Genomic DNA, 138685 nt, shown 5'->3' on the forward strand with positions numbered 1-138685 from the left:
GAAAATTCTTCATGTTTTGTCGTGTGAAAATTACAAAGACATTAAACTCCGAAAATGCACACTTCTCACCTAATTGAGCGAGCTTGATTAAGGGAATAATCAATCTGAATTGTGGGCCCACCAGGAAGTGCACCAGGAGCTTTGCCACCTGAATTGCTGTAATGTAACACAGCGGTTGTTGTGAGAATAGTGCTAGTGAAGCGGGTTGAGACGACAATGCTATAATCAAAGCCTGGTTGGTCGGCTGTGACCAGAACAGAATACGATTGCCCCAAATGCACGTCAAGGGATGAGTACATGCTTTGCACGGTGTGGGACCCTTCGACCTCCACTAGCTTCATCATGTGACCTTGAAACCTTATGTTCAGTGAGGTCGTCAAACCAATATTTGATATACGGAACCGGTACGTTCTCCCTGTATACGTAGATACAATTGGTGAAATGTTGATGTCAGTATCAAAATATAATAATATATGTATGGCAAAATTTGATGCCAGTATACTATTCTTTTGTTAAACGTACCAGGGTCAACAGTGAAGGTATTGCCATTCCATCCACGCCCGTTAATTAACAGTCCATCTGGGAAATTTAGAGTGTGGCCACTGTCTAGTATGTACCTAAGATCCTATAAACAGAAAAAAAAAAAATATATATATATATATATATATAGTTGAACTACGTTTTGAAAAAAATTATCAAAGTAGAGAAGTACGTAGTAAAATTAATATTGTAGCGTACCGTGTGGTTAGCCTTAAACCAATCACCAATCAAAAGAGTGTAATCAGCAGCAGGTGGCGGGAACGGAACGGGTATCTGGGGACGACTCAGGACCCGGATTCCACCGAACCCACCGGCCGCCTTGTGGAATCCAAGAGAAGGGAAGTAATAGTAGGTGCCGATCTGATCTTTCATTTGAAGTATGTATGTGAAGTTTCCACCAGGGGGTATCGGGCATGTCGTGCCGTATACACCATCCTCAAATGAGTTCCTCCTTTGCTGTATACCGTTCCTGTAATGTAAGATTAAGCAGTTGAGATATAAAACCTGATCTTATAATCACCCTAAAAGATGAGTGGTTTTAAATAAATTTTGTATACTGTGGTCTTTTGACTCAGTAAGCATTTCTTTAACTAAGAATTCAATATATGCAGCATATTGTTCTAAAATATTTGGCAATTTTTTTTAAGGAAACAATTATTGAAAAAGAAAAAAGAAGAAACATGACGTGCTATAATATACAGCAGCTTATTAGAATAGTTGGAGCACTACCTTTAATTTTTATTTCTTTTAGTATGATGTTGGAGTACTAATTTTTACCAAATTAAAGGTTAGATGAATTCCATTATAGTCTTAAATTTAGGAGTAAACAAAAAGGAAAATAAATCAATAAGAAAAAAAAAAGTTTTTATTTAACTCAAGTGTGGGGGTAAATGGGCCACCTATGGACTGACTATTTAAACAAATACAGCCTGTAAAATACAGTATATGGTTGACCAGATAAGGTACACTGTATATCACGCGAACCCATCATGATTCAATATTACGAGCGCACATGTTGAAACAACAATACTAACAATATAAATTTCTAAAGATTTGTTCCCAGATATTTAAATTGTATGCATGGACAATATATATATTTTGAGAGATTCAGCTTTTAAAAGGCCATTTAAGTAAATACTAATTCTTTAATGCTCTGAATCTAAACCTATATGGTGTTAATGATATTTGTTTATGGTCACAAAAAGAAAAAAAAATAATGAAGCCAAAAGTCAGGTCAAATAGTGTCATAATAAAACTTGTAACACGTCACAGTCACTTGTTTTGATTCGTTCCAAATCAGGAATTCAGATCCAGTGAAGTAACCCAATCTTTGAGTTTTAAATTGGGACTGTCCGATTCGAATCCGAGATGATCTATCTAAAGTGGAGCACACATATCCCGAGATATGAATTCGAATCTCAAAGCAATCTCAATCGACGGATTCAAATCGAATGATCTCGATTCAAAAGATTGAGTTACTCTAGGGGTCCGACCAACAAACCAGGCAGGCCTGGGTCTGGATTTCTTTTTACTGGATGGTGACAAGTGAAAAAACAAAAAATTTGTTGGTAAATTGCACTAAAGGATCATATGAACTGATTTCTCCACCGACACACTTTATGAATATTTTAATATCGAATAATCATATGAACTGTTTTCGGATCTAAAAACTAAAAGCGAATTTAATTCATCGGAGCAGCATTTCTGTGTTCTGTCCCGCCACTTTTTCAATATTTTTATAAAACGCACTAAAGGACAAGAATTTTTCTCGAATCTATCAGTCAATCCCTGGAATCCAAAAGGCAAGCAAACAGTGCCAGCTTTCACAAAATCAGAACCGCGTCATTGATCGATTGTATTCCTCTCTCCCCAAATCCCCATTCACCACGTGGGTAATGCTATTTAACTCCAACTTGAGCAAATTTAAGAGCCAAATTAATTAATCGGTATCGTGGTGGATTTCCCATGGTTCATACTCACAGTTTGTAATAATTTTTTTGTTAAGTTAAATTTTCATTTTAAACGTACTTCAAATTAATTATGGTGACGCAATATTATTGAATGTGTACTGTTGTTTGTATCTATATTTCTTTGTAAAATTTTAGCGGGACCGTGCTTTATTTGGTTATTCCTGTTGTCTTACTTTTTACAGCTGCAATCCAATAAAAAATTAAATACCTTAAATAAAATATACTAGAGCTATGTAAATTAAATACTTGAGCGTAGATCACGGGAAGTACATAAGGACCATCATTCTACTGGATTTTGATCACTATCATAACTAGAATGTTAGCGTAGAAGTAATTAAATAAGTTCATCAAAAACATAGATCCAGAAATTAAATAATCTATAATTGCATCACGAGTCAAAAATTAAAGAAGAGGTAGCTTTCAAGTGGATCCGTAACTCAAAAAGTTATACTTCGTTCAAGGTACTTCTGAGGAGACTTATATGAGAAGATTTCGAAATAACTTCTAAAAAAATGCAGGGGTCTGGAAAAAGAATAAAGAAAAATGTTGGGGGGGATAGAATGAAATACCAGGAGATAAGGAAGGGTTCATTGAGGCTGTTGTAGACATTGATAATCAGATTGTCGTTAGTTACCGCCTCGATTTGCGGTCCAGGGAACTGTCCGTTTATCAAAATGCCCTGCATTTTTTCAGAAATATCAAATATCAGTTTAGATTTCCATATGGCCGAGCAACTCCTGCATTCACACTTTTAAACAACTGCATTGGAGTTGATTTGAGTTGTACCTGTTGTTTTACGCCGAGGGGCCAGATGTCACCATAGGTGACATTCCAGGTAAAGAAGCGGTACGGATCGTCAGCATTCACCGAAATAGCTAGAAATGTAGTCGCAAAAATGGCGAAGAAAATAGAAGAGAAGAGAACGGAGAGCTTGTTGTTTCTCATTCTCCCTCTTGCTTTATTATGTACGACTGTATCGTATCTATTGTTTGTTTTGCTTGATTCCGTATTGTGTTTGTCTCTGTATTTGGTAAAAGAAGAGAAAAGGTGGGTAGTTGTAGAGAAAGGGAAAGAAGTAGAAAGAGATCTGATCTATGGATACTTTCGGGGTATTGAAAGAGAGAGAGAATAGAGAGGTGGTGTGGGGATGTGCTAATGCTCAGGCAACTTGTAATACATCGGTTGCTTATAAGAGATAGATGGGTGAGACGAATTCATTTCGCCTAAAGTAATACAAATTTTGATTTTAGATGTCGTCAGATCTATTTTGGTACGAATATTAAAGGAACCTGTGTATTCCAGCTCGGTCCGGATTGGCTCGAATTCTGATCGGACGGTTATGATATAAATCAAAATTGGAGTTACTTCAGAGGATGCGGACTCGGTGAGACTGTGAGAGTGAAGAGTGAGCTGTCACGGGATGACGGAGGGAAAGTAATTAAAAGGGGATTTTTCTCAGGTCATGTGCTGGGATGAATTCAGATCCTCTGTGTCAGGGATCGATAAAGACTAAAGAGACATGTTTCTGGTGTAAGAGTGAGGAGAACCACGAGGTTGTAGTGTTAGGTTATGAGGAACTATGCACAGAGGATCCAGAGGATTCGATTCATTTGGATATTTTTTTTATAATTGGAAACCCGTAGGCGTCCATTTGGATTCAGCTCTGTTTGACGCGGAGCGAGCCCGGTTTACGGTGTTACTTGTTACAAGCGTGTATTCAGTGAATTTTCATTTTGCGCGTATCAAATAAAAATTCGCTGTAAAATAATATTTTTTATTATTTTTGATAATTTTGGAAGGAAGTGGTATCATGATTTTATTTTATATCATATGGAAGGAAAGTCTATAGCATTCTACAGAGGGAAAAAAAAAGAACGGAAATATAATAATTTTATGTTTCTTTCCATATAATATAAAAGATGAAATCGTCATTTTGCTTTCCTGGATTTAGTTTTGAGAATTACTAAAAAATAAAAACAGAAACATAATCCTAGTATATTTGCTGATGGAAATCATTTCTTTACATAAAAAAAAATGTAAATTCGATTTTTGTAAGAAGTATTTTTACAAAAAAAAAAGAGAGAGTAGATATTAAAATTAACAAAGTACTTGATCCAATAAAATAAAATAAAAATTGGTTTCCTACTTGTGTGAAAATAATAATAACAGTAACAATTAATAATTATTAAATATTAAAAAAAATTGTGCTACAATTGTTAAAGTGCTCCACGGTTAGAGAAATAAAAAAAATAATTAATATTTCATGTTTTCTGTAATCAAGTTCAAAACAGAAAAAACTTAGGAATTTTTTATAAAATTTAACCTTATTTATGTCTCAAATTGTTGATAACTTGATAAAATTGAACAGCTGGAAGGGAAAAACAATAAGAATGGAAATATGTAATGAGATTGATTTTAGAATTGGCCACAATGGAAGGATAGGAGTAGAACACATCTCCAACCTTTCTGTGCTTAGTGGCTTACGGACTAAAACTGTAGTGTAAAGTGATCATGTAAAATTTTCTGGTATGAACAAACCCACATGCCAAGTTGGGCCCGCAACTTCCTGCCTGTTTAAGATTTTGGTTGTTTTCTAGATATAATTGGAGACTGGATTCTCAGCCATTTATACTATAATTTTTACATCATTTTTTTTTTATAAGAATAAAGCTCTATAGCAAAGGAGAGTAGCCATGATACTTGGTAGGCTGGGAGGTTGGCTATGTATTTTAGATTTGAAGCAATCTGAATATTCGATGATCAATTAAAATTGATAAAATAATTCTAGTTTAATTTTATTAGCACCAGATCAATGATCAAATAACTCTCAAATTATACCAACTTTGATCAAAATTATCTAAAATATAATAAACATTCAATATCTTTTCTTTGTTTCTAAAATTTGATTGCTACTTTGGTACTTACCTCTTACTACAGTTTTTTTTTTTTATTTTAGTGAAGTTGAGATTAAGCCATCCAATTGAATTAATTTTATAAAAAAAATATTACTCAAATTTCGTACTTTTGACTTCTCACAAATTTTTTTTTTTGGATCTTTGTCACTAAATTAAAAACTAATTCTTTCTATATAATTAGAGTTGCAAAATACACTTGGTTTTCAATACGTCTCTTTCCTATACACAACTAATACGATAGTTCTCAAACTGATCCAAATTAATTTCTATTGAAGATACCTGTTTTTAAAGTTTAAAGTAATAAAACAAACACAATTCATCTACAGACATATTGAATAAGACTATAAGAGTGTATGGAGTCAATTGATTTTTATTTATTTTCAAATTTTTATGTATATATACATAACTTTCTATGTAGTTAAGAGTAAAATATTGTCAGTACACTAAAATTGATTTTTATTCACAACACAAAAAATATATATAATTAACCTCCATTTAAATTTGATCCTCATATCATTTTCAAACTCCACCCCTGAATCCATCCGATCTATAATTAACAATCCAACTCTTCCAACACATCAATAAATTTGCGCAGAAGATGAGCTCAAACCTGTAAAAACCGACCTGGTACCAAAAGAAAAAAGTTAATACGTTTGGATGACACAGGAATAACGCTAATTCAGGAATAGCTGCTATTCTTGGCAAGCTATTCTCAACACAGCACGTTTGGATGAAAAAAAACACTATTCTCAACAAAGGAATAGCTTGAGTTAGCTGCTATTCCGCTATTCCTATGAAATGTTGGGTTAGCAGCTATTCCGAATTCAAAAATAGCTGTTATTCTGAGCTATTCCTTGATTCATCCAAATGCACCGCATTATCTCCAGGAATACAGATGTGTTGATTGATGCTGCGTCGTATTACCTGGCATATTACGGCGATCGGATTAGTGCTGTGATTTTAATTAGGGCCCATTGAATTGAGCGGATCGGAGAGACCAGAACCGCGAACCCAACATGTAGGGGTGTTCAAACGGTCGGTTCGGTTTAAACCGAACTAAAATAATCAAACCGAACTTAAAACCGAAGTTTGAAAATCCAACCGAACCGACCGAACTAAAATAGCAAACCGAATTAAAACCGAACCATTTAAACCGATTTAAACTTCGGTTTGTTCGGTTGAACCGAACTTTCTCAAAAATCAAAACTCAATACATCTATAATACTCAATTTAAACTTTGGTTTTGATTAATGAACCAATTTAAACTTCGGTTTTGATTAATGAACCAAAATAATACTAGAAGTCTTGACCCTATCAATAAAATCGGTCGGTTCGGTTTAATCGGTTTTGAGAAATCAAAACCGAACCGAACCATTTAAACCGAACTAAGTCACAAAATCAACCGAACCGAACCAATTCAACCGAACAACCGAACCATTTAAACCGAATCTTACCGGTTCGGTTCAAAACCAAATAAACCGAACTATTTGAACACCCCTACCAACATGAAATCTGATCTAAATGCGCATGTGGGCCCCCACTACAAAAATGGCGCGAATGGGTGGGGGTCTGATCCATTTATTTATAGCATTATCTGCTTGACCCACTTTTACCTACAATCATTTCATGGTACTTCTTTGATCCTGATGTGTATTTTATGGTCCGCGGGGGGACATGTTGGTTCAGTAACATGCTAAATATTCCAAAAAAAGTATATTAATCGAATAATTTAATCAGGGGTACGGATGTAAAACATGTTGGTTTCTTCATGGCATGATTCTACAAGTGTGTCGGTCAGGTATTGCACATAGACTGGTCTACTCACATCATTGGATCACACGAGTCATGCGTGATCTTGATCAAATTGTAAATTTTTAATTAAAATTACGAAAAAAAATGTTAAAATATAACCACTTGTGTTTGAACAAACGCAAGTGATTTTGTTATGACTAACATATCATGACTGTTCTTTCAAATTTGATCACAACACGACACAATACTTACAAATCTAATTTTACTATGGGACAACGTAAACTTAACAAAGTCACACTATAACACAACATGGCACACATAGCAGGGGTAACGGTACATCAGATTTGATAAATGACATGAACTTATTTTTGACTAGTCTGAGTTTAAAATATTTGACATGAAAATGATGCTAGATATTACGCCTTAATAAAAGGAATAAATTAAGCTCAATATATTTGGTAATCCTGCTCGTATGTGTTAATTCTCTCCTTTTTCTATAGTTTCTCTTCTACCAGGAACTATTTTTTTTTTGTTTTTTGAAAAAAGGCTAAAAGCCCGTTCCATTAAAATGAAACAAGTACAACCAAGAGTCACAATTAATCCAAAACCAAATTAACAGAGCTATCGACATCAACATGCTGCTATAGTCCAAAGGTACTAAAAAACAAGGCTGACAGAGCCAAAATATAGATCTATTAATAAAACCCCTTTATTTAATCTCTAGCTAATTCATGTAAATCAAGGATTACTATCCATCTTCTACCCGTGGATCCACGGCTGAGCCTTGCCCAGCGAATATATCCAGTTGTGTGTCCTGTTCAGGTGCCAGAGCCTGTAAGGGAATTGCATCCAACTCACTCGGCAGCCATAGACCTGTAAAGAATTTGAACTTCTTCAAAGTGTTACCTAGCCAATAAGAAACCAGTGAGATAATGAGTAAAATAGTAGTCTTAAAAGATTTTGGTGTTAATTGTTGAAAACAGATTTCATTTCTAATTTTCCATAAAGTCCAGCATAGAGCACTGAATACAATAAGAAAGGATTGTTGTTGGCCATTCGGTAATGTAAATGAAAATGCAAGAATATCCTTGATGGAATGCCAATTCTGGTAAAATTGGTAACTAATACCCATCCAATACCAAATTTGTTGAGTAAATCTACATTTAAGAAAAAGATGGTTATGAGTTTCCTCTTGAGTACAGAAGTGGCATTTGGTACAGCCGGACCAACCTCGTTTTGCCATATTTTTTTTGGTAAGTAGTTTATTATGAGTAAGAAGCCACATAAAAGTTCTTATTTTGTAAGGAATGGGTAGTGTCCATAGTACCATACTTTTATTCCTAATCACCCCTCCAAAAGTAAGAAATTTATAAAGGGACCTAACAGTAAATGCACCAGATGTTTCCCACCGCCACGAAATTTTGTCTGCAGCATGTGTAAATGAGATACCACTAAGTTTATGTAATATAAAGTGTCATTCTTGTAACAAAATGCCATCTAAGGACCGTCTAAACCTGACAATGTGTCCTTGGGAAGTGATTGTTTCGCTAAGAGAACAATTGGGTTAGTACAAATTTCAAATAACTAAGGGAATTGTGTTACTAGAGGGCACTGATTGTCCCAAGTATCAGTCCAAAGTCGAAGCTCAGAATCGAAACCAGGTGTACAGGTAATACTACAATATCCCAGCTATTCCAATTTGACTATCCCCCCCCCCCCCCCCCCCCCCCCCCCCCCCCCCCCAGAATGGAGAATATGCAATTTGAGGAGTGTTGCTATAATATTGGTACTGAATAATAGACTTCCACATGAATGAGTACGTTGGGTCTTTATATCTCCACCACCATTTCATAAGTAAAGCTATGTTCATTTGATATAGATTAAGAATTCTCATACCCCAAATTCCTTAGCTAAACATGCTGTATTCCAATTCACTAATGCATTTTTTTTTTCCTTTTTCTAACTGTTCCTTGCCAAAGAAAGCGACATCTAATCTGATCTATCCTTTTCTAATTAGGTGTTTGGATTGGATGTATCCAAGTTAATCCTTGACTTGCTAGTTTAATGTTCCTTTTGCTTAATACAAATTAACCTCTGTTTTTTTTTATGCAATTTGGTACATGGTTTTGTTGTCACACATGATCCGATGTTATTTCGGGCTTGGCTGTTAAATCGTGTTTATACAATCGAGACCATCTGATTCAAATTAACGTGCCTGATTAATTTTGCTTGCATTATTTTCACCCGATATGGACATCCGTGGATTTATCTTGCTCGTTCGGTTTAGATCAGATGGTCTACATCGATAAATCAACATCAAGCTATTCGAATCTGAAATAACAAAAGATGCAGACTCGTCTTACATGACTGTAATATGGTTTGTTAATCAAATCGAATAATTTTTAATATATGGCAAGTTCTATGGCGTGTGCTCATGGCAAACGAATCGAACCAAATCAAACTTATTTGAGTTTGAGTTTGAGTTTGAGTTTGAATTGAATTAATTTCGAATCGAATTTTTTACGAACTCAATTTCGAATCTTTTACAAACTTTTTATGACAAGAAAGAGTGATTGTAGTCGCCGAAAGTGAGAGGTAAAAGTCGTCTAGGATTTTAGAATTGAGAACGAGAGTTACGACTTACGAGTTATGACTTATGACTGGACGGTCTTATGTTTTAACTTTTAAGTAATCAACGAACATAAGTCATCAGTGAAAATCAACGGTTCACGTTACTTTGAGATTTGAACTATGATAGTTCGCGAACTTATTTTGAACGAATCAGATCCATTTTAAATTTAGTTTAAATTAATTTCGAACTATTTCAAATCAAATTCGAATCGAATAACGAACTGGAAATTTTTTGTGCAGCCCTACTCATGGTACAAGGAGAATCAAGTATCGCCTTGACAGCTTCTGTCAAGTTCTCAAAAAATCCTTGATACAAGTATCATGCAATGCCACGTCAGCACAGTGTCGGCCGGGCCTTGCCCTTTTACATCCATTGTTGGGTTTCTTTTTATAAACAGATCCGAGTTAAATCTTAGTCCTTTTGGGCCTAATAAGGCCCATTTATGATCTGTCTATTGGGCATCTATCTACAATGGTTCATTACTTATTAAAGAGTCATGCTAACAATTATAGAAAATAAAACAAAAAAATATATTCATCTCTAACTGACTATAGTGTGCCCTACACAAAATTAAGTATCAATTCTTTATAATTTAACCAGATAATTGTGAGCTCTATACAAATTTAAATTTGCATATAGTTTACACTTTTGGAAATGTTACGCACTGAAATAGTGGACTCTCATTAATTGGATAATAATTTTACAGGCCTGTGCATTTAGAGAGTAATGTATTTGATTAGTGGCGTAGCCTCAATTATGGTCCAGAATTTTGAATTGGCCCACTTATTCTTAGCAAATACTGGGAATTACCTAAATTAATCAAGCAATGAACTGCTCCTGCGTTCGCTGCACTTGATGACACCTTGAATAAATCCTTTTAGATATACAAATGTTGACGAAACGCTATCCTCTGCGGAGGTTTTACCTGCGGTGCTGTGCGGTGATTTTGATCTGGTCTGTTCGTTTCGGATCGGACGGACTGGATTAAGAGTTCATCAAATTTTGAGTTTTTTTTATAATTCGGACAAGATCTGATCTGGTCCGTCCGATCCGAAACGAATGGACCAGATCAAAACCACCGCAGGTAAAACCTCCGCAGAGGATACGCTTCCAATGTTGACAGGTAGAGGGAAATATCATGATGTCCTTCCATTCATTAACTGACATGTGTGCTTTCGTACCGGTTAGGTTCAAAGAATCACAAATTCACAATCCATCCCCTTAATTGGCGCCTATATATACTGCCTGTTTTGAATACACTTTTAAGTTCATTACCTTCTCTGCCAAAAGAGAAATGGTAATTATCACAGCATATATTAATCGGACCGACCAAGTCTCCTCTCCTCTCCTCTCCTCTCATCTCCTCTCCTAGAACTCTCATAATTTTCTCCTTCATCATCTCCTGTAGCACGAGAGAGATATGAGAACTCGACTGGTCTGTTCGATTGATATGTGCTGTGATATTACTTTCTCTTTTCTGAAAAAGAAGTACAAGGCGAACCAGTCCATCGACTTGTCAACTGCCAAGTTTATTTCCAACAAGGTATACAATCTCTCGCAATTGATCTCTATTATGTTGACAGTAATCGTACTAAATAGCTAGCAGGATCGATGTTCTTCTGTGGATGAGTATATAAGCTATTCTTTACAGTTAGAGTTTAATTATTCTTTTTTACTTTTCTCCTGTTCATTTTGAGTTCGTAAATAAGGATATGCAAGTAAGATTGAGCATCCTTACCTTTTTATTTGTTTATTTGTACTTTTTTGGCTTATAGTTCTCTGCTAAAGCAGCCTTCACAATGATATATTAATATATTTTAAATTTTTAATTGTTCTTTGGTTTTAGTTTTACAGATGTTGCACCGAACCATGTGTTTAATGAAAATTGGGATTCCTCTTCCTCTACTGAATTTTTCTTCTATAAAGTCTTCTATTCCCTCGGCTTGCATCAACTAGAAGTCCGAAGTTAAGGAAAGCGAAAGAGAAGCGGAAAGATTGGGAAATGATTTCTCTACAACTATCCACAGCTCTAGTGCTCGTCAAGCCATCTCCATTGGACTGATATACAACAGGTCATATTAGTATTTTTATTCTTATAAATTTCGGTTTTTGATTTTGTAAGGTGATCTTATTTCTACACTGATTTGATATACTTATGTATTCAATGCTGTTTTATCTTTTGTAAAAGGGTGACAGCTGTTGATGGTCAATACCAGATTGGAATTTATGCGACTTGACCTATCAGTTATGGGGGAAGAAATCACATTTGATTATAACTCAGTTTGGCCAGCGAAGAAGCTTTTCAGAATGTATGAACTACTTTTTTTTTATTTTTTTATTTCTTTTCCAAAAGTTGACAGGTCAAGTTTTGTTTGTCGAATTGGAACTTGAAAAGAACTTATGGCTTGATACTCTGTACTAGGATATCAAGTTATGTTCATATTGAACTAGGAAAACAGGTACTGCTGCAATTTTTTTGGTAGTAAGGGCAAACTGGTAAATGTAAGGTACCAGTAGACACACACTGGGGATCCTCTCCAGGCTGAAGCAACAGCATTGTTAGAGGCGTTACAACAAATTCACACATGGCTAGAAATAGACAGCGGGAAGCAGGATAAAAAATTTGCAGTATATTTGGATTGCAAGATTCTGGTAAATGTGGCAAAGGAAGGAAGTGTGCTGGAATTACCATGTTGGCCAGCAGCAGAAACAGTGGCCAGTTGTGTAGTGTTATACCAATCCCTAATTGAAAGCATAACAATTACTCATGTCAAGCGAGATAAATTGCAACAGCCTCACACACAAGCGAATTGGGCAAGAACATCACAACAATCATTTACAGGAAATCAGTGGGGCCTTAGTAGACCAATGCTTAACATGATTTTGATTAGCGAGCAGGTTCTGTCACAAGTAATACCTGCTTACTGGAAATTTTACATTTTTAGTTCATTTGGTTGAAAATCAAGAGCTGAAAAAATAAATGTACTTAATTGATTAAGCATGGCATAGAAGATAGAACAATATCAATTGATTAAGCAGAGAGTGATTAATATGTTTTCGGTAGCACTTCGGCCGAAGTGCTACCGATTCAAATTCCAAAAAATTGTATTTGAAACTTCGAACTAAATAGCTCATTAAATTGGTTATATATTGAACTCATAGAATACCAATTTTTACTATTTTTGAAAAAAAGTTTACTATTTTTTATGATTTATGAAAGATGACAAAAAATAGTCTAAAAATAAAAGAAAATTGCCATTATTTTAGGTCATTTTTTGCCATTTTTCATAAATCATAAAAAATAGTAAAAAAAATTTCAAAAATAGTAAAAATTGGTATTCTACGAGTTTAATATATAACCAATTTACTGAGCTATTTAATTCGAAGTTTCAAATACAATTTTTTGGAATTTGGACCGGTAGTACTTTGACCGAAGTGCTATCGAAAACATATTAGTCAATCTCTGCTTAATCAATTGATATTGTTCTATGCAATGCTTAATCAATTAAGTACATTTATTTTTTCAGCTCTTGATTTCCAACCATTTTCAAATTGTAATGGCACAAAAATTAAGATAGGATTTAAAATGGGAATAGGTGGGTCAAAACTGACCATCCAAACACCCATTAGGAATAATTCCCCCATTTGTATAAAATAAAAAAGAAATGAAAGTAATTAACTAATGTGCAAGTGTGGATTCAATTAAATACTAGTGTTTAAACTTTAAACCATGCTTAATCAATTATGAAATTCTAAATGACAAAGCTGAACAGTTGATATTCTTTTATGCCATGCTTAATCGAGATTGACTAATATGCTTTCGGTAGCACTTTGATCAAATTTCAAAAAATTGCATTCGAAACTTGAAGCATCAAAGTATTTATGTTGAATTTGTAAAGTATTAATCCATCTGCAATGATATCTATTTATGAAATAATAAATCAATCCATTAGTTATTCCCACACAATTTTTTTTTTGAATCGTCCCCACACAACTGGGGACCATTAAATAAACAATCTTCTTATAAATACTTGTCAGTTATTCCCGCACAAAAATTCCTTTTTTTTGGATCGTTCCCGCATAACTGGGGACCATTTAATATACAATCCCCTCACCCAATGATAAATACTTCTCAGATATAATAATAAATACTTTATGTTATATGGATAAATATTTTATACTACATGGATAAATATTTCTCAGACATAATTGTAACTTTCAGTAAAACATCAATGATAAATACTTCTCAGACATAATAATAAATATTTTATGTTATATGGATAAATACTTCTCAGACATAATTGCAATTTTCAGTAAAACATCTGTGACTTAAATAGATTAGATGAATATTTTATGTTACATGTATAAATACTTGACGATACAAAAATGAATACTTTGTTCTTGAACTTATCAATAATTTATGTTTAATCAAATCAATGTATCATCATGTCAGTGACAATGATAAATACTTCTCAGGCATAATGATAAATACTTGTCAGAAATAATAATAAATTTTTTTTTTTAACTTTGTTCTTGAACTTGTCAATAAATAATGTTTAATAAAATAAATGTATCATCATGTCGGAGACAATGATAAACACTTCTTAGAATCAATGATAAATACTTGTCAGAAACAATGATAAATATTTTCTTGAACTTTGTTTTTGAACTTGTCAATAAGTAATGTTTAATCAAATTAAAGTATCACAATGTCAGAGACAATAATAAATATTTGTCAGAAACAAAGATAAATACTTTGTTGAACATCAATAAACATATAAACATTTATTAATGGAGATTATTATTAGAGGAAAGTATAATTAATGCGGAGATTGTTATTAAAGGATAGCATAATTAATGCGGGGATAGTTATTAAAGGATAATATAATTTAATGAGGGGATAAATGACAGTTAAGGAAGTTAATATCAAGAGAGTGTGTGGATAAATGAGGAGACAGGGGTGAGAAGATTTCTATAATTATTCCATAATATAACCCTTGAAAGTTGAAAATGATAATTAATTCTAAAACTTAATATATAAGTAATCCGTTTTATGCCTTGAAATTGTAAACACCAGAATCTATATTTACCATTGTTCAGTTGACATACTTTTCAATTTTTCACTTTTCGCTAATGCCTTGAGATTCACTTTTTTAAAACAATGTCCCTGAAGTATATATAGCAGGAGATAGGAGTGGGTATAATGGGCATTGGACCTACTTTAGGTTCAATTAGCTCTAACATCGTATGATTAGTATTAAGATAGGTATGCACAAAAATTGATACAGACTCGCATGGATTTTAATACGGAGCGCACGAATCTTAATGCAATCTAATGGTCACTACACCCATTGAACCAAAGTAGGTCCGATGGGTATCGGACCTACTCTGAACTCATATAGCAGACCAAATTTTCATTAACAGGGGTGATATAATTTTTTTCCATTTCTTGAAAACATTGTCTTCCATTTTCTTTCATTTTATCTTTTGTAGCACTGACATTTCTAGTGTCAATTATCAATTAAATTTGAAGACTTGATCTTTATCTTTCTTTAAAAAATAAAAAAAGTTGTTCATGAAGGAGAGTCAGATAATTAATTCAATGAGAGCAATTTATACACTAAAGAGAAACCTACTTCTGCGCCTAGTGTTGTGACATGTCTGTGCCATTGTTTGCTTTATATCTTGTCTACAAGTCTCCAGTAATTGTAAAATGAGATCAGTAATAAAGTGCATGCACTTGGCTCACTCCTTATTTTTGTTATTTCTTTTTTCTGTTTAATTCTTCCGGGAAACTTTTGTAAAATAATTCTTTGTTTATTTATCTGGTTACTCAGCTCTAAACAATTAATTATTAATTTGAGAAACTCGTTGGTGAGCACCTCACAACCTAGTTATATATTGACACTAAACTGTACCATAAGTATCTACAAACTTCAAACTCTCAAATCGATCACAACCCAATTAAGCCTAAGTTAACAATTAGTTACACAACGTAGTTCCCCAGTTAAGGCTGTATTAACCATCATTTGTGCATTTACACCCTAGTCTTTCTTAACCCTCAAGTAGTGTTGTAAAAAGCATCTGTTTAGGTCGATTAATCGGCTGATAAGTCATTGACAATAATCTAACCGTCACGGATTTTTTCGATCAATCGGCCAATTATTTCTGATTATTTCTGATTAATTGTTTGATGGTATCTTATCTGTTACATTACCGCATACCGTTATTTACAACACTGCGCTCAAGCGATTCTGTCAGAGATTAATAGTGAATAGTAGTTTCCAGGCACACGAAATCGGCATGACATTCTAATGATTAAAATCATTCACAAGGAGTTTTGCTAGTTAAATTGGAAAACCGGACGGTTGAAATATTCACCAAATCCAAAAATTAATTAGAGGGTCCCCGGATCCAAGTAATTTATGGGCCTCTACCCTGTCCAATTAATGGGCCGGATCGTACATTAATCATCCATTCTCTTCCAAAAATCCAAAAGCTATTAGCCCCCAGCCCCCCATACCGCTGAATCCTACGTCGCTGACAGGTGGGCACCCACTTCTCAAACCCCAAACCCCTACCTGAGCTACCTCACTCTATCCCTTGCTATCTCGCTCAGTTTACTGTGCACATCGACTAGGAAGAAACTAACCATGACGGGGTTAACGCTCGCTTCACCTCACCATTCCACCTCCTTTCTTCGATCTTTCTCACAACACAATACAAAATTGTTGTTTAATTCTCACACCAGTTCTTTGTCCTTTCTCCCTGGTAAGAAATAGACCTTCTCTTTTGCAATTTTGAGTGTGTATAATTTATAAATTGATCTTATAACTTTGTTGCTATTCTCTTGTATAGGGAATAAGATTGCGCGGAAACGATGGTTTGTTTGTTCAAGTAAGGAGCAAATAGTTGAGGAGATGGAGCGAGTTAGAAAGTATGCTAATTTAGTATATAAGGAGTAATAGAACATTTCATTACTGTACTGGTTTTATGAATCATTTTTGCTTTATTTATTTAAGGTTGAGGGAGGCGCAGAGTAGGGTGAAAATAAAAAAGCGGGTTCCATTAAGGCCTGGGAGGATTTCTGCACCACTTCCAGTGCCAGATCAAATTTCCAGGCCATCTTATGTGGGATCTACTCAGCTTCCGGAACTTTCTGCCGAGTCCCAGGTTCATGATTCCGAGGGCATTTCTGGAATGAGAGCTGCTTGCCAGCTGGCGGCCCGTGCACTTGAGTTAGCCGGGACATTTGTTAGGGTTAGTGCATTCTATCCTCTGTCAGCTATCTATTATGCAAGTTATCCCCCTTTATGTTTTAATTTTCTTAATTACCCAAGTTAGCTGCGAGTGTAATATTTTGCCCAATAAGCCACAATTGAGTTCTGCAGTCCTGAATTTAGCCCAAACTAGCCAAAATTATACGAATTCATATCACCTAAAGTGACTCAAATTTTGAGTTTAGATCCGGACCGTCCAATCTGCTTTGGCACGAATACTAAAGGGGCCCGTTCATGCCACCTCGGGCCAGATTCTGATTGGACGTTCCGGATCTAAACTCAAAATTTGTGTTACGTCAAGAGGATCTGTACCTCAAATTATAACCCCCCCCTCCTTTGATTGTTCAATTTTAGAAGTCCTAAAAAAATAGTACAGACCAAAAAAGAGGAAACTTCTTGTAGAACTGTGCAAATTCAACACTGCATGGATTTTACACCTCTGATCTGATGAAACATGTGTACTTATATACTGTAAAAGATTGCATTTTCTTATAAAATCTGATTGTGTATCAGCCATCAGTTACAACAAACGAAATAGATAAGGCGGTGCATAGTATGATTATCGAGGCGGGTGGATACCCATCTCAGCTCGGCTTCTGTGGGTTTCCCAAGAGTGTATGCACATCAGTAAATGAGTGTGTTTGCAATGGCATTCCTGATTCCCGTCAATTACAGGTCTTGTAAAATGATACTTAACCTGTTTTTTTTCAGGTGTTTTGACACGATAAATTTTGTGATTAATTATAAACATCCATTGAGTGTTTTCCAATGACATGATTGTACCATTTTTGTGTAGATCACTATTTACCAGTACAGCTATTTTTTTTTGCAGGTAGCATACCCATTTGCAAATATCCAATGGTTTAAATGAAAAAAAAGGGTAGTAAGATATGAATAGATTGCCCAGTCATTTTCATCTTGACCCATGAATTTTAAGGGCACCCCTCCCCCCTCTGCATTCCAAGGAACCAAACCCACAGGCACAAATCATGTAGAAAAAGAAAGAAATTCCGTAAAAGTAATTCAAGTACGAGGTGCTAATTAGTTATACACTTGTACTGATTCCAATTTGTTTTTTTTTTACAGAGGGGAGACATCATAACCATTGATGTGGCAGTTTTCTTAAATGTATTGTAATATTACTTTATAAATTCCTGTAAAAAGTTCCTCCAAAAAATCACATCAATTTTTTATTTTATTTTATTTTTTTACCTTAAATCTTAAAGCCTTTTGCATTTCGCTCACAAGAAAAATAAAAGTTATCTCGTGTAACTAACAGGGTTATCATGGAGCCACATCAAAAACTTTTCTTTGTGGACAGGTGCCTGAGCTTGTACAACGTGTTGTAGAGGTTTGATCTCTCTCTCTCTCTCTCTTTCTCTAAGTTGTAAACATCTTTGTTTTTATGTCATATCGATCTGGAATCAGGTAACTGAGATTTGCTTAGAGAGGGGCATAGCTGTGTGCAAAGATGGAGCATTGTATAAAAAGATTGGCAAGAGAATAAGGTTTCTTTTATGTCAATTATTAATAGAGGTCTCTCACATAATTTACTTAATCTCTTACTTACTAGTTTATTATCTTCTATTTAGCGAGCATGTGGAAAATTACGACTTCAGTCTGGTCGAGCGTTTTGTGGGCCATGGGATTGGGCCTATATTGCACTCTGAGCCACTTATTTTGCATCACCGTGAGTTAATTTTTCTTTCCTACCAAACTACCATTATATGCATTATTTTGGATGATATTTAATCTACTGTAATTAATTTCTTTGTTTGTAGGTAACGACAAGCCTGGACGTATGGTTGAAGGCCAGACTTTCACTATTGGTATACCCTTAATTTTCTGGCAAAACAATAAAAATTTTATTTTATTTTATGTAATTAAGACTTAAGAGTGAGGCTATGGTACTATGCATAGTGCCGATTGGTCAGTACTATGGATCAAAATCTTTATTTTAGCCCAAACAGTCAATTTGAACTGTTCAACATGACCTCCATATGAAAATGTACTTGTTGATCAAATTTTTCATCTTGTACACATTTTTTACTATTTTTTTTAGATAGGTGGAAAATTACTTGATCTAGAAATTCTAGACCATTCAAAAGTAGTAATTTTCTACCTATCTAAACAAATTCTAAAAAATATAAAATATAGTCTACAAGTATATTTTCATATGGAGATCATGTTTACGGTTCAGATCGACTATTTGAACTTTAAAAGAGAAGATATTGATTCATAGGACGGATCAATCTGCGCTATGCATAGTTCCGTAGCCTCGCTCTGTATTCATATGTACTTTTGGACTGATGTATGATGAAAACATTTTTAATTAGAAGCCAAATAATAATGCCATTAATAAGATGTTTCTTTTTAGGTCCCACTCTGGCAATGGCGAGTAGCGAGTGTGTTACGTGGGATGATGGCTGGACAATTGTCACATCTGACGGCAGTCGTGCTGCCAAATTTGAACATACTGTATTGATCACAAAAACTGGCGTTGAGGTTTTGACAAAGCTCTAATTTTTTCTTATTTGTCTCTGTAAGTTATTCAAAGATGTTCATGGTTTCAATTTTGAGAATTAGGCATAATAACAATGAAAATGTGATCCCGGATATCTCCATTGTTCTGTGCAACTGGAGGCAAACGCATTAAATTAAACGACGTTAGATTAACAACATGATATGCAAATCTAGACAAACTTAGTTTGTTCATGTTCCACTTTGAAATTTGGTATTTTATAAAGTGTGTACCTCCCACTTGTCGAAATCAGCAAGAAAAGTTAACATCTCAAATTTTTCAATCCATATTTTCTTAACTAACATAAAATATTTTTTTTGTCGTATTAAGCCTCACTAATCCACATTATTTCCATTGGGTAATGTTCCCATAATTTTCTCCCTCTCCAGTTCTCGTAAAATAGAAGAGACCTTTATTTCTCCAGAATAAAAACCCTTCAATAAGATTTTATATTCTGGAATGGTGAGTAGCCACGAAGGTAAACAAAAATTAAATATTATTCATTTCTTCTTGATTAAACATATTCGAAGAATATAAACTGCTATTTTGGGTGTTTAATATAAAGTATGGCGTAATCAGAAAATTGAAATAGAGGAGCTTGATAAATAAGTGTTACATAATTTTATTTTATGAAGGTGGCTAATCATATTATTATTATTTTTTAAAATAAAGGACAAACTTAAAAAAAAATTAATTTACTACTGTCCCATAGTATATTTACATAGTGCCTTTCAGAAAACCCGAGGTGTAAAAAATATTAAAAAGATTATATTATTAGATACAGGATGTACATTCATCAAATAATAGTTTAAATTCTTGCACTTTCAAGTTTCATGCATAATGTATCGGATCCTCCATTTTATTACAACTGGAGACGAGCACAAACAAACAAACTGTCCTTTCCAAAAGCAAATAACACAATTCTACCACCATCTTCAATTCTGCACGCGCTAGCAAAAGAGACCCTTCTCCCTCCCACTCCCAACTGGAATCACACTCTGTCTCTCACCAAAAAAAGAGACCTCTTGGGTCTTGGCCATGGGCACAGTCACGGGTATCACCATCAGCACTTATTCCCCACTATTCCTTCACTTATTCCACCTATTCTTCTTATCCCTTTATCCCGTCCTCTCCCTTTCCGGTAAGCTTGTATTCTCTCTTTCCTTCAACTCTTCTCATCCCTTTATACCTCCAATTTAACTCAATTGCTCTCTTTCACAGCTCAAATTGAAGCCCCATTTATTGGTGTAACAATCGGCACCTCGGTCTCCAACCTCCTCTCGCCAACCGACCTGGTCTCCTTCCTCAAGTCCCAACAAATCACACATGTGCGCCTCTATGATGCCGACACATCCCTCCTCTCGGCTCTGGCAAACACCGGCATAAAGGTGCTTGTCGGTGTGCCGAACAATGAGTTAATTGCTCTCGGTTCGTCTCCTGCCACTGCCTCAGCCTGGGTCACACGCCGGCTCGCACCATTTATTCCTTCAACCCAGATTTCTGGAATTGCAGTGGGTGATGAGGTGCCAAACTCTCTCCCCTCGGCCTTGCCTGTACTTCTACCGGCCTTGCAATCTTTGCGCAATGCGGTTTTGTCGAATAATTTGTCGATTCCTGTGTCGACACCTCTCCCGTTCTCTCTTATCCAAGACCCTTTTCCACCTTCCCAATCATTTTTCAATAATTCATTAACCCAATCTTTTATTGTTCCTCTATTGGGTTTTTTATCGAACACCTCTTCACCTCTGATGGTGAATTTGTATCCTTACTACGCCTTTATGCAGAGCAAAGGTGTCGTTCCCTTAGACAATGCTCTGTTCAAACCTCTACCACCGTCTCTAGAAATGGTTGATACAAACACATTGTTACACTATACAAATGTGTATGATGCAATGGTTGATGCTGTGCACTTTTCAATGAAGAATTTGAATTTTACTGGGATATCTGTACTTGTGACCGAAACAGGATGGCCTTCATATGGTGATCATAGCGTAGAGCCGTATGCGACAAAAGACAATGCGGATACGTACAATTCAAACCTGATCAAGCACGTACTGGAACATACCGGTACACCTTCACACCCGGAATTCACTTCTAGTTTGTATGTGTACGAGTTGTTTGATGAGGATTTGAATCCAGGACCTATTTCAGAGGCCAATTGGGGGCTTTTCTATGGCAATGGTACACCAGTTTATCTGTTGCATGTTTCGGGTACTGGAGGATTCTTGGCAAATGATACAACTAATCGGACATTTTGTGTGGCGTCTGATGATGCCGATATCAAGGCAGTACAGGTAATATATAATGAATTAATAAAAGTTAACTTTTTCAACAGGTAATGCCATTAAACCCGACCCGCTAAGGTCAGGGTAGACCCTGGAATTTAATCAGGTGTAGGGAAAAAATTAGGGGTTACCGGTAACTTACCGAGATTCTGTACCTAAAGAAAGTTACAAAATGAATTCTGATTGTTTCTTTGAAGGAAGTTTTGCAATAAATGATACAAATTTAACATACTGTTAAAAGAAGTCTCCTGTTCCATATCATCATGTGGACAGATTAAATAGTAATATTAGTGAAATTGTCAGTGCGGTGGAATTTGAACTAAAGCCCGTTTCTTCAATAAAATTGATTCAACTGATCTAATACAATAGAGATACTAACTCATGGTTACCCCTTTGAAAAGGCGGCACTTGATTGGGCGTGTGGGCCCGGCCGAGCAAACTGCTCAGAAATACAGCCTGGCGAGAGCTGTTACGAACCGAATGATGTGAGGAGCCATGCTTCTTACTCATTCAATAACTATTACCAGATGCAAGGTAGAGGGTCAGGTTCGTGCTATTTTCAAGGCGCTGGCATGGTTACCACTAGTGATCCAAGTTAGTTTTTCTTAATCTTCTTATTAATTTTCAGTGATTTTTTTGGATGCTTTTTTTTATATATTAGGTTATTTAGTTTGGGTGTATGAATTGTCAATAACTAAATATAAATGAGAAAAACATATTTAGGATGCTTTCAGTAGAAACATGGTTATATGTTACCTAATAATTAATAACTGATATCTATAGTTCAACATCCAAAGACTTTTGTACTTTCTTTTATTTTTGAATAACCATTAAATTAGGTGTTTGGTGGGCTACATGTGGCAAATTATGATGTAAATTTTGTTTTACACCACATGTGGCAAATTGGCCATTTGTTATTTGGAAAAATATAGTGCTACGATTTAATGTTGTACCATTTGATGGATCACATACAAACAAGTGCAATATAATAATACTTCATCTGCACTTGCACTCACAAGGGTATTTGGTATGGACATGAAATTCCAAATTCGGATTTGGTTTTGGTATAGAGCCAGTTGTGGCATGTGAAATGGGTGTAAGATTTTATGATATATTAATACATGATTATATAAATTAATGAGATAGAGATTCCCACTCTATGTTTCTCTCCTGAAATTGGGTGAGTTACATCTTCATAGCTTTTTTCTAGTGTGATGTAGCGGGTTGTTGACATTTATTCGGTTAGAGGAAATGACCCGTTACACAAATAGTTTCATAAAAGTAGAAATAAGGTATCTGACCAGGGATGGATGGGACCGGGGCACACCTGGGGTATTCTTACTGGAGAGAACGCTTAGCTGTAGTTTGCTGGGAATTTTTGTCCTTTTCTCTCGTGTATTCTGGTAAAGGTTACATTGATAGGTTTGATCAACTCCAGTCCTAAGAACAGGAGACGTCCATTAAATTAAAAAATATTCACACTGAAGGGTTTATAAATTTATAAATGGCGAGAGTGGAGAGCCAGGGGCTTTTTATGTTTGATGAAACACGCAAAGTTGGCCTACCAATTACAGATTTATATAGAATATTTTGCTTGGGAAAATCACGAGAACGTTGTTTTCTTCCCGGTTCAATTATCTGGAATACCCGACTATTTCGTGTGCTACAATAGTTTAGTTCCCAGTTTAATTCAGTTCACACTTGTCAAAATTCAAAGGAAAATAATGTACGCGAAGAAAAGGGTTCTAAATTTTGAATTGTCTGCATCTGTTTTTTGTCGGCGGGATTTATCATTTCACTTTTGGTGGGGAAAAGTACCTTTCTTGCTTCCGGTTCCTCTGTGGAACTCAATAGTCTTATGTTGCACTGTAACGAATGATGCAAATTAAGATTAAAAAATTATTGAAAATTGTAAAGAATATAGTTTGAAACTGCTACTGTTGTTTAAATCTGTCAACAATGTTTCAAACTCCAACCATAATTTACTTATCTTTCATGGTAATAGTTTTTGTAAAAGATATGTGAATTTTGCATCTTAATTGTAAAAGGTGGCATGAATACATCCACTCATTTTGTTTGGGTAATTTCTGATTGTCTGGGCGAATAATTAGTTGAAAGATCAGTTTCAGGGGATTTGATCGGTAGGTACATAATTACATAAAGAAGAGAATGAAACATATTCTGGTGCGCCTCATGCGTCATAGCTTTCCTGTTTTTTTTTTCATGTACAGTACTGGGCCTTGAGCGCTTGTTGTAGAGTAGAAAATATCATTTGCTTTTAAGAGAGGATTGTTGGTATACTTTTTGAAACATTTTAATTTTTAAATTGTCTATGTCTTTGTCAAAATACTTAATTTTTTTTATTTTCCTCATTTTTAATTTTAAATAATTTATTATTTACCAAAATATTCATTAAATCTGAACATTTTAAATTTATCTAATCATATAGTTATATTTATTAGTTGAAGTACCTATGTTGCAATATTTTTAAATAGACACATTCATTTGACTTGAAGCACGTTTTTTCCTTCCCTGTGATTATGCCTAGCGCCAACGGTGAAACCTGTCCTTTTTTTTTTCACCCTGATAGCACCTATCAGGTTTTCAAAAAAAAAAGAAACCTGTCCCTTTTTCTTTTTATTATTATTTTTAGTAATTAACCTTGCATCGAAGAAAGTTTTAGGGTATACCAACATTTTTTCAAGTGTTTTGATGAGAATTAGGCAATTTAGAATGTTTCAATATGTATACCAACAATTCTTCCGAGTTAAGATGGAAAAATATGCAATTTAGAATGTTTTAATGGGTATATCAACAAATCTCCCCTTAATTTTATTTTTTACACTTTTGCCTTGTTGTACTTGTTGATTTTTTTTTTTTTTTAAATGTCTTTCTTTTAAATCCTTTGACATATTAGTAACTTGTTTGAAATGTCCCCCTTTTTGTAGGTCATGGAAGCTGCGTCTTTTCTGGAAGGTAAACAAATAATCCCTTTTCCCATGTTGCAAAAAAATAAAAAAATTGTGTTCCTACTTTGAAAATTATTGATTCAACTGTGGCTTCTGATTTTACTATTTTTTAAAGTCATCGTTGAATCAACAATTTTCAAAGTGGCTTAATAAATAATAAAAAAATTTAGAAAAATGTAAAAGTTGGTCTCCAAGCACATTTTAATATAAAGATCACATCTAACGGTTTAGATCGACTTTGTTAGACTTTGAAAATTGAAAAACAACTTAGTTGCACGGAACCTCAGTAACAATCGATTTGATATTAGCCAACCTCTATATATCTGTGTGTACACAAATGAATAGTTATAATATTAGCATTGCCTTAACATGGTGTTAATTAAAGTCGTTGGTGACATTGCCATTTATCCTAGAGGATCCAGTGTGACATCAAGTTTCATATATAGAATTAAAAAGAGAGAGAGAGAGAGAGAGGGCTTGAGCAGTTGAGCTCTTTCTTTACTCAAAAGTTGGGGAAAAAATAATTAGCATGGCCTAATCCTCGTTTTATGGGCCTATACTGATATGTCCGCTGATAAGATTATTTAACTAAGAGGTGGTTAAATAATTTTATAAGGAGACATATCAGTATAAGCCCAAATAGACCCCAAAAAAATTATTTAACTAAGAGGTGGTTCTCAAAAAAAACTAATAAGTGGTGGTTCAATGGCGCAATCTCCTTATTCCTTAATAAATGCTTGAATTATTTTATTTTTCTTACAGCTTTTTTTATATTCTTGAAAATTTCAGCAAGCGACAAAGCAATCTCTCAAGCAACGGTAGCAGTGCTAATCAGACGACCAGCAATGATGGATCTAACATATTTAGATTTAGAAGAGGAGAGGAGAATTATGCTAAACAATTTCTCTACTTGATTTTGAGCTTACTGATGACATTTTCAATAACAAATTCAAACTTTTGGACATAATTACAATTTTAAGCGTAGGAAGTAGGGATGGAGAGTTAATTGTAGAGAATTTTTCTCAAGGGGGTCTAGTGTTGCTATTATTGTAATTTATAAATTTATTGATTTTGTAATATCTTGCATTTCTAGTAATTAACATGGGCTTATTAATTTTGTATTTATTGATTATTCAATGAAATCATCCTTGTTTTTTTGTTCAAACTATTACAGTATTATTGCTTGGCAGATTCAGCTGATTTTTATTTTAACATGGTTATAACAAACAAGTTTATAGCACATTTTTTTTTATTTTTCCGAAATGCACAAATCACACAGAATATTTTATATCCGTCTAATGATCCCAAGCATTTCACATAATTACTACCTTTACCCAATACTTTCGTAAAATTAGCACATGATACTCGAAACAATAATTACGTGATGGCCTGATCTATCCTGTTAATTGATAATTTGTTTCAAGCATCATTTTGAAAAATTAATTTGAACTGATAAATTAAGGACAGCATCGAAAATTCTAAATATAATTAGTTACATATTTTTTTATTACAAATTTTGCAATTTTAATTGTAAATTACCGAGAAATGGTTGAAATCTCTGTCCAAATACTTAAAAATGGGACAAAATAAAATGCCTTTTTTTTATTCTTAATTCTATATCATGGTAGATGTATAATACTGTAACATTGTTGTCAAGAAAAAAATCATCAACAAACAACCATCTGATAATTTTTTTTTTCTTTTGATGTACTTGAAAACTCACTCTAAATAGTTGAAAAATTATTTAGTGAAAGAGTAGCATTTACAACCTAACTAGTCATCTTTTTCAGAAATCTCCTTGCACCCAAATTTTTAAAAATACCATTTTCGGAAAATTAATAAACCAAAACACCATTTTCAGAATTTTTTATTAAAAACAGAATGGCCGCTTCTGTAGAAAGCGGCCACATACAATTGGGCCGCTTTGGAGGGCAGCGGCCACTGGAAAACAGAAATTTTCCTTTTTTTTCCTTTTTTTTTTTTTTTTTTTTTGAAAACAGAAATTTTTTTATTATTTTTATTTTTTGTATTAAAATATTAGAAATGTTGAATATATTTCTTTGAATATAGATGGAATGCAATATAATTTGATTTATTAGAAAGACTGCAACAAATAACCCGGATGAATATTTTTCAGGCCGGATTTTTCGCGGCTGTAAGAAAAATTAATATATTTCTTTATGTATTATTGGAAAAAAATAAAAATGTTTAGATTCTGAGTTATTGATCCCGGTTCAAAAGTCACTTCTAGATAATTCAGAAAATATTGTGATCTTTCTAATATATTTCATTTATAAAAAATTATATCTATTTTGAGAATTATTTTTTAAAAACAATCATTAAATAAATTAAAGTTTTTTTTTTCAAAAATAGATACAATTTTTTATAAATTAAATGTACTAGAAGGATCATAATATTTTCTGGAATACCTAGAAGTGACTTTTGAACCGGGATCAATAACTCAAAATCTAATTATTTTTATTTTTTTCCAATAACACATAAAGAAATATATTAATTTTTCTTACAGCCGCGAAAAATCCGGCCTGAAAAATATTCATCCAGGTTATTTGTTGCAGTCTTTCTAATAAATCAAATTATATTGCATTCCATCTATATTCAAAGAAATATATTCAACATTTCTAATATTTTAATACAAAAAAAAAATAATAAAAAAATTTCTGTTTTCAAAAAAAAAAAAAAAAAAAAAAAAAGGAAAAAAAAGGAAAATTTCTGTTTTCCAGTGGCCGCTGCCCTCCAAAGCGGCCCAATTGTATGTGGCCGCTTTTTACAGAAGCGGCCATTCTGTTTTTAATAAAAAATTCTGAAAATGGTGTTTTGGTTTATTAATTTTCCGAAAATGGTATTTTTAAAAATATCGGCTCCTTGCACGTTGCTTATATTGCACTGTAGCCAACCCAAGCAAATTTTTAGATATATAGCTTTAATATCCAAAAATTAGGAGCAAATACAAGCACCTTCTACATTTTCACTAGGAATTCAAATACTACCTCCAATTTTCAAAAGAAAGCTGATGATAATAGTACCCGCGCTATAGCATCCGTACCATACTGTATTTGCACCATAACTATTATAAATACTAGGAGGGATCGCAAAATCTCCTGCACTGATTTTTCTTCTTCTAAAAGTATTGATATCTATGCGCGGAAATATTTATACTTATGAACATAATTATTTATATCTATGAAGTGAACAATTTTTAGTTAAATAATTATCTCACCAACCAAATCTCTCAAATGTACCCACATAATAAATATTTGTGGGGGCGGGGGGGGGGGGGGGGGGGGCATATACGTTTTTAGATGTGAGTTTTTTTTTCTCCATTTAATCTTGTTCATATTTATGACGATCTGTGAGAAATTTAACAAATCTGAAACCACGAACGTCTTCTATATCATTTTCTTTTTCAAAACAGATCCATGATGATTCGGGCTCGTCGTCACATAAATATTTATACCTCGTTGTGTAAATATTTATATCTATAATTGCAAGTAACTTTTACATCTGACACTGGATGGCATATGAAAGTATTAATATCAATGATTGCAAGTATTTATACATATGCACAAAAGTACTTATACCTATGTGGTCAACTATTTTTGTTAGAGTAAGGTTGATGCGGGAATGCGATGTCTCCACTACTTCATTAGAGGAAGGTTGAAGCGGAGACTATTGGATGACTGAAAAAATAGATGATCATATCAAGTTATTCATGCAAGTATTAATATTTTATCTTCCATGTATTTATATCTATAAAGGTTGACGCGAGACGAGTGTGAGGACTAAAAAAAAAGGACAATATAATTAGTGAGATCATAGTACATCATTTCTCTATTGTAGCGTGGGTACAATACATGTACTTTAGTGCCGGGATGAAAATAATTATTCTTTTCAAAATGGAAAACTCGTTACACTTCATAAAAATTTTGTATAACCCTCTCTTATTCAATTTTCGTTTTATTTATCCATGATTTGGTTACTTGTATGAAGTACAAGGTGCGTGATGTAAATGAAAGAAACGCCCTCCGAATAACATAAAATATATACTGTATCCATTTTGTGAAAATATCGCCAATCAACAAGGAATGGTCACATGAATCGATTACCTTCATGCTCATAATATAATGGAAAATGAGTTTACTCGCTCTGAACCTATCGTTTAAGTCTCGTTGATCTATATAATTGAATGACGAATTTTACATGATAATTTTTGCTTAAATAAATAATTTATTCATGAATAATAGTGAGCAATTTTTTTATCAAATATGGCGAACATTTCTGTCCAGGAAAATAAAAAGGGCTTGCTTGTGGATAGATGCGTGTGGTCGACACTATAGCTCAGGTGCTGCCACACGTTTAGTTTCAAATATGGCATGGAGCTGTCTCGAATTAATTAATTTGTATGGTTCTCAGTGCTTACAATCCTTGAAAAAAATTAGCCCGGGGCTGATAGTTGTTACTTAGATAAATTATTTGTTTACAAAATCAACAAATTAAAAAACTATATATTTTTCTTATACGTACTACACATTTTTTATTTTTTAAATATATATAAAAGGAGAATTTTTCATACTGATATCAGTCATTACTCATTAGGTATCAGGTCTTGTAAACTCACTTTAATAGAAACTGAAATCGTCTTTATCTCACTTTAATAATAAAAAAAGTGATAATGAAAACTTCATAAATATAAATAAGTTATAATAAAAACAAATTGAGGCTAAATTGGGCTCGACCTATGTCGAATCTTCATATTGAGATCCTATTTAGAATTTTGGATCTGCCTCTTCTGGCACCCATGCAGCATTATTTGTGATATGAAATAATATTACAGGGGATTATTGTAGAAAACAAACTATTATTTCTACTGTATGTATTAAATTTTAGGAAAACAACTAAAAGAAATAGATCACCAATTAAATGTTCCTATGCTGGTAAGCAGTGATGAACTTCTCATCTATCTCAAATTGCATATCTCTCTCACTCAAGCAACTTGACAACCAGTTCTTTTTTTTTTTGAGTAAAGGTTGAAGGTCAAGTCACAAAACTAATTAATACTCTTGTTTATTACAACAAATGATTTCCCTCATATGAATTTCAAACCCATGACCTCTCGAATATAGAGACCATGTGTCTTTGTTGCAAGATCAAAACTCAACAACCAATTCTTGCTTTGAGTAGTATCTTCTGAATGTGGCAAGAACCAAACCAACATTGCATTTACAGATGCATGAGGAGCAATCCAACGCAGTCCTTTCTGTGGGACCTCTCCTTGAGAAAGCTAGTCCGAGAAGGAAGCATATGCGGATTTTCATGCGGATATATGCACTTGTACAAGCCACCGCATATACAGTATACGGCTTTTTCATGCGGATTAAATAAAATATTAACATAATAATTATTTTTATTAATACAATAGATCCATTTAATGAATTGATTTGATAATGGCCCAATAGCTTCGGCCCAAAAGCAGTCAAAATTACCGCCTGGCTATGCATTGAGCAGATGTGACACTAATAATAAAATAAAGAAAACTTCGCTGAATACTGAATTCGCGTAAAGCGTCCGGTATATTCAATGAATTTTAGTTCTACATCACCGAACCAAAGCCAAGACATCGGCCAGGAGCCCAGGACTCAGGAAAGCCAATCTGCTCATTTTCTTGTGAAAAGGAGGATCCTCCTATTCTTCAATCCGAACCGTTCAACATCGATCAAACGGCTTCAATTTCTTTTTAACATGGCACGAATCTCAAAGCACAAATAAATCAGATGTAATTGAAGTCGTTTGATCAATTTTAAACAGTTCGGATTGGAGAATAGGAGGGTCCTCCTTTTCTCAATAAAAGGAGCAGATTTCATTCCAGGACTCAGGAGTCTAAAAGCAGCGCTGGGTCATCAGAACAAATACGAAACCACTTAACTGGATGAAACTCCGGATAAGAATTTGAATTGGATGTCCAGTTTATATTGGAAATCTGAACTGTATTAAAACTTTCCGGATCCGAATTTGGAAATATTTATTTTAATAAATAAAAAATTTAAATGGTGGTCATATGCGGACATGTATGCAGTTATATGCGGCTGCATATTCAAATCCGCATATACTGACCGCATAAGGATTTTCTATGCGGAGTCCCGCCGCATACGCATATGCGGTTGCATGGACTGGATTTTACTACACTGGAATTAATTATGTTATTAATATGTGGAATTGATCCACGTATTAATGAATATCTGAATATTTTGCAGCTACATTGACAAGTGAAATTATTCCATCCCCAATAAGTGCGCAATAATTTGACTGAAAATATTTCTCAATTTATTAATTTTAGCTTCCCATCACTGTCACGAAAAAGCTAGCCAGCACGCACCACTAATTAGCTAGCCAGCCGAATCTTCTTCGTTTATAACTTGCTCGGGGCATCTTGTGTGCGAATTATATCCTCTTCATTACCTGAAAAGAGAATATTTTATGATTAGTTGATTTGGACTGTTCTTTTTAACTTAGCACAAATCTCAAAGCCCAATGGTACTGCCCTGTATGTTAGCTCGAATCTCAAACCGTAAAGTGAGTTGGATCCTCTACGATATCTGAGAGAAGCTGGATCATGTTGTGTGAAGTGCACATCGTTTTCAAAATGTATAATGCGTATAGTTAACTCGATTCCCACAATAGAAGTAAAATTGATTACTTGAAGTTAACACATTACATGAAAAAGATTGTAAAAATATTAAGACCTCTATGATGACATCAATACTCTCCTCTTTCTTGTTCTCTTTCGTTCATTCCTTAGTCACAAATGCACGCCACTAATAATACAAGTTGTGAAAAAAAAAAGATTGATCAAATAATATTGATAAAAGAATTAAGGAAATGGGGATCCGAATTTTGAAAATTCGGACCCCCTTTTTAATTTTCCATGTCGCCATTTGTATTAAGTTGCAACAAAGGATGGGATGAACCATTACACGAAATAAATGGTTCAGTATTTGTTAACTTTTAAAGGAAAATCTGTTTTCCTACCGACTAAATTTTTATTTCTAAAAAAATAAAAATTGAATTTGAAAATTGAAAGATCTTTGTGGGCCCTATTTTTGAAAAGGCCACGTTGGATATTGAAATCTTCCTAAATGAAATGATACGAGAGTGTGGTCAAAGACGGCCGAAATTGCTTTTGGTTTCTCTTTCTCTTCTCTGCTCATAATTTCTATATTTATTGCAATGCATAGTGCCAATCACAATCAATGTCCCAAATCACAGGTTTATTTATTTGGATTTTCTGTGTCAATATATTGTAGGCGCTTTTAGTTCCATCGTTTTTAAAAAAAAAAAATGTCAAATAACTCATTCATTGCTTTCGAGATATGACAAAAATGCTATTTGAATTTTGAACTCCCAATATTTGGTTTGATGTGCATAAAATTCCCAAAGTCATTACGAAAAATCAGTAATTTTTTTTTAATACAAAAACAAGAAATTTGAATAAAGAGGAGGGTTCAAATGCCTCATTCTTTTCAATTTTTATGATTACATCAGTGTTGTAAATAACGGTATGCGGTCGTCGGACGGATAGGGTACCGCCAAGTGATTAATTGAAAATAATCGGTCATAATCAGCCGATTAATCAGAAAAATCCATAACGGTTTGATCACCGCCAACGTTTAATTGATCTAAACGGACGTTTTTTACAGCACTGGATTACATACATTTAGAAAGTAGTTATATTGTTGTCAAAATATCAAAAATAAAAATATTATTGTTAAATATTTTTTCTAAATGATAATAGACGAAAAAAAAATCGATCAGCTACTCAACACTGAAGCGGGTTATTTAACCAGATTATAATCCGTTACATATTATTTTACATGGGTGAGAGAATATAACACCAAACCACAACAGATGCACGGTTCTTCCACTTGCGAGTTGTGACGCACGCCCTTCGCGCTATCGAGGAGCCGGGAAACCCCCACTACCAATGAAAAGATGACACGTGCACTTTTCGTACCTAGTCGATATCCCGTCTCAATTCAAATCCCTCCCCTTTCCTCGGCACTATATAATCGCCCGCTCAAAATTTCAAGCAAAATACCAAGTTTTACTAAAACTAGACGCAACACCAGTTTTACTAGGTCGTATCTATAATTCTTATTCTTTCGAGGTCTCAAATAGAAATTACCTATTTCAATTTTCATGGCGTTCGCTACTGCTTCCATCGCTTCCCACACAATCGTCTCTCGCGATCGCAGAGGTAATTTTGTCCTTTACCATAATCCATATTTTTTGTTTTATCTTTAGAACTTAAGGTTTATTTCGTCCTTTTTAATGAAAATATTCGAAGATGAGTGTCTAATTTAGCTCAAAATTGGATATCTTCATCCATTTATTTTAGCTTTTTTTCACTGAGAAAAGGTAAATTTCCTTTTTGTCGCACAAATCTACCTCAACACATTGTCTAAATAGTTTTAATTTCCACGCCAGCAACTCAAATTGGAGCAGTGAGGCATCTAAATCTGGTATCGACCATCTCCCAATCAAGTTCTACAAGGAGGCTGACAGTGGGCCAGCTCCAAGCGGTGGAGCCAGGGAAGAGAGCGGAGGCGGTGGTGGCCCCCACAGCCGTGTCAAGTGGAGCTGTTGCTGAAGTGGAGGAGAAGGTAGAGGAGGCATCGGCATCCCCACCGGTCAATTATGAGAAATTGGCTGCTCAATTGGAGCATGCATCTCCATTGGAGATTATGGATAAGGCGCTTGAGAAGTTTGGCGACGACATTGCCATTGCCTTCAGGTTATTTCTAATTTTCTTTATTTATCCTTAATTAATTTGGTAGTTAGTGTTGGTCTTATTATTATTTTTTTTGTTTGTTATATTAATATTTACTTGGGGGAAATTATAGAATTGAATTTGAAACTTATGTGAGGCTTAATTTTTTTTGTTTTTTTGGGGATAAATCATGGGTTCCACAAGTTGGGAGTTTCCTATGTTTTAAACCAAGTCGGATCCTCTGTGTCTGGTACTGATCTTCACTAGCTGTAGTGAGTTAAGCTCTTCTAATATTATATGCTGACCATTTTATGGAATTTAATCAGCTTTGATATCATTTGTCAATTGAATAGTTAAACCTATCTAGCTATTTAATAATGATTTCTAGTTGATAGTGATGCTTTGTTTGGCTAAATTCAACATCCATTATGAAAGGACATAGGCTAGTCATAATCGTTGGAGTTGGGTTCAACTTTTCCAACCCGTTTAAAATTTAGTTTTATTTTTTAGTGGTTTGGATTAGTTTTTAGAGTATTGGCCCCAAGCTGTTTCAAATTTGAATTCGTTGTGCATCATATATGTGGTAAAGAAAGCTGTCTTGACGTGTGGTGACAGCTTGTTTGCATGTAAGCAAACAAAACTGTGGCCACAAAATCCTTTGCTCAAATGTGTGGTCGTCTCTGTAGATTCCAGAATATTCTTGTCTTGTGCTAGATATATATTTGCCACACTATGGATTCATTGCACCTAGACGTGTTTATATTAGTTAATTAAAGTAGAAAATTCATAGCCCTCTAAGTTGACCCAGTTCAAAAATGCCTCCGCTATACTGATAAAGTGGATCTCACATGAGTCATGACTGTATAATCACATGAATCAAGAACCTAGAATAAATGATAAAAACAGAACCTAGAATAAAATAATTGATAGGCATAATTACATATTTCAGAAATTTTTATTTATAGAAATTATTAGCAAATAATATATGATGATAAATGGATTGTCTTGAGATGTTGGTCTCATAGAAAGGAACCCAAATTTTTGTCGGTTTCTGTAGTCAATTTTATGTGGTGTAATACGCTGGACCTTAGAGGAATTAAATTTTTTCGTGATCCCTTTTATGGGATCAAAATTTTCATGTAATTCATCTATTATTTTATTTTATTTTTTTAGATAAAATATTCTGTACAAATTCAAAATAAAATTTTCATAACTAACCTTCTATTTCCTTCAATTGAAACAGTGGTGCTGAGGATGTTGCTCTGATAGAGTACGCTAAATTAACCGGCCGACCCTTCAGAGTCTTCAGTCTAGATACCGGCAGGCTCGACCCAGAAACATATGAATTCTTCGATAAAGTAGAGAAGCACTATGGCATCCGCATCGAGTACATGTTTCCTGATGCTGGCGAAGTTCAGGCTCTTGTCAGGACCAAGGGTTTGTTCTCATTTTACGAGGATGGGCACCAAGAGTGCTGCCGGGTGAGAAAGGTCAGGCCGTTGAGACGGGCTCTTAGTGGGCTTCGGGCTTGGATTACTGGCCAGAGGAAGGATCAGTCACCCGGGACCCGTGCAAGCATCCCTGTTGTTCAGGTATGTGTAAAGCCCTTTTACCTGTCATAATTTTTTGTATCCAAAATTGGTGATGTCCAAGATTAATTTGGACTTCTGAAATTACTGAGTGGTGAAATTACATGTAAAACACATTTCATTGACATGAAAGTAATTTTATAGGTGGATCCATCGTTCGAAGGAATAGGTGGAGGTGCAGGAAGCTTGATCAAGTGGAACCCGGTAGCGAATGTCGATGGGAAGGATATTTGGAACTTCCTTCACACCATGGATGTTCCGGTTAACTCACTTCACTCTAAGGTGAAAATTTTGCACATGTACAATTTCTACAATTAAGGAAAGACAATTTTAATTCGACATTGATTTAACAATTTGCATCCATTAAATTTTTAGGGTTATGTTTCTATTGGTTGTCAACCGTGCACAAGACCGGTCCTTCCGGGACAGCACGAGAGAGAAGGGAGGTGGTGGTGGGAGGATGCTAAGGCGAAGGAGTGTGGTCTCCACAAAGGAAACATCTCACAAGACGAGACAGTGAAAGCTGGAACTAACGGCTCGGTGTTAACACTTAATGGCACTGCAGATATATTTGACACAAAGAACATCGTTAACCTTAGCCGATCTGGGATTGAGAATTTGTTGAAGCTAGAGAATCGAGCTGAGCCTTGGATTGTTGTATTATATGCTCCCTGGTGCCAATTTTGCCAGGTAAGAATATATTCAATTCTTTTTTTCCCTTTATTACCAGTATGCCTCCTCTATTACTGTTAACTCAGGGTACTTAAAATCTGTTACAATTGTAGGGAATGGAAGCATCATATGTGGAGTTGGCCGATGTATTATCAGGCTCTGGTGTGAAGGTCGGAAAATTCCGTGCAGACGGTGACCAGAAGCCGTTTGCACAGAATGAGCTCCAACTCGGGAGCTTCCCAACAATTCTTTTCTTCCCAAAGCATGCATCGAGACCGATCAAGTACCCGTCAGAGCAGCGGGACGTGAATTCACTGCTTGCTTTTATCAATGCCCTCCGATAAATTTTTAGGTTTCTAGTTTTGATAGTTCAAAACTTAAACAACTGGGGAATGGTATAGTAATTTACACCCAAGAGAGAGAGCCACCTAGTTCTCTCGGTACATAGGTGATTGTAGTGAAATGAGAAGCGAGCATTTCGCATTGTTGTGTATGTTTATGTAGCGATCTATGTGTTGGTAATTTAGCAATAAATGTGGGTTGAGTTTAAATTTTGGTTTCTAATATTATTTTTGGAACTTATATTGGTGGGTTTCTTTGATTTTTTTTTTTTAACTCTTGGAGATATTAAACTTATTTCTACGTTTCTATTGTATACAATTAGTTCCCTTGTAATTGGCAAAGCATAGAATTTCGAAATGTTAGCTGACCAAAACAGTGAACAATTTCTTTTTTTAAAGAGCGCATTAAAAATGCCGCGACAGAGAAGCACCGTTTCTCACAAATAGAATTAAGTAAAAGTAAAAAAAAGTATATAAAATATAAACGACAGGGAAGCAATGGTGGTTGCTAGAGTAAGCTTTCTTATAGGCTTGGAGCTTCTTAACATTCTAAAGAGCCTTAAATTTGTCGAATAAGTGTTCATTTATAAAGTTTAAAGGTGGTATTTGGTTGTGAACTAAAACTAATGAGTACTAATTTGGTTATTTTAATTTAGATCGATCTAAACTATTCATATTTAGTTGATGTCTAAAGTTATACCTTGTTTGATAAGGCATGATTTAATATTACAAATTATTATTATTAATTTTAAGGCATGATTTAATATTACAAATTATTTTGTCTTACAAAATTTATAATATCAATAATAAAACTATTCTTCGTATTTTCTTTTATTAATTTTGATTGAAATATATTGTAGAAGAAAAGGAGTTATGTACAAATTAATTCTATGTCTTAGAGATACACATTGTATTTAGTAAATATTGTTTAATTAAACTTACATGTATTATGTATATCAATTTATTTTATCATAAATATGTTGAGTTGTTGAAAAAATATATTTATTTATGAGATGGGCTACGGTGAATTGCAAAGTAAAACGCATTTCTACTTCACGCCGTATTTTTATTTTGAAAGTCCAAACAACCGATCCGAACCATTAGATGTTTAATCCATATTGAAATGTGCTTAGAGACCAAATTTTACATTTTTTAGAACTTTTTTACTATTTATTAAGCATTTTTTAAAATTGATGTTTTGCTGTGAACAGTAAAATTTTATGGACCATCAGATCAGCAACTTTCAAAATTACTTAATAAATAGTAAAAAAAAAATGTAAAATTTGGTCTCCAAGCACATTTCAATATGGAGAGCAAGATGAACGGTTCGGATCGGCGTTTTGAACTTTAAAATCGCAAAATATGAGCGGGAAGTAAAATAGTCGCTTTACTTCGCAATTCACCGTAGCCCATCTCTTTATTTATAGTACTATTTTAAAAAATATTTTATTTAATAATTTTCTTAATTGCTTATTTTGTTAATTTAGAGAATTATACCATTTTTAAAAATATTGTTGATTCTATAATTCATAAAGTTATAAGTTTCACCGGACCTGACATTATTTAAACCACCGCCATTAGGTTGGATTAATAACGACATAATAATTAGCTTGGATCAAAGAGATATATTTTTTTATTCAATCAAATTATATTAAAACAAATAACTTGTACTACTTGCAAAAGAAAATTGTTTTCACTATTTAATGATGCCTAACAGTAGTTTGCTTAAGAGGAAAAACACCTTTTTTTCCAAAATAATAATAATAATAATAATAATTTGGTTTACGTTCAAAAACCATAAATTAAGATGTTCTTCTTCTGATATATACTTGGTGTATATTTTATTGTTCAATGAAATGAAATTAATTGGTGGGCTACGGTGAGTTGCGAAGTAAAGCGACTATTTTACTTCACACTCATATTTTGCGATTTTAAAGTTCAAAATATCGATCCGAACCGTTCATCTTGTTCTCCATATTGAAATGTGCTTGGAGACCAAATTTTACATTTTTTGGAATTTTTTTACTATTTATTAAGCAATTTTAAAAGTCGCTGATCTGATGGTCCAGAAAATTTTACTGTTTTTTACTGTTCACAGCAAAACAGCAATTTTCAAAAATGCTTAATAAATAGTAAAAAAATTTCAAAAAATGTAAAATTTGTTCTCCAAGTACATTTCAATATGGATTAAACATCTAACGGTTCGGATCGGTCATTTGGACTTTAAAAATAAAAATACGGCGTGAAGTAGAAACGCGTTTTACTTCGCAACTCACCGTAGCCCACCTCTTAGGACTATTATATTTTTATTGTTTAAGATTTTAGGTCTTGATTCTAAATGGTTTAAAATTTTCTCCAACTTAACATCTTCTTAAAAAGTGATTTTCTTACTCTATTACTGTAGGACTCTCCTCAATGGCTCAATGCAGCTTAAAATTTGATCTTACAGCCATGTTTGGTTGTGGAGTAAACCCCTTACTCCACGCTTAAGGAGCCAAACGAGAAGTAACTTAGGCGGAGTAAGATTTGAGCTAAACCGGAGTAAGTTACACCACCTAGAGAGGTGGTTTAGCTTACTCCACCAAACATGATTAACTTACTCCGATTTAGCTTGGAGTAAGAAATTTAATTCGGTTTAACTTTACTCCACAACCAAACATGACCTATATCCTTACCAAACGGGCCTACAAGAACAAATAACTGCCTAAAGAGCCTCTGTTTCTAAACAACCGTTGTACGGGAAGCAATGTTTGGGCCTGAAGTAAAACGGGTGAAGATATTGACGGGGTAGTTTTTGCTTCATGCAGTGCACTGACAATAAAATAAAACGTTGCTGGATATCACTTTGTGCGTTGCATGAAGTAAAAGCTACTCTGTCAGTATCTTAGCTCTAGTAAAACAACAGCAGCAGCAATAATAACATAACTTGTCAATTAATATCTAGGGAAGAGTTCCAATGCCTCATGTTTTTCATACTTCATTATATCTCATATTTTATAACTTCATTTTCAAAGTCCAAATTGTTAATCCGAACCGCTCAACAAGATATGTATGCTAAATTATGTCTAGGGATGAAATTTTATAATTTTTGAAATTTTTTTAAGATAGTCACTGTCTTTGGACCGTTAAAAAAATAGTGATTTACAACCCATCTTAAAAATAATAAAAAAAATTAAAAAAATATAAAATTTCATTTTCAACTATATTTTAATATGGATATCACGTTGAACGGTTCAGATCAACATTTAGATTTTAAAAACGATATAAAATATGAGCTCCTCTAATATCTATCAATTAAAATGGTACAAATCAATCAAGGAATAATTAACTTGAGCCCAGAGCACCCTTTACGGCTTTACCTATTATAGGCCATGTTTAATTTAATTTTGCACTTCCGCAAGCACAATAGAAATTGCACGCCTTGTAAATAAATATCAATCACATGGCTGCACCGCATCCCCAACGAACAGGGAAATAAATCTGCTGTAATTCTCCGTGGGTGAATAGTAATCTTACAAATTTTTTTCTTTTTCGAATCCAACTGTTAATTTTATTTTGGAGAATAAATTTCAAAATAACTTTTTTCAGAAGTTTTATGTGCACATATTTCGAAACAATTCGAATTGGATTCAAAAAAGAAAAAAATTGTAGAAATTCATGAGGATTGCAACATATTTGAGTCGAACAAACAGAGCCTCTTAAATATACTGAATGGATAAGCTGCCACGTGGCGACCTCCGGCCCATCAACCGGATCCTGACAAATATAGTGGGTCCCACATTTAAAAATCATGTGCCCCGGACTTCCGGAGATGTATTGGCTCACGGTTCTTTTACTTCTGCATTGTGGGGCCAATTTACTCGCTGTAGTCCTTAGTGTGTTTATTCGCCGGCATGCTCCAGGCACATGAAATTGTTTATCCTGTTTACTATAAATGTCCTTTTGCTCCAGTTTGTCCCCTTAATTCCACACAAATATTTGTGTTAAAAAATTGAGATACTATAATGCTCTTCTTGATTTTAACGCCAGCATTTTAAGCTTGTAAAATGTTGCGATGGATCAAACAATCTTAAAACTATATCTTCATGGTAGCATTAAAGTCTCTATAATAAAAAAATAGAAACTTTAGTTAGAATTTAAAGGTAACGAAAAAATTTCAATTGTATCATACTTGTCTCTGTATAATTGCCAATCTTAAGATGACTTATTTCTTGGCAGCAAATTTTAATTCATAGAATATTAAATAAATTATAATTTGCATTGTCTTGTGTTGTAATGATCGAGTTATGTTTTATTTTTTGATGAAATATCTAGTATTTATAAACATTTCCAAATTAAACTTTGAAAATATATAATATGTATATTTTGGATCGAACAACATTAGAGAGACCATAATATTTAATACATATTTAATAAAATTTATACTTTGGTACCCACACAAGCAGGGCTAAGTTATGTTGATACTTGATAGTGATCAATTGATCCCCTATTTTTTAGTGAAATTTGCATAATGTCTCGTATATTCTAAATTTTTAATATACATTCTTAAACAATTTTTAGTTGACTCCCAACTTTTCTAATATATTGCTTAGGATCACCTAATTATCAATTCAATATATGGATTTAGCTTATCCAATTTTTTAAATATCGAGGTCATAATCAATATAGTAATTCGGAATGAAAAAAAAAAGACAAAATCGTTCGATTATAAGTTTTAATTTATTCATTTTGAATCCTTAATTTCTATCTTCTACTTTTTTTTTTTTTGAATTCTTAATTTCATTTCGATTTTTCTTCTTCTATCTCATAGAGAGAATCAATGGAGAACCTATGAATCCATAATTAATAATAATTATGGGATAGAATTAATAGAGAACCTTTAAATATATGATTAATAAGAACTCATCCGGTATCAACGTCTTATGGACATTTAATTGACAATGTGATATGTATATATGTCCACACAAACATTCTAGAGTATATAATAGAAATAAAATATTTAGGTTCATAAACCACCTTATTATTAGATATTAGGTTCATTTTATTTCGATTAGTTATGCGACAAACATTTGTTATATTGTAATTCATTGTTAGAAATATTTCAAAATGTTCCATTTTAATATAAAACTATTCCATAATTTTTTTTCTTTTGCCATCTTATGTCTTATCCAAATGAGTCAAAAGGAGAGCAATCTTTATCATTGCAATTGTAAAAGATATTTCTTTTTTGTCAGAGTGGCAATTTTGACAAATCTCTCTTAAATTAAGATTAATATATCTTTATTCCTACAATTCATTCTAATTTCAATTCGTTAAATTTATTGAATATTTTAATACTCATAACATCTTTGTAATTTTTATTGTTACATTTCCAACTATAAATCATCGGAACTTCAAACTTCAGTTGTGATAGTTTTAAGTAGATTTCTAACTGGTAATTATCCTATATTTCTGCAATTGCAATTGAAATTATCATATTAGCATTTGATATTGACAGGGGTAGACTTAGAGTGTTCCAGGGGCTGTCCTTCTAGATTTTGAGTTTAGTAGAGATCGGGATGTTCTGATCGATTTTGCTCTTTTTTGAAATTGTTTTTTGCCTCCCTCTGAATGTTTGAATTGTAATTCAAGTTAAATTTAGAGTTTAAATTAAAAAAAAATTGAATTATGATTGATAATTAGAATTATAGGTTAAAAAATCAGAAATTACAAGCCAAAGTATCGAAATGTATAAGTTAAAGCAATATTTTTTATCGAGTACCTAATTAATTAATGAATTTAAACCTGATTAGCTATTTAAATCCGGTTCGATATTTTTTTGCCCTCCTGACGAAAATTCTAAATCTACCCCTGAGTATTGATTTGAATTGAAATAAAGAGAACACTTGCTTGGTACAATTTGGAGTGTCTTATAACAGCCTCCCTGTCCTTCCATACCCCCAGAGGGGAATTCGCATCCTCTTAGATATTCATATTTTGCGTCTCTTTGGAAAATCTCTACCTTCAAATACGTTTTGCAGGAATCTGAGATATCTCAGAGGATACGCATTCGAGTCCCCTCACAGTACGAGTCGGCTCGTCTGCCATCAGAGGCGGATTGATGAAGAAAAAATGAGATCAATTGATTTTTATTTTTTATTTATTTATATATAATTTTTTATATAATTGACTATATGTTTGATTCTATATTTCGAAAGTTTGGTTTCATCTCTATAATAACTTAAATTTGGTTTCATCTGGCATGATGGAATGCACGAGCTTAGAAATCTAAAAAAATCATAACGTGACCGGATACGTCATGGCACGGCACGACACATGTACCGGTCACGTGTTATGATTTGCGTGTTCCGTGTCATGACTATTTGCGTGATGTGACTAGAGTAGAAAAAATGGTATAACAAAATTGGCTCCATCGACACGGTTATGTGCTGTGACTCATGTGCCGTGACCATCTTTAGAAAATTTGGCACATCACAAAACGTCATGTGAAAGATCTAGTCATGGTACGGCATGTGGTCACACGAGTCACATGTAATTAGGATTGCTAGATCCAAATGGTAAATTTTGAAAAAACTAATCTAAATTATAATCAAATAATCACGCGAGTCACGTTTGGTCACAGCATGTTTAGGAATGGCGTGACTCACGTGGTGTGACCATTCGTGTGCCTCACGGTATGGCATGACTCACGTGGTGTGACCAACTCTTGACATTATAGTCACGGCACGTGAAAAAATAACTTGATCACGGTATGGCATGACATGATACCAAAGTCATGATGTGTTAGTCACAGCACGTCAAGTTTTTTTTTCACTCTAGATGTGATCATCTTTTAAAAATTTGATACAACACGGCACGTTACACGAAAGATCCGATCATAGCATAACATGGAACGTGGTCGTATGAGTCACGTGTGACTATGACTGTTAGATATTGATTGAATAGTGAATTTTAAACAAATTAATCTAAATTATGAAGAAAAAAAGCTAAATATGATCAAACATGACAAATTGATTACATTTGAACATATCATGTATGATTACAACGTAACTAACATAACGTGACAATCTTTTCAAATTTAATTACGACATGATACGACACATATAAATCTGACTTGATCACAATCATATTGACAAATGAATTACTCGGGTTCGGTTCGGCAAGGTCAAAAATTCGTGATTTGATAATAATTCGGATATAATTCGCGAATGATTTGAAATTATCCGGACAAGAAATCTCAGTTCTGTAAGAAAGCAAAAAATAAAAAAAATGTTCTGAAAAGTGTTTGGAAAAAATTCGTGAATAATTCGTAAAATTAGGGAAAAGTTTGTAAAATTCGTGAATTATTTGGGTTTAATTCGATCAAAATTCAATCAACTAAATAATTCGGCGTTCGGTTCAACATCACCTAAAAAGCAAATTATTCAGATATAATTCAGCTATAATTCATGTATACGCAACTTCACGTGTTTAGATCCCTACACGAGCCCATTTAATATCGTGCTATAAAAGATCTGACAATTCACATCTAAAATCAAAATTTGAGTTATATTGGGTGATAAAATTCCTCACAGTGCCACTCGTTCTGATCCACTATTTTTCATATTTTGATTTTATATTTTCTCTTGCTTCAATCCGTGCGCACATTGGGAGGATACGGATTCTGCGCACCTTCCCTCTCTGTGTCTCTCTCTCTTCCATTCCCACCCCCCAAATTAGTCTAATAACTCTCCATGGCTCTACTCTCGCAGTCACTCCCCTCGCTGCCCCGTTTCTTCCCAGTTTCTCAGGCAAAACGTCGAACACTTCTCGTGCAACCTCTCTACCACACCAACGGCATCAAAAGACATGAGCTTTCCATCTGCCTCGCTTCCTCTAATCCATCCAATAATTCCATCTCCTCCAATCTTGTCGAACTCCCCATATTTCCATTGCCTCTCGTTCTCTTCCCCGGCATGAAGCTACCTTTAAAGATATTCGAGTATAGGTACCGGATTATGTTGCAAACCTTAATCCAAACGGATCTTAGGTTTGGAATTTTATTCTCTAACCCTACCGATCCTTCTTCAGCTTCAGTTGAGGTTGGATGTGTTGCTGAGGTGGTGCAGCACCAGAAACATCCCAATGATCATTTCTTTATCATATGCAAAGGACAGGTGTGTGATTAATTTCCTTTGTTAGAAGTTCAAATTATAATTGCAATTCATTGGGCTTGAGAAGGGAAACTTTTAATTGGTGTAGGAAAAGAATAAAAGTTTCATTTCAGAAAAAAGATAGTTAAAAGGTCCCAATTATGGAGAAAGGTTAACTTGTATCTGATTATTGACAGGATAAATATTTGCTGGTAATTTTTTATTTTTTTTACCATTACATTCTGACATGTTAAAATTTTTTCACCAGAGATTGAAACAAGAACAGTTACCATTAGCAAAAAATGCTACAAATATATTATACTTAAAAAAAAAAAAGATGACAAATTAGAAATGTATAGTTAATGAAAATGCATATAAAATAGTAAAATGATACTTTTGTTCTGATATCATTGTAGTGTTTTTGCAAGACTTCCTCACCAGAAAAAAAAAAAAGATCACCGTAATTAGTTTATATTTTCTAACTTCAGGAGAGGTTTCGCATCAACTATATTCTACGAACGAAGCCGTACATGGTGGCGGCAGTGAACTGGCTGGAAGACCGGCCACCTCCAGACCCGGCACAAGGCGATGACATGGAAAAGTTAACGTCAGAAGTGGAGAATTACTTGAAGGATGTTATAAGATTATCATACCGTCTTGATAGGGAGAAGAAAGATCCCCAAAAAGCAGATGTTGATTTATGGAAGGGGCTGTTCCCCACTCCTTTCTCCTTCATTGTCGGGAGTTATTTTGGTCTTATACCAAATGAGCAACAGGTTTGTATTTGTACTTTTTAGTGATATCACGGCATACAGAAATGGTACTATACATAGCGTGGATTGGTCCGTGCTATGGATCAATATCTTCTTTTTTAAAGTCCAAACAATCGATTTGAACCGTTCAATGTGATCTCTATATGAAAATATACTTGCAGGCTAAATTTCATATTTTTTTAGAATTTTTTTTACTATGTTTTTAGATATGTAGACAATTACTACTTTTGAATGGTTTAGTCTTTTAGATAAAGTGATTTTCATAGTATAAAAATTCTAAAAAAAATATAAAATTTAACCTGCAAGTATATTTCATATAGAGATCATGTTGAACAGTTCAAATCGATTGTTTGGACTTCAAAAACGAAGATATTGATCCATAGCACGGACCAATCCGTGCTATGCATAGTACCATAGCCTCACTCTTGTTTAAAACTTCATTAACTGTAGTGATGTTGAGAAAAAATTGGGGATATAGTAATGTCGAGAAAAAATGGCTTGCTTATGGGGAGTTTTTGGCTGTGGTATGGTACTTGAAAATATTGGTAAAGTTGCTAGTTTGACTCGAAGGAAGTAGGATACAAGCTTAATCTTTTTAAGAAGATTCTTGTAAAATTATGCATGTATTGTTAAAAATGTCAGGCTGGGTACTTGCTAGATCCCGACAAATACCAGTTCAATTTTGGTGAGACACCCTCTTATATTTGGATTTTTTTAGTCTGATTAGTGTGACATTGGTGGCATTTGCCACTAGCTCCAAAATTCAAACCAATTTACTTTATAAGTGATGTGTTTAAAATTTATAATTTTTAGGAGTATTTTAGTACCAAATCAAGCGGTAAAAAATGATAAAAAATGAATGCATTAAAATTAACTTATTTTAACTCCCACATTTGACCGCTTGACTTGATACTAAATAAATTCGAAAAATTGTAAATTTTGCATGGGAACTCACCACGCATGAAGTAGATCGGTTTGGATTTGTTGTTCGAAGCAGGTTCAATAGGTCTTGGAGTTGGTGGTATTTAGGCTGAAATAACAGTAGCCAGACTCTGGAATTTTTTTTGTGTTTATTTGGTATATTACCAGCTAATCAGGTTTCTAATTTTACACCATGCCATCGATTAGTACTGTCACTGGTATTATGACAGATAGCCAGACTCTGGATGATTTCTTAAAGCCTTAATTAGTTTTCATTATTTTTAACAGGTGTTACTCGAGATGGAGGATACAGCGGCCAGGCTCAAGAGAGAGAGGGATATCCTAAAGAGCACCCTTAATTGCCTCACTGCCCTCACCGCTGTGGAAGATGCTTTTCCTCCCAATAGTCACTTATAAAGAACTTTTTAATGAAGAACTTTTTAATGAAGAACTTGAGAATTTTGGTTGGATTATAGCGCACGATAGAAGTTAAAAGCTGTTTTTTTCATGGGGTCCTTCCTTTTTTATTTTTTCTTGGGATTATAATTTGATTACTATTTTGGTTTATAGTTTCTGATAGGTTAATAATGAAAAAATGCTGTAATTTAAGATGTATAGGAGTCAGAGCAGCATGTAATAGTTTGATATTCTTATTATCTTATTGGTAATTGGCAATCTCAAAATTTTAATCAACTACAGTTTATTTTACAATTAATTATTAGGCAATAAAAAATTGATGGAATTCACATTACTTTCCATGTTATGAGGATTTTTTACAGTGAGATGCGTACAAGTATTATTTTTTAATTGATTTATGAGGTTACTGATATCCGCATTGTTACTGATACAACATCATTTAAAATTTTAATTTGATAGACAAATTTACACTTTAATTGCATCTCAAAATTAAAATTTGTCTATGAAAATTAAAATTTTAAATTATGCTGTTTTCGTAACAAATTATGTTGTGTGGATATCAATACCCGATAATTAGCAGTTAGCACCTATTTGCTTACACATCCGTCCGCCTCTCGCCGATAATTGCTCTCGGTCAATGTGATACATTTCTACATAATTGCTCTATCGTCTGATCTAAACAAGCTTTCATTGTGAAACAACATATTCAAGGGAAAACCCAATGAAAACTATATACAAGCACATTACAGTGATGTTAAAAAAGAGTTTTCTGATACCAATACGCAGAAGGCGACTCGAGTAATTTATTAATCAAATTTCAAATCAATATTAATAAAGTTAAAACTTAGAAAAATAAATTATTAAGTATGTTATTGGAGATATAGAAAATCTAATAATTAAATTTTTTGATGCATTAAGCATTGCTAAGTTTAGGTTGTTTAAATTTTGAGTCACTTTAGATTTATAGTGAAGTATACATTAAATTTTATAAATTTTTTCTATACGATATATGCATCATATAAATGATCCCTATAGTATTTGATTTAGATTTACTTTTAAAAATTGTCATTATTGTCGAAAACGAAAAATTCAAAAATTGTTAAATGATCCTTGGTATTTTTGTTGTTTCCAATTATGTCTTTAAAAATCAGCTATTTCAGTGACAGGTTGGGGCTAAATTCAAATCCAATGTTGCACTACTACTTCAGGTTGATAAAAGACCAGATATTAACAATTTAACAACAAATAATAATGACAGTTTTGCATTACTTATTGACTTAATTACATTCATTTTGACAATGACCAATAATTGGGAGCAACATTATTATCTGCCTTCCTCAGTCATGCTCACGTAATTCATGGAGCGTGACGAGCCTTCGAAATCTGTCGATACGTCGGCAATGGACCTAGAATTTACTCTTACGTTGAAATAAGCCGGTTGATTTGGGTCTGGTATCACTATAGTTGGAGAGCTGAGAAAGGCAATGACATCCGACATGATGGGTCGATCGACAGGGTTCTCTTGTACGCACAGTAATGCCACATGGATGCATCTCTCTACCTGTCTTTGTGGTGCTTCAGTTAGTACCGGAGAAATTAGCTCAAAAGCTTTACCTTCTTTCCATCGATCCCATGCCTGAAAAATTGTTTTGTAGCAATAAAAATCTAAGTAAAAATATCAGTCTCGGCATATAATCAAATGCAATTATGAATTATTCTAAATCAATTCTTCTTGAAAATTGATCTGTTATAATAATACTAGTGTTAAAATAGCTGAAATGACAAAAAAAATTGCCACAAAAGATGAATAAAATTTTGCATTGCACCGAGACAAGCAAGACCAAAAGTAAACTGTTTCAAAGATTTAATTAGTTAGTGACATAATGTTTCTATTGAAAGCAAATAATATATATGCAAACAACTAATTTTCTTACATATCCAAGGAGGTTGTGAGAAACTCCATGTTGGTGGAAACCCAAACTCCTTTTGCCACTTATAATCTCCAGAAGCAACACACCATAGCTAAATACATCAGATTTTACTGAGAAAAGGCCCTCAGATGCATATTCTGGAGCCATGTAACCACTGAAATGAAAATTAATTAAAGGTAATAAATATCGTGTTATGAACCTTAATAATATAATTTTGCAATTGATTTTTAATACAATTCCTGTTTTCCAAATTGTAAGATGTATAATTTGGTATGTTGCATGGTACTTACTATGTTCCGATTACTCTGCTGGTTATTGCTTGGAGCTCTTTTGGATCAAAGATCCTAGCCAAACCAAAATCTGATATCTTTGGATTCATGTCAGAGTCTAAGAGAACATTGCTTGCTTTCAAATCTCTGTGAACAATTCTTAGCCTCGAGTGTTTATGAAGATACAGAAGTCCTTGTGCAATGCCTTCAATTATATGAAATCGTTTTTCCCAATTTAGCAATGCTCCTCTTATTTTATCTAATTATACGACATTCACATATACGTTAGTTCAGTAGAATGAAAAATGTAGAAATAAAAATATATTTAAAATAGAGAGGTAAAAGGGGAAAAAAGAAGGATACACAAATAGAACACAGAAGAAAAAGAGCTAATGGCTCTGTACGGACTTATTTGAAGAAATAAATAAATTATTAACTTCATTATACAAGTTTGCATTTATATTTTTTACTGTAAATCAAAAAATTCTTTTTATTGCATCCGCTTTTAGAAAGTAATCAAGTAATCTATTTCAAAGGAAATTGTTTCTAGAGAAGTACCAAAAATGAAGAAGTCCAAGCTCTTGTTTGGCATGAACTCATAAACAAGCAAGTTCTCTTCGCCTTGGATGCACCATCCGAGCAGCCGAACTAAATTTCGGTGCTGGAGCTTCGCAATAAGGTGGATTTCATTTCTAAATTCAACTATTCCTTGACATGACTGTGCTGAAAGCCTTTTTACTGCTACTTCAAGCCCATCTAGTACCACACCCTGAATTAAAAAACCATGGAATGAGTTTCACAAAAACTAACTTTTTTAGTTTCATGTCATAATAAAATCTATATTTTGTTGTTACCACTTTATACCCTTTTTGTTATAATGATATATCTATCCACTTTCTTGGTATATCCGTGTTCCGAAAAAAAAAATGATAATCGTAGATATGAATGCTCCATCATTTGAATGTTTTGTTAATAAAATTTACTCTAGAATATAATTATTTCTCATTCAATTTTCAGAAATACAGGGGGAGGAACCTTGTACACTGGTCCAAATCCACCTTGGCCGAGTTTATTTTCAGATGAGAAGTTCTCTGTTGCTTCAGCTATTTGATTGAAATCGAAGAATGGGAAATCTGAACTACTCTCTCTGCTCCAGATACTCGATTGTTCATTGCTAGATAGCATTCTTTCTTCAGATATCTTCATATCTAAATCTTTTGGAATAGAAAAATTATCAGATAAGTTTTCTGTCAAACAAGTTTTGATAAGTAACAGTCAATTGCTTAAAAAACAAAACTTGCGGCATATCTTTGCCTTGCTATCTTCATATCTAAATCTTTTGGAATAGAAAAATTACCAGATAAGTTTTCTGTCAAACAAGTTTTGATAAGTAACAGTCAATTGCTTAAAAAACAAAACCTGCGGCATATCTTTGCCTTGCTATCCACAAATAGACAATGAGACAGCCAGAAAGTAGCAGTGCCAGAGTTGCACTGACGATAATAGTGACGCGTTTGCTCGCTCCTCCTGGATAATCATTTGAGTTGCAACTATTAATAATACAAGTTGATATTTTTTAGTACAAAAGATACTTGTTATCAGACTAAAAATAATATAAACTTATAAAGTGATCAACAAAAATAAATAAAAATATTAACCAATTTTGATTAATTAAGAAAAAAATAGGGAAACAGTGACCAATAATTTTTATCTAATTATCTATATAGAAAGAAATTTAGCTTACAATATGCAAATATTGCACACTTCTGGGTCTGATGTTATTTTCAACTGTATTTGTCTGCCCAACCCTTAAAAAGGTTCAAATTTGACTTCCTTTACAGAAACTTTTGAATGCAATTAAAACTAACAACTTTTTTAATCAGCTAAAATATTTTGAACCAACAATTGCAACTCCTTTAGGCTCATCTCCTACCCTGCTCAAGTTATTTCGGATGTATTTGTCTTTATTACTTTCTAACCTTTCGGAAAATGTCCCAACTGCCATACTTTTGTTTTCATAAAATTCATATTGTAATCAAATAATAAATAATAATTCATCCTCAATCCACGTACACTGGATCATTATCAAGTTAAAAAAATATAAGGGACAAATAAACGACCCCTAACGATTTCGGATTCAGCTCCTCTACAATACTGTAGAGGATGGGCTTCACTTTACGGTTTGAGATCAAATCTCATCGCTTTGGGATTCGGAATAGTGCAGGGGTAGTATTATTGTGCTTTGAGATTCGTGCCAAGTTAAAAAGAACGGTCCAGATCCATTAATTGTAAAAGATTCCCTTGTGTAGTATTGGAGAGGATGTGAATTCAATGATTTCGGAGATCTAAATAAACAGGTAACATCTGCATTAATTATAAGAAGCTTTTTCTTTTTTTAAACAAAAAAGAACGAAAAAAAATCAAGAATCATGACAAGGTACCTCTGAGGACTAAAAAGGTATATAATTTGCTTCCTTAATTACCATGAGTGTGAGCTAGCTTGTATTTTACCCATGTTTTTAATTAGCAATTACCTTTATTAGTACCAGCCAAAGTACTTGTTGAATTGGGTCCCAGAGTTGGTTTGTTGGCAGATACAACAGGAGCTGTAGTTGATATTCCCGGTTCCAAATTCGATCCGAGCAATACATCTGGATCTCCAGAAAAGAATGCGTACGTGTCATACCTCAGAGTGCATCTAACTCCTAAAATTCTCCCCCCTGTCCTCCCGTCAAAGTAATTGAGCATACGATCGATCAATTCTTGTAAGCACGCACGGCATGTGTCATTTGACATGTCAGGTGTGCACTGTGACAGGCTGTATATCACCGGTAGAGAAGGCGTTATGTTTATATCGCCTGTTCTGAATCGCTTTGTTGAATTATATGCCGCCTGGTCTGATACACTGCTCAGTAAAGTGGCCATCACTGTGGTCAAGTAGGACTTATGAGCATTGCTTGATGAATCCCATCCGCTAAATCTACCCCCCGTTGTGTATATAATGATCTGTTGTGAATTGTCAGTTGAGTCAAGGAAGTATCGATTTGAGTACCGAAGAAGACACATATCGTACCAGATAATCGCTTCTTTGGAGTAGGGGCACATATTATTTACATCTTTGAAGGATTGATTAAGGCACCTGGTGCAAACAGAAGCATTGACATCACCTCGGCAAAGGACAAGACCGAAGATTTGATCCGCTCCTGTTCCAGTTGCATTCTTAAAAAACCCTTCGGTTGTGACAGCTCCGGTGGAAAGAAAGGAGAAGAGGTGCTCGAGATTGGTACAATAGGTGCTGTTTGCTGTGTAGGTACCGGTGGAGCCACACATTACGTACAAAGGATCAAAAGCATTTGGCGAATGTATGTCGAAAAAAATAACGAGGAAGAGAGCATAGAAAAATACAGTAATGCTCTGCATTGTAAAAAAAAATTGAATCATGCAAAAATTCCAAGATGCATTTGAATCTTGATTTGAGGTACGAAATATGAAACGTACATAGTATTTTCTGGTAAAGGTGTGGTTGGTGTATATTGTTTAAGCCTGTAACTTTCATGATTGATTTATTGTTGTCACCTTTTTCACTTTCATGCCCCCAGCAGTTTTCATTATTATTTTCGAGTACGATGCTTCGGTGTTGACTTGTGCATTATCTCAGTCGTAATCAGTGGATTCGGAGATGTTCCTCACTTTACGGTTTGACATTAACTCTCAGACGCTTTGAGATTCGGGCTAGTGAAGGGGCCATTATTATTGGGCTTTGAGATTCGTGCAAAGTTAAAAAGAACGGTCCGGATCCACTCGTCAGGTACCTGCGAGGATGTGAATTCGTATAGGTGTAGTAATCGTGAGATGGATTGAATCAGATTTGTGGGCCATATGTAATGTAGTATTATTATGGGCCAATGTGGGACTATTGTTTTGTACACTTAGCCTTAAATTGTCAGCATTTCTTCTTCTTCTTTTTTTTTTTTTTTCTTTTTTCTTTTTAAATCGGGCAAGAGGCTGCCAGATGGTATTCATGAAATTTACCAATTGGTACATCATCCTTAGCTAATTAGAAATAGATCCCTATCATTTTACAATTGTCAGCATTTCTTCATTGATCATAATTTTTATATGCGAGATTATTCTGGAAAATAGTAACAGTTGAACTTCTCTTGTAAGGCAAAGAATTCGCCAAATTGTTACTTATTTGATAATTAATTTTCATAATTAAATTTATAGGAATTAACTTTACCTGTGGAATAACAAAATTAAGAGCTACCCAATTTTTTTTTTCTCTGACAGCATCGTAGGGGAGACAAAGAAGTAGTGGCTGAGCCAAGTAGAATCAGGATGAGCGCTGGCTCAAAAAAATTTCAAAAATGTGCTTACAATTCTTAATGTTTTCTAAATGGTAAACAGCAAGGTAACCCATTTTGTTTACCATTTTTTTCTAATTACAACTACGGTTTAATTTCTGAGTAAAGGAACTTTCCTCACAAAAAAAAAAAAAAAAAAAAAATCCGGAGTAAAGGAACAGCATCTTTCTTATTGTTACATTTATTGTTGCGTCTGTTGGAATTAAGTGAGAATTAATTAAAATGATGTGCATTATAAGTTTTGGTCCTACAAATTAATTGAAAGATATCATGAAGAAGAACTAATCATTAATTAATATTAACAGACTACAGAGTACTAAGAATTTTAATGGTGACTTTGAAAAGAAATAATTTAATAGGATAGGCCTCAATGACTGCAATTTTTTGTGCAACTGTCGCAACCGGCAACCTACATAACGTTATTAAAATAGAAAAAAAAAATTAAATATATTTTCTATGATGTAGACAAATTTGCTATAAATTTGAGGTGATTTAAAAATTAATTTACTATTCATTAATTTTATTTCTAAAATAATAATTCAAATTTATTGAATTATTAATTTAGAAGCCAAAAAGCGTGAATCCTCTGTGTAGCTTATTTTTTTTTTTAAAGTTAATGCCAACTAATAATTTTATTGATAAAAAACTTATTTATAATGAATCAAATGACTCAAATTTCTAAATCTAAATTATTTTATTCTCATTAATTTATCTAAACTACTCTAATCATCTAATCCTACTTATTTATATTCTTAAATACCCTAATACATCATTCTCTAACCTTCTCCACGATTTGATTTGTTTTCGTTCGATGCTGCCGCACTCCAATGGTCCGAACTATACTCACCGCCGCACTTCGATGGTTCGATCTACTCACCGCGGCGCTTCAACGGCCGGATCTACTCACCGTCGCTCTCCGATGGCCGAATCTACTCACTGGCGCACTCCAACAGCTGGATCTACTCACCCCGGTGCTCCGATGGTCAGATCTACTCACCGCAGTGCTTCGACGATCGGATCAACTTACCGCCTCACTCCGATCGAAATGAGTAAAGACTATACGCTCCAAGCTCCGACGATACCGCACTCTCAGCTCCAGTCGGCTCCGCTTGGCTCGGCTCCCTCCCCCCTCTCTCATTCTCTTCTACACTCAAGGAGATAGAGACGTGAGATGGGAGTATACTAGTGTGTTGGATTGAGATCTATAAGAAATTAAGAGGAATGAAATGGAGTAGAAAAATGAGGCGACTAGGTTAAATCTCCTTTTTTCTCTCTCTTTTTTGCTCTCTGGACGAAAGAGCGAAAACCAAGCACTCGGATTGAAATAGTCTTATTCTCTGTGCAGCTTATTAGAGCAAAGCTAACATACGATGTGTTAATCAAGAGAGTTTGATGACAACTTCTAAAATTTATCGAATTAACTTCCAACGATAAATTCAAACTGTTAAAACCGATATACTTCACGAGTGATGTGTGTACATGTAAAAAATTAAAATTTTAAATTCATTTAGCACAAAGTCAAGTGATAAAAAAAAATGAAGTTGTATAAGTTATTTTAATGCATTTATTTTTCATTTTTTAGCTGCTTTACTTTGTATTAAATGAATTTGAAAGTTTCAAAATTTTGTATGTACAAATATCGCAACTCGTGAAGTATATCGATTTCAACAGTTTAGATTTATCGTTGTATTTTTTAAAGTTGTACTCACCAAATTCTCTTAGTAAGCACATGATATGTTAGTTTTGTTCAACTTATTATTTAGTTAGACTGCATAAGGCAAGACTCCAATTTATATACCCAAATAGTTATGTAGTCTTAATTTTACTGATTTGTTAGTACATAAGCACTATTTTAAACCGTTGAGTAAACTTGTATTTTAAGTTATTAGAAAATGAATCAATTTCATTTTTTTAAAATTTTTTTTTTTCTATTTCAACATCTTTATGGAATAGATAATTAGCTCATAAAAAAATAATTACTTAACACAATAACAAAATACTATTTGGGAAAAAAAATACTCATTTAAAAGTAAAAATTTGATTGCAAAGTAGAAATTCAATTTCAGTTTTCTCAATTCTACAATTTCATTCAATCTTTTTTTTGTTCGGCGAGATTATATAGAACCTCTCTTTCAGTTTATTCATTACTGTTCACGGCGATTTTTATTTAAAACTTATCCAAAAATACATTAAAAGATAGAATAATTCAATTTAGTGCAAAAAAAAAAAGAGAGAAACTTGTGGATAACTGAAATAAAGCAAAATCTGCACTGTCTCGGATTGAATTCACATTATCTTTGTTATCGTTATAACAATTGTTTTTATGATCCGTTATGCATGACTATTAGTTTGAAGAGCCACTTATAGAAGTCCAGAAATAGTTTGAACTATCCAATGATTAATTCTAACAATTCAACGTTTAGTTCTATTAAATTATTAATTCACGACGATTGCTGTAACGAACGTACAACAATTGAGAAATAGTTATGGAAGGACGATGAAGGATCGAAACGATACTTATCTTTATAAATTTTTGGATCCATATGTAAAATCATATTTACTAATATTGATCTTTTATGTCAATATCGATCGAGATGTTTAGAATAACAAATTAAACACGTGGATAAATAATATATAAAACTTTTATATTAATCATGACAATGGTATTTTATTATTTATATTTTATATGACCATGATCTTAATGTTAATTGCTAAAGTGATAATTTTTGTAACAATAACCCTCAAAAGAAAACTTCTCATCACAATGGTCATGCTTGGTTGTGGAGTAAAGTTAAACCGGATTAAATTTCTTACTCCAAGCTAAATCGGAATAAGTTAATTATGTTTGGTGGAATAAGTTAAACCACCTCTCTAGGTGGTGTAAGTTACTCCGCTTTAGCTCAAATCTTACTCCATCTTAAACCATCTATGTTACTCCTCGTTTGACTCCTTAAAGCGTAGAGTAAGGAATTTACTCCACCTCTTACTCCACAACCAAACATGACCAATGTAACTAATAATTAATGTAAACAAATCAAATATGTGTAGTAATTGTTAGTTTCTTGTTGTCCGTTTGCATCTCACATTCTCACCTATTTCTTTTACCCCGTCTCACGCCTGCTCTTGTCCGTTTCTGTTTGTATCCATTTATTGGCAAGGGGGGCTGTTCGTGTTATGATGACATGTATCTTAATTACTGTCGATATATACTTTGAATTAATTATTGGGTATAATTTGGATTACAAATCGACCAATTAAAGTCTCCAGAAATTATTGGTCCATTTGGTAACCAAGTTAGTACCACTTTTATTAATCTCCTTTCTAAATAAAAAATTTGAACCATTTACTGGGAGGTTAACATCTTGTTTTTTATCCAATGCCGAAATGAGGACCTACTGTAATAAAAAAAAATATTTTTTTTGGATTTGAAAAAAAGGAGAAATTTGAATTTTCAATTTTTTTTTATTTAATGAAATATTTTTGAATTCAAAAAAATAAAGAACAAGCAATTTTGAATAAAGAAAGAAACAATTTTGTTGACAATTATTATACTTAATTTATCGCATATTTTCATTTTTTATCTTTATAATTTCAATCACTATAAATCGCTATTAGTTAATTATTATATGTAAAATGAGTTGAGAGCAATTACCTATATATTATGTTTGATCACTTTTCTAATATAATGTATGTAGATTTTGATTTGTTTGCTAGTTGAGATTTTATTAAAAATGTTTTAATTGAATACATGTTCAAGATTTGCTTAAAGAACGTTAAAGCATAATAATTATATAATTGGTGAAAACTATCGAAATGATTAATTGTTTAATGTTCTCAAATGAATTATTCTCGTTTTGTTATGAATTTCGTACAAATTTTGTGCAAAATATATTTGATTTTTCTATATATAGAAATACGCACACAGCTACAAACAAATTTCATAATTAGTGTAAACACATTTGTAAGTGAGTGTATATATATATCTTGTGCTATGCTTATCTAAGACAAGATATAAACATATTTTATAAACATTTTGTTGGATTGTGTGTACTTTAATTATTTATATGCACTCTAATTAAACTCTTATAGAGCTCTTTAGATAAAAATATTAAAAATGTTATTTTGACTTCGCACAGTATATATGTTATTTTGACTTCGCACTCTAATCCACCTGATGGTTGTTAGATATTTTCTTCACCGGTATACATTGAGTCTTGAATTAAATTGGTTTTGGAAAGTGCTGCATCTGTTGAACACATTAATTAGTGATCTAATTTGGATTAGAAATAGACTAATTAACCTCTAGTTGTGTCTGCAAGGAATCAGATAATTACTAGATATTTTCTCAGCCGGTCTAAATTAATTATTTGTTGTTTCTCAAAGGAACCAATTCTTAGATATATATTTTCTGAACCGGTACTACTTGTCAGTTTCAAGGTCTTTATTATATAAGAAACTAAAATCGCACATCTTACATATGTAATGTACATATTACTGTAACTAGTATCATGCCCGTGCGTTGCAACGGAACACACTATAAGAGAAATTTTGTTTTGAAAAAAAATCATTCAATAAAATTAATAATTATTTAAAAATTGAGGGACATGATCTCTGAATAGAATTATATGATTTTGTATTTTTTGTGATCTCTTATAATAATTTGATGATGTGATGATTTTGTATTTTAAGTACCAATGATTTGAAATAATAGCTTTCCAATTTTAAATTAATTTGTACAAAATAGAATACCTAATAGGCTGATATAGTTGATTAGATATAATACCCATGCCATAAGCAAACTGAACGAAAAAACCTGAAATTAAAAATACATTGGTATTTTAAGTACCAATGATTTCATATTTTTGGCGACTTTTCCAATTTTGTTTTCTTTCCCTTCTTCCTGTTCCGCTGATTTGTGCTTCTAAGATTTTCAATTGATTTTCATTGTGATATGTGTAGATCTGTATAAAAACAAAATTGATAATATTTCTATAATTCTTATGGCAATAGCTATAACAACATAGAAGAGAAATAATGAATGAAAGAAATAAGGAAACATTATTATAACACTAAATTGGAGAGGGAGAGATAAGGAATGAATGAGATAAGGAATAAATGAAATAAGGAAACAAATTATATAGCTCAATTTCAGAATTTATTTAATTTTAATTGTAATGCATTGTGTGGCAGTATGTGTGGTGAGTATGTTTTTAGTTGAATTTAGACTTCTACACATAATTCAGATGCATTTAATCAAAAGAAGACAAATTATATAATTAGAGGGTTGAGATTAAATCTTAAATTTCATCTTTCAATCGCAGCCATTGGCGGATCGGACACCCTACGTGCATAATAATGTAATGGAGATAAGTGCATAATAATGAAATGGAGATATGTAATTAATGTACGTAATTTTTTTTATGGAAAGACATAATTTGATTTCAGTAAAAATCATTTAAAAAAGAAACTAATGTAAAAGTTAATGGAAGTCCTTATTCCAAAAAAAATATTTTACATACAAGGATACAACTAGGTGTTGCACTAATATAAATTTCTATTTTTCATACGAGTTGTGTAGTTGAATTTTTTTTTTTTTAAATCGGAAGTTTTTATTTTTCCAAAATTTTCTAGATTATTCTCAATTATTCACATTTTAGTGGGGTTTTTTAACCCAAAAACCCAGACTCATGTTTTATTATTTCTTTCTCAATCTCTCTCCTCACGCAGGTGGAGGTAATTAAATAAACAAAAGTTGAGTGATAAAAAAGAATAAAATGATAAAAGGTAAAGTTAAGAACTGTAAAATCATAGAACAGAGTGACCCAGAGAGAGAGAGATTGGAGTTAGAGAGAGGCAATGGAGAAATCCAAAATCACCATATTAAGAGAGAGAGGAGAAAGAGGAGGTAGCACTATTGGCTAGAAAAAAAGTTTTAGAATTGTTGGTTACTCAAAAAGTCGAGAGTTTGATTTATTCTCACGACTTCGCAGCTTTTGTGAAGGTTTTCAAAAAAAAAAAAAAAGAGCGAAATATTTGGGTTGTTAAATTATTTTTTAACAGTGCATTTGATTGGCGCTTGACAGATTTTGAACTTTTCAGAGTGGAAGTAAATAATATTTTAGAGGAACAAAGTTAGTATAGACTTAAAATTTTTATAAAATTTCAAAATTCATAGGGGATAGTTGCCTCTCTCGACCTTATTGACTATGCCCTTAATTGTAGGACTATGTACAAGTCCGGATTCAAACACAATTGGCTTTTTTTTAAGCACAAACTCTCTAATTATTTTTTTGTAATTATTTTCTTATTTTAAACAGCTGTGAAATTTAAATAGAAATATATATTTTTAATTAAATCAAAAATTTGCACAATTAGTTTCATAATACAACCAAACACTCATTTCAAGATATTTTTATAAACAATCATGTACGCATCTGTATTCATAGATTCTACTTTTTTTTTTTCAAAAATGAATTTCCATCTATGTAAAATATAATTTTGTATAATCTCGTAACAAACGGATATGTCCAAATTCTATAAAGGTCTTCATGGTAGCTATAACTTGTCTTTATAGGCTGATAAATTGATTTGAGAGGACAAGTGAAATTTCAAATGTGTCATACACATTAATTAGATAGAGATTTAAACATGTGAATGCATGCTTTTTGTACACTTTAATTTCTTCTTCTTTTTATTTTTGTAATTGTCGTACATTATGTTTTGTATATAAACATTAAACATTTTCTTTGTAATAAAATTTTAAGTTGGCTGCGGCTTTAATCTAGAAATTTTTTTTTTCAAAGGATAACAAAGAGCGAGATTCAGCAAGCAAAAGACGACCCTTTTTTTATATTATTACCTGAAAATTTTATAATTTAGCTGGACAAAAGTTCGTAAGAATTATTTATTTATTTTTACTGCTTTATGTAATCTAACTTACATACAATATGTTGTAGAACTGTGTTTACACGTATTATGATATAAATATTGTGAAAGTAAGAGAATTTTTTTAAGAAATCTATAAAAAGTTAAACAACTTTCCAATGAAGATAACGGAGTGCATGAATTATTTCACTTATTTTAAAGAAGTGTTGAACCACAATCATTCCAGAAAGCAATCGAACACAACCCCAGAAAATCAAAATTAAGGGCATGATCAGTAATTAATTAAACCAATTATAAAAGAAAGAGACTTCCCTTTAAAATTTGAATGAAAAGAAAAGAAGGAAATGAAACAATCACAATTAATGTACAAGTATCTGTAAAATGAAACTCTACCAATCTCCTAATAGTTGAATAGTACTCAGGTTCTTTCCTTTTCTTTTTCCTTTATTATTATTATTTTTTGAAATAAGGCAACTAGATCGTAAACATAGTTAAATACGTTTTTTTTTTCTTTTTGTTATTTTGTGGACACGTAATCATTTCATTTTTTTTATGGGGATGGTTGGTACACACTGGCGGATCCATGTTCAAATTGGGGTAAGCATGTCTACCTCTGAATTTGAATTTTTTTTATTTCGATCCAGTACTAATTGTTCAATGTGCCTACTCCTGGTTCGAGTTAGTCCGGTTCTTGAACCAATTCCTTGTGAGTTTTGGTCGATTATGTGTATTTCATTTTTTTTTGGATATGCGATACTCCATTTCGTAAATATAATGAAAAATAATAACAGAACAAGAAAGATCTAATGGTGAGATATATTATTACAATTCTAAGGAAATGGGTTGGTCGAACTTTTTGTGTATTTTATTATTCAACACTTATATTTCTGTTAAATTTTTATCTAAATTTTGACTTCAATTTGCAAATTGCCTACGAACAGTCTCATTTTGAATTGTGCCAAACAAATTTTTAATTAACTTACTAAAAATATTTCAATGTTGTGTCAATCGATTTTATGATTATAACATATTTTATAAATAACATAATTATAGGGATTGAGTTGTAATTGTGTACTCGATAAGTTAATGGGTTTAAACCTGATTAGTTATTTGAATCTGATTAGTGCCCTACTCTGACAGAAATCCTGGATCCACCCCTGTTGATACACAAACAATAGTACATACATATGCAATTTAATTTCTGTCTTTTAAAACGAATCAGAGAGAAATGAAGATAACTAAAGTATCTAATACTAAATTCTAGTTGTTATTAAAATATTATTTATAATTTTATAAGACTAGAGAATATCAACACAAGTCGAACTCTCAGCAACTTGACATTAATATAAGACTAGAGAATATTATTTACAAACAAAAATATACAGCAATTAATAGTGCATTACATCTCCACTCATGTCCAATGCAAAAATTTGGTACTATAAGTTTATAACCTAAATTATCTGTAGTAATTAACATCATCTGCCTTCTGGGCTAGTTATGGTTATATAATTTATAGATCGAGATGACCCAAATACATTCTCTGAAATTCTGATATTGAAATAAGCAGGTTGCTTTGGCTGTGGTAGAATTATATTTTCTGTGGTAAGAAAGGTTATTACATCTGATATAATGGGTCGATCATGTGGATTCTCCTGTACACACAGTAAAGCTACATGGATGCATCTCTCTATCTTCTCTTTTGATTCTTCAGTTAATGCAGGAGAAATTAACTCTGTAATTTGTCCTTCTTTCCATCGATGCCATGCCTAAAGAGAAATTCCATGACATAAAAATCGTTTAACTTAGTTGAAAATAGAAATTAAACTGTGTTTTCTACCAGTATTCTGCTCTTTATATATATCGACTAACTGTGCAATTAATATAACGTAATTATATCTGAGAGATTAATGGTTATCTGAATAATTTGCTTACATATCCAACGAGGTTGAGAAAATCTCCGTATTGGCGGAAACTCATATTCCTTTTTCCGCTTACAATCTCCAGAAGCAACACACCAAAGCTATATACATCTGATTTGACAGAGAAGAGGCCTTCGGATGCATACTCAGGTGCCATGTAACCGCTTCAAGAAAAACAGAGGAAAAAAAGTATGTAGTTATGAACCTAATTATCTATTATTTCTATTAAGCAATAATATCTAACAGATTTTTGGTTGTTTTCTCAAGTCATACTCACTATGTTCCAACTACTCTATTGGTGCTTGCTTGGAGCTCTTTCGGGCTGAAAATCCTGGCCAGACCAAAATCTGATATTTTCGGAATCATTTCGGAGTCGAGGAGAATGTTGCTTGCTTTTAAATCTCGGTGAACAATTCTTAGCCTTGAGTGCCTGTGAAGATACATAAGTCCTTGTGCAATGCCTTCAATTATCTCAAATCGCTTTTCCCAATTCAGTAGAGCTTCTCTTCTTTCATCTGTGAAACAACTTAGTATAATTCAGCGGAATCAAAATAAAACAAAAGACAAAACAAAAAGGAGAGAGAAAGGAAGAGCGTCATAGATTCCACTTTGAATTACACAAGTTGTTCATTTCAAAATCTAAAAGTTGTTTACCTTTATCCAAATTATTCTCTCTTTCGTACTTATTATCAACAATACATTATAATACATTATTTCATATCGGAGGCAGTATCCTAACTTGTTTGCATATAACCATGAATAATTATAATACCATATTGTATGATGGAGGCCAACTCCAATACAGACATGAGTCAATAGCACAAAATAATACAAAATTATACACATTGCCATAGGCAGTGCAAATTGAATTTTATCTTCTGAACAAATAAACTTTTGAAGTTTACCAAAAATGAAGGTGTCCAAGCTCTTGTTGGGCATGAATTCATAAACAAGTAATTTCTCTTCACCATGGATGCACCATCCAAGCAGCCCAACTAAATTTGTGTGTTGCAGCTTTGCAATAAGTTGAATTTCATTTTTGAATTCAACTATGCCTTGACATGATTGAGTGGAAAGCCTCTTCACCGCTACCTCAAGTCCATCGTCTAGCACACCCTGAAAGAGACAAACAACAGATAAGCTAAATATATAAAATCCAATTCTATTATTTTATAATATTAAACTCCAACATATTTGTGTAGTAAAAGTTTTGCATTTTTCTTTCTAATTTTTATTATTTTAATTTTGTTTTCTGATTCCACAAACAATGCAGCACCTTCACTCACTCTAAACAAAAAAAAAAGAAAAGAACTAGAAAATGAGATAAAAGAAAACAGAGGAAGCACCTTGTACACTGTTCCAAATCCACCTTGGCCAAGTTTTTTTCGCGATGAAAAGTTACATGTGGCTTTAGCTATTTGATCGAAATCAAACAATGTGAAATCTGAACTTCTCTCTCTGCACCAGATATTTGGTGCTTCACCATTGGATCCGAGTCTTACTTCTTTTTGAGAAATCTCGATTCCTAAAGGATTAAAGAAGATGAATTACTCGCTAAGTTTTTCATGAAGACAACATAATAAAGAGTAATGCTCTGTTTTATAAAGAACCAAACCTGTATATCTCTTTTTTTTTAACCAATAAAAGCCGATGATGAAACTTAAAAGAAGCACAGCCGCAATTACATTGATGAAGATAATGAGGAGTTTTCTTGATCCTCCTGGAAAAATAATTGAATCTGCAAATTTTAATATGAATTATATGCATCACAAGGTTCTAGATACTTTATACAAAAAAAAAAAGAAAAAAAAGGAAACAAAATTAAGTTTTTGATAGGACATAACCACAAGCACTTTAGTATTATTATTATTTTTTAAAAAGACAAAACAAAATGAGTAAATGACCAATTAAAGTATATCTGTAGGTTTCTATATTATTGTGTGCTTTATTTGATCACATTATCCTTCGAGAGTAATATTAAACAAAGATGTTTTACTTGACCGCCGCCACCCCCCCCCCCCCCCCCCCCCCCCGGGATTTACTCAATTATGTTTGGACCTCTAACGGCATGTGACTGCAACAAATAAAAAAGTTAAGACATATAATCCCAGCTCAGGCCACAAATTATTGCAAATCTAAATTCCTGTGAATTTTTTTTGTATAGGTCTCTAAAAATAGGTTGGGACTTTAGACAGGTACAAATTATAAATATGGGGTTACTCAAATTTGACAAGTTGTTTCTATGAAAAGCTAAAAAAAAGCAGAAAATAGCATACATATCATTTCATCGAAATCAATTAACTGAGAAAAAAAAGTGCATTTATGACGGAACTCTGTCGCAAAAAGTATCATCACGAATAAAAAAAACACGTTTATAACATTATTCCGTCACAAAAAATCACTTTTTATTCTCGGAAAAAGTCCCTGCCTTTTGTAGTGGTTAGGACTTAGGAATGAATCCAAGATAACACTACATCACCTCAAAAATGTACAGAATTACAGATGACGGTGTAATTAATTGATTTAAAGTCTAAACCGAACGACTGCGTGACTTCTTGTTGCGTTGTTGTTATATATAGTTGTGATTTAGATTGAACGTGCATAGCGTTGATGTAAATTTTAAGAAAATCATAATTAATAACGAAGATCACATGGCATAATTCTATAACAGAATAACTCTATATGACAGCGAATGTGAATTCCTGATCGAGTATCTATTCCAAAATATGGCATAATTATTAATTGCATCGGTTCTCATCCAATCTATAGTAGACTTGATTATTAATTATTAATTGCTTCGTTACACTCTAGCATCAGTGAAATTAGAAAATTGAGATTAGGGGGACTGAATAAATTCAAATAGTGTAATAATAGGGGCTAAATGGTATTTAAATATTTATAAAAATAAAAAATACGAAGGACAAAACAGTAACTCGTGTTGTAGACTTGTAGTTGGTTTTTGCAAGGAGCATGCATGTATAATAGTACAAGGCTGGCTACAAGAATTTGTTTTATTTACGAGGACAAAAGTGCTTAACATCATTATTTTTGCTAAAATTTGATCTCCAAGTACATTTTAATATAGAGATCATGTTTAACAGTTTGGATTGATTTTGAAAATCGTAAAACCGAATTGTTATAAGATGTTGTAATTTACAAATATTGTAAGTGGATCCCTCGTCATATATATATATATATGAGTGAGTCTATGGTACTATGCATATCACGGATTGTTACCGTGCTACGGCTCTATATTCGAGTTTTCAAATCCTAACGGTCGATCCGAACCGTTCATCTTGTTCTTCATATTAATATGTGTTTGGAGACCAAATTTTACATTTTTTGAAAAAAATTTACTATTTTTTTAGATATTTAGAAAATCACTTGATCTGAAAATTCTGGACCATCCAAAAACAGTGATTTTCAATAAATCTAAAAAAATAGTAAAAAAATTTCAAAAAATGTAAAATTTGGTCTCCAAACACATATTAATATGGAGAACAAGATGAACGGTTCGGATCGACCGTTAGAATTTGAAAACTCGAATATAGAGCCGTAGCACGGTAACAACCCGTGATATGAATAGTACCATAGACTCACTCATATATATATATAAAGAGAGAGAGAGAGAGAGAGAGTTGGGATACGGTACTTCAGGAAGTAAAGTAAGTGTTTTACTTCGTGTATATATCTTTAATTTTAAAGTTCAAAATCTTGATCAGACTGTTCAAGTTGATATTCATATTAAATTGTGTTTGGAAACCAAATTTTAAAAATCACTGATTTTTTATGGTCTACGATTTTATGAAAAACAGTGATTTTAAAAAATTCCAAAAAATTATAAAATTTAGTCTCCAAACACAATTTAAGATGGAGATCAACTTGAATGGTTCAGATCGACATTTTGAACTTTAAAATTAAAAATATAGACGTGAAGTAAAACACTTGCTTTACTTCGCGAAATTCCGTATCCCAACTCTCTCTCTATATATAAGAAGTTATAATTTTAACGATCTTAATAATTGGCATATAAACAAATTTTAAAAATAATACCGAGCAATCTAAATGTGATCTACATTTATAGTCAAACTTAGTGCCTAATAAATCATGTTATGTAGTGCATGTTTTTTCAGTTTATTGGCCGACTTGAAATTTGCATTATTTAGCATTCAATAATTTCTGATGAAAAAAATACGTTAAAAAACACAACCTGTTTTTGTTTTTAAAAAATATATATTTGACAATCAAGAGCAGGCTCTGTTGTCAAAAATATCATCAAAATTATTAAGATCAGGCTTTGTCGCATTTACTTGTTGTTGTCTCTGTTGAAGGATATCTGCATATGATGTCTTATAAAAGAAATGAGTACTTTTTTTTTTTTTTGGTCTTAAAGGGCTCAAATCAAGCCTCTCTTTTTAATTTGTGTTTGACATGCATGATATAATCTATTTCGAACCTAGGTCTTCCACATGAACAGTATATATTTTAACCGGGTTAAAGGTTGTTCTCCCAAACGCTTGGTCAAATCCAATTGTATATACCTTTTATATTTTTCTATTTAACATTAAATGAATGAATAGACTATAATAAATGTTATATACTTTCAAACATAAATAGACAGAAAGAATAATTTAAGGCGATGTCGCTATATATACCATACATTGTTTTCAATAAATCCGTATAAACAGTGATTGAACCACCAATAATGATTATGCATTTATCCGCTTCATTTAAAATTAAATTAATCAGATTGATATATAAATACATATGCAAATACAAACTCTTAGAATATAATTTGAAAGTCTTAGGAAACCAATATATATAGGACTTTTCATTTCTAGAATAATAATAAATTTTTAAAAATAGATGGCCTACCTAGTTTTATTTTTGTTAAATTTATTAAAAAGGAGTATAAACAAAATAGTTGTTTTACCTCATCACATGTAAGATTACTAGTGAGAGTAAATTATTATATATGGACCTCTTGGAATTGGAATTCAGGACATCTTGTTTAAACTATTTTTAATTTTAATCCATCTAAAGGTTACGGTCATTTTTTTTTTTTTTTTCGAATTAAGAAAATGGCTTGAGCACATGCATGATCTCTTAAAAAGTCATACCCACACATGACACACCCAACCTGATAGATTTTAAATTAGAAGCATATAGATTGAATACTGTACTGAAAACATATTAGATGAATTCACTATATATATATATACACTACAAATATATGTATTTACCTTTATTTGTGCTCTGTGGAACAGTTGCTAATGATGGTGGTGGAGTTGCCAAGTTATGAGGCTGAGGAGACACTAAAGGTGCCGGAGTTGGTTGCTTGCCAGACACCGCATCACCAGGTGCAATCGGTTTCACCGGTCCCGAGATCGAACTAATTGGTAATACTTGTTGAAAGTCAGAATAAAATTTGTATACCTCATACCTTAAGCTGCATCTAACCCCTAAAATCCGGCCGCCTTGCCTCCCGTCAAAGTTGTTGAGCATCTGATTAATCAAATCTTGCAAGCATGAATGGCATGCATCGCTTGGCAAGTCAGGTGTGCACTGCGACATGCTATAGATTGTTGGTCCAGATGATGTTGTGTTTATGTCTCCTACGGCAAACCGTTTTGCTGAGCTATAAGCTGCCTGGTACGCAACACTAGAAAGTAAGCCTTCCATCATCGTCTTGAAGTAGGTTTTGGCAATGGCATTAGGTGGATTCCATCCACTAAATCTCTTGCTTGTCACATTCTTAAAATTCCACATGATGACCTGTTCAGAGTTGTCGGTCGAACTGAGCAAATCATTGTTTGAGTAGCGAAGGAGGCAGAGATCGTACCATATCGTCGCTTCTTTGGAGTTCGGACACATAGTTTGTATGTCTATGATGGATTGGATAAGGCAGCTGCTGCAGATTGAAGAATTGACATCGCCACGGCAAAGGACGAGACCAGAGATTTGGTCTGGTACGGAAATTGTATTTGTAGTGAAACCTTCCGATGCAACAGCTACTGTGGAAAGAGAAGTAAAAAGTTTTTCAAGGTCGGTTTGGTACACACTATTCTCGGTGTCATTACCAGTGGAACCACATGTGTAGTGGAGGTAATCATTTGCAAAGGATAGATTAATCTTTTGAAAATATGTGAGGAAAAGAATAAGAGAAAAGGGAGAAGCGTAATGCATCCTTCTGCTTTTTTGTTTTGGAAGGTTTGTGATTTGTATATCACACAAGAAATGAAAGATGCAATTGAAAGGTTTGGCCCAGTGCTAAGAAGCTACAATACATGGGTAAAACTGTAAATTGCTAAGAAATATAGCAACGCGCTGTTTACAGCAGGTCAGCAGCCTCTGGTGGATATTTCTAAGCCTGTCCCTTTCGTTATAATTTTTCGCGTTTTCGTTGTTAACCTCTTCATTTTCATTATTATTTTCGAAAATGATGTTTCATTATGATATTTCGCGTTATCACCGTCTTTCAAGTCGTGGTCAGATTAATTCTATAATATGTTTAGGTGGACTTCTATTTGGAAATCTTAGTATTTATTATACAACCCTTGTACGGCAATAGATTTGCACAAGTCATGAGATAGAACATGTGGTAACCGTTAGTTTTACAGAATATCAGCAAATTTTCAATTCATAATTGGCCATGATAATTCCATTTTGTTTTCTCTGATTAAGCTGATAAATATGAAATAATTGGAACTTTCTCCTATGGCTAATAAAACTACCCGCAAGAAAGAAGCTCACATTTTTTTTCTTTTCTAATACATATTCTCTATCCAAATCAAACTGATAAGTTCCATCAGAATTTTCAATAAAACTATTACATAATATGTAAATCATAATTGCATATGATGTTATCATTCTAATGTGTATATAAGAGCTCAAATGATATAATTACCTCTACCTTTCATACACCAAACTTCATCTGTACTTAATTGTTGAAAAAAAAAAAATTAAAACAGAGAGAGCAACAGACCATACAAGATAACTGAGAAGCAAGAAGAAGGAAATTACTAGACAATGATGGAAAATGCTGCTGGGGATATTGCATTATTCATTCACTGTGCTTCTTTAATGTATAATAATAACTTAATTGAGAAAAAAAATACATTTTAATGATATGAAAGGAGCAAATAAAGTTAGGATGAACCAATTTTTAGGTAACTGTAGCTTATCATATATTTGGACCTGCTATTACCTGTAAAATCTGATGATATGATCAAAACAATTGTTATAGTAACCATGATTCTTGAAAACTACCTTACCTTATATCATAAATACCAGATAAGCAGTACGAAAAGTTATCTACATCTATGTATATCAAATAGGGTAATGGTAGGAACAGCACACAACGAAATACCATTAATTATCAGCTCAATTCTTGTTAATTCTTGTTAATTGGCAAGGTCAGGCATGGAAATTTGTACAACCATTTTTTATGCTGATACTTCTTGCAGTGAAAAAGAGACAAATCATACAAATCAGAAATCAATATCTCATGCCTTACTGATTTGATCTGATGGCTTAAATTAGATACGTTGTTGTTGGGACTTCGTATAATCAGAGTCAAGAGTAATCAGATGGATTGATTTCCTCCAGAGCAATGAAAGAAAACACAACTGCCTGCTTCTGATCAGTATGTGTGCGTGTTTTTTTTTAAGGAAGCTAATAACAATACCCGCACTCAAGTATCTGCAAATTCCCTGCACCATAACTATCTTCGGAGACCGCAAAAACTCTAGCACTAATTTTTTTTCTCAAATATTAATACTTATACACGAAAATATTTATACTTATGAGATCAATAACTTTTACGTAAATAATCGTCTTTCCAATCAAATCTCCAAACGTACTCGCACCATAAATATTTGTGGGGACTACTCAAACTACATGAGAGGATACAAGTGTATTGTACCAGTCTATGCTCCCGGGGGAGTTCAGGTTTTGATGCAATTTCAGGTATGGTACCAATGTACCATATTATAGGACCACTTAATTTTGATCTCGTTGCTGATATAAGGAAAAAATAATCACATTAAACTAAAATATATTTTAAAATCAAAACTTGACTGTTACTGAAATTTCAATTTTAAAAAAAAAATGGTTTTCCGGTTCAGAAGTCAGAACCAGTAATATTTTACGGCCTTGAATATTTTAATTTGGGCTTAAATTTCTAGGAAGGCGGTTTTATGGGTCTAGCTTTTTCTTATTTGGGCCTTTACTTATTGTATTTTAGGCCCAACTAGGCTCCATGTCATAAATCTCTCATCTCGTCTTTCTTCCCTTCTTAGTATTCGTGCGAAAGAAGAAAAGGCGAAGCACAGCACGCAGCTCCAACTTCCAGTCTAGATTCCTTCTTTACGATCCAGCAGCCATGGTGAGTTCTCTGTCTCTCGATCTATCTTCGTACTTCGCACTTTGGGTTTCCTTCAGAAACTACGATCCAGCCATGGTAGCTCCCACTTGCGGTCTAGGTCTACTTCGCACTTCGGGTCCTTTTCGTTAGGGATTGAGGATTTTCTTTTTTCTTTTCCAGTAATTTCTCATAAAAGTTAAGTCACGTGAACTTGTTAATTTCAAACTCTGGTGTTGCAATAGATACTACTAAATGTGCTCCAATTCTTTTACGAAATCTGAAGAGCTTGAAATTACCCAATAAAAAAAAAAGGGAACCTGAAACCGGAGTAATTACAGACCCAAATTGATCAAACCCAAAGTTAATCAACGCTTAATTCACCTAGACCCGATATCACCATATATGATTGCAAGAGCTTGAAATTACCCAATTCGGCTCTTTCTTGAGTAATGATAAATGCTAGTACAGTAAGAAAATCTGTCTGGAATGATTAAATAATTTCAAAGGAACAATGTCATATGATCTTTCCGGATTTGCCTTATCGAACTGTATTCTAAGTTATTTGTGTGTTTTTTTTGGGCAAAACAGGAAGATAATATGTCCCTAGAAGGAAAGATAGAGGCTTTGTTAAATGTAGAAAAGCAAATGCGGTTGGCCGGTGATGTGGCCGGCACGAGAAAAGCAGCGATGGACATTGTGGAGCTCTGTTATCAAGCTAAGGCTTGGAAAACACTAAATGACCAAATCGTCCTTTTGTCGAAAAGGAGAGGCCAACTTAAACAGGTTTGTGTTATCACTTGTTAGATTTTATTTTAATTATTTCACTAAAAATGTTAGGTATAACAATGTTCACTCGGAGTTAAAAACCTATTCCAGTTATAAGAAATTGCTCTTTTACATTGAACAGTTTTATATTCTAGGAAGAGTTTTATGTTCCAGTGTATGAAAAATTAAGAAATCTCTTACCATTTTAATAACAGTTATTGGTTCACTAATTATGGGGTTTCCTTGCAAGAATTCACTATGGGATTTATGTATACTACAGTGTGCCAGTTCATGAAGTAGTCTGTAAGAACTTGCTATTTTCTGCCGTTTCATGAAATAGTCCTATAAGAACGAGTTATTTTGTGATATTTTCTTTCTCAAAGATGTATTCATCTAGTTATATCCTTTTGTATGTTTAATTATGAGTTTTGTTGCTTCTTTCTATAGGCTGTGCAAGCTATGGTGCAAAAGGCAATGCAATACATAGATGAGACGCCTGATCTGGATACTCGTATCGAGCTCATCAAGACACTCAATAGTGTCTCTGCTGGCAAGGTACACCTCTACACATTTTGCATTTCTGCATATTTTGTAATTTCATACTGTATCTTGGTTCTGTATCAGGTACAAGAAAGTAACATTTTTCTTTCCTTATGTGGGGTTTATAAAGGAAAACCAATAAAATATAACGAACCAGTGTTTTCTCTTTTTTTATCAGATATACGTAGAAATAGAGCGGGCACGGCTTATCAGAAAACTAGCAAAGATAAAGGAGGAACAGGGACTTATATCTGATGCTGCTGATTTGATGCAAGAAGTTGCAGTAAGTATTGGTTTTGGCACTTGTATATATATGAAAAATGTTCATTTATAAATGGTTATTATCTCTCTTTATCAAATTATAATGTACTTTTGTGCAATTCGAAGTTTCACCCCAATTTTTTTGTTTCCAGGTGGAAACTTTTGGAGCAATGGCAAAGACTGAGAAAATTGCATTTATTCTTGAACAGGTAAAGTATATATTGTGCTTATTCTGTCTAACATTGTATATATAAGGTTGTGTTGTTCGATATGTAGGTTCCGTAAAGTCTAATATTATTCAACACGAGTATCATTGTCTAATTTGTCAAATGCCGTTATATTGAGACAAAATTCTGGATTTGAAACTTTAGCTTCAATTATGATAATCGTCGAGATTTTCAACTAAATTTCATTTTAATTGATCCTGTGCTGTTAAGCAATGTAAGAGGGGGGGGGGGGGGGGTAAATGAATGCTGTTACCTAAATTTGAATTTAAGTCAACTATAATAAATGAATTAACATCTTTGTATAAAACATATAGGTAAGGTTGTGCTTAGACAAGCAGGATTACGTCAGGGCTCAGATTTTGGCGAGAAAAATCAGCCCTAGGGTTTTCAACATTGATCCCGCAAAAGAAAAGAAAAAACCAAAGGAAGGAGATGGTATCGTCGAAGAGGCGCCAGCAGATATTCCTTCTCTTTTAGAGCTGAAGCGCATTTATTACGAGCACATGATCCGGTACTTAATAAATATATTTATTTTTCTTCTTTGAATTCAATTTTAAATACTAAGCATCTTTATACGTGTTTTAGGTACTATACCCATCAGAATGATTACCTGGAGATATGCCGTAGTTACAAGTCAATCTATGATATCCCTGCCGTTAAGGAGGACCCTTCACAGTGGATACCAGTAAATATTTATTTATTTTTATATTTATTTTACTCTTCTTAGATTTGATTGTTGAAGTGGTTTTAGGTGAGATTTGATTTCTATTGTAATTATGTAGGTGCTGAGAAAAATCTGTTGGTACCTGGTACTCGCTCCACATGACCCCATGCAATCGAGCCTTCTTAATGCCACCTTGGAGGATAAAAATATCAATGAAATACCAAACTTCAAGTAAGCTTCTTGTTTGGTTTTCTTGGATAGCATATTGCATGGGAAAATTTTATGTATACTCTTGAAAACCTCAGAAAATAAATATCCCTGCAAAAAGCTCAAGTTTTGTGCATAAACAGCAAAACTTGATAAAGAAGTGATCATTTCAGTTTCATGTCAATCAATACAAATCCATTATTGGGCTATTTTGAATTTTCAGATACAGGAGTTTAATTTTTCCTTCAAAATTTAAGTTTAAGAATAAAAAATATAAAAATGCTTATTAAGTTATGATCTGATGATATTTTATGTTAAATGTTGGAATGAATTAGGCTGCTTCTGAAGCAGTTAGTAACGATGGAGGTAATACAGTGGACGAGCCTGTGGGAGATGTACAAGACCGAGTTTGAAAATGAGAAGAATTTGCTCGGTGGGCCCCTCGGTGAGAAAGCTGCCGAAGATCTCAAATTGCGCATCATTGAGCATGTATGTTTCTGTGTGTGTTGGGGGGTGGGGGGGTGTTATATTCTAAGTGTGTCTTTGAATCCCTTTTTATGACTTAAAACCATAGTTTGCAGTGGCCGCTCCAGACAAGGGGAGAGAAAGCGAGAGTAGGGAAGTGGGTCAGTATAAAGAGTTAACCTCCTCTACACCTCGATTTGAGAGTTACAAAATTTGAATAGTTTGTATATAGAGTTCACCTCCTCTCCCCCTCAAAATTTAGTGTTTCTGGAGCAAGTAAATATAGGTCGGTCAGGTCCGGTCAAAATTTAGTGTTCTGGAACAAGAAAATAGGGGTCGGTCAGGTCCGGTCAAAAGAATCTATTCAAAAATGAAAGAACCGAAAGGGTAGGTACCCAGTTACGACTAGACTAGTGTGTTTTGCACGTGTCTGCATTTGTGGGCGTGTATACCATCTGTTTTTGGGTTCTGGAGCCCCTAAAGTAATCCAAATTTTGAGTTTAGATACGGACCGTCCGATCAGAATTCTGGCCAATCCGGCCCGAGGTGGAATGCATGGGGCGTCTTTTAATTTTTGCCAAAGCAGATCAAACGGTCTGGAATCCTGTCTTTGAGCATTCCAACTGTTTGGTTTTTAGTTGTGGCCATTATTTACTAAGAAATCTATGTGCTTTATTTCAGAATATTTTGGTGGTCTCCAAGTACTATTCAAGGATTACATTGAAGAGGCTTTCTGAGTTGCTTTGCCTTAGCTTTGAGGTACATGTATTATTTTCCCTCGGATGATTCTTTGTGCTTTACAAAATGTGAAATTATCTTACACACCCCTGGAAAATATTAGAAATATATTATCCATTCTTTTTAGTTGTTTCAAAATTGTGCATGTTATGTTTTTTTATGTCTTGTCCATGTAGAATTTAAATGTTTTGATGTCTAATTGAGTAATGTGCTGTGCAGGAGGCAGAGAAGTACCTATCAGAGATGGTGGTGTCAAAATCTCTGATAGCGAAAATTGACCGACCGATGGGAGTAGTGTGCTTCCAGACAGAGAAGGACAGCAATGACGTGCTCAATTCCTGGGCAGGTAACCTGGAGAAGCTTCTAGAACTCGTAGAGAAGAGTTGCCACCAAATCCACAAGGAGACCATGGTGCACAAAGTCGTGCTCAAAGCATGATAACATCCTTAGCATTGCCTTTTGATTTAATTTATGTTTTTTTTTATTTGGTACTCTTCGTTCCTAGCTTGTTTGTATACATTGGTTGTCTTTCAGTTCTTCTCCTGTGATGGTTTATTACATCTAGGCATTAATGACATATTACTAGTATACTTCTCATTTTCTGGTGGTTTGTTGATTTCTTGGTGATTTATGAGTGAGGTTATGGTACTATGCATAGTGCAGATTTGTCTGTACTACAGATCAATACTTCCGTTTTCAAAGTCAAAATAGTCAATTTGAACCGTTAAAAGTGATTTCTTGAAAATGTGTTTGCAGACGAAGTTTTACATTTTTTAGAATTTTTTTTACTATTTGTTAAGATAGAAAAATTTTAAATAGAAAAATAAAGTTTGATCTAGAAGTACATTTTCTTATGGAGTGACAATTTGAACTTTGAAAATAGATATATTAATTTATAGTGCAGATTAATACGTGCTATGCATAATACGGTAGCCTCACTTTGTAATTTATTGTGGTTACATGAGCTGAAATTTTAGGACAGAAAGTTTTCAGCATATCTACACCACGGCTGCAGATTTTCAAAAAAAAAAAATATATACATATATATATTAGGATCGCAGGGTTATTCTAATCTCAACCGTTCATATATTTTGAGATCCGTGTACAAAAACTCTCTTTTTAAGATTCGTACAATATAATAAATGAAGGGTTGAAATTGAAATCGCAGCAGATTTGCTTCTTATATATATGAGTAGAACTAGGGTGTTCTTAAGCTCACTAAAGTGTTTGGTGCACTTAACTCCAAAATCCATCAAATTGGTTTCAAATGACGAATTCAAACCGTTGAAATCTGCCTACCTTATGAGTGATGCGTCTACATGTGAAAATTTTAAACATTTGAATTAATTTAATACAAAGTCAAGCGGTCAAAAAACGTTCAAAAAATGAATGCACTAAAATTAATTTATTAACCTTCTAATTTTGACCGATTGACTTTATACTAAATTAATTCGAATGTTTAAAATTTTCACATGTAGATGCATCACTCGTAAGGTAGGCGGGTTCCAACGGTTTGGATTTGTCATTTAAAACCGATTTGATGAGTTTTGGAATTAAGCTCACCAAAGTGTTTGGTGAGCTTAAAAACACCCTAGTTCTACTCTATATATAAATATATATATGAGGAGGGATCCAATTACACCCTTTTTTGGTAACACCGGATTACACTTTATATTTTCGAAGTCCAAACAGTCAATCCAAACCATTCAACATGATGGATATGTTAAAATGTGCTTGTTGATCAAATTTTACATTTTTTTTGGAATTTTTTTACTATTTATTAAGATGGGTGCAAAAATTCAATGGTCTGAATATAGCGATTTTGTTAAATACTTAATAAATAGTAAAAAAATTTCAAAAAAATGTAAAATTTGATCTGCAAGCACATTTTAATATATCCATTATGTTAAACGGTTTGGATCGACTATTTGAACTTTGAAAAACTTTGAAAATCAAGAGTGTAATTCGGTGTCACCAAAAAATGGTGTAATTGGATCCCTCATCTCTCTCTCTCTCTATATATATACATACTGTTGGTGTAATAATCTAGAAGTCAATAATACAATAAATTATCATAAAGCTTTGTTCATGAATTGAATGTTCAAAATATCATTTTGTTGCCTTGAGTATTATTGCATTTATGAATCATTCCGAGTTCATGACTGGAATTGTGAAACTTCATAATACAGATGATATATACTCTTAAAAAGTCTCTGACCGAGGTAATTAGGAGGAACACTAATTATCGCTACAAGGTTAGTGTGTGGATTAAAAGATGGTCAAGTTTTACAGACCATTGACAAGATATGTCATTTTAATCACACAGATATATGTTCTAGGAACATGATATTAGACAGACCCCGAATGAAACATTAAATAGAATTGTGTTCGTGTCATTAATGTTTTCATTCAGTGTCAAGTTCTACAGTATGAGGTATTCATCATCCCTACTAAGAGATGTGTATGTGTAAGTGTTATCCAATGCTGTCTGTAAAAAGCAGTCATAACGGTAGCACTTCCGTATGTATAGCTTAACTGAGGAAGTGATGGTTTACCAAAAGTACTATTGTCCCTCGTATTTTGTACGAGCTATAGCATCACTGGGCCCCTTGGTAGAGTTAGATTATCTGCATGCGGTATAATTACAAGAGTAATTATATTTGATAATCTACTCAAGATCAAGAAAATATTAAGTTAACAAGGATGACACACACACCTACCTTGAAACTAATCTGATAGCTATGTGACAAAAGAACTGACACAAGTAAATTGTTTACTGGATCGTGATATTGTATAGTACAGCATCATCTGTGTAATTGGATGATCATAGTGTATACTGCCAGATGCCTCCTATGATTATAGAAGTTAAAACAGTTTTAATTCTATTTACCAACATAACACAGATCCTATTGGGTCACACCATATAGGAGCTATTCGGAGAATCTTACTATTTAATTATAAATTGATTATAATTAATATTAAGATGGTTATAATTAATTATACGTGATATAATTAAATTATAAATGTCATATAAAAATGACAAGCAGAAACAACGGTTAATTTATAAACGTACACGTTACGTTGTATAAAAGTTACCGAAACAACAACCGCAAGAAATATAATTGTTCAGAATAATTATACGGATATTAATTGTATTCGGGCCAAGGGCATTCGGGTCTTTTCAGATTCGTCCTTATCCGCATGACATGTCATCGATCCTATCCAGATGACACGTCATCAATCTTATCCACATAACACCTCACCCCCTAGGTGGCATGCCTTGTCATAGGGGTATTTTGGTCTTTTCACACCATTTTAGAGGCTATAAATAGAGGGGTGCATGAAGAGATTAAAATACTAATTCACTCGTATCGTTTCGTGTCAAAACGAATCGGTATTTTATCTCTTTCTCGGTTTCTCTCCCAAATAGTGTTTCGGTTGAGAAAATAAAGTTATACGTAGTTGACGTATAATCTTGCGGGTTGTTGTGAAGTATATTTACGGGATCGATGAATAGTGTTTTCTCGAATTTCGTGGTATTTCAATTTTGCTCATTGATGAAACTGAGTGACCGAAAATTCGTGTTTACGGGTTTTCATCTTTTTCTCTATGAATAGTGTTTTTGCATAATTCTGCGGTTTATAGTATTTCTGGTAAAAGAAATAAATCGCTCTCCGGTTAGTCCTGGTGGATAACCGATAGAGGTATCAGACGTCTGATACTCCGAGACGAGTCATTCCCAGATGTCGCTCTTCTCGCTCTGCTGCATTCCAATTAGAATTTGGAATCAAGGTATAAATATACTATATTAATCTATTTAATTGATAAGTAGATTAAAGTTTTAGAAATCAATCATGGAGTAGATCTGTAAAAGGATTAAATTGGGTTTTGATGCCAAAGGAATACTAAAGGTGGACCGCCTTGGAAAGTTTCCTGACATACCCCGTTTAATCCTTGGCTTAAGTTAGAAGTAAAATTTTGTTTTACGTTCTTTCCGCATCTTAAGCAAATAAATGAGTTTGAACAGTCAAAACCCCAACAGACTTAATCAATGGGTTTGAACCGTCAAAACCCAACACACACACACACACACACACACACATATATATGAGGAGGGTTCCAATGCCTCATTTGTTTTATACCTCATCATACCTCATATTTTATATCTTCATTTTCTTCATATTCAAAGTCTAAATTGTCGATCCAAACCGTTCAACATAATATCCATACTAAAATATGGTTAGGGATGAAATTTTATAATTTTTGAAATTTTTTTACTATTTTTTATGATGGGTAGAAAATCACTGTTTTTTGAATGGTTCAAAAACAGTGATTTTGTACCTATCTTAAAAAATTGTAAAAAAATTCCAAAAAATATAAAATTTCATCTCCATGAATAGTTTAGTATAAATATTTTGTTGAACGGTTTGGATCGACAATTTGGACTTTGAAAACGAAAATATAAAATATGAGGTATGATGAGGTATGAAAAAAATGAGGCATTGGAACCCTCCTCTCTCTCTCTCTATATATATATATAGGAACTGTCTAATTTGCTGCCGACAGTACTTCGGCGAGGTGCTTACGGGGTCATATTAGCGTATTTGATGTTCAAATAATAAATCCAAACCGTTAGATGTTCAATCTACATTAAAATCTACTTGGAGACCAAATTTTATATTTTTTGGAATTTTTTTACTATTTATTAAGCTGGTTTGAAAACCGTTGTTTTTATTAAATTTCTGAAGCATTGAAAACAACAGTTTTCAAACCTGCATAATAAATAGTAAAAAATTCCAAAAAAATGTAAAATTTGGTCTCCAAGCAGATTTTAATGTAGATTGAACATCTAACGGTTTGAATTTGTTGTTTGAACATCAAATACTAAAATATGACCCTGTAAGCACCTCGGTCGAAGTGCTTCCAGTAGCAAATTAGCTAGACTCTATATATAGAGTAGAACAATGTTCTTAAGCTCACCAAAATGTTTAATGAGCTTAATTCCAAAACCCATCAAATAGGTTTTAAATGACGAATATGAACCATTGGAATCCGTCTACCTTACGAGTGATGCGTCTACATGTGAAAATTTTAAACATTCGAATTAATTTAGTATAAAGTCAAGCGGTCAAAATTAAAAGGTTAATAAATTAATTTTAGTGCATTCATTTTTTGAACGTTTTTTTGACCGCTTGACTTTATACTAAATTAATTCGAATGTTTAAAATTTTCAATGTAGACGCATCACTCGTAAGGTAGGCAGATTTCAACGGTTTGGATTCGTCATTTGAAACCTATTTGATGGGTTTTGGAGTTAAGCTCACGAAACACTTTGATGAGCTTAAGAACACCCTAGTTCTACTCCTATATATATATATAGTAGAACTAGGGTGTTCTTAAGCTCACCAAAGTGTTTCGTGAGCTTAACTCCAAAACCCATCAAATAGGTTTCAAATGACGAATCCAAACCGTTGAAACCCGCCTACCTTACGTGTGATGCATCTATATGTGAAATTTTTAAACATTCGAATTAATTTAGTATAAAGTCAAGCGGTCAAAAAACGTTCAAAAATGAATGCACTAAAATTAATTTATTAACCGTCTAATTTTGACCGCTTGACTTTATACTAAATTAATTCAAATGTTTAAAAATTTCATATGTAGATGCATCACATGTAAGGTAGGCGGATTTCAACGGTTCGGATTCGTCATTTGAAATCGATTTTATGAGTTTTAGAGTTAAGCTCACCAAAACTTTGGTGAGCTTAAGAGCACCCTAGTTCTACTATATATATATATGAGGTGGGATACGGTGAGTTGCGAAGTAAAATGCGTTTCTACTTCACGCCGTATTTTTATTTTGAAAGTCCAAACGACCGATCCGAACTGTGAGATGTTTAATCCATATTGAAATGTGCTTGGAGACCAAATTTTACATTTTTTGGAATTTTTTTACTATTTATTAAGCATTTTTGAAAATTGTTGTTTTGCTGTGAACAATAAAAAACAGTAAAATTTTCTGGACCATCAGATTAGTGACTTTCAAAATTGCTTAATAAATAGTAAAAAAATTCCAAAATATGTAAAATTTGGTCTCCAAGCACATTTCAATATGGAGAACAAGATGAACGGTTCGGATTGACATTTTGAACTTAAAAATCGCAAAATATGAGCGTGAAGTAAAATAGTCGCTTTACTTCGCAACTCACCGTAGCCCACCTCATATATATATATATATATATATAGAGATGGGCTATTATACATTGCAATGTATAGGACCCTTTGTGCATTAGATTATGGATCGTTGGATTGGCTATAAGATTCGTGCAGATCAGTGCGGATCAGTTCGCTGACCAATTCAAATTTTCAGAAATTTTACTCCTCAAGTGACTGGAGGCATCCAGTCAGCACCTCTCTCTTCCAACATTTCCCCTCCCCATCCCTTCTCAGAAAGGAAAAAGAAGAAGACGAAAAACCTAGCCTCCGGTGACTCGTGTGCCACCCCTCCTCCGCCGACCCCCATCATCTCTCGCAAAGAATCGATCTACTCCCTCGCACCTCTTCCCCTTGGTCGTTCTCTCTCGCCATTGCTCTTCTCCTTCTCTCGCTCTCCGTGTTTCACTCGTTCCCAGTTGCTAACTCTTGATTCCCCTCTCAGTGATTCTACTTTTCTATTAAATGATTGAAGAAAAAGATTTCTACTCTACGAAATGCAATGTTCATGGAAATCTAAGTCAATATATTGGACACCATTCAAATCTGTCTTCACAATTTTTGAGAAAGATTTCTGTATACTTTTTTTTTTTTTTTTTTCAATTTTACAAATTGCAAAGTCGGTATAGAGTGGTATGATAGTTGTGAGGGTGCATACGGGGATTGTTGTTCCAGTTACTTCCCAATTAAATTGACTTTTACAGTTTTATACATATCTCTTGAAGGTTCTCTTCTAGATCAACCCAGTACTCTTCAGTTATCTGACAAACAAGATTGAATTGGGATGTAGTAGAAACCAGTACTTAAAGATTTCATCCCGAAAGTAGAAGGCTCAGTAGTTTTCTCAATGTCAGCAAAGATGTATAGAAAATCAATTAATTGTTCAATCTGTGGCCTTTCTACAGTCTCGCATGTATAAAATTAAAACTACTACTGTAAAGAAGTTGAAGTTCAAGTTTCGGTTTAATTCCAAGGAAGAATAAGGACATGAGATGTTAAAGAACCTAATATAAAAATAAAAAGAAAAATGAATAACAACAGATACATAAACCAAAATTTCACAAAATAAATGTGTTTAAGATAAAACAACAATTCCTGTTTCTTTTAAAATGGTTTACACAAGCAAATAGCAATTTTTAAATGCACGACTCCACAAACCAAGTCATTTCACCATGCTAAACATTACACAAGCTCCATCATACAAAGCTAAATTATGAATTCATGACAAAAAAATTCTAAATTACAAAGCTCCATCATACAACATCATCCTCGTATATTGCTCAGAAGGCTTGTTAGCAGCTTCAATTTCCTGCCAGAAGGAACAGTGAATGGCCTTGTGCTTATGCAACAATTGGTTTGATGTGGAAATCACATGAGATGAGTTTTAATTTGGTTGTGTGTTGATTATTTGTCGTCACTGTTCCTGGAATAAAGGCAAAAAGTATGTTGAAAGAAAATGGCAAGTACAAGATCACTTGATAATAATTATAATAAAAAGATCAATAGAAACTTAGTTTTAAATATAAATAGAGAAATCATTCCATTATGATAAGTACCACAGTTCATTTGGATTCCGTACCAGAATCAGATATGCACCGGTACGAGATCTGAAACCATATAAGATGGACTGAGTACAATCAAATTGGTAATAGAGAGACTTACCAGGAGAAGCGAACGGGTTCGTGCTCGATCAAGAAAGAGGCGGCTGGTTTGTGGAGCACCATCAAGCGCATGAGTAAGAGCGAGAGAAGGAGAAGAGCAATGGCGAGAGAGAACGACCAAGGGGAAGAGGTGCGAGGGAGTAGATCGATTCTTTGCGAGAGATGATGGGGGTCGGCGGAGGAGGGGTGGCACACGAGTCACCGGAGGCTAGGTTTTTCGTCTTCTTCTTTTTCCTTTCTGAGAAGGGATGGGGAGGGGAAATGTTGGAAGAGAGAGGTGCTGACTGGATGCCTCCAGTCACTTGAGGAGTAAAATTTCTGAAAATTTGAATTGGTCAACGAACTGATCCGCACTGATCTGCACGAATCTTATAGCCAATCCAACGATCCATAATCTAATGCACAAAGGGTCCTATACATTGCAATGTATAATAGCCCATCTATATATATATATATATATATATATATATATAGAGAGATGGGCTATGGTGCATTGCAATGCATAGGTCATGGTGTGCATTGGACCATAAATCACCGATTCAAAGTCCAAATGACCGATCCAAACCGTTCATCTTGTTGTCCATATTAATATGTGCTTAGAGACCAAATTTTACATTTTTTGGAATTTTTTTACTATTTATTAAGCCACTTTGAAAATCGCTGATCTAACGGTGACTGTTTGGAACAGTAAAATCAGAAGCCACCGTTGGATCAGCGATTTTCAAAGTGGCTTAATAAATAGTAAAAAAATTCCAAAAAATGTAAAATTTGGTCTCTAAGCACATATTAATATGGAAAACAAGATGAACGGTTTGGATCGGTCATTTGGACTTTGAATCGGTGATTTATGGTCCAATGCACACCATGGCCTATGCATTGCAATGCACCATAGCCCATCTCTATATATATATATATATATATATATATATATGTTGTGGCTAATTTGCTGCCGGCAGCATTTCTGCCGGCGGTGCTGCCACTGTTTTTTCTATTTTTTGATGTCCAAACCGTTAGATGTTTAATCTATATTATAATCTACTTGGAGACCAAATTTTACATTTTTTGGAATTTTTTTACTATATATTAAGCTGGTTTGAAAACCGCTGATTTCAATGCTGCAGAAATTTACTGAAATCAGTGGTTTTCAAACCAGCTTAATATATAGTAAAAAAATTCCAAAAAATGTAAAATTTGGTCTTCAAGTAGATTATAATATAGATTAAACATCTAACGGTTTGGATTTGTTGTTTGGACATCACACGGCTAAATATAGCCCCGGCAGCACCTCTGCCGAAATGCTGCCAGCAGCAATTTAGACAGACCCTATATATATATATGAGTAAAGCTAGCGTGTGACATGCTCACCAAGAAAATTTGGTGAGCATAACTCCAAAAGTATATCGGATCGACATCAAATGTCAAATCCAAACCGTTGAAATCCATGTACTTCATGAGTGATGCATATACATGCAAAATTTTGAAAGTTTCGAGTTTATTTGCTACACGGTCAAGTGGTCAAAGAAATGAACATTTTATTATAAGTTATTTTATATATTCAATTTTTATTATTTCTTTGACCACTTGACCGTGTAGCAAATAAACTCGAAACTTTCAAAATTTTGCATGTATATGTATCACTCATGAAGTACATGGATTTCAACGGTTTGGATTTGGCATTTGACGTCGATCCGATATACTTTTGGAGTTATGCTCACCAAACTTTTTTGGTGAGCATGTCACACGCTAGCTTTACTCTATATATATATATGACTTGGCTATGGTGCTATGTGTTACATAGAGGCATCCCGTGCTAAGGTTCAATATTCGAGTTTTCAAAATCCTAACGGTCGATCTGAACCGTTCATCTTGTTCTCCATATTAATATGTGCTTGGAGACCAAATTTTACATTTTTTGGAAATTTTTTACTATTTTTTTAGATTTATTGAAAATCGTTGTTTTTCAGACAAATCTGGACCATAAAAAACAGCGATATTCAATAAATCTAAAAAAATAGTAAAAAATTTCCAAAAAATGTAAAATTTGGTCTCCAAACACATATTAATATGGAGAACAAGATGAACGGTTCGGATCGACTGTTAGGATTTTGAAAACTCGAATATTGAGCCGTAGCACGGGAGGCCTCTATGCAACCCATAGCATATTAGCCAAATCCTATATATATATATATATATATATAGGAATATGCTAGCATGTTATGCATAACATAGAGCCCCTCCATGCAACGGCTTGGATTTCAAGTTTTCAAAATCCTAACGGTCGATCCAAACCGTTCATCTTGTTCTCCATATTAATATGTGTTTGGAGACCAAATTTTACATTTTTTGAAATTTTTTTTACTATTTCTTTAGATTTATTGAAAATCCCTGTTTTCAGCAAATCTGGACCATAAAAAAACAGTGATTTTCAATAAATCTAAAGAAATAGTAAAGAAATTCCAAAAAATGTAAAATTTGGTCTCCAAACACATACTAATATGGAGAACAAGATGAACGGTTCGGATCGACCGTTAGAATTTTGAAAACTCAAAATCCGAGCCGTTACATGGAGGGGCTCTATGCTATGCATAGCATGCTAGCATATTCCTATATATGTGTGTGTGTGTGTGTACACCACACATCTTCTATAAGGCTTTCTAAGTGTGTTTAAATAATGTCATAAATGCACATCGTATTTTACAAAATTAGGTTCACAATAACATAACATTGAGTAAAGCTAGCGTGTGACATGCTCACCAAGAAAGTTTGGTGAGCATAACTCCAAAAGTATATCGGATCGACGTCAAATGCCAAATCCAAACCGTTGAAATCCATGTATTTCATGAGTGATGCATATACATGCAAAATTTTGAAAGTTTCGAGTTTATTTGCTACACGGTCAAGTGGTCAAAGAAATAATAAAAATTGAATATATAAAATAACTTATAATAAAATGTTCATTTCTTTGACCACTTGACCGTGTAGCAAATAAACTCGAAACTTTCAAAATTTTGCATATATATGCATCACTCATGAAGTACATGGATTTCAACGGTTTGGATTTGACATTTGACGTCGATCCGATATACTTTTGGAGTTATGCTCACCAAACTTTCTTGATGAGCACGTCACACGCTAGCTTTACTCACATAACATTTGTAGTATTTGAATTAGTTATGGTTCATAGTTTGTTTTCACCGTTACATCAAATTTGATTATCCTTACATATTGCTTATAAAAATAAATTTGGATTCAACTACAAAGCACGCATTTTTATAGCCAATGTTGTTCGTTAAAATTTAGTTGTACCAGTTATAAACTACGATTTTTTTTCTAGACAATAGTGCCATGGGATGAGGCAAGAAAGAAGTAAACTGTTCAAGGCAATATGTTAATAATAAATCGAGTTTAAACTACGATTCATACTTTGAATGCGTTTTTCTCGAGCTTGCGGTGTACTACTCGCTATGCGGCAGCAACTGTGGTGCGAAAACCTTATCTAAAACATAATTATATTGACCACTTATCCACTACCAACAACAAAATTATGTGGGCTCCACAAGTCAGAGAGGTGCCCAAAATATCCACAATGTTCAATGATTTTTGTGGTAGGAGGTTCAATGTTTAAACAAGTGCACCTGGAGTACAGCCGTACGCGGGAGAGCAATAAAGATAAAGTCCATGTCCACAATTGCAAGTGGAAGCACCGCAAGACGTCGTAGTCTAGGCCGTCGATTTTACACGAAATCAACGGCCAAGATCTTGAGAGGCCGCACATCTCCGCGCTTCTCAGCTGGGGAAATAAATCTGCTACGATTCCAACAAGAATTGTAGGACCCTCCTTTTCCAAATCTAACCATCAATATTTTAGAATGCACGAATCCTAAAAACAGTTGATTTTCTTGCACGAATCTCTAAATAAATGAGTGGTTGGATTTGGAAAAGCAGGTTCCTACGATTCCTTAGAATCGTAGCAGATTTATTTCCCTCAGCTGGAGACTTACCGGAATGATCAGTTTGAGTGTGAGGGGGTGAATATATTGACAGATTAGTTTTTACTTCACGCAGTGCACAAGCGTATTAAGCATTGTTTTGCCTCTACCGTCTGTGCGCTGCGTGAAGTAATAGTTACTCTGTCAATATATTTACCTTGTGGGTGCGGGCTCAGTGCGTCATTTTGTGAAAACCCCAGAAAACGAGAACTCTATTCCTCGTCTTTAGTTTTTCTGATCCATATCAGATCAAATAAATCACCTTTGTTCGTTTCTCAGTTGATCGAAATTTCTCCACTTCAGTACCCAATTCGGCGTCTAAGTCGATACGCACATGCGCGATTTTTCCTTTTTCTAAGTAGGTTTTGATTTGGGATGTCGGGGGGATCGCTGAGAAGCAACGGTGCGTTGGCGAAGACAGAATCAATGGAGATGAGATGGGCCTTAAAGGATGAAGAAGGGAGTTCCGACGAACTGGAGGAGTCCATTGGGAGGTCCAGCTTTGAAGAAGAGGATGACGACGATGATGTAGATAGTGAGCATCAGAGACTGGTTCGCACTGGACCCCGCGTTGATTCCTTCGATGTAGAGGCGCTTGAGGTGCATGGATATGAGATGAATGGCTATGACGAGGTAAAAAGGTTAAATATCTCTTAATTCGATGATTGTTAATTTTTACAATAGGTAACATTTGAGAATTGAGTTTGTTCGTCGATTGTAGTTGAATTAACTATCCAATTGAATTAATTATCTAGGGTTAGGTTTTATCATAATATTTTGTACTTAAACATACTGTTAGTTTTGTTGCAAAATATGGAAACTATCATTACTAAGATTGACATTATGTGGTCTAGAACTTATTAAGACCAAAACTTGATAGTTATATAGTAAAATCTCATAAGAGCAGCATAACGCAATTTAAGACTAAAAAATCAGTTAGGTATTTTGTCAGTACCAGCTGTTTGGTACCGCCCCATGTAAAAGACAAGTATGATTTCAATATGAAATCGGTGGGCATTGCTCAGTTTTATCAAAAAATAAAAGACTAAAAAATCAGACCATTCCTTTGTTTTCATCCTATTTTTTTTTTATTGAGGAATAAGTTGTTAAGAACATTTATGTTTAGACATCTGGTTTAAGAGCAATTTAGTATTCTTTGGACTTTAAACTCGAGCCAAAGCTATAGTGTTTATATTCTTCGTAAATATTAGATATTAAGGCTTTAGTATAATTTTTGTAATTTCAGGAATTTAGCTGTTGTCGAAGCATTATTCTGGCACTTCAAACACTTGGAGTAGTATTTGGGGATGTGGGTACAAGCCCATTATACACATTCGATATCATGTTCAATAAGTACCCTGTCACGAAAAAGGAGGATGTGCTAGGAGCACTGTCTCTTGTTTTGTACACCTTGATTCTGATTCCGCTCGTGAAGTATGTTCTTATTGTTCTCAGGGGCAATGATGATGGCGAAGGTAAGTTGTTTTGCATGCCTATATAGAGTGATAGCGCAGATGAGTCTGTACTAATTGGTATATTCATTTTTAAAGTCCAAACAATTGATCCCAACCGCCCAACCCCCTCAAATTAATCCAACATTTTGTAGCTTGACCCTACGATATGCTAATTATCTTAATTTAAACACTATTATTTATCTGTAAACCTAAATTTTGATCCGGCCATGGCTCTAGACTATTCAACTGGATGTATATTTAACCTAGGTTCCTTAAACTGAGACCGAACTGAGCAAAATTCAACATAGGATTTTAAAACGGTGTCAAAATACTGCAACCAGACCACTCAAACTGAGTCTTAATTTAGAATTAGTTGCAAATGTACCAAAATTATAATAGAAGGGCTCAGACTGTAGCAAAAAATTTACTACTACCAGTCCATAAAAATACTCGTACCAGTCCAGTAAATAAAACTGTACCAAAATCTGACAGTTTAATCTATACAATGGTTTCTTACAGGTGGAATATTTGCTCTGTACTCGTTAATATGTAGATATGCACAGGCGAGCCTCTTACCAAACCAGTTACCGTCAGATCAACGCATCTCCAGTTTTAGACTAAAGGTGCCGTCACCTGAACTGGAGAGATCTCTAAAGATCAAAGAGACGCTGGAAACGTCCAGTATTCTAAAGAAGTTTCTTCTGATTTTGGTTTTACTGGGCACTTCAATGATCGTTGTTGACGGTGTTGTAACTCCAGCCATGTCAGGTTGAATTTTTTTTTTTTTTGTTCTTTTTCCCCTTTGAAATTTATATAAGGGTATTGTTGTAAATATTTCTTTCTTTATATACAATTTTCTTTCTGGTAAAATACTGCAGTTATGTCAGCTGTCAATGGATTCAAGGTTGGACTATCGAGTGTAAATGAAGGTACTCGATTTCATCTAGTATTATGGTAGTCGTTAATTGGTGTTTAGTTGCTTAATTGAGAATGATTGGGAAAATTATCTAATTATGACAGATACTATGAGCCCCCATGGAATCATAGGAAATTACATTTATTCCCTATAGAAATATGTGTATAGCACAAATCTCTATTTCCTCTTGGTTCCTCTCCAAATAGGCAAATAGAATGAAGGAGAGCAGTTTGAAGGTTTTTTTTTTTTTGTTCTTTTAAGAGTGTTCAACAAGAAAACTAGATGATTTGCGTCATTTGGCAGTGATTTTTCATGACAATGAGATTTTGCAGGTACACATGACGTGTTCTCACTGAATTTTAAAATTCTCGACTTATAAAGTGTGTTTTTAAATATAAATATCAGGTGAGGTGGTAATGATCACGGTAGCATTCCTTCTAGTCTTGTTCAGTGTACAGCGGTTTGGCACGAGCAAGGTTGGTTTAGCTGTGGGGCCCGCGCTGTTCATATGGTTTTGTTGCCTGGGTGGAATCGGCATTTATAACCTCCTTAATTACGGTTTTGAAGCTCTGAGAGCATTTAATCCTGTTTACATCTATCTTTTCTTCAAATCGAATCCAAGCCAGGCTTGGTTATCTCTCGGTGGATGCCTGTTGTGTGCTACAGGTATAGCTGTTATCTAAATCGGTTCTATGGTTTGCATTTAGATAGGAATTCGCATCCCTTGAGATATCTCAAATTTTGTGTTGATCTGTGGAAAATTCGGACTGTTCAAATTATTTCTGCACAAATCTCAAAGAAAAATAATACTGCCACCTGCATTCCGGATTGCACCGAAAAAAATTGACCTGGCTTTAGATAAACTGAAAATTTGAGTTTTTTTCAGAGGGTACGGACTCTGCTAGTGCAGTTGTATTGCTCTAAAATGCTAAACATGATTCTTCAACTTCCGTTCTTCATTTTAATTTTGTTTACATAAAAAATAAAAAAAATGACGAGATTCCTCTCTTTTGTTCAGGATCTGAGGCAATGTTTGCAGACCTTTGCTATTTTTCTGTCAAATCTGTGCAGGCAAGTCATTTATAACCTTTTTTATTTTCCGATTGGAATGTAATTTTTCTTTGTTTTCGTGCACTTTGCTTGAATTAACAAAACACTTCTTTGAACCTCATGCTTCATTGCAGGAGCTTGATATTCCTCTTTTAATATAAAATGGAAATCTATTCTTTAAATATGTACTGAGCTTATACTTTATAATTTTTATTTGGCAGTTTACATTTATACTTTTGGTGCTCCCGTGCCTTCTTCTGGGTTACCTCGGCCAAGCTGCCTTTCTTTTGGAAAATTTAACTGACTGTGAGCAAGTCTTCTATTTGTCCATTCCAAGTAATTCTCTTAACCAATTTAATATGAAAAATAGTATTTCATGTCTTAGATTCATCAACTTCGTCATTAAAACTTAAATGAATGTATTGAAACCGAAAATGAAAAAAAAGGGCCTAGAAATAGCTGGATAAAAGCTATCTTATTAAACCCTAAATTATTCTACTGTAATGTTCTTAAATTTAATTCTTTGTTTTTGTGGTTTAGGTAGGGCATCTTGGCCAGTAATTTAATTATTTTACTTGGGAATTTCATGTCTTAGATTCATCAACTTTGTCATCAAAATAGACAGATTGGTTTTTCAAATCAAGACAACATTAAATGAATGCATTAAAACCAAAGAAATGAAAAAAAAAGGGTTAAGAAATAGCTGAATAAAAGCTAGCTTATATACCCTAAATTTTTCTACTGTAATTATCTTAAATTTAATTATTTGTTTATGTGATTTAGGTAGGGCATTTTGGCCAGTAATGATTGTAGCCACAATTGCTTCTTTGATAGCAAGCCGTGCAATGACAGCAGCTATTTTCTCCATTATAAAACAGGCAACAGCACTCCAATGCTTCCCTCGACTTAAAATAATCCACACCTCTCGCAAATTTATGGGCCACATTTACATCCCTGTTATAAACTGGCTTCTCTTAGTGTCTTGCCTCGCCTTCGTTTTGACTTTTGGCAGTATCTATGAGATCGGCAATGCATATGGTATCTTATTACATACTTATTTTATTTTTTTGGACTTAGATGGTATCTTTGTTAGAGTGAGGCTATGGTACTATGCATAGCACATAATGGTCTGTACCCAGGATCAATATCTCCACTTTCAAAGTTCAAACAATTGATGTGAACTGTTCAACATGATCTCCATATAAAAATGTACTTGTACATCAAATTTTGTATTTCTGAGAATTTTTTTACTATTTTTGAGATAGGTAGAAAATCAATTGATCTGAAAATTCTAGACCATTCAAAAGTAGCTATCTATAAAAATAGTAAAAAAAAGTTCTAAAAATTCTAAAATTTAGTCTGCAAGTACATTTTCATATGATGATGTTGAACCGTTCAGATCGACTATACAAACTTTGAAAATGAAGATATTGATCCATAGTACAGACCAATCTGTGCTATGCATAATACCATGGCCTCACTCTCTTTGTTATCATAAATGTAATTCCCAGGACTGAAACTGGCCCTGATCACTGCTTTGACAAAAGCCAATTTTTTTTTTAAAATTGTCAAAAAAAATAAAAATTTATGTTGTACCAGTAATGGTGAAGTATGTACTGAACAATGCACCTGACTGGTATTGTTGCAGTAGGATATGGCAGCCTAAGTGGTACTGGTACAGAACATGCTTTCATTCTGAGTGGTATGGCTGTGTACTCTGGCCCGTGCTTGTCAGTACATATTCTGAGCATGACCATACTGGTATGAAACAAACTTAATGGAATTACAGCATCTAATGTGACTAAACTTGTAATTTTTTTCCCAGGCATTGCGGAGGTGGGCGTAATGATTATGACCACTGTCCTTGTGACCGTAATCATGCTTCTGATATGGCAAATCAATATAATACTCGTTTTCTCCTTTTGTACTCTCTTTCTGGGCATAGAATTCCTGTTTCTCTCCTCTCTTCTAGCGAATGTAGTCGATGGCAGCTGGGTCCTACTTGTATTTGCCTTCATTGTATTTCTCATAATGTACATTTGGAACTATGGTACCAAACTAAAATATGAGACCGAAGTCAAACAAAAGCTCTCCATGGATTTTCTCATGAAACTCGGGTGCAACTTGGGTACAGTTAGGGCTCCTGGGATTGGATTGCTGTATAATGAACTTGTAAGAGGCGTTCCTGCCATTTTCGGCCATTTTCTGACAACACTGCCCGCAATTCATTCAATGGTAATATTTGTGTGCATCAAGTATGTGCCGGTTCCTGTCGTACCGCAATCTGAGAGGTTCTTGTTTCGACGGGTGGGCCCGAAGAATTATCACATCTTTCGTTGCATTGCTAGGTACAGCTTCTTTCTGTGACATTGGGGGTGGAGGAGAGGGGTGGGGGAGAAAATGAAGAGAGAGAGAGAGAAACCAAAGAGGTCAGGGTGTAAAATTTCTGATTTTTTTATCTGTACCAAAAAAAAAAAATAATGATATACCATCGATTTTGGACAATTTCGTTTCATATCACAACCTCTGAATAATTCAGCCATCTTAATCTGTGTTATGAGAGCCGGTTCCAACATGTAGATTTCAACTATAAATTGGAATTATCTGAATCGAATCGATGGTATTGGTGAAATTTTGTTATTCCTTCACACTAACGATAGAAAAAATCAGTTAAATTTTATAACTAGTAGAGGGTGAATGACCGGCACAAGACCATTACACGGAAATCTGATTTGCTGATATCCGTGCTCAGCTAATATCTTTGATACCTCAATTTGACTTGACTGAATATAGATACTATTACACCAAATATGCAATTAAATGATGGTTGAAACAACCCGCAACAGGTATGGCTACAAGGATGTGCGCAAGGAGAACCACCAGACATTTGAACAGCTCCTGATCGATTCACTTGAGAAATTCATCCGCCGGGAGGCCCAAGAACTACTCCTTGAGAGTGACCACTATGACTCTGACACGGATTCTGATGTCATCAACCCCTTGCCCCAATCCTCCTCCCGCTACCTTGTGGGCCCCAATGGCGGCCTGTACTCTCTCTCCATGCCCCTACTTCAAAATGAGAAATCCCCACTTTTGGAACCCAGCACGTCTTTTGATGAATCTAGAGATGGTGATGATGTTGACAGCTCAGTTGACAAGGAACTCTTGTTCATGCGCAAAGCAAAGGAATCGGGAGTGGTTTACTTGCTCGGCCATGGAGATATCAGGGCACGCAAGGACTCGTGGTTTTTTAAGAAATTAGTGATCAATTACTTCTATGCTTTTCTGAGGAAAAATTGTCGGAGGGGGATCACGACTCTGAGTGTACCGCACAGTAAACTAATGCAGGTCTCCATGACATACATGGTTTGAGTTACACTATAGTCTAGTTACATGCATCTGTGATTACTAACCTGATGGATAGATTTAGTGGTAGTGGTCAAATTGGTGGGGTGGGGATTCTATTTTCTTTTTCTTTTTCATGTGATGCAGCATATAATTTTTGGAACCAAGAGTTCCGTTATACTTTTCTGTATTTTGAGAAAATAAAATCAGGTATAACTTTTCGTATAAAGTTTAGTTCGAGGGCTTTTATTATCCTTGTGCTTGGTTGCTGAAATTTTTTGTTCAGAATCAAAGTTCTTAAACTAATAACTTTGATAATAAATAATATTTAAGTATCAGAGGGATTAAATTGCTATTCCAATAGAATAGGGGGTCACACTTCTCAATCATTTTTGTTTCCTATCGCCATAGTGCCATACTTTTGCATCTTTGTTCATAATATTGAGCTCTTTTGCAATTTAAATGGTGTTCAACAGCTAACTTTCAATTACAACTTTTTCTTAGTAATTTTGTACAACTGTACGAGTGGCAAGAGTCTAGCAAAGTTCTAACATCGTTCCAGAATTCTCGATCAACTACTCACCTAATATATTTTGTTAACCCTTAGAGACCCAATTACCTATATCTTCATGTAAATATAATTTTTGTTTTAGTCCTTGAATATATCAAAATATGATATGAATGCCCCTACAAAGTGAGAAGTTTGTGTCTTGTATAGGAATCGAGCTGGCAAATGTACGTGTCTATAACATTTATATAAAGAGAATTGCAGCAGCAGCAACAACAACTACGGTATCATTTCAGATATAAAGAGAATTGCAGCAGCAACAACAGCAACTACGGTATCATTTCAGATATAAAGAGAATTGCAGCAGCAACAACAACAACTACGGTATCATTTCAGAAATAATTACTACCTAGTCCAAAAAATTGAAACCCATAAACAATTTTATCAACAACCAGTGGTGAATCCAGAAATTCTGTCAAGGTAGATCTCTAATCGAGTTCAAATAGCTAATTAGATTCAAACCCATTAACCGATTGGATACACAATTTCAACTCAATGTTTATAATTATATTTATTATAAAATATGTTATAATTAATCATTAAAATCAATTGACACAACATTGAAATACTTTTCCTAAACTAATGAAATGACACAATTCAGAGTGAGATTGTTCTTAATCAATTAGCAAATCGAAGTCAAAATTTAGATAAAAATTTAACCAAAATATAAGTATTGAATAATAAAGGCCGCAAAAAATTTAGCCGAATCATTTCTTCATAGAGGAGGGTTCAAATGCCTCCATGTTTTTGTGCCTCCATCTCTCTCCATCATATTCAAAGTTCAAACAGTCGATCCGAACCGCTCAACCTAACCTCCATACTAAAATATGTTTGGAGACCAAATTTTATATTTTTAGGAATTTTTTTACTATTTTTTTACTATTTTTTTAGATAGGTACAAAAATACTGTTTTTAGATGGTTCAGATTTATTGATTTTGTACCTATCTAAAAAAATAGTAAAAAAATTCCTAAAAATATAAAATTTGGTCTCCAAACATATTTTAGTATGGAGGTTAGGTTGAGCGGTTCAGATCGACTGTTTGAACTTTGAATATGGTGGAGAGAGATAGAGGCATGATGGAGGCACAAAAACATGGAGGCATTTGAACCCTCCTCTTCTTCATAATTGTAAATAATATGTTCCACTGTTAGGCCTTTCTTGTTCTCTTATTCTCTTATTCTCTTTTATTCTATTTATGAAATAAAGTATCACATATTTGAAAACAAAACAAAATACACAAAATTGACCACAGCTAAGAAGAAATCGGTTCAAAAATCGACCTAACTCGAACTAGAGGTAGGCACTACATGCATCAAATCAAGGATAGACACATTGAACAATTAGCACTGAATCGACATAAAAAATTCAAATCCAGGAGTAGACAAGTGCCTACCCCAATTTGCATGTGGATCCGCAACAACTATATATATAGAGCCTTGCAGTTTGGAGGGCAAATTAATATGTTATTTTGAAGAGGGTTGCAGATGAAATAGCCAATATGTATATATCTATATAGTATATAACGAGTATCTTGATGTGCATATAATATTTGCACGCGTAATCTATATAGAGGTAATTTAAATAGAGATTGGCGAACAGAATTTCATGATCTCCATACCAAACACGGGAAGTTTATGGATGTCGCTTTATCGGAGAATTATAAACCTAACTTATAGCTAGAGCATGTAATACGACAAATACATAGTGCCATCAGAGATGGCCTGAATTAGGTAATCTCTAGTTCTCTACATCTGTACCACTATTTCATACTGTATATATTCCCAAGACGATATTATCATTAATAAAGAAATGAAAAAAGATTTAATTGCAAACATTAAGGAAAAAGAGGGTTGCACGTGCTACTAATCTCCAAATAAATTGAGAACCCTTAATTAAATTTAAAAAAATAATAATTTATTTAATTGAAGATGGACTGGTATTTGTTTTCAATTCTTAATATACATGAAAGAATACTTTTTATTTGTTATGAACTTGTGATTACAAAATAAGTCAAATTTGGACTTTATAAATAATATTGAAGTCAAATTGAGACTTGACTCGGGTAAGCAAGCACATCAACATTTATTAGTTGTGCTCAATTGCCCAATGCCAACTAACATTCTATTCGCATATTTATTTAATTCCATGTGCCATATTTATATTATTCATCATATTATATGATACCAACAAGAAACATCTAAGAGGATAATAACAAACTTTTCATGTTCTTCTTACCTAATTTTGTGTTATATGTATTATAAAATATTCCCATTGTTTGGATTGGCTACCTACTGTCTTAAATATGCAACAAGAACAAATAGATATACTTGTACTGTTGCAAATGTTTACAGCCAGACGACAAATTTGTTTTGTCACAATTGAGTTTTAAATAAATAAATAGGTAGCTAATATATGACGTTAGTATATTTTTTTTGTAGTACCTTTACTTGTGCACCAAATTTTTATTTCATATCTGGATATTAATTTAGTGTGGTTGGGTTCATTTCAACAGAAATATATATATTTTTTAAATAAGGATGTGCTTAACTCCGGTATTTATTTTTTTATATGTTTTCGTAAAAAAAATTAAACATGCTAGTGTTTGCATAGAGTTCATTTCAATCATCATATGTGTTAGTGCTAATGTCAAAAGAATCATCTCATATATTGATTTTGTCACTTAATATTATGAATTATTTTTCTTAGCCATTAATGACAACAGGAGGGATCCACTTACACCTTTTTTTGGTGATACCGGATTACACTCTACATTTCAAAATTTTCAAATTCTAAATAGTCGATCTAAACCATTCAACATGATGGATCAGTGTTGTAAATAACGGTATTATACAAACAATTATGCGATCGTTGGACGGACGGGGTACCGTCAAGCGATTAATCGGCATGCAGCCGATTTAATCGAAATTATATAAAAAATTTAACGTTTTTATTAAATTTATGTGTATATATCATAATTTATTAAAAATAATTTATTTAACTCATTAAATTTATCAAATAAACTTAATTTAACTTAGTTCCATTATTATAACATGACACTACGTTTATTTTTTCTTAATGCATAAGCACTTTACATGTGTAAGTAACATATTTATTTAATAAATAAATAAATTCAAGAATTAAATTTTTCAAATGCTAATAACATATTATTGAAAGAAATGAAACATTTCAACATAAAATCACTAAATTTAGTTTACGATAACAACTTAGTTTCATAAATGAATATGTCGTGCTAATTGAAAAATTACATCAGTGATTAGTAAGAAAATATATAGTATATAAATAACAGAAGAATTAATCAATTTTAAAGTAAGTAAGAAAATAAAAATAATATAAAAATATTGAATGTATGTTCAAGCACAAATAAAACTATAATACATGATTTATAAAACTTATTATCACACACTATCATAGAAAAAAAATGTGAAAAATAAATATTCACTGGAATAAATTAGAATAAACAGAAATAAACGGGAATAAATGGACGATTAAACGGTAAAACGACTGATTAATCATTTTCATCTGCAAACATGTATTCGTTAAGTATATTCGTAATGGTTTGGCCGCCGTTAACGATTAAATGGCTGTTAAGACCGTTTTTTACAACACTGTGATGGATACATGATGTGAATTATTACAATACAAGTAATAAATCCTAATTTACGCTCAATTCGGTTGCAAGTGTACAACCTTGTCAAGTAGTACTTAGGGATCGTCTCCACAAGGACAAGTCGGAATATCAAATCAAACCTAACAATTTAATTTAGTAAAAGAAAGTAAAAAAAAAGGTTTTTGTTTGTTCAATTGGTTGGTTTGATTGCGATTAAATTAAATTAAACTAAAGTCTTAAGGCAAAATTCGGTTTTTAACAAGAATGAGAAATTAGGGTTTCTTAGGGTTCCTATCCACTAGTGTTATGACTAATTGGTTTATTAAATTTGTTCTTTTAGTTATGAAGGCACAGTTGGGTGTTGTAGGTACAAAGGGATATCTCTATATTAATACCATCTTTAAATTAGAATAAATGTCACCTCTCGGTACTTGGCTACTCTAATCTAAAGTCATTAAGTTCTTACTGTCCCAATTGATCTAGAAAACTATCTTTCACCTCTCGGTACTTGGCACAATTTTCTAAACTATTGGGTGAAGCCCGTATAAGACAAGCGTCACCTCTCGGTACTTAGCCTATCAAATACCCTATTCCTTATGGTCTGGACCTAATATTCAATTTCTCAATTGCAAATACCAAATCCTAGGGTTTCATGTGATTTCGATTAAGTCCTCACAATCAATTAAAATAAAGAATAGATCACAACAAAGAACAAGAATATATAAAATAAAACCAACTAAATCATAACAAAAGTTTCAAGTACAACCCTAATCAACCCTAGAAAAGCCTTTAGCCAGTCATGGCTAAAGCACAAATGAAATCAAAAGAATAAAAGAGTTACAAAGGAAATAAAACAATAAAACCGGTTGATCAATGGTGTTCTCTTCTTCCTCCTTCTCTCTTCCTTGCTTTTCCTTGCTTTTCCTTGTTCAAAACCTAGAAATTCTGCCTAAAAAAACGTCCTTAATCTGTTCTACAGGTCCCCCTTTTATAACCCCTCCAAAACCTAGAAATAACCAACCAAAAATAGCAAATTCGGGCTCTGAACCGACCTAATTGCGGGCCGCAATACATTCATTGCGGGCTGCAGTGCATGGAGGCAGTTAACAGCCTGCGCAGAAGAATTCTGGAGAGGTCATTGCGGTCCGCAATAAAGGTCCTGCGGGCCGCAATGACTGCAGAAATGAAAGCTCTGACTTGTTTGGTTGCGGGCCGCAATAAAAGTGCATAAATGCTCTGACTTGCTTGGTTGCGGGCTGCAAAGGATCCATTCCGAGCCGCAATGCATGTTGGCAGAAGCTCCAATCTTCGTGCTAACTCATCCGTTTTGCTTCGTTAAGCTCCAAACACTTGATTACCTGTAGAAAAAACATAACTAGGGCAGTAACTTGAACTTTTGGACATTTCTAACCTAATTAAACCTAATCTAATCAAAACTTGGCTTAATTTACACAACAAACCCTAGGTTTCAATAGATACAATTTCGGCTTATCAATACATATCAAATTTTATATTTTTTTGAATTTTTTTTACTATTTATTAAGTATTTTACAAATTTGTTGTTTTCAGACCATTCAATTTTTGTATCCATCTTAATAAATAGTAAAAAAATTCAAAAAAAATGTAAAATTTGATTTGCATGCACATTTTAATATATCCATCATTTTGAACGATTTGAATCGACTATTCAAACTTTGAAAATATAGAGTATAATCCAGTGTCTCTAAAAAAAAAGTGCAAGTGAATTCCTCCTCTAATAAGTAGATATATTTTTTTCTCTTTCATCCATCAAACAAATGAAACGTTATGCTGAAACTTTCTTTGTTAATTAGTACTAGCAATTAATGTCAAATCACTCCAGTAATTTTTTTTTTACTATCTGCATTTCTCTTTCCAATATGCCCCCCCCCCCCCCCCCCCCCCCAATTCCCCATGACTCTCCATTTCATCCCCTACACTGCATAATGATGATGATGATCATCAACTACAACAACAATTTAATTTGCACAATCAAAATAAAACAAACAGAGGCAAAACCATTCAAAATAAATGATTGGATTGATTGAAGTTCTAAATTATACACATTCAACCAAAAAAAAATTGCATCACAGTAGATTTTTACTAGTAAAGTAGATAGTGACAACCATACCAATAATAGCCCAGACATACAAGATAATTCCCCAATAATGGATTAAATTAGTAGAACGATTTTGGAGTAGGCAAATTTTATTACCAAGGCCTGGCCCAATTGAAATGCGCATTAAATAAATTTAACTATTTAAGCAATGAATTATTAGTCTAAAAGAACTGTGAAGGAGCAGCCTTTGGAAGTTAAGGTATGAGTGCTTCCTGCCAATTACTGGTGCAAATGCCAGGCATTACAGACATATAATAGTCTGCTACTGCACCACTGCTTTACCAAACCCATCATTGACTTGTCGGTCCACTGGACCATGTCTGTCCATCACGGGTCCCCTCTTGGCCCCTCCCTGTCCTGGTGATATGATTTGGTCTACTCTTCAACTGTACGGATTTACATTTAATTGTCCTATATTGTATTTTTTTTTTTTTTAAGATCAAATTTGACAATATTATTGTTTTTCTGGCCATTTTCTCATTCAAATATCCTCCTGTATTTTTTAAATTAAACAAAACACCCTAAATCTTTTTGAAAGAGCAATTATTATCTTCCATATAGTTTTAATGTTAAATTGAATGAAATTTTGTCATATGATCTACGCATCTTGTTGCCACGTCATCACATCTCGCAATCATATTACAACAAATTATATATTTTATTGCATTAATTTTGTTATTATGTCATTGCAAATCCTCAGCTCATCTAGACATCATATCATATTATGACCTCTCACATATAAAATAATACGTTAGCAAGAAAAATCTTTAAATTCTAAAGTGGTTACACAGTACCTGGTAGGTTATAGCCACAGAAAATCAAGTCATGTAGATTGGACTAAACAATAGAATAGAATTATTGATTTCTATTGGAGCAGGTATTGAAGTAGGCTGAAGATCATAAATAAGGAAATATGGAATTGTCCAATCAAATGTATGAATTTGGAAAATGAATAATTATCTTAGTGCTGTGGATTTGGATACTCAGTTAGGTGAAAGAGATTCTTGGTTTGTGCTTCTTTTGCTTTTTGAAAAGAAATATGTACAAGAATTGAAAATTTCTCCAAATTAACATGTGGAGATTCTTGATCAAGAAGGCTCCTGGTTATAATGTTATCCTCACCTCCAGTTCAATCACTAATGGAATCATCAATAGATATCTAGTTTGTCTAATATGTTTTGAATCTAACATCCTATCCTTTGCTTTTCTTATATTTTTTTCTTTTTATATATACAATGTATTGACAAACATGTGCAGAAGGGAAGAAGAAGAAGAAAAAAGGTGCTAAGCACCTCCTATAAACTAAAAATTTGCATTTTATGCCTTACAATTTTAATTTTTGCAAAAATACTACTAGTAGCTCCTCGTATAAAATAAAATTACACGATACTTATTCATTCAACACCTCTATCTCAATTTTCTAGTTCTATATATCTCAGTGTCAAAAAGATAGTTCTCTTTGTTTTAATTATACGATCATTTTGAAATTACATGATAAGGTCAATTAAAGATTCACCACTTACTTCCCCAATTCCATAGCCATAACATTCTTTTTATCAAATAAGAAAGCTACATATACATACATCAATTGGAACAAAAATGCATATATTGAGATACAGTATGAAAAGGACATCTCCAGTATTTTAAAATCCAGAGAAGAGTGTCAATCAAGAGACATGAGTCTCTTTCCATGTCGACTTAAGGTGGTGAAGGAGATAGTGGATGGTGGGGACCTACATGCACTAAGGGAGGCAATTTCTTCCCCTGGCAGCTTCTTCCCCTCTCTCTTTCATTCAAAATTTACCACCTCTTAAATATGCATGTTCATCATTTACTTCAAAAAAAAGGTTGACTATAGTTTTCTTAATCATAACTTATATTATCCCAATTAGGAATTTGATAAGATTGAACGGAAATTTAGAAATAATTTGTTACTTTTCGACATGAAAAATTGCGTAACAAAAATAAACTTAATTATATGCTGGACTGAATATTAGTTTATGTTCAAGTGTGTATTTCTTTTGGGAAATTAAATCACACTAAGTCTTTTCATTCGGGTATTAATTGTCTGATATTATTCTATGAATGTAAACAAAAAAAAAATGTAATGATCAGTTTTTTTTTTTTTTTTACTCCAATTTTAATTATATGACAGGAGAGAGTTGGTACATTTACAAATTTTTACGAAAAAACAAAAAAATGAGAAAGTAAAAAGGTAAAGTAATTACATATGGGAAATCACTGAGACAGTTTGTTATGTTTTCTCCTAATTTTTGCTGAACCACTTCTAAATTTCTTCCCTAATTGTAAGTCGGATATTACCCTTTCTCAATGTAAATAAATGTTGCATTCTGTTTTTTTTTTTTTTTAAATGTGAAAGTATTTTTTTTCTTACATACTGACCAGTAAGGCCAAGTACTCGTCCAACCTTATTTATTTTTTTAATTTTTACGAAGAATTTTGTTTCAAACTAGACTATTGTTTTAGTGCTACGATGGTACATTATGTTCTTTCTGATAAAAAAATCTTCGTAAACGAAGGAATTAGAATTGGAAATGGATTTTATGACGAAATTGTGATTGGAAATGGAGAAGAGATAAAAAGTTTTTTGAGTAAAGGTTGAAGGTCAAGGCACTTAACTTTTTTATTAACATTCACAAAGAATCCTCCCATTCGGATTTCAAACCAGCGATATCTCATACGGAGGATATTGTCTTTGTATTAAACTAAAGGCTGGTTCTTTGATAAGAGTCAAAAATTGATTTAAAGGAGAGAAAATTGCAATGTGGTATTAATTGTTGATAAATCATGGTCTTTGACACGATGGATTCTGATAAATTAATATGTATTCTCTTCTGATCTTATGGATTCATATTTTCTATACAAAAAATTTGCTTGGATATTAATATTTTCTCTTCTCATACAATCGATTCTGATAAATTAATATGTATTCTCTTCTCATCTTATGTATTCCCTTTATTTTCTAGCCCCCCTCATCTTAATATTCTAGTTCTGCCACTGATTATGTACAACTTGTATTTAGTTTTAATCCTAGTAACATAAATTATAAACAATTTTAAATTTTTGCATCACCTACAAATTTAAATACTTTATAATATATATAACACTACCTTTGAAATATAGGTAAGAGGTGCAGAGATATTACTCCTCTTCCTTTTCATTATTATAGTATGAGTAAGGCTACGGTGCTATGGGTTGCATAGAGAGCTACGGTGCTACGGCTCAATATTTGAGTTTTTAAAATTCCAATGGTTGATCTGAACCGTTCATCTTGTTCTCCATATTAATATGTATTTGGAGACCAAATTTTACATTTTTTGAAAAAATTTTACTAATTTTTTAGATAGGTAGAAAATCAAATATCTAAATGATGCAGAATTTTTTAGATCAAGTGATTTTCTACCTATCTAAGAAAATAGTAAAAAAAAATTCAAAAAATGTAAAATTTGGTTTCCAAACACATATTAATATGGAGAACAAGATGAACTGTTCGGATCGACCGTTAAGATTTTGAAAACTCGAATATTGAGCCGTAGCATTGTAGCCCTCTATACATCTCTCTAATTAAAATATAATCAGTATAGTATAGTTACTAATTGTCTAATATATAACGCGTGCGGCACCTTTTAATATAATAATTTGAATTTTTTATTTTCTCATACAAAATTAGTCAGAAAAACGAAATAATTTATCAATCTATTCCCCTATTAATCCGTACAAGACAAATTGAGTGGTACAAAATATTTTCACAATAGTGGTTATCAATCAATCATTAAGACTCTATTAAGGTGCTATAACAACAAAGTAACAAAGATATATGTTTAGTATATATGGCTACAATCCTACATGTGTATATATATAATCAAATGATATCTACGTACCTACACAAAGCCCTATGCGCTCTGCTTCTCCTAGGAAGTATTAAATATTTTTGTCGTCTCTCTTTCTCTCTCTAGATCTATAGCTCTCATGTGATTTTAGTTGGCAGTATAATTAGATTTGAGTGGGGGAATAATTGTGGGGTTTGTGGGAGTATTTCTTGGGCTACTACAAAATCCCTGTTTATTCTCTTATCTAACATTACTTTTTAATATAAATATATTTTAGTACTTTTTTTTAAATGTTTATTAACTACTAAGAATCTGCTAAAGTTGGATGCCAACAGCAAAACATTCTAACAACTTTCCATCATTATAACTTTTATATTTTTATTCAAATTGAATGAATGTGTGATTTAAATTATAAGCTTTAAATTTTTATTCAAATTATTATAAGTTTTTGGTTTAAGCTATTTAGTTCGTAAACTCATTCTTAGTCTCATGTGCGAAATATGATATATTTTATACTGATATGTGAACAATTGTACAACTTTTGAACCTATAAAATTATGCATATAAACATATTTTAAAAAATTATCATTACAAACATTTTATTTAACATATTGTAGTCTTTTAAAAATTAAACTATTAAGTCCATTGTAATTTGATTTTAGAATGGGCACATTGATGTAATTTGAACTATGTTTGATGTTAGATGATTCATACTGTTTGAACACAAATCCAAGTTGGCCAAAATTTAATTTAGAGATAAATGAGCCATTCCCCCATTTGCTTGCATTGTTTATGTGAAATTACCCTCTTTGAACTAAGAAATCATGTATTTCTTATGTTAAATCATATTCTTTTTCTAAATTAAACCCAAATTTTTTTCTTTTTATATCTATTCTTTCAGGGCTAATTCATTAAAAATTGAAAATCTTTAGAACAAAATATTGTAAAGAAGTGACACTTCATGAGAACAATTTTATGTAATATATGTTACCTATTTAAAAATTAGATAATATAATCTGAATATGTGATTATATGTAATGAATAACAACTCAAAAACAATGTTAATTACCATTACATAACACAAGATCACAGACAGTTAAAAGTGGACATCAAAAAATGGTTTTGCTACCGTCAGTGATTATATTATACCTCACTGACAGTTAATCATCAGTAATTGTGATAAAAGAACCATCGGTGATTGTTATTTTCACCAACGGTTTGTTTGAAGTGAACCGCAAGTGATAATTCCAACTTAATTATTTACCAATTTGACACAAATGATTAACACTGATTAACTGTTGGTTGGTGATGAGGTGTTATGCATGTACTAGTGGATTCTAATAACTCACATGAAATTAATCTAATTAAGCATGTCTCACATGCATTCTAAATTGATCTCCGTACAAATAGTGGGATATGTTATTTACTCTAAACATGTCTCACAATCTAAATTGATCCCAACAAATGATGGGACAAATTAAATATCAAATAAATTCACTAGTAAAAATTGTATAGAGAGGGAGAGAGAGAGAGAGAGAGAGAAAGCTAGGGATGGCAATCACATGGGGGTGGTGTCCTACGCTGTACTCCTCTGGTGTTAATGTGCAATAGCAGTGAAAATGGGGACACTTCTGTTGCTAACCTAACGGTTTTCCAGTGCCCCAGTTACAGCACCACCATCTAATCTAATCTAATCATGTTCTTGATATAGAGAGAGAAAGAGGGCATAGTAAGTGTATAGAGAGGGTGGGTTGCACATGGCCTGGTTATGTCGCTTTCCAGCAGAGAATTTTTTTCTCTCTTTATTTATTTCATTTTTATATCTATCTCCTCTCCAATATGCATATGATATGACTCCATCTCTATCTATCAATCCAGACGTTCTGACCCTACCACACACACACACAGCGCCAACCCCCCCACCCCACAGGCCCACACACACACACCCTTTTTCCACTGCACTCTGCTGATGCGCTATCCTTCTTCTCCTCTTGGGACCACCTGCCTCGGAACCCGTGCCTCTATTATCCCTTGTAATGATTTTTATGTAGTGCTCTGTGTAGCGAGTTAAATTGGCAGGATATCTTACAAAGTTACAAGAATTATGAACTTGCTACACGAAGAGCTGTATTTATAACGGAACATTATACCTAGAGTCTAAGAAGATTCTTCCAGCCTATGGAAGCAGCATCAAAGCGTGTATGTACTCAACTTCTTGGGATTCCTCACGCTCTTTTTATTAGTTTATTAGTACACTTAAATTATTAGTTGTACTCAATTAATACATTATGAATTTATGATGATGATGATGATGATGAATTGATGGTTACTAGCTAGCAATAGCATTCCTTTTACACGGCCTATCCAAATTCTATACGTGGTTCTTTCAAATTTTCTTGCCAGGATGATGTTGTCTTTGTATTAATAGGTTGTTTATTTTCAGGGCCGGCCCTGATGCTGGGCAGCCAGGGCGACCGCTCCGGGTCCCAAGATTTATGTGGTCTCAAAAGAAACAAAAATATTTTACATATATTAAAGAAAATTAATTTGTATGTATTAAAAATAAATAAAATATTAGGGCCCAAATTTTGAATGTTCAAAGGGTTCAAACTTTTCTATAAATAAGTATGATCTATTGACATATTAATAAAAAATTGTGTATATCAGTATTGTAAATAACGGTATGCGCTTGTCAAACGAACGGGATATTGTCAAGCAATTAATCGGTATGCGGTCGATTAATCAGAATTATGAGGACAATTTTGTATTTTTCTTTAAAATTATGTGTATATATTCATAATTTATTTAACTCATCAAACTTATCAAATAAACTTAATTTAACTTAGTTCTATTATTATAACATGAAACTACGCTTAACAATACACACGCACTTTATATGTGTAAGTAACACATTTATTTAATTAAAAAATAAATTCGAGAATTAAGCATTTTCAAACACTAACAATATATTATTTGAAAGACATGAAACATTCCAACATAAAATCACTAAAGTTAGTTTGTAACAACAACTTAATTTAATATATGAACATGATGTACTAATTGAAAAAATTACATCAGTAAGTAAGAAAAATATATGGTATATATATAATAGAGAAATTAATCAATTAATTCAAAATAAGTAAGAAGAAAAAACATATATAAAAAAATTGAATGTATTGCCAAGCACAAATAAAATTGCAATACATGTTTATGAAACTTATTATCACGCAGTTACAGAAAAAAAAAATGTAAAGATAAATAATCACTGGAATAAACGAAAATAAATGGGAATAAACAGAAAAAAACGGACGATCAAACGAGAATAAACGAAATAATTGGGAATAATCGAGAATAATCGGCCAATTAATCAGAAAAATTCACTAATAGACCTCCGATAAGTGTATTCATAACTGTTTGACAGCCATTAACAATTAAACAGGCATATAATAGGCCGTTAAGCCCGTTTTTTACAACACGGATATATATAAAGGGTCCAAAAATTTCTTCCGCCCGGACCCCAAAATCTTCAGGACCGGTCCTGTTTATTTTATTTTAAGTTATTGTGACTTTATATTTTTTTTTCCAATAAATATTCCACTTAAAAATTAAAATCATGCCATCAAAGAGATGATTTTGATCATCACTGACCAAAGTGCAATACCTTTAAACTGTATTATTCCAAACATAAAATTAAGTGTAAATCAAATATGATTTCTGTTATGTGCAAGCTATGTTTAATGTTAATTTGTATATGATTTATGCTTAATGGATGATGATATAAAATGATATGGTGCATTTAATTAATGTACTAACCGAGAAATTATAAATAGTTCTTTTGTATATAAATTAGTATGTATTTTTTTTCACTGATCATGTCATAATTAATTACATTAGAACTTGACATAATTGAGAATAGTAAAAACTAACTACATAATGTTGTGTTATTTATGAGACTACTCACATTTAGAGCATCTACAATCATGAAATTAAACTGAAATTATAATAAAAAATATAGCTGAAATTAATTTAAAATTTATTTCAAAAGCACTGCTGCACTCATGCAAATAATTAAATATTTTGATTGTTTTTAGCATTAAGAAATTGAAAAACAAATCTCATAAATTTCCTAGATGGGTGAGTAAATAGGAAATAATATTTTAACCAACGTGACGTTTTGAAGATAATTTTATTAAAAAAATATTTATGTTTATGAAATTATTATACATTTCTCAAATTGCAAATTTAGAACCGCTACCTAGTATATATAGTCAGTGTTGACTTGGCATTATTTGAATGATTGGTGCTAATAATATGGTGTATATATGTAACTGATGTATATGTAATTGATGATATGGCGCCACATCCTCTCAATTGTACAGAGGAAAAAAATTCAATTGATCAACTCAAAATACCAGAGAAATGTTTGACAAGAAAAAAAATATACGATCACATGCTATATCAATTCATCAATGGATCAACTCAAAATTGTACAGAGGAATATGGTCACATCCTTATTATTTTTTGCATGAGCACTTTTAAAAAAAAAAAACATAATTATATCATATGCATGTCTGATTCAACATATATATTTCGAATATTAGACCGAGAATTATAATCATTTGTAGCCACAAAGTAACTGTCATCGATATTCGATTTGTCGTATTATATATTTTTTTTAACTTATGGTCATAGCTAAGTACCTTCTATTAATTGACATATATATGCGATCAAAAACATATTGGAATATTTTTTTTGACCGACAACAAAAGATTACGATTCCACTGCCACGCGTCACAGTGTTAATGGCCGATTGAAATCCAGCAGAAGCTACAAAAATTCGGCAATCGATCAGTCGTGCAAAAGAATCCAGATAGAATTCTCTAGGTGTTATTTACCAAATTCTCCATTTCAATGTTAATTAATCATACATGCATGTATTTATCTCTCTAGCTATCAATTAATAAATAATGAATTTCACAAGGACGACCAGAGTCAAAGCAAGAATCTTAGTCTAAATAGCTAGGTGACAATAAACAAAGAATATATACAAAACCTAACAAACCAACCAAAGACACACGCATATATACAATATATATATAGAGAGAGAGAGACGGAGAAGCGCGTACTAGAAACGCATTAATTTGTGACTTCTCGGGCTATTTAAACATTTATTTTTGCAGTTTTAGATATTAAAAATAATAAATTATCATAAACTAGATTCATTATTGATTTTTTCAATAAATAGATGAAACTTAATTAACTATTGATTCATCGCATTTATTTTTCTTAAGTACTACACCAACAACTACACAATGTTGAAAATCAATGATATCAAACCATTAGTTTCATCTAATTAACCTGACTTGGGGGAGAGGAGAGTAGGAAGGGAGAGAACACTAGGATGCAAAGAAGTGACTCGTGTGTCGTTGGTTCGGTCCCACACTAATTGATTAGCGGTGCGTGTTTCATGTTCTGACCATTCGTATGATGTGATCATTCTTTCGAATATTGGTATGGCATGCTAACTGCTCTGGTCACAGCACGTGGTCACGAAAGTTACTTGTGATTAGAACCGTTATATCTTGATCATGGATCAATTTTGAATAAACTAACTTTAAATTATAAAAAAATTCATAACTAAATGTCATCAAACGTAACCAATCACATTTGAATATGACACATGTGGTCATAGCGTGATTAACGTGCCGTGAACGTCCCTCCAAATTAGTCACAGCACGTCATATAAAAATTTAACTTGATCACAATACACGATCATAATCACGGCATGACTTGTCACGACACAATTTTCCATTCTTACGGGGCGCGTGCACTTTTCAGAGCTTCCAGTAACTTCTGAATTTTTCGTAGCATGACACGCCGGTAACTAATGGGATGAAACCATTGATTCGGTCCTAGAAAATACCCTAATGGAACCGAATCATTGGTTCGGTTCTATGGAATCGAAAAAAAAATGTAATCCATCTTGTTTCTAATTATTTGATTTTCTTAATTTCTAAAAGTAAAAAAAACTACTAGTAGTATCTACGCTCCAAATTCCTAAAAACCTCTAGAGCGCACGCGCACACGTCTATCTTTCACAATCGCTTTAGTCAGCACCGTCTCTTTCTCTCTGAAGAGAAGAAATAAATACAAGGTGATAATTGTGCCAAGCCATCTCTATCACGCGCTGAATTCTCAAACGCGGATTTAGTCGTATCCTCTCGTTTATATTCAAAACCAGGAAGGGATATATTCATCACAATCGACTTAATTATTTTGACAATTATGATAACTAATGTTAATTTTTCTTAATTTAAAGATAAAGTTATAAGCGTATTACACCATGCATGTGTACGTGTTGACGAAATCAAATAAATAAATGGAGCAAAATTTTATAATAGATTCTAATTTTACGAATATTTAAATTTTCCTTAAAAAAATCAAAGTACACCGACCTCGATCCCTCTTATAATACTTTCACTCAGTAGCTGTAAATATTAAATATGGTATAACTTCTAGTCAATTTATCATTACCAGCAAAGTTAAGAGAACAGCTTGGGTTCGATGGTCATTAGACTCAAAGTGGTTTTAATGGGTTCGCTCACCATCGGATCTACTTTAGGATTTGCGCCCGCACTTTTGTGTATGCTTTAAAATTCGTGCTCACGAATCCTAAAACATATCTGATGATGAGCGAACCCATTGGAACCACTTTGAATCCAATGACTATCGGACTCAAGCTGAAATGGTTAGATTTTAAATAGATTGTTAAAAATGCTAGTTAGTTAAGTTTCAAATTACACTCACTTTGACATATGATGTGCAAATGATTGAGAGAATTAATTATATACTGACAATTTTTACTTTCTATTTAGATCATTTTATATTGATGTCAGTGCTGTCAATTAATTTTTTTTACCAATATAATATATTCCTATGAAAATATATGTAATGCCCTGAATTTATTACTTTCATTTATTGCTAGAGTGACCACATTTTGTATGTGAAAAGGTTGATTGATCCACATCTTAGTTTTAAAAGGCTAAAATTTGTATGAATACCACTAACAATGACCAGAATTGGGTATCAAAAGTGATTTATAAAAAATTATTTATGAACTTAATTATGTACTAATTCTTAAAGTGCTCATTACTATGACATGCAATTTAATTAACTAATTAAGAGACAGTGAAAGAACAGTAATGAAAGAAACAGGGATGAAGAACTTAATTTGTTTCTCGAGGTGTAATAATTTTATAACAAAACGAAAATAAAAAAATATTTCACTCAATATATGTCTAATTATAGAAATTATATTATCCTTAATTAGGAACTTAAGTCATTTACGTCACCATATCATTTAATCAGTTCCATCCTTGTTCTTATCCTTCAAAATTTAATTAGTAGTATAGTTTTAGTGGTCGAAATATAGAGTTCAGCTGCTAGCTGCTGACCTGTCATAATTAATACAATACATCTAATCCAGTTTTTACTGGCCACAACTTTGATTTGAGACATTAACAATTCTCAAAGATTTTTTTAATGTCAAGCTTGTCTATTAATAATGTGATGCCACGTCACTCTTTAATTAATTAGCAGGGGCGGAGCCAGGAAATGCAATTGAGCTAGCGGGGCAAAATTTTCAAGATATATAGGATATATAATTGTAAAATTATTTTAATTAGACACATAACTTTCTTTTAAAAAATGACAAAATAAGTATATTTTGAAAAAATAATTTAAGTCAGGGTATGATAAACAAATGCATCTTCCATAACCTAATTAATTACTTTCTCCGCTCCTGCTCTCGATCTTTAATTAATTAGTACCAATCTCTATACCATTATAAACAAAATTGGTTCATATTTGATCAACTTTTTTTTTTTCTTTAACAATCTTTCAAATTTTTGGCAAAATATGTTTCGCATTATTTTTAATAGCAAATCACTAACATGATAATGAGTCGCACACGAAGTTTTTATCGAGAAACATCTTTCCTTTTGATAGAATTCATCAATTTCCAAAAAAAAAAATGCATGAACAATACAGGCAAGGACGGATTCATGATTTCTGTTAGGGTAGGGCACTAATTGAGTTCAAACTCATTAACTCATCGAGTACACAATTGCCACTCAGTCCCTATAACTATGTTTATTAAAAAAAATTATTATAAGCATAAAATCGATTGACACAGTATTGAAATATTTTTCCTAAGCTAATTAATAAAATAATTTGGAAATATTCAAAGTGAGAGTGTTGTAGTAAATTAGCAAATTGAAGTCAAAGAAATTTAAACAAAATATATATATTGAATAATAAAAGGTTTAAAAAGTTCGGCCGACCCATTTTCTTAGAATTGCAATGATAAATTCCATTGCCAGGCCTTTCTTGTTCTCTTCTTCTCCTTTATTCTATTTATAAAATAGAGCATCGCAGATCCGAAAAAAATTAAATACACAAAATTAATTGACCAAAGCTCGAAAGGAATCGGTTCAAGAATCATACTAGCTCAGGCTAGAGATAGACACTATATCGAATCAAGGGAAGGCACACTGTATAATTAGTACTGGGTTGGAAATAAAAATTCAAATCTAGAGGTAGGCACTTGCCTATCCCAATTGCTTCTTGGATCCACCATTGAATGCATGCCATATTTAATTTCATGTGGAGTAAGATGTGGAATAAACCTCGTACTCCACACTTAAGCTATTAAACAATAAGTAAAATATGATCAGTCAGATAGAATAAAATATGAATTAATTCAGAATAAGTTACTCCATCTCTCGAGACAAATTAACTTACTTTATACTTACTTTGTTTATAGGACCCCACTATAATATGTAGAAGTTCATTTTCCAACATATTACTCATTCTAAACTAATTTATTTAAACCACAAATTAAACTCAGGTGTATAATATAAGGAGTAAGGAGTAAACAATTTAATTTTTGTTAACTTTACTCCACCATAAAACATGATCATACTGCCAGAAAGTTAAAATTGTTGGTCCCAGTGCCTTACTACTCCCAACTAGTTCCACTGTAGAAGTGTTTAATTCTAAGCTGGTGGCTCAATGGACAAGCCATATGTGCCATGCAACTAATGGTCCTAATTACACGTGCTTAATTCTAAGCTGGTGCCGTGCGACTCAATTGACAAACCATATGTGCCGTGCCGTGCGACTAATACTCCACGCTTAAGCTATTTCAATAACTTTAATGATAATTTAAGTTAGTTTATTCAAGATTTACCATTTAATCAATATCTAATGGCCCTAATTACACGTGACTCGTGCGACTATGTGTCATGCTATGCCGTGACTAAATTTTTCACGTGACATGCCGTGCCAAAGTTTCAAAAGATGGCCACGACACGCGAATGATAACGGCACCGAACACGCGAATCACAGTACGTAATTGACACACGTGCCGTCACCGTATCGTTCCGTGACGAAGCCGGCTCCACCATGCCATTTTTTCCATTCTAGCTATCTTCATTGCTAAAATTGAGTCATACTGAAACTTCTAATTAAGTTATCCTGAACTTCTAATTTTGTATATTTGAGTTAATATTTCTAACTTTTTTTTGCCATAGTTTTAATGAAAACTTGAGAGTGTGTGCCTAACAGGAAATATCTGACCTCGAGAAATGAATCAATGATCAGCTTGTTTTACCTTTTAGTCTTTCCCGAGAAAGAATATGACCAACACATGATGTCGATTAAGCTGTACCTCTCACTTAATACCAAAATAGTAAAGTTACAAGTACAAGCTTCAAAGAACATTAATCTGTAAGCTCCAAGAAAGAAAAAGAGAATTAATTAACCCTCAAGTCATTTCCATTTTTTTGTCACATTAATGATAGTATTTTTTTTCAGATGAATAGAATGTTTTCATTTATGTATTTTCACTTTTATCGACATTATAAAAGAATTAATTTTCCGAATTAGCAAAAACAAAAAACAAAAACAAAAATTTCATATGGAGCATCAATGCCACTAATTGTAAAATCTTATGTGGTATTTTCATATCATAAATAGCTAATTTTGTAAGATTACTAAAAATTATCTTTATTACATCAGTTCTATAATTTTTTATAAGTGAAATGGAGAAACAAATATGCGACAATTGAAATACAAATAGCTCTAAATTAAAGCACATTCCCAAGTGGACCGCATGAAACCAATTCTCTTGCTTTTTTTTTCTTTATAAAAAAAAATACGCTACAATTGAAATACAAATAGTTTGATTCATTTGCTACATACGTGGTATATATACTGTCTATATATATATTAAAACATTTGTTACAGATGAAGTGATGGTGTGTTGCAATATTTTCAGTGTCAATCCAAAAAATTTCTTGTTGGTGTTTCTGTAGCAACCAACAACATGTCTTCTTTTTCTCAAAAAAAAAAAAACATGTCTTCTCTCTAGACCACTAGCACAGAGCAATTAACCTCTCTCTCTCTCCACATCAGGTCAATAATACTTTGCATGCCCCATTTTGTTGTGTAGCTATTGGCAGCGAACCTTCTCCTCTGGGTTCCATTATCCACCCACCTTCTCTCTCTCTCTCTCTCTCTTAAAAACCAACCTCTTTCTTCCGTCTCATCTCTTCTACAACTCTACACCTTGATCTAGCGTTAATGGGAGAACCTCTTCTTATCCCCAATCCAACCATCATCTCTAACACCATCAACAGTACTACTCAATCCATGCCCCCAAACCCTAACCCTAACCCTAATCCTAATTCTAACCCTAACCCTGCTAACCAGACGCCACTCCGGTGCCCACGGTGTGATTCATCGAATACCAAGTTCTGTTACTACAACAACTACAGCCTAGCTCAACCTAGACACTTCTGCAAGTCTTGCAAACGCTACTGGACACGTGGCGGTACTTTGCGCAACGTGCCGGTCGGAGGTGGGTGCCGAAAGAATAAACGCATGAAGAAACAACCATCAAATTCTAATCCTACTGCCTCTGCAAAGATAGACCAGCCTAATTGGCTCTCAAATTCCATAAACCAAATATTCCACCACAATTCTAATTATAACTCGTCGCTTGACGGAAATCATGGATTTGGTGGTATCTTACCGGGTACTAGTACCACTAGTGGATTTGATTTGCAATCCCAAGCTAGCAGCCTTGGATTTCTTGGCCAATCCAACCAATTCCAAAATTTGCAACAAAGTGGTATAATTGATGAGTATCAAATTTTTGGATCCTCTTTCTTGTCAAGTTTTAAGCTTCCTTATGAAGAGTTTAATGAGGTTTTGGCCACAGCAAATTGCGGGAATGTCAATGCATCAAAGGAAGCGAAGTTGCAGAGAGAAAGTAAGGTACAATGGCAAATTCCTTGTGATAATTTCATGGCTCAAATTGGATCTAATGATGCTCAGGTGTTAAACAATAATTTGCCGGTGTACTCTAATGGCGGTGTTGGATTGTCGGGTTCGGTGAACTACGGATCATCTGTTGCACCTCTTTTCTAGATAGTTCTCAATTTGTATTCTCTATTTGATAATTGGTTTGGCTTCTTTATTTTTCTTTTTTCTTTTTCCGTTTGATATTAAGTGCTATATCATTAAGATCTATCGTCTTGGGTCTAGGTCTAGTGGGTGGTAAACTAATAAGTAATTATATTTCAACAAGAGTTTGGATCGGAGAGATCGTCTCGGTTGCATAGGTTGCCTCAAGTGCCGTAAATTATTGGTTTTTTTGTCTGAAATAATTTTGCGGTCTGGAGAACTTGATCGGGCTTTGCACGGAGAGGAGACTTGGATCCATTCGGCTTGTAACATTCCTCCTCAAGTCCATATTTTGCAATGATATGAAGAAGAAAATGAAAGAAGAAATATAATATGGACTTTGGAGATATTAATGTGCTTAATTCTTCATTGTTTTTTTTTTTGTTTTTTTTTGTTTTTTTTTTTTGTTTGTGTATATGGGCACGGGATAATGGGATACTCTTGTTTTGTCTAATGTATTTGCTACCCTATATTATTTGAATTATAGAGGGTCATGGTTTAGGTCCATTTCTTCCTTGTTCTTTTGCTTCTGGCTTTTGTAATGGTAAATCTATGTTACATTTCTTTTTATGGAATTTTACATCATGTGTGGATGCTTTTGTTGCTTGTGTACGTATATCCATCCCTTTTCAACTTACTGCTTTTAATTTGATCATGGCAGTTTTGTTAGTTCACCGTTTCTTAATTGTTTGGTGGTCTGATGTTGCCAGTGCAATTAATGATCCCTTCAAATAATTTAGTTTCCAGTATATATCAAAGTAATTTAGTTGTTACCAAACTTTACTGTATTGTTTTAATTAATTAATTGGTTGTTACCATTAATTTGCTAGCTAGCTATAGTTTCTCTTCAACTGTTGCTTTATTCTGTGTCCCTTTGTAATGATTACTTCACAGACCTAGCAAAACTTTTATTTATTTGATCTGAAAAACATTTATAAATGCATGAGTAGCTGTTGAAAAGAATTACTGCTGGTCATACTGTTCCTCAAGCTTTTATTTATCTTATGTTTTCCATTAATTTAATGAAGACATGATCATATATAACCGTCAAAATGTAATTGTAGCCAAACTTTGAAAAGACATGTTATCTAAAATGCATGATTTTATGGATTTAAACAATGAAAAAGGTGTTGGTCTTCAAAAGAGGGGCAGACGTGACTTTTAGGCAGTGCTTAAACAGTGGCAGGAATAACGATTATCTCAATATCTTAATATACACCTACTTTTACTTTCTGAGTTACATTAATTACTGATTTTATTAAATTTTCACAAATATGATAGATTGATTGACATTTGCAATTCTCTTGGACCAACATTTGTAGAGGCAAAGGTGCCTCGTTAAATTGTCTACAAAGCTAAGAAAATAGTATATTAATAAAAGCTTTTTAGTTTTTGAGAATCATATTCTTCTCAAAATAAAAGTTTATGAGAATCAAGTATAATAAATGATACTTATTATTAGGATATTTAATAAAACCAAGAAACCCATATTGACAAAAGAAAGGATTAAATATTTTGGAATGTTCAATTTAAAAAGGGACGGTTTAAATTCCTACAATTGGAGAGAAGTTTCACATAAGGATAACATTGTATCTATTAAAAAAAAACCAATAAATTTAGAAATCCAAGATAGGATAACATAATTAATGTTATTTAACTTTTTTACTTTAATCCAAGTGTCCTTGGGAGATGAGAAACAAGGGAATTATACCCTCCTTTAGTCTTGGATTCGTATAGAAATACGCACTAAAGAGAGGTACATGTCAGATCGATGCATTGAGTCAGCATAGAAGGAAGGCATTCGTTGGATGTTCTTTTCCTGCATGTCAGGTAGCAGTTGTACTAGTTAGGCATGCATTTGCATTGGTCAGGTTTTTGTTACTGTATCCTATTCGTCATAAATTATAACAAACAAAAGATTCCTGCTCTTTTCTTTTCTTTTTTATATATAAATCCTTCTACATATTTTAGAGTATGCACTTTTTTCAAAATCTGTTGTTACATTGGTTAGGGTTCCACGTGATAATGGGATAAATTCAGTGACAAATTAAAAAACCAGGGAGGAACCCGGCTGGAAATTCTAGTGACTAGATAAGTTACCATATGCAGATGATTTTATTTTTCTTTTATAGTTATTAAATTTTTTTTTAGGAATTTATAGTTATTAATTATATACGCCATATACGACCTAAAATAAAGTTCGGTCCAGAGCTTGTCGGCCAATATATAGAGAGGCAGCATGTGTAGGAGTGTAAACGGAGCGGATAATGCTAATATCATATCTGTATCCGTCTTTCAATGAGCGGATACAGATATAGGTAGTAAACATATATCAAAAATTTTAAAACCATATCCGTCTCTAACGGATACGGATACGGATACGGAGCGGATAATCTACAGATACGGATTCGAATACGGATACGAAATAAATAATTGTTGTATAATTGAGTTATATACTTTAAGATACAAAAAAGCGACTTGTTGTTGTCTTAAAACAATAGCTAAAATTAATTTAATAGAGACTAAAAGCACACTACATTCATGAGCTAAAGTCTTGAATAGAAAATAATGGAGAGTGAAGAAATAGGGGTGCAGATTTTAACAGCTATTATTTTAATCACAACAGATCCAAGTTGAGAGACAAAACAAATTTAGACCAAACTATTCTTTCTCCGAAAAGGAAATAATAGATGGGTTTCAAATCTTTAATATTAGAAAGTTATCTTGTGTATCCACTAATTTTTATGTTCTGGGAAAAAATTTAAGTTATTTTTGCTTCCACGGTTGAGCAACAAAAATTGAATTTTTTAAGTTCTCAAATTTGCTTCAAGCTACGAAAACATATTATTTGAAATTCTCAAGTTTCAATTCAACAACGTAATTCAAAACGTTGTATTAGTTTTATTATTCAAACAGTTTCAAATTGTTTCTATTTTATTTATACAAATATAGAAAAATATAATTGTAATAATAAAGTTACAGCGTTAGATTTTGATTCAATTAATAAAAAAAAGTTAATTATTTTACATATTTTTTGGTCTACTAAATGGATATCGATGAGTCAATAATATTTTCATTCGAACACAAGATCAAAAAACTTGAATTACTCAATTTCAAATACGAAACTCGTGAACATTTACTTAAAATTATTTTTTTAGTAGTGATTTTTATTTTTGGTGGTATACTTTTTAGATTATTTTTTATTTTCTACAGTTTGTTAATTTTATAGTTTGAATTTGTATGGATCTTAATGAATGCCTATTTGATCACATATTATAGTTGCAGGGATCTTCTATGATATGAAACAGATAGTATGTTTTTATGTATAATAGTTGCGATTCTTAATTTTTTATTTGAATGTTATCTGGTAATTATTGTTAGTAAAACTATTTAGGATATAATTTTAATGTTAGCAGTATAACTTCCTCATTTAAAAGATTTGGAATCTTAACTTTATTATTTCTTTTTCGATCAAAGGATATTTTGGTCCAAATTTATTTTTTTCTCTCATCTCAGACCTGCGGTGATTAAAATAGTTGTTAAAATCGGTACCTAGAAATGGAGGTAAAAATGAAAGAAAATTATATTATTGTAGTACCATCATCATAAAAATAGATTAAATTAAAAATTAGATCGTATTATCATTTTATGGTTATGACTAAAATGAATATGAAATAACATATTACAACTTCTATCCATAATAGTAAAGTCAAAGTTGGTTAGGAGTAATTTCGGATCCAGATAATTGCGGATACGGATACGAATATTCACCTTCATGAAATTATCCGTATCCGTATCCGCCATTTTTTCACCATATGCAAAAATTATCTTTATCCGTTTAATCCGGATTCGGATAATCTCCAGATACCGAGAGGATTATCCGTATCCGTTTACACCCCTAAGCATTTGTCACTCTTCACACATTTTTATTAATTTTTGTTTCTCAATTATTAGTGACTAGGTATTGTTACCATGCTACATCTGTAATTAATAATTCAATTGTAAAAAGTTCAAAATTCAAATAAAAATTCTTATAGATATTTAAATTTAGAGTTAAGTGACTTGAATTTTATCTCAAAGAAAAAAAATCCTTGGCGTTCGCAATTTTACTTAACGCATGCAATTGACACCTAATGTATTCTATGCGAACTCTTTGTTCAAATTAAGTCCATCCTAACACATTTCATTGCCAGGTTGTCCCACTAATTCATCAGAAATCTTACACTTCTTCTAATCCATAGGAAAAATAGGTCTGTTACTACTGTATTTTGACTACTTAGAATGTGCTCCTGATGTGATTTTTACTACACAAGTAATAAATCCTAAATTGCACTCAATTTGGTTGCAAGTGTACAACCTTATCGAGGAGTACTTAGGGATCGTCTCCACAGGGACAAGTCGGAATATTAACTCTAACCTAACAATTTAATGTAGTAAAAGAAAGTAAAAGAAAGTAAAGAGGTTTTTGTTTGTTCAATTGGTTGGTTTGATTGCGATTAAATTAAATTAAACTAAAGTCTTAAGGCGAAATTCAGTTTTTAACAAGAATGAGAAATTAGGGTTTCTTAGGGTTCCTATCCACTAGTGTTACGACTAATTGGTTTATTAAATTTGTTCTTTTATTTATGAAGGCACAGTTGGGTATTGTAGGTACAAAGGGATATCTCTATATTAATACCATCTTTCGATTAGAATAAACGTCACCTCTCGGTACTTGGCTACTCTAATCTAAAGTCATTAAGTTCTTACTGTCCCAATAAATCTAGAAAACTATCTTTCACCTCTCGGTACTTGGCACAATTCTCTAAACTATTAGGTAAAGCCCGTATAAGACACGCGTCACCTCTCGGTACTTAGCCTATCAAATACCCTATTCCTTATGGTCTGGACCTAATATTCAATTTCTCAATTGCAAATACCAAATCCTAGGGTTTCATGTGATTTCGATTAAGTCCTCACAATCAATTAAAATAAATAATAGATCATAACAAAGAACAAGAATATATAGAAAAAAAACCAATTAAATCATAACAAAAGTTTCAAGTACAACCCTCATCAACCCTAGAAAAGCCTTTAGCCAGTCATGGCTAAAGCACAAATGAAATCAAAAGAATAAAAGAGTTCCAAAGGAAGAAAAGAAAATAATAAAACCGGTTGATCAATAATCTCTCCTCCCTTCTTCTCTCCTCTTGCTATTCCTTGCTTTTCCTTGTTAAAACCCTAGAAATTCTGCCTAAAAAACGTCCCCCAATCTGTTCTACAGGTTCCTATTTATAGCCCCCTCTAAAACCTAGAAATAACCAACCAAAAATAGCAAATTCGGACTCTGAACCGACCTAATTGCGGGCCGCAATACATTCATTGCGGGCCGCAATGTACTGTAGCAGTTAACAGACTGCGCAGAAAAATTCTGAAGAGGTCCTTGTGGGTCGCAATACATTTCTTTTATATTCTCAGGTTGTAGATCTTCTCGTTAGCTTTCCAAAAAGTGGTCACAAGCCTAAATTAGAGTTACGAGTCAAAAGTTATGGCCGTTTTAAGTTCAAACTCTATTTTCGGCTAACTGCTACAGTGCGTTGCGGGCCGCAATAACTGTGCTGTAATGAAGAGGCTCTGACTTGTTTGGTTGCGGGCCGCAATAACTCCATTTCGGGCAGCAATAAATGTTGGCAGAAGCTCATTTCTTCGTGCTAACTCACCCGTTTTGCTTCGTTAAGGTCCAAACACTTGATTACCTGTAAAACAAATATAACTAGGGCAGTAACTTGAACTTTTGGACATTTCTAACCTAATTAAACCTAATTTAAACTAATTTAACCAAAACTTGGCTTAATTTACATACCTAACACTAGGTTTAAATAGATACAATTTTGGCTTATCAGCTCCATACATATATAGTATATAAAGGGAGGGAAGTGGAGAGGGACAGCATAAAGAGTTCACCTCCGCTACACTTCGATTTGAAAGTTATAAAATTTGAATAGTTTGTATATATAGCTCGCCTCCTCTCTTTCTAAAAATTTAGTATTTTGAAACAAGTAACACGTGTCAGTCAGGTCAGGTCACCCTTCCCTCCCCTTATGTATCCTCTTCTGAAGCATGCTCTTAGATGTGGCAACAGATGGACGCAACATGGTGGATGATGCAATATGGTCCTGCGCATGCTTCACGAAAAGGGGTGTAACTTTTGATCCGTTCGTCGGATCAAACTGAAATTTTGACAGGAACTCCACAGCCCAAAACCGGATTCGAAACAATCTATGCTTTGTTTTGCCCATTTCGCGGGCTCAGATTCCCGATCCGAGTCTTCCTTCATGGACTTTTGGACCTTTCTTTATAATTTTAGAGTTTTAGGGTCTTTTATGTATCTTTTATGTATTTTCTGTTTTGAGGGTTTGTATTTAAACAGAGGTCATGTCGTTTGGAAGAAGTTAGTTTTTATGTATCAGTTTTATCAAAGAATTGAGAATCTGTGTGATCTCAGAACCAAATCTATCTGTCCATTACTTTTTCCAATTTCTTGATCGTTCGTGCATCAGTGGAGAAGCTTCACACAAAATATGATCATAGGATTATTACCAATCTCTCTTAAACAAGTACTATCAAAATCTTTAAGCGTGCTCAGAGCATCTTCAATCCAGCAATTGAAATTAATTGCTAAATGACAATTATGAAAATTTTAGAAATTAAGCAATCCACTCCTACATTAGTACAATCAACCAAACAATTGAGAATTAAACACTTGGCCAATAAGAATTAAACATTTGGTCAACTCATCTTTAGAAAATGATTTCTTATTAAGCAATTCTTTCCAAAAATTGCTAAATAAGCAATAGCCATACAACTCAAAAGGCCACAAACCTTTCGGCCTTTTGTCTCTGTTTCATTTTCCCTAGATCGGCCGTAAGAACAGTTCTAAAGGGCCTAGCTTTTTACTTTCTTTTATGAGGAGGGTTCAAATGCCTCCATGTTTTTGTGCCTCCATCTCTCTCTATCATTTTCAAAGTTCAAACAGTCGATCCGAACCGCTCAACCTAACCTCCATACTAAAATATGTTTGGAGACCAAATTTTATATTTTTAGGAATTTTTTTACTATGTTCTTAGATAGGTACAAAATCAGTAAATCTGAACCATCTAAAAACAGTATTTTTTTACCTATCTAAAAAAATAGTAAAAAAATTCCTAAAAATATAAAATTTGGTCTCCAAACATATTTTAGTATGAAAGTTAGGTTGAGCAGTTCGGATCGACTATTTGAACTTTGAAAATGATGGAGAGAGATGGAAGCATGATGGAAGGCACAAAAATATGGAGGCATTTGAACCCTCCTCTTCTTTTATATTTGTAACGAAGGCCCAAATTTAGATGCATCCACGCGAAACTAAATTATTTGGAAGTCTAAGGAATTATCTTGATTAAAAAAGAGCTCTGAAAAATCAAAAACCTGCTGTGATGATTTCATTTATTACGGAAATAAATTGAACTAATGAAGGCCAAATCATAACTAATCATTTTCAACAATAGAAAAAACACAAGTTGGTCAATCACAGTAAGACTAAATGTAGTCTGTCTATATGCAAATAGCTTTCCAGCACAAACTAACAAAACTAAATCTGGATGTACATGAAACAGTTCACCAAACTACACCTAGCAATTGAAAAGAAACCAAATTACATGTCAGATTGTACTTCAATTCATATACAAATAGAACCTAATAACAATTGACCAAGCCGATCAAGAAAACAAATGAGACCAAATACAACAGACTAAAATTGCAGATGTTTGCAATAAAGTAGAAAGAGAAGAGATTATGCAGAGATGTTGCTAATCTAGGCCGAACAGAGAGAAGCTCTTTGTTTTGCAAGGAGCTGGATTAGCTTAGCTACCAGCTGGCGATTGCCACACAAGTATTCCTCAAATGACTCTCTCAAACTTTTCAATGTCAGCACGTCACTTGCCTCGTTTGAATGCAAGTTGAGTAATGTTTGAAACAGGTTCTTCCATAACTCAACTCTCCAGTACCTGAAGGAATGGAATAAAAAAAAGTTAAGAAACATCCATAAGAGTCCCTCAGAAATCTCAACTCCATTTACATCATGCAAAATTATGTTACTTTACATAAACCTATTAACAAGGAGAAATATCACTGTATCCTTTCTCTCACAATTCTATAAATGCAGCAGTTTTGGGATCTTTTAACAAAAAGAGAGAATTATAAATAGCATCTGTTATATTGTACCAAGGGCTTTAAATAACTTTATAAGTTTCATGAATTTAAAATAATAATCCTTATTCTTTCAAAACCCGTACCTTCTCAAACTGGATTTAGGTTGGAAATGATAGCTTCCATCAACATTCACTTTCTTTTCAATGTTCATGTAAACTCCATGGAGCATCATATGCACGATTACACATAAACCATATGTGTCAACCTATTTTTTGAAAGAAAAAAGGATATATTTGTAAGGTTAGCAATCTTTGATTCTTGTATAGATATTTTTGTATATCCGCAATCCGTCAAATACCATCTTGAATATGTTGTTTGTATCTCTCCTATATTAGAGAGATGATATCAATGTTCCCATGGAGAGCCCCCCCTTTTTTATGATAATTTACCCTTAACTTCGATTAGTCGGTTTTCTTCAGCTAATCTCAAAAATACAGAATATCAAACTTAGTTTACACATTTTTGTCTAACGACCAGCAAAAAATGGTTTCTTAGCAATATCAGATTTCACTGTTAAATGCAGTAGCTTTTTTTGGTAACGTGGCCAATAGAAAATGGTTTGATATTAAATAATGGACCTGAAATTTCCACTTGTGTTTTTCTTGCATCTGCACACAGCGAAACCCAGACGTGCGACAATCTCCATGAAAAACTGTACCGTCCGGAAAAAGGTTGACATCTATTCCTCTTCCCCAATCAATAAGGCATAGACCCTGAAAACACAAATATAAACTATGACATTTTAAATTACTCATATCCTCTATATGATGAAAAAGTGCTTTTAAGGGTAACAGCCTCAAGTTTTGATTTTCCTTGTTTTCTTTTTTCCCTGATCGATCCATCCCAATTAAACTTTAGCTTTAGAATTTACAGTTTAAGAATGCTGTTTTGTTCAAAATGAGAGAGAAAGAGAGACCTGGCTGCGCCATGATCCATTTTGGTCATTGAACATGTCCTCAGTGAACTCTCTTATAAAATGAAACAAAACAACAAAAGGTTAGTAAGTATTACAGTTCAAACAATTGTTTAACTAGATTTCAAAATGTTGGAGAACTAAAGGACACTACAAAGTTTACCTCGGATAGCGAACTAGTAGATTGTTGGGCTTAAAATCACCATGAATCAAACCGACACCATGCAGAGTCTCTAGCATGTATAGCATCTGTATAGTGTAATACATGCACAGCACCTCATCCATGTGGTGATTCGTAACAATGTGGGAATTAATTGCATCCTATGATGTTTAGAAAGCAAGTCAGTAGGTAAGATACTGGCTCTGTTCTCAGTTTTCTCAAGAACTAGTAAATTAAATTACTTGCTCCATCTTAATATTCATATTTTACACCTCGTTTGGTAGTTTAAGTCATGGTTTAATTTAATCTGCCAGGAGGTGTAAAATTTTGGAAAATGAACCTCTACCTATGACGTTGGGCCCTACAGGCAAAGAAGTAAGTGTGGAGGAAGTTAATCCGTCTGAAAAGATGAAGTAACTTACTCTAGATTAACTCACCTCTTCCTCAATCTTACTCCTATTCTACTCCTCATTTGGCAACTTAAGTGTGGAGCAAGAGGTTACTCCACAATTAAACATCTAAATAGTTATTACCAAATTTGTCAATGATCATGATTAAATAGTATGGTGGTAACCAGTTGTAATAATAATAGTCGTATAAGTTTAACACGGTAAAATTTGTGTATTATTTACCTGAAGTGTACCATGAGACAGATAATCACAAACCACCACGCTCAAATCAGAGTAAAGGTGTATTCTATGAGCATAGCCAAAGTTGAGTCTCTGATGTAACAATTAATTTTCAGAAACCAATGTTAGCACCTATTGGCGAATCAGAAACAAAATATTATTATTATTATTGAAAGAAACTCTATAGATGACCTCATTTCCTGCTATACGTAAATCCAGCTGGCGGTACATATAGAACTCCCAGGGGAATGCTGGATTTTGAACCTACAAAATATCCATAAAATATTAAAATGTCTTTAAAGTTTCGACAGTAAATCAATTCTGAACTTTTAAGATATTTTCATAAAATTTACCAATCACCTCCCAATATCTTAAAAAAAAGGACCTTCAAGAAATAAATTTCTATCATAATTCTCATAATCTAGTTTGTTGAATCCATCTTAAATTAAGAGTGAGGCTACGGTACTTTGAAAAGCACGGATCGGTCCATGCTATGGATCCGTATCACCATTTTTTAAGTCCAAACAATCAATCCAAACCACTAAACATGATCTCCATATGAAAATGTACTTAGATACCAAATTTTACATTTTTTTTAGAATTTTTTTGCTATTTCTTAAAGAGGTAGAAAATCACTTTTTTTGGATGGTTCAAAAATTCTTCATATCGGGTGATTTTTTACCTATCTAAAAAATAGTCAAAAAAAATAATCTAAAATTTAGTTTGCAAGTACATTTCCATATGAAAACCATGTTGAACGATTCAGATCAACTATTTAAACATCAAAAACAAATATATTGATCCATAGTACGGAACAATCCGCGCTATGCATAGTACCATAGCCTCACTCTTTGTTGAATCTATCTTAAATTAATAAAAAAAAAAAATCTGATGATTTGGCATATTGTGGTTTTGCAAAGTACACCAGAATTATTTTCCTTGTTTCCTTCTGACCTTTAAAGCGGCGACTTCCTCTGGATTGCCATCAACAAAAGCCTTGAACACCTGTGCAAAGCCACCAGAACCAGCACAGCCCTTGATCTGATATTTCCAGTTTCCTTTATCACCCAAAAAAAGGATAAAAAAGTTTTTATCACTAAAAAGAAAAAACAAAACCAGCTTTATTTTTTTACTTTAAACTAAATAAGATGTATTACCTACTAGCTCAACAATCTTGTTTCGTGAATTGTTTTGAGAAGCCAGAGATATTTTGCCATCATACAATTTATTACTCCTATGAAAACCCTAAAAATACTCAAAATTTACGAGTTGGATAAAATCCATGCATTTCCAAGGGTAAATAAGCAAAACCAAAATGCGTAAAATGAACTTCACACAGACACAAGCTAGAAATCTTACCTCGTACTTCTTCATGTGTGGGTTAATCTTCTTTAGTAAATTAGTCATGGTGGAATTGCTCCATGGGTCGATCGAGCTGGACTGCTCTGAACGAATTTGTACATCAGCCTACAAGAGAATTCATGAAAAAATTATTCTTCAGAACTTGCAAATTAATATATGGTAGAAAAGGTATGATTTACAGATACTGGAAGAAGGGATGTGCAAACCAAGGGAAAAAAAAAACTATTTATCACTAATTGCAGTGTTGACAAATAGAGCATAGTTGTTCTTTTTATGTTTTATATAGGAACTCTAAGGACTTATGTAATTTTAAATAATTTATGGATGGTTTGTAACTTTGAAAGATTATAATGAAAAGAGTTGTGGCGTCAAAGAGAAGATGAATCTTGAACCCTCTTTTTGACAGAAATCGGTATTTCCTTCTATTCTTCCTAAGAACCCTAGAATCTTCATGCAAAGATCACTATTGACTTATTAGTATTGCAAAGTAACCCATTATTGATTGTATGAGGGAGAAAAGATATAAATAAACACTATGCCTTTACACTTTTAGGGCCACAAAAAAACCCACTTCTTGCTATAATAAATCCCAACACTGCATTGCCCCTTATGCTCTGCATGACTTCTGTAAAACCCCAACACTGATCACTTATAATATATTGAAGAATGACTTAAACTAAAAGATCCCATACTCAGAAAGCATAAAAAGAGTTTGTCCAAGGATTTTCTTCCTTGTCCATTAATGTCAATATTTTTCCTTTTTGCAAGTATTGTAAATAAATTATATTATCAAAGATAAGAAATATAAATAAGATACAGTTCATACAAATTATTGTTACCGTTTGGATAACGGTTATTTGCCAAAAGAATTTTATTTTATTTGTTGTTTAATGGACAATGACAAAACATACTTGAAGTATGTGCATGAGAATTCAGATTAAACAAATATTTATGCTAAATGGTAATGAGAAAACTATAGTTGTTATACCTCTAGGCTGGGCTCAGGTTTAACAAAAATATACAAGAACTTCTCACAGAAGCGCTTGTGCATTTCCAATAACCTATCAAGTGGCTCAGCATTCCTACAAAAAGGAAAGTATGTTATATATAACCTTACAAAAATTTAGGAATGCCAACATATGCCCCTACAGGCGTGAAAAAAAAAACACCAAAAAAAATGCCAAATTACTCCTTCCTAAGTATCATCTCTACATAAAAGAGAAGAAAATATTTGGTAGTTGTGAACTAATTTGCTTAGGGGCACATGTTAGACTAATTCCTCGGATGTACACAGGCAACAGAGTAAGATGAATGAGACAAGAAAAGAATATGCACCTTGAAATACCAAGCCTGAATATCCTGTCAGCTTCTTCAAGGTTTCTTTTTTTAACTAGAAAGGACGCATAAGCCTCATAGAGCAATGCTTCTTTCCTAAATTGCCCTCGCTCATCCAAAAATGTGAATGCCTTTTCAGTTTCCCCAGTTACATCACCCTGAAATATCATTTACAAAAAGAAAGAAGAAGAAAAAGAGACATCATGGTTTAAATTAGTTCCTAGGGTACATGCAGGGGTAGAACTAGAAAATTTAGATTGGAGGGGCTAAAACATAAAATGCACAATATAAATATGTGATCACTGGAATTTAAACTCAAGTCTCCACAACAACAAAATAGAATTCTAACCACTAGGATACAACCACACAATTGATATTTCATGAGGGGGGCTAAAGTATATAAAAAAAATTAAAGAATAAATTTCAATATATACGTGATTAAAAAATTTAAAATTATGAGGATGGCTAAGCACCCCTTGGCGTGACTTATGATCAGCTTCTGTGTACATGCCTCCCAGATAGGGTTTTTTATAAAAATTTCAAGTTGAAGCTCAATGTATTGAGAACAAACAGTAAGAAAAATGAATACAATTTATTGATAGGCCTTACATAGAGAAGCCATATCTTGAGAAGTCTAGTATCTTCCTTGTACAGATCATTGCCTCCAATTTTCTTAATGCATTCCTCCAGGAGATTTTTGAAATGCTTCAAGGATTCAGCATTAGAATTTCTCATAAGCTCATCAGAAAAAAATTTAATTTTCCTGAGTAAAATTCAACAGAAGTGCAAAAAAAAAAAAAAAAAATTAGACCTCTTTTGTTCTCAACTATCATTGCAAATCTGCACACTTTAACAAGTAACAACAAAGAACGGATAGACATAAAATCTTAAAATTTGTACAATGTACATGAAATAGTATTCAGGAGCATGCATAGCCAACAAATTGAAAAAAAAATAAAATAAAATAAAAAGAAAAACAGTTTTTCAGAACATATAAACAAACACTTAAAATGCAGGGTTACCTTAGCCATGGCTGGATCGGATCAGCAAGATCGACCGATGAATCTTCATTTTCAAATAATTTCCTGCAAGAGAAGATGAAAATATTTAGATCTGAGCTAGATACGCTTGTATTTCTTGTTTCGCTGAGACTAAGAGGCATTTAGGGTTTGTCGAGACGAGATTACCGCGTAGGGAGGAGTCGCTGAGGACTACTGGTGGTGACGCCGGTGTTCACCGTCCGGACGGCGAGGGGAGAGCGATCGACTATCGCCATTGGAGAGAGGAGCGGGAGGGAAAGGAGAAAGGCCAATACTTTTTTTGAATTTCCAAATGGCGCTGAAACCTGAGAAATTGGGCGTACTGGGTAAAGTACATGGTTTAACCTCGTCGAGTCGGATCAGACTCGGACTCGGGTCAAAAATCGGTGAGCAACATACATCGGATGTAGTCATGTAGACATACGCTTTTTGTAGCGGGTCAGTAACGGGTGTCAATCCAAAATTTCAAAATATTCAATGACGAACTTGAGCAAGCAGATTTTTATCTATTTTTAAATTGTTTATTAGTCAAATGGAGCTCAACTCAAATTGGTGATTTAAGGAGTTCGAATTAGTTTGAATTTAAGTCCACCTCGATCTTTGCAGTACCTGGAATTTTTAACTCTCATTTTATTTGATATTATTTTAAAAAGGAAATCCAAAATAAACATTTTGTTTTAAGTAAGACTATTTAATTAATTAAACATGTCAAATTTTATTTATAAAAAAAATAATATGACACTCGAGCTTGCACATACTTTTTCTAGTGTGTTGGAGAAACTAAACAGATGGCCATGGCAAAGAAGAAGAAAAAATGCACTATGACACATTTAGACCATATTATAAATATATATTCATTTAAGAATTCAAATAGTTGATCTAAACTTCTTAACATGATTTTCATATAATAATTTATTTGGATGTCAAATTTTATATTTTTAAGATTCTTTTACTATTTTGTTAGATAAAAAATAACTTGATTTAAAAGTTTTATGCCATCCGAAAACAGTGATTTTTTAGCCATTTAAAAACATTGTAAAAATCATCTAACAAATAAAAAAATTAGTCTTAAAGTATATTCATATGAAAACAATGTTTAATGGTTCAGATCGATTGTCTGAAGTCTGTAAATGGAGATATAGATATATAGTACATATTAATCCATAATATGCTTTTTATAAATATTATCATAGTCTAATTCATAGAAAAATTACTTTATTTTTCTCTAATACTATCTAACAAATTTACATGGCATTACAACAGATAGGTTTACAAAATGGCTAGTTCAATATTATAAAACAGTGAGATCAATATCTATCTATTGAAACTACAAATCCTCTGACATATTATAAATTTCAAAACAAAAAGTTCTAAGAACAAATCATGCGAAATTAAACTGACAAAAATTGTAGCATGGACTATCTCCATTCTTGTATTATGCACGTAGTTATTCTGATTCGTCGATGGCTGAGATTGGAAAATAAATTTTCAAATTGAATATCAACCCTTGATAAGCCGAAATTATATCTATTGAAACCTAGGATTTGTTATGTAAATTAAGCCAAGTTTTGTTGCAATTAGGTTTGATTAGGTTAGAAATGTCCAAAAGTTCAAGTTACTGCCCTAGTTATATTTATTTTATAGGTAATCAAGTGTTTGAAGCTTAACGAAGCAAAACGGGTGAGTCAGCACGAAGATTGGAGCAACTGTCAACATCCATTGAGGCCCGAAATGAATTTATTGCGGCCCGCAACACAACAAGCCAGAGCCTCTTCCTTCCAGCACAGTTATTGCGGCCCGTAACCACATCTATTGTGGCCCGCAATGACTTCTACAGTTTCTTCTGCGCAACAAGTTAACTGCCTCCATCCATTGTGGCCCGCAACAAGTCGGTTCAGAGCCCGAATTTGCTATTTTTAGGGAGTTATTCTTAGGTTTTAGAGGGGTATAAAAGGGGACCTGTAGAATAGATTAAGGACGTTTTTTTTAGACATAATTTCTGGTTTTAACAAGGAAAAGAAAGGAAGAGAGAAGAAGGGAGAAGAGAACATCATCGATCAACCGGTTTTATTATTTTCTTTCCTTTGGGACTCTTTTACTCTTTTGATTTTATTTGTGTTTTAGCCATGACTGGCTAAAGGCTTTTCTAGGGTTGATTAGGGCTGTACTTGAAACTTTTGTTATGATTTAGTTGGTTTTATTTCATATGTTCTTGTTCTTTGTTATGATCTATTCTTTATTTTAATTGATTGTGAAGACTTAATCAAAATCGCATGAAATCTTAGGATTTGGTATTTGCAATTGAGAAATTGAATATTAGGTCCAGACCATAAGGAATAGGGTATTTGATAGGCTAAGTACCGAGAGGTGATGCTTGTCTTATACAGGCTTTACCTAATAGTTTAGAAAATTGTGCCAAGTACCGAGAGGTGAAAGATAGTTTTCTAGATCAATTAGGACAGTAAGAACTTAATGACTTTAGATTAAAGTAGTCAAGTACCGAGAGGTGACGTTTATTCTAATTTAAATATGGTATTAATATAGAGATATCACTTTGTACCTATAACATCCAACTGTGCCTTCATAAATATAAGAACAAAATTTACAAACCAATTAGTCATAACACTAGTGGATAGGAACCCTAAGAAACCCTAATTTCTCATACTTGTTAAAAATCAGATTTTGCTTTAAAGACTTTAGTTTAATTCAGTTTAATCGCAATCAAACCAATATTTTGAACAAACAAAAACATTTTATTTTCTTTTACTAAATTAAATTGTTAGGTTAGATTTGATATTCCAACTAGTCCCTGTGGAGACGATCCCTAAGTACTACTCGATAAGGTTGTATACTTGCAACCAGATTGAGTGCAATTTAGGATTTATAACTTGTATTGCAAACAACACATCAACCCTCCAATCACATAATCTTTCCTCTTTTGATTAATTACATTTATTTTAAGTATAGAAGTCTACATTTAATTAAAAATTTGCTCGCCATACAAAATGCTACATGGTTTATGACATTAAAATTGAATATATCCCTAACAATTTGTTTCCTTATTTCTCCTTACAACTATCTTCAATTCTTACAATTAAATTATTAATTTATTTATTTCTCCATTTCCTCTGTTTTATTTTTCTGTCATCTATAAAAACTAATTAATTTGCGTATGCCACGTTATGTTAAGGATTTTACAATAATCAATTGTTATAATTAATACGTGTAGACTAACTTAGAATTTTTTTTTAAATAACGAAAAATTAACTCGCGTAATGAACAAAAATAGAAATATACAATCCAATACGTCTTTTATGAAATAATTAATAATACCACAAGTTATTTAGAGAATAATCATTATAATGAATATAAACAAAAAACATTTATAAAAAAAATTACCACATGATATTTTTTTTATGAAAAACAAGTAAGCTATATAGAAAAGAGTTCCAATACAATAGATTTTATATGCAATCTGAGTTACAAATTTTCAAATATAAATGAAAAAGTAAATTTTTAACATTTTATAGCACAAAAATTTCATAGCCAGAGAATTTTGAATTTAAAAAATTATTATTAAATAATATAGAAAAATAAATTGAGTATACTAGATTTTCAATGGTCTAGAAGGCTCCGAGTTAGTGGTTTGAATTAAAACTTTGGAACTAAGTTAGTAGTTTAGATTCAAACTTTGGATTCGAATTAGTGATTCGGACTTAAACTTTGAATCCATACTACTAACTCAATTCTAAAATTTAAATCCGAGTTACCCACTCAACGCCTTCTAAGCCATACAAAATTTCATGTAATAAATCTATATCCTTATATTATTTAATAATAATTTCTAAAAATAAAAAATTCTCTATAATGCTACAAAATGTCCAAAATTTATTTTTTGTTTATATTTAAAAATTTATAACTCAAATTGCACATTAAATTTGTTAAATTGATTCTTTCCTCGATAACTTTATATAAAGAATACCTTGTGATATTCTTATTATTAATTTTTTATATTCATTATAATTATTATATTCTAAATAACGTGTGGTATTATTAATTATTTTATAAAAATAAACTATATTTTTTTTTTTTTTGTTGACCACGTGAGTCAATTTTTCTATGCTCAGAAATATTAATGACGGACTAAGCATTTAATTATTGTGAAAACCATCATTGAGAGGTCCAAAATGTGGCAGGCCTAGATTGGTTAGTTTTCATATATGATACGAAAATTTTTCCCACCGGTGGGCATTGGATTTTATTCCTTCATTTCTCCTCTTCCTCTATAATTTTGACAATTAAAATGGAAATAATCACATCTTTCCGGATTTTGTCTAGGGCTATTGTATCTTTGTGAATAGATGGATAGTAGATCTTGTGCTGACAGAAACAATCATATCTTTCTTAACTGAAGAGAAAATGAAGAATATATAGAACTTTCGTGTAGAGAAATGATATGTAGAGAAATTTCCATTGTTAAAATAATTTTCATCAATAATATATATGTAAAGATAATTCATATTTGAATCATGATACCTCGCATATTTAGCCTATATTTGACTTGATTTCGTACCAAATTCACGTTCTAAATTGTCAAAATCATGTGCATTTCATTGATATATCCTTAGAATTTGGTACTGCTGAGAGTTTGTTTGTTTTCTGCAGGATTGGAGCAAAATACACGAAGAAACGGCATTTTTGGACTCGCTGGTACGACCCTTACCAGGCTTGGTACGGCCCTTACCAGACTTGGTACGGCCTACCCTTACCAGATTTGGTACGGCCCTTACCAGACTTGGTACGGCCTACCCTTACCAGATTTGGTACGGCCCTTACCAGACTTAGCCGATCCAGCCTCTTTCCCATCTTGTACGGTCTGGCCGTACCACCTTGGTACGGGCCGTACATAGATGCCGCCTGACAGAATTCAAATCTTGGCAGAGGCTATTTAAAGCGAGGGATCTCTCCATTTTGGGGGATTCCACTTCATTCCAGATTGAGAGCTCAGTGAAAGAGAGAAAGAGAGCAAAGGAGCAAGAAGAGAAGATCAAGGAAGAGGAAGAGGCGAGAATCGACGGATCTACACCTTCTTCATTCCCGATCTTCAATCTAGTTCTTTCATGACTTTCTCTATCTCTTTTCTTGTATATCTGGACAGATCCATGACTTGTGAGTAGTAGACTTTCGTTTCTAGGGTTTGTAGATGGATTTTCTTGATTTGTGTTGCTTTTCTTGATTTGGATCTTGTATGAACTCTTGTGATTGATTTGATTGTGAATTTGCTTGTCTTGATTGCTTTGTGTTGCTGTGATTGCATGTGGTGTGCCTATAGTGGTAGATCAACCCTAACAAGGTCATGTGACCATTGCCTTCTCTCAACCAAACCAATCCCTTTAGGTAGACTTGATCGAATTGAAGCCGAAAGGTTGAATTCTCCTCTAATCGACAGATTAGAGGTTACCTTAGATCTCCAATCAATCAACTAGAGGATCTGGACCAAAACACGAGAGTTGAGGTTTAGAAACCCTAGAAGGTGAAGAATTGAATCCAAAACTTAGATCTTGAACCAACAAACGAGAGTTGAGGTTTAGGAACCTTAGGTATGGTCAATTGAACCTTTATCAAGAGTTTAATACGAGGTACCAGCAAGAAATGCATCAACTCGAACTTGTAAGCTCTGTTCTGGTAAACCAGTACGGCCCTTACAAGAGTGGTGCGGCCTACCCGTACCAAGCCCCATACGGCTTGGTCATACCAGGTTGGTGCGGCCTGGCCGTACCAACTTGGTAAGGGCCGTACCACTAGAGGCAAATCAGAGATGAAGTCTGAAACCCTTGAAACACCTTTTATCCCAAATCAAAACACAGTTTATACCTTTTCTTGCACATTTACTATTCTATATCATTGTGTGATTGCTTGAGTTGATTCCTTAGGAAAATTAAACACCAAAACCCCTTTTTCTCACTTCTAGTCTTTAGTCGAGATAAGTAAATATCTAGATAAAGGAACCGTCCCTGTGGATCGATACCCGATTATACTCCTCGATAGGGTTGTACACTTGCAACCCTAATCGGAAGGTGTAACCGCGGTTTTAAAAGGTACGCCCCCAAGCGTACTGAAACTTGCGTTGCGCTTTCACGCGATCAAATCATTTAATTATATTTTTTCCAATTTTGTTTCTTTACATATCATCTCTTCTAAATCGTTTAATGACGTATCTTGCCTGTGTAGAAAATTAGATATTAAATTACAATGATATTTAAAAAAAAAATTCATATTATATTTGATCCGTATTTTTTCATTTGTTGTTGTTTCTTTTATTGTTATTTATTATTTTGATTTCCGTTTTTTTTTTCATTTGTCTTTTATTTTTATTTAAGTATTTTTTATTTTGTGTGAATGTCAAATAAAAAAGTCTCCTCATATTCTATTCAATCTTATAATATATCACCGTTGCAATGCACAGACTCAATACTAATATATTATTATGGAATAAATTTCTGAAGTAACCAAACTTAAGATATAATTCATTTATTATTTCAAAATATGTGTGTACAATTTATCATAAACAGAAATGCATTCCCTGCATGAAAATCTGTACTCAACGGCAGATCTAAAAAGGCTTACGGGTAGGCACTTGCCTACTCTTAGATTCGAAATTTAAATTAAATTTAGTGGTAAATCAAACTTGTATCAACCTCTGAATGGAAATAAGGCCTACTCCTGTATTTAATTCACAACTCAGTTGTAGAAGAAAATTACATAGAAAAAAAGTCAGTCCAGCAGAATGATCCGCACAAAAAAAAAAAAAAATCAATTCACTACTCTGTTTAGAATAATTGTTGATTCACTAGGAGAAAAAAGAGATCTACTACTAGATATCTAAATATGTGACGTGCCATGACTAGTTATGTCGTGACTTGGATCATATGTCGTGCCGTGACCAAGTCAGATTTTTATGTGTCGTGTTATATCGTGATCAAATTTGGAAAGATGGTCACAGCACGTTAGTCACGCTGTGACCGATTTGTCACGTATGGTCACATTTAACTATTTTTTTTTTCAAAATTTATGTTAGTTTATTCAAGATTCACCATTTGATCAAGATTTAACGGTCCTAATTACACGTAACTCACGTGACCATGTGCCAGCCGCAATAAATTCTTTCACATGACGTGTAATGTAATTTTTTTGAAAGATAGTCATGTCACTCGAGTGGTCACGGTACGGGACATGCGAGTCATGACACGCGACCGATACACATGTTGTGCCGTGATGGAAACATACCGTGCTGTGACGTATCCAGTCACACCACGACTTTTATATATTCCTATTCACTACTCTGCTCTTATTCGTCAGGAAAAAAAATTACACTACTGTCAATAATTTGTGCTTACTACTTATCAAAATTCTAAATCCGCCTCTGTCTGTACTCAATTTAAAACCAAACACACGATTCGAATTGAACTGCAAAGACAAGAAGCAAAAAAAAAAAAAAAAAAAAAAAACAGAAATTTCGTATCCAAAAAGATATCAATTAGAATTCTCTAATATTTATTGGAAGAATTACATGTAGCTAGGCACACCGCATCTGTGCAAAACATATATAAATAATTTTGCACCGATGGATTAAGATGGCGGGTAACGACATCAACGTACTTGCATAGATCGAGTTACAGAAATTGAATTTGATAGGGTAAAGACAAAAGTGCTCCTTGTACAAAAACACAAGCAGTATATCTTTATTTCATTTTTACAACTAATATTTCTTATTGGTTTTTTTTTACCCTAAACTAACCATGTCTGGATTGGAAATCCCAAACCGAAAAGGAGTCCATATCCCCTTACATTGGAGCAGAGAAAAACCACATAAAAATTTTACTTTCTCTTTATCCTAATTTGAATAATTTATACGTAGATTTCACATCTTCTTTCTCTCTCTCTCTTTTTTTTCCGGCGATTTTTATTAATATCCCTAAAACAAATCAAAATTTTAAAAATGCCCCTGCTCCCAATTTTTTTTTAAAAATGCCCTGACCGCCTGGGCTTCGGGCGGCCCAAAAAAGCCTCTGAGGCGCCGGCCCAAATGGCGGCCCACAACACCAGTGAGCCGCCCCCCCATCTGGCGCCCCACTGCCCAACTATAACCCCACCATCTGAGCCGCCCCTCCTCTCTCTCCCCCATTGTTTCTGCCGAAAAAAAGAGGAAAAAAAGAGAAAAAAAGAGAAGAAAGAAGCCGTTCCGAGCCGACCCCTCTCTGCCTCGCGCCTCGATTCGCTTCTGTCTCGATCGAACAAGTGAGTTTTCTTTTTTTCGATTTGATTAGGGTTTAGGGTTTCGGTTAAATGTGATTAAATGATGTAATGTGATTCGGTTTTGTTTGATTCGATGTTTAGGGTGAAATGTTAGTAATTAGTTGAATTGATTGAATTGGTCGAATTGGTTCGATTGGATGCTTGAATTAGATGATTGAATTGCTTGATTGCTTGAATTAGATGGTTGAATTGCTTGATTGCTTGAATTGGATGCTTGAATTGCTTGAATTGGTGCAATTGCTCGAATTTAGGATTATGATTTATGATAAAATTGCTTGAATGACATATGGTTGAATTTAGGGTTTGTAGTTGTGAATTGTGATTTTTTTTTAAATTTAGGGTTTATAGTTAAATTTAGGGTTTATGGTTGTCAATTGTGAATTACTTACAAATTTAGGTTTACACTTCAATTTAGGGTTTATGATTTAAAAATATGCATATTTATTTTTTGAAAATTATTTTTGTGATAGTTTATAAAAAACATGTATATATGAATATAAAAGATTTGAAGTAAAACTAATTATTTTGAAGTATATCAATATTTGTTTAAAAATGATATATATATTTTTTTATTGTAAGTAAATTGCATCTATATCTCATTTTTTTTATTGTAAGTAAATTGCATGCATTTGTTTACCAAAAAAAAATGCATGTACATGCAAAATTAATTTTGTAAACAAATTGCATATACACCCAAAAAATAAACCCAGAATTGTATATGCATTTTTTTTTGTAAAGTTTATTTATTTTCAACAAAATTAATTTTTGTAAAAAAAAAATGGGTATGCATGCAATTTACTTACATGCAAAGTGTAAATTAATTGTATATACATGCAAATGCATATGCATGCAACAAAATTAATTGTATATTTTTGAACATCATATAAATGCAATTTATTTACATACAATTATTTTTGGATTATATACATGCAATTCTTATTAAAAAAGTAAACCCAGAATTGTATATGCTTCTTATTAAAAAAAATTTATATAAATTGTATGTTTTGATTAATATTTTTTGGCAAATGTAGTATGCCTAGAGTTAGACGGTGGGGAGTACGAGCTGAGCCTGCAGAGGGTGCAGATCCTGTGGATCCGAGTGGAGCTGGCACGTCCTCGGTGGATCCGACTGGAGAGGGCCCGTCGTCGTATGATGATACGACTGGCAGGGGTTTTGAGGATCCGACTGGAGCGGATCCGTCGTCTCGGGCCGATTTTCCAGATGGTGTGCATGATGGGGGGGCGGCTCAGATGGTGGGGTTATAGTTGGGCAGTGGGGCGCCAGATGGGGGGGCGCCTCACTTGGCTTATGGGGCGCCACATGGGGGGGCGCCTCACTGGTGTTGTGGGCCGCCATTTGGGCCGGCGCCTCAGAGGCTTTTTTGGGCCGCCCGAAGCCCAGGCGGTCAGGGCATTTTTAAAAAAAAATTGGGAGCAGGGGCATTTTTAAAATTTTGATTTGTTTTAGGGATATTAATAAAAATCGCCGACTTCATAATTTAGTATTTTGGAGCAAATAAACATGAGCTGATCTGATCCAGTCACTCCTCATTTCCTCTCCTCTTATGCGAGGTGTTCACCGGATCCGGTTTAAGCAGTTTTAAACTAAACGAAGAAGTTCGGTTTAAATAGTTTGATTTTTTCAGTTAAATTGGGTCGGTTCGATTTATTTTTTAAAACTAATTTAATAGTTTGGTTTGGTTTATAAATTTTAAAATCGATTAGATCAAATCGATCGAAATTTTTAAACAAATCACCTGTATGAACCAAATATTTTTTATTTTTCTTTAAATTACGACATAATATATATTGCTTGGTTTGGTCTAAAACCAGTTAAACCGAGCTAAATAATTTTTTTTAATCCATCTTTAAAAAAATTAACAAAGAAATACTTATATTTATGATTAGTATCCCATTTCGGTTCAACCAAACAAACCAAAATTTACTTCAGTTTGTTTGATGCGGATCTTATTCGGTTCTTATTATATTTCAGTTCGATTGATTTTGAAAACCGAATAAGACTTTGGTTTCCTATTTTAATTCCATCTGGATTGAATCGAAGTGATGAATACCCTTGTATATGTACCCTGTTCAAATCTCATTACGTTTGGATGAAACAAGGAATAGAGCAATAATACAGCTAATTTTAAATTTGAGAATAGTAACTAACTCAATTTTTGGTTCGGTTAGTAAAATAGTGAGCTAACTCATATGAGACAAACAAAGAATAGTGAGTTAGTGCTATTCTTGCATCATTCAAACATCGA

The 138685-nt window shown here is 33.3% G+C and overlaps 11 protein-coding genes and 1 pseudogene across 15 annotated transcripts in view; 7 read left to right on the top strand and 5 right to left on the bottom strand.

The window, feature by feature from the left end:
- LOC144574494 (L-ascorbate oxidase homolog) overlaps window positions 1-3702 on the bottom strand; it is a 4871-nt gene extending 1169 nt beyond the window's left edge. Inside the window, exons 1-5 of the mRNA XM_078324449.1 lie at window positions 3297-3702; window positions 3080-3189; window positions 739-1009; window positions 523-625; window positions 70-415 (exon numbers count right to left, since the gene is read on the bottom strand). Coding sequence (XP_078180575.1) covers window positions 70-415; window positions 523-625; window positions 739-1009; window positions 3080-3189; window positions 3297-3455 — 989 coding nt within the window. The 5' untranslated portion in view covers window positions 3456-3702. The remainder of the gene's footprint in view (window positions 1-69; window positions 416-522; window positions 626-738; window positions 1010-3079; window positions 3190-3296) is intronic.
- Window positions 3703-16402: 12700 nt separating this feature from the next.
- Window positions 16403-19791, top strand: LOC144574611 (methionine aminopeptidase 1B, chloroplastic-like). The gene is made up of 10 exons (XM_078324614.1): window positions 16403-16580; window positions 16668-16746; window positions 16832-17069; window positions 17603-17764; window positions 18176-18217; window positions 18369-18440; window positions 18518-18597; window positions 18682-18779; window positions 18871-18918; window positions 19467-19791. Exons 1-10 carry the CDS (start codon window positions 16463-16465, stop codon window positions 19610-19612), a joined length of 1083 nt encoding a protein of 360 aa, XP_078180740.1. The 5' UTR covers window positions 16403-16462; the 3' UTR covers window positions 19613-19791.
- A 685-nt stretch (window positions 19792-20476) lies between these two features.
- Window positions 20477-26029, top strand: LOC144574610 (O-Glycosyl hydrolases family 17 protein). Its single transcript, XM_078324613.1, has 5 exons — window positions 20477-20751; window positions 20832-21904; window positions 22297-22489; window positions 24844-24871; window positions 25654-26029. Exons 1-5 carry the CDS (start codon window positions 20649-20651, stop codon window positions 25829-25831), a joined length of 1575 nt encoding a protein of 524 aa, XP_078180739.1. The 5' UTR covers window positions 20477-20648; the 3' UTR covers window positions 25832-26029.
- Window positions 26030-32960: 6931 nt separating this feature from the next.
- LOC144574495 (putative 5'-adenylylsulfate reductase 1, chloroplastic) lies at window positions 32961-36489 on the top strand. Of its 3 annotated transcripts, none has more exons than XM_078324450.1 (6): window positions 32961-33133; window positions 33346-33670; window positions 34890-35238; window positions 35380-35517; window positions 35611-35925; window positions 36021-36489. In XM_078324450.1, the coding sequence occupies exons 1-6, from the start codon at window positions 33076-33078 to the stop codon at window positions 36249-36251; spliced, it is 1416 nt and encodes a 471-aa protein (XP_078180576.1). In that variant the 5' UTR covers window positions 32961-33075; the 3' UTR covers window positions 36252-36489. The 3 variants fall into 3 exon arrangements, with proteins under 3 accessions (XP_078180576.1, XP_078180577.1, XP_078180578.1); XM_078324451.1 differs by having other exon boundaries at window positions 33364-33670; XM_078324452.1 differs by having other exon boundaries at window positions 33382-33670.
- A 7356-nt stretch (window positions 36490-43845) lies between these two features.
- LOC144575060 (uncharacterized) lies at window positions 43846-46767 on the top strand. The gene is made up of 3 exons (XM_078325183.1): window positions 43846-44404; window positions 44869-45156; window positions 46363-46767. Exons 1-3 carry the CDS (start codon window positions 43982-43984, stop codon window positions 46489-46491), a joined length of 840 nt encoding a protein of 279 aa, XP_078181309.1. The 5' UTR covers window positions 43846-43981; the 3' UTR covers window positions 46492-46767.
- Window positions 46768-47782: 1015 nt separating this feature from the next.
- On the bottom strand, window positions 47783-49884 carry LOC144574497 (G-type lectin S-receptor-like serine/threonine-protein kinase B120). The gene is made up of 5 exons (XM_078324456.1): window positions 49727-49884; window positions 49250-49460; window positions 48713-48950; window positions 48426-48576; window positions 47783-48127 (listed from the first exon to the last, which is right to left on the bottom strand). The coding sequence occupies exons 1-5, from the start codon at window positions 49874-49876 to the stop codon at window positions 47816-47818; spliced, it is 1062 nt and encodes a 353-aa protein (XP_078180582.1). The 5' UTR covers window positions 49877-49884; the 3' UTR covers window positions 47783-47815.
- Window positions 49885-51214: 1330 nt separating this feature from the next.
- On the bottom strand, window positions 51215-52084 carry LOC144575213 (antimicrobial ginkbilobin-2-like protein pseudogene; annotated as a pseudogene).
- A 9202-nt stretch (window positions 52085-61286) lies between these two features.
- On the bottom strand, window positions 61287-68119 carry LOC144574498 (cysteine-rich receptor-like protein kinase 10). 2 transcript variants are annotated; one of them, XM_078324458.1, is made up of 7 exons: window positions 67103-68119; window positions 63475-63579; window positions 63206-63384; window positions 62765-62975; window positions 62137-62374; window positions 61873-62023; window positions 61287-61706 (listed from the first exon to the last, which is right to left on the bottom strand). In XM_078324458.1, exons 1-7 carry the CDS (start codon window positions 68043-68045, stop codon window positions 61416-61418), a joined length of 2118 nt encoding a protein of 705 aa, XP_078180584.1. In that variant the 5' UTR covers window positions 68046-68119; the 3' UTR covers window positions 61287-61415. The 2 variants fall into 2 exon arrangements, with proteins under 2 accessions (XP_078180584.1, XP_078180583.1); XM_078324457.1 differs by having other exon boundaries at window positions 63475-63597.
- Window positions 68120-70104: 1985 nt separating this feature from the next.
- LOC144574499 (26S proteasome non-ATPase regulatory subunit 12 homolog A-like) lies at window positions 70105-74688 on the top strand. Its single transcript, XM_078324459.1, has 11 exons — window positions 70105-70245; window positions 70813-71007; window positions 71437-71544; window positions 71708-71812; window positions 71943-71999; window positions 72332-72528; window positions 72603-72702; window positions 72800-72912; window positions 73224-73377; window positions 74035-74112; window positions 74311-74688. Exons 1-11 carry the CDS (start codon window positions 70243-70245, stop codon window positions 74527-74529), a joined length of 1329 nt encoding a protein of 442 aa, XP_078180585.1. The 5' UTR covers window positions 70105-70242; the 3' UTR covers window positions 74530-74688.
- Window positions 74689-86140: 11452 nt separating this feature from the next.
- LOC144574500 (putative potassium transporter 14) lies at window positions 86141-92971 on the top strand. Of its 2 annotated transcripts, none has more exons than XM_078324460.1 (10): window positions 86141-86587; window positions 87201-87429; window positions 87928-88176; window positions 88287-88337; window positions 88730-88990; window positions 89343-89395; window positions 89596-89710; window positions 90158-90412; window positions 91200-91722; window positions 92221-92971. In XM_078324460.1, exons 1-10 carry the CDS (start codon window positions 86330-86332, stop codon window positions 92744-92746), a joined length of 2520 nt encoding a protein of 839 aa, XP_078180586.1. In that variant the 5' UTR covers window positions 86141-86329; the 3' UTR covers window positions 92747-92971. The 2 variants fall into 2 exon arrangements, with proteins under 2 accessions (XP_078180586.1, XP_078180587.1); XM_078324461.1 differs by having other exon boundaries at window positions 86456-86595.
- A 20415-nt stretch (window positions 92972-113386) lies between these two features.
- LOC144574868 (uncharacterized) lies at window positions 113387-115029 on the top strand. The gene has a single exon (XM_078324955.1). The coding sequence runs from the start codon at window positions 113550-113552 to the stop codon at window positions 114396-114398; it is 849 nt and encodes a 282-aa protein (XP_078181081.1). The 5' UTR covers window positions 113387-113549; the 3' UTR covers window positions 114399-115029.
- Window positions 115030-121938: 6909 nt separating this feature from the next.
- LOC144574501 (protein kinase and Mad3-BUB1-I domain-containing protein) lies at window positions 121939-128433 on the bottom strand. Its single transcript, XM_078324462.1, has 15 exons — window positions 128250-128433; window positions 128085-128147; window positions 127672-127825; window positions 127063-127220; window positions 126716-126809; window positions 125725-125832; window positions 125523-125610; window positions 125320-125423; window positions 124558-124629; window positions 124369-124458; window positions 123740-123897; window positions 123580-123631; window positions 123242-123376; window positions 122747-122868; window positions 121939-122458 (listed from the first exon to the last, which is right to left on the bottom strand). Exons 1-15 carry the CDS (start codon window positions 128336-128338, stop codon window positions 122266-122268), a joined length of 1680 nt encoding a protein of 559 aa, XP_078180588.1. The 5' UTR covers window positions 128339-128433; the 3' UTR covers window positions 121939-122265.
- Between the last annotated feature and the right edge of the window lie 10252 nt (window positions 128434-138685).

This window comes from Carex rostrata, chromosome 23 (assembly GCF_964058835.1).
Source record: "Carex rostrata chromosome 23, lpCarRost1.2, whole genome shotgun sequence".
Lineage (NCBI taxonomy): Eukaryota > Viridiplantae > Streptophyta > Magnoliopsida > Poales > Cyperaceae > Carex > Carex rostrata.

Excerpts from the sequence above, each read along its gene's own strand:
- LOC144574611 (XM_078324614.1), top strand. The coding sequence starts at position 16,463 with ATGACGGGGTTAACGCTCGCTTCACCTCACCATTCCACCTCCTTTCTT. Across the intron at positions 17,765-18,175 it reads CTGATTCCCGTCAATTACAG|AGGGGAGACATCATAACCAT; the intron begins GTCTTGTAAAAT and ends TTTTTTTTACAG. Across the intron at positions 18,598-18,681 it reads AAGATTGGCAAGAGAATAAG|CGAGCATGTGGAAAATTACG; the intron begins GTTTCTTTTATG and ends TCTTCTATTTAG.
- LOC144574610 (XM_078324613.1), top strand. The coding sequence starts at position 20,649 with ATGGGCACAGTCACGGGTATCACCATCAGCACTTATTCCCCACTATTC. Across the intron at positions 20,752-20,831 it reads TCCCGTCCTCTCCCTTTCCG|CTCAAATTGAAGCCCCATTT; the intron begins GTAAGCTTGTAT and ends TCTCTTTCACAG. Across the intron at positions 21,905-22,296 it reads CCGATATCAAGGCAGTACAG|GCGGCACTTGATTGGGCGTG; the intron begins GTAATATATAAT and ends CCCTTTGAAAAG.
- LOC144574495 (XM_078324450.1), top strand. The coding sequence starts at position 33,076 with ATGGCGTTCGCTACTGCTTCCATCGCTTCCCACACAATCGTCTCTCGC. Across the intron at positions 33,134-33,345 it reads CGTCTCTCGCGATCGCAGAG|TTTTAATTTCCACGCCAGCA; the intron begins GTAATTTTGTCC and ends TTGTCTAAATAG. Across the intron at positions 33,671-34,889 it reads GACATTGCCATTGCCTTCAG|TGGTGCTGAGGATGTTGCTC; the intron begins GTTATTTCTAAT and ends CAATTGAAACAG.
- LOC144575060 (XM_078325183.1), top strand. The coding sequence starts at position 43,982 with ATGGCTCTACTCTCGCAGTCACTCCCCTCGCTGCCCCGTTTCTTCCCA. Across the intron at positions 44,405-44,868 it reads TTATCATATGCAAAGGACAG|GAGAGGTTTCGCATCAACTA; the intron begins GTGTGTGATTAA and ends TTCTAACTTCAG. Across the intron at positions 45,157-46,362 it reads TTATACCAAATGAGCAACAG|GTGTTACTCGAGATGGAGGA; the intron begins GTTTGTATTTGT and ends TATTTTTAACAG.
- LOC144574497 (XM_078324456.1), bottom strand. The coding sequence starts at position 49,876 with ATGCTATCTAGCAATGAACAATCGAGTATCTGGAGCAGAGAGAGTAGT. Across the intron at positions 48,577-48,712 it reads AGCAGAGTAATCGGAACATA|TGGTTACATGGCTCCAGAAT; the intron begins GTAAGTACCATG and ends TTTTCATTTCAG. Across the intron at positions 48,128-48,425 it reads CTCACAACCTCCTTGGATAT|GCATGGGATCGATGGAAAGA; the intron begins GTAAGAAAATTA and ends ACAATTTTTCAG.
- LOC144574498 (XM_078324457.1), bottom strand. The coding sequence starts at position 68,045 with ATGCATTACGCTTCTCCCTTTTCTCTTATTCTTTTCCTCACATATTTT. Across the intron at positions 63,385-63,474 it reads AAAAAAAAAGAGATATACAG|GAATCGAGATTTCTCAAAAA; the intron begins GTTTGGTTCTTT and ends TTAATCCTTTAG. Across the intron at positions 62,024-62,136 it reads AATAGAGTAGTTGGAACATA|CGGTTACATGGCACCTGAGT; the intron begins GTGAGTATGACT and ends TTTTTCTTGAAG.
- LOC144574499 (XM_078324459.1), top strand. Across the intron at positions 71,008-71,436 it reads GGAGAGGCCAACTTAAACAG|GCTGTGCAAGCTATGGTGCA; the intron begins GTTTGTGTTATC and ends TTCTTTCTATAG. Across the intron at positions 72,913-73,223 it reads AATGAAATACCAAACTTCAA|GCTGCTTCTGAAGCAGTTAG; the intron begins GTAAGCTTCTTG and ends GGAATGAATTAG.
- LOC144574500 (XM_078324460.1), top strand. The coding sequence starts at position 86,330 with ATGTCGGGGGGATCGCTGAGAAGCAACGGTGCGTTGGCGAAGACAGAA. Across the intron at positions 88,177-88,286 it reads TGTAACTCCAGCCATGTCAG|TTATGTCAGCTGTCAATGGA; the intron begins GTTGAATTTTTT and ends AAAATACTGCAG. Across the intron at positions 89,396-89,595 it reads TTTCTGTCAAATCTGTGCAG|TTTACATTTATACTTTTGGT; the intron begins GCAAGTCATTTA and ends TTTATTTGGCAG.
- LOC144574868 (XM_078324955.1), top strand. The coding sequence starts at position 113,550 with ATGGGAGAACCTCTTCTTATCCCCAATCCAACCATCATCTCTAACACC.
- LOC144574501 (XM_078324462.1), bottom strand. The coding sequence starts at position 128,338 with ATGGCGATAGTCGATCGCTCTCCCCTCGCCGTCCGGACGGTGAACACC. Across the intron at positions 127,221-127,671 it reads TCAAGATATGGCTTCTCTAT|GGTGATGTAACTGGGGAAAC; the intron begins GTAAGGCCTATC and ends ATGATATTTCAG. Across the intron at positions 125,833-126,715 it reads AACCTGAGCCCAGCCTAGAG|GCTGATGTACAAATTCGTTC; the intron begins GTATAACAACTA and ends ATTCTCTTGTAG.